This window comes from Prunus mume, linkage group LG5, assembly GCF_029339155.1.
Source record: "Prunus mume cultivar Tortuosa linkage group LG5, ASM2933915v1, whole genome shotgun sequence".
Lineage (NCBI taxonomy): Eukaryota > Viridiplantae > Streptophyta > Magnoliopsida > Rosales > Rosaceae > Prunus > Prunus mume.
The window spans coordinates 4,899,092-5,017,617 of NC_142702.1; the positions used below are offsets into that span (position 1 = coordinate 4,899,092).

The 118,526-nt window shown below is 35.3% G+C and overlaps 11 protein-coding genes, 1 long non-coding RNA gene and 2 pseudogenes across 19 annotated transcripts; 6 read left to right on the top strand and 8 right to left on the bottom strand.

Moving 5' to 3' along the window:
• Window positions 1–3,367: 3,367 nt before the first annotated feature.
• ANNAT3 (annexin 3) lies at window positions 3,368–6,185 on the bottom strand. Its single transcript, XM_008246854.3, has 6 exons — window positions 5,918–6,185; window positions 5,277–5,422; window positions 4,676–4,903; window positions 4,177–4,389; window positions 3,990–4,079; window positions 3,368–3,764 (listed from the first exon to the last, which is right to left on the bottom strand). Exons 1-6 carry the CDS (start codon window positions 6,096–6,098, stop codon window positions 3,561–3,563), a joined length of 1,062 nt encoding a protein of 353 aa, XP_008245076.2. The 5' UTR covers window positions 6,099–6,185; the 3' UTR covers window positions 3,368–3,560.
• Window positions 6,186–10,767: 4,582 nt separating this feature from the next.
• On the top strand, window positions 10,768–13,444 carry ANNAT4 (annexin 4). The gene is made up of 6 exons (XM_008247190.2): window positions 10,768–10,897; window positions 10,992–11,164; window positions 11,642–11,860; window positions 12,295–12,519; window positions 12,888–12,959; window positions 13,045–13,444. Exons 1-6 carry the CDS (start codon window positions 10,852–10,854, stop codon window positions 13,252–13,254), a joined length of 945 nt encoding a protein of 314 aa, XP_008245412.1. The 5' UTR covers window positions 10,768–10,851; the 3' UTR covers window positions 13,255–13,444.
• Window positions 13,445–14,541: 1,097 nt separating this feature from the next.
• LOC103343529 (annexin-like protein RJ4) lies at window positions 14,542–17,377 on the bottom strand. Of its 4 annotated transcripts, none has more exons than XM_089053629.1 (7): window positions 17,220–17,342; window positions 16,855–16,976; window positions 16,621–16,766; window positions 15,832–16,050; window positions 15,418–15,630; window positions 15,082–15,171; window positions 14,542–14,969 (listed from the first exon to the last, which is right to left on the bottom strand). In XM_089053629.1, the coding sequence occupies exons 2-7, from the start codon at window positions 16,925–16,927 to the stop codon at window positions 14,766–14,768; spliced, it is 945 nt and encodes a 314-aa protein (XP_088909755.1). In that variant the 5' UTR covers window positions 16,928–16,976; window positions 17,220–17,342; the 3' UTR covers window positions 14,542–14,765. The 4 variants fall into 4 exon arrangements, with proteins under 4 accessions (XP_088909755.1, XP_088909756.1, XP_008245414.2 ...); XM_089053630.1 differs by having other exon boundaries at window positions 16,855–16,884; window positions 17,220–17,334; XM_008247192.2 differs by lacking the exon at window positions 16,855–16,976 and having other exon boundaries at window positions 17,220–17,377.
• A 10,569-nt stretch (window positions 17,378–27,946) lies between these two features.
• LOC103343955 (agglutinin-like protein) lies at window positions 27,947–38,328 on the top strand. Of its 2 annotated transcripts, XM_089051747.1 has the most exons (10): window positions 27,947–28,266; window positions 30,404–30,677; window positions 31,394–31,480; window positions 33,091–33,220; window positions 33,676–33,994; window positions 34,099–34,185; window positions 35,361–36,086; window positions 36,170–36,327; window positions 37,471–37,863; window positions 37,970–38,328. In XM_089051747.1, exons 1-9 carry the CDS (start codon window positions 28,243–28,245, stop codon window positions 37,832–37,834), a joined length of 2,169 nt encoding a protein of 722 aa, XP_088907873.1. In that variant the 5' UTR covers window positions 27,947–28,242; the 3' UTR covers window positions 37,835–37,863; window positions 37,970–38,328. The 2 variants fall into 2 exon arrangements, with proteins under 2 accessions (XP_088907873.1, XP_008245415.2); XM_008247193.2 differs by lacking the exon at window positions 31,394–31,480.
• A 6,848-nt stretch (window positions 38,329–45,176) lies between these two features.
• Window positions 45,177–46,662, bottom strand: LOC148916705 (uncharacterized). Its single transcript, XM_089051748.1, has 3 exons — window positions 46,174–46,662; window positions 45,839–46,070; window positions 45,177–45,760 (listed from the first exon to the last, which is right to left on the bottom strand). Exons 1-3 carry the CDS (start codon window positions 46,642–46,644, stop codon window positions 45,300–45,302), a joined length of 1,164 nt encoding a protein of 387 aa, XP_088907874.1. The 5' UTR covers window positions 46,645–46,662; the 3' UTR covers window positions 45,177–45,299.
• Window positions 46,663–46,792: 130 nt separating this feature from the next.
• Window positions 46,793–49,046, bottom strand: LOC107881227 (uncharacterized protein At2g29880-like; annotated as a pseudogene). Its single transcript, XR_016127253.1, has 3 exons — window positions 48,569–49,046; window positions 47,617–47,946; window positions 46,793–47,516 (listed from the first exon to the last, which is right to left on the bottom strand). The product of XR_016127253.1 is annotated as an uncharacterized protein At2g29880-like (transcript).
• A 3,573-nt stretch (window positions 49,047–52,619) lies between these two features.
• On the bottom strand, window positions 52,620–53,542 carry LOC148916706 (uncharacterized; annotated as a pseudogene).
• Window positions 53,543–56,320: 2,778 nt separating this feature from the next.
• On the bottom strand, window positions 56,321–59,087 carry RPB5E (RNA polymerase II fifth largest subunit, E). Its single transcript, XM_089051836.1, has 4 exons — window positions 58,732–59,087; window positions 57,642–57,818; window positions 57,070–57,183; window positions 56,321–56,678 (listed from the first exon to the last, which is right to left on the bottom strand). Exons 1-4 carry the CDS (start codon window positions 59,005–59,007, stop codon window positions 56,553–56,555), a joined length of 693 nt encoding a protein of 230 aa, XP_088907962.1. The 5' UTR covers window positions 59,008–59,087; the 3' UTR covers window positions 56,321–56,552.
• A 1,129-nt stretch (window positions 59,088–60,216) lies between these two features.
• SKIP5 (SKP1/ASK-interacting protein 5) lies at window positions 60,217–64,108 on the top strand. Its single transcript, XM_089053230.1, is given in 6 exon segments — window positions 60,217–60,599; window positions 61,381–61,494; window positions 61,497–61,527; window positions 61,608–61,686; window positions 62,769–62,827; window positions 63,645–64,108. Coding segments are annotated over 6 exon segments (777 nt in total). The 5' UTR covers window positions 60,217–60,454; the 3' UTR covers window positions 63,994–64,108.
• A 573-nt stretch (window positions 64,109–64,681) lies between these two features.
• Window positions 64,682–72,878, bottom strand: LOC103344218 (NagB/RpiA/CoA transferase-like superfamily protein). Of its 2 annotated transcripts, XR_016126786.1 has the most exons (12): window positions 72,690–72,878; window positions 72,067–72,138; window positions 71,799–71,953; window positions 70,404–70,691; window positions 70,020–70,149; window positions 67,869–67,976; window positions 67,579–67,681; window positions 67,367–67,492; window positions 65,971–66,164; window positions 65,722–65,852; window positions 65,155–65,201; window positions 64,682–65,058 (listed from the first exon to the last, which is right to left on the bottom strand). XR_016126786.1 is itself a non-coding variant. In XM_089051837.1 (11 exons), exons 2-10 carry the CDS (start codon window positions 72,117–72,119, stop codon window positions 65,756–65,758), a joined length of 1,254 nt encoding a protein of 417 aa, XP_088907963.1. In that variant the 5' UTR covers window positions 72,120–72,138; window positions 72,690–72,878; the 3' UTR covers window positions 64,682–65,058; window positions 65,722–65,755. The 2 variants fall into 2 exon arrangements, 1 of the variants encoding a protein (XP_088907963.1); XM_089051837.1 differs by lacking the exon at window positions 65,155–65,201.
• A 361-nt stretch (window positions 72,879–73,239) lies between these two features.
• On the top strand, window positions 73,240–74,130 carry LOC103344137 (uncharacterized). Its single transcript, XR_016127196.1, has 3 exons — window positions 73,240–73,511; window positions 73,618–73,700; window positions 73,882–74,130. It is a non-coding gene; the product is annotated as an uncharacterized LOC103344137 (long non-coding RNA).
• A 19,848-nt stretch (window positions 74,131–93,978) lies between these two features.
• Window positions 93,979–100,497, top strand: LOC103343720 (E3 ubiquitin-protein ligase DIS1-like). Its single transcript, XM_008247362.3, has 4 exons — window positions 93,979–94,225; window positions 96,429–96,661; window positions 99,011–99,397; window positions 99,614–100,497. Exons 2-4 carry the CDS (start codon window positions 96,452–96,454, stop codon window positions 99,932–99,934), a joined length of 918 nt encoding a protein of 305 aa, XP_008245584.1. The 5' UTR covers window positions 93,979–94,225; window positions 96,429–96,451; the 3' UTR covers window positions 99,935–100,497.
• Window positions 100,498–101,911: 1,414 nt separating this feature from the next.
• On the bottom strand, window positions 101,912–105,663 carry LOC103343721 (uridine 5'-monophosphate synthase / UMP synthase (PYRE-F) (UMPS)). Its single transcript, XM_089052057.1, has 6 exons — window positions 104,760–105,663; window positions 103,977–104,060; window positions 102,999–103,081; window positions 102,829–102,916; window positions 102,486–102,740; window positions 101,912–102,195 (listed from the first exon to the last, which is right to left on the bottom strand). Exons 1-6 carry the CDS (start codon window positions 105,561–105,563, stop codon window positions 102,061–102,063), a joined length of 1,449 nt encoding a protein of 482 aa, XP_088908183.1. The 5' UTR covers window positions 105,564–105,663; the 3' UTR covers window positions 101,912–102,060.
• A 6,490-nt stretch (window positions 105,664–112,153) lies between these two features.
• Window positions 112,154–117,618, top strand: LOC103344252 (Calcium-dependent ARF-type GTPase activating protein family). Of its 2 annotated transcripts, none has more exons than XM_089053184.1 (11): window positions 112,154–112,392; window positions 112,487–112,548; window positions 112,660–112,780; window positions 113,138–113,218; window positions 113,894–113,978; window positions 114,739–114,814; window positions 115,273–115,436; window positions 115,528–115,759; window positions 116,595–116,711; window positions 116,803–116,898; window positions 117,073–117,618. In XM_089053184.1, the coding sequence occupies exons 3-11, from the start codon at window positions 112,732–112,734 to the stop codon at window positions 117,352–117,354; spliced, it is 1,182 nt and encodes a 393-aa protein (XP_088909310.1). In that variant the 5' UTR covers window positions 112,154–112,392; window positions 112,487–112,548; window positions 112,660–112,731; the 3' UTR covers window positions 117,355–117,618. The 2 variants fall into 2 exon arrangements, with proteins under 2 accessions (XP_088909310.1, XP_088909311.1); XM_089053185.1 differs by having other exon boundaries at window positions 112,690–112,780.
• The last annotated feature ends 908 nt before the right edge of the window (window positions 117,619–118,526 follow it).

The window sequence follows — 118,526 nt, forward strand, 5'->3', positions numbered from 1 at the left end:
TGGTTTCATTTCGCCTAGGGTACGTAGGTAGTCTAACATCCCACTAGATGCAACCACAACCAAATTTGAATCCCTAGTTTATCCTAATACCAAATCTCCATTCAAACATCCACCACTAGAAATCTCAAATAAATCCCAATGAACTGATGTTCATCATAAAGAATTGTAATTAAGAGATATCACTATCTTAAATGGGTTGAACTAAATTAATAAAAGCCTTTATTTCCTTCAACAACTAGCCTTAGAGCAAAACAAAAATTAGAAACATAGAATAAATGAAAATTAACTAAGCCACTTTCATAGGGATCTCAATTGCATTTAGCGTATGAAACAAGCCTTTAAACTTCTAGGTTGCCCTAGTGGATGAGTTATAGTCTTGTGGGTTTACAGTGATGATATCCACAAACATCGAAATGCGAAGTTAAATTATCAAACTTAAAAATTATTTCAAATGCCCAACCATCATAAAAAAGAATAACAAAGCAAGAAAAATCTGAATTTCAACTCATGGCAATTTTTAAAAGAGCAAACACATTTTCAAAACCAATCCCAACTTAAAGTCGAAGACACTTATAACCATTTAGTAAAATTTTCATTTTTTTCCTTTGGTGTAATGTGGACCAACACACCTGCAGGGCAAAAATCAATTCCAATCACACTAACCTCATTATTTCAAGTATTGTCAAATTTCATTGCAAACAACAAACCAAGGCATATATATATATATATATATATATATATATATAATAACTTGGTGACCATGCAATGTTCAGTTTCGTCCCTATAAAATTTTTTAAAAAAAAGGCTTTCTAATTAACCCGTGTAATGAGTTTTAGGCCAACGACTCTCAAATATTTTCCTCAATGTTTCAAAATTAAATCCTAAAACATCTAAAATTTCTAAATCCTACCACAAACTTAAACAAAACATTGTCCTAAATATTTCAACATTTAAAGTATGACGAATGCGAGAAATTAGATAGGGTAAGAGCATCCACAATGGGCTCCCTAAACCACCCCTTTAGACAAATTTTAGGGAGAAATTGTAAAAATGAAACTTCAACCACGCTCCCTATCCACCTCCTAAAACAGGGAGTCCTCTAGGAGCTCCTAAATCTGAGGAAAGAGAAAGGACTCCTAGTGGCTCCCTATAATTTAATGCTGCTTTATTTAATGAGTATTTCAAACTTTTATTTAATGCTAACTATTTTTTATTTTGTTTTTTAATAGAGATGAACCAATCAAAAAAGAATTATAGCATTTATGACTCTCCAAATTAGAGAGTGTGGTTGGAGTTGAAATTTTTTAGAGAGCTCCTAAAATAGCTTTCTTAGAGCATCCACAATGGGCTCCCTAAACCACCTCCTTAGACAAATTTTAGGGAGGAATGATAAAAATGCAACTCCAACCACGCTCCCTATCCACCTCCTAAAATAGGGAGTCCTCTAGGAGCTCCTAAATCTGAGGAGAGAGAAAGGACTCCTAGTGGCTCCCTATAATTTAATGCTGCTTTATTTAATGAGTATTTCAAACTTTTATTTAATTCTAACCATTTTTTATTTTATTTTTTAATAGAGATGGACCAATCAAAAAAGAGTTATAACATTTATGACTCTCCAAATTAGGGAGTATAGTTGGAGTTGAAATTTTTTAGAGAGCTCCTAAAATAGCTTTCTTATATTCTTAGCCAAATTTTAGCTAAAAAATAGAGAGCGTCATTATGGATGCTCTTATATTTTTAGCCAAATTTTAGCTAAGAAATAGAGAGCATCACTATGGATGCTCTAAGATAAAGAAACTTATTACCTGAAAATTGCTTTTCTAATTTCACTTTGAAATTATTCCAACTATAAGCACTATGGTTTTTTACCGAGTTGGTCACAAGCCCGTCAGAAGCAACCTTAGCAGAAAGCCACTCTTCCAGAGTCTCGTCCATTGTCTGCACAAGTTATAATACATGGAAATTCCAAAAGAAAATAAGAATAGAAAACAATACTCAATGTTGATAGTTCATATCATCGTTATGAACTGAGCCTATTGGAGAGCACCACGTGGCTACCAGAGACTAGGTTGTCATTATACCGACTCGAGCAGATCTATCAATAAAAGATACTCCTAGCCGAGCCCATCAAGAGATGCCGTGTGAACCAGTGGTCAGGAACTTGCACACTGACCCGACCACTAAGATACCTTGAGACAATAGACGTGTATCGATATTCTGACACGACTAGACCCCTGTCGAGTCAGTCACCCCATGAGCTCGAGTGCCAGCCTGGCGATGGAAAGGGATAAATTAATGTGCCTCACATCCAAAGCCAAGTGTCGCCTATCTCCTTATTCCCTGCTAAACAGCCTGGCGATGGAAAGGGATCAGTTAATACACGTTACATCCAAAGCCAAGTGTCGCTTTGCCACTTGATCCTTGTTAGACAGCATCGTGATAAAGAGAAGTCATTTAATGTATTTCAATCCCACCATGGGGGCAGAGAGAGATAAATATCTCCTCCTTAGATATTTATTCCTCCTTCTCCCCCCATAAATACCCTTTGCTCTTCACATTTAAACTACTTTTGACTTAGTCATCGGAGGGGGTTCAACTGGGATACAAGCAGTTTGCTCATATTCTAATAATTATTTGAAGTGTGCAGATCATCTCCAGAAGATAGCTCAACCATGCGATTTGGTGTAAAGCCTTAAACCTTAACCTGAGTTGGGGCCGCTTGTACCACGAGAGGGACGCCCAGTTTACACTAACGTAATCAAAATCCTAAGTAAAACACAAGAAACACTTGAAGAAACGAAAAGAAAACCTACAACTAAAAAAAAATACTCAGCAAAGTCAACCAGGATGAAAAACAAAGAACGAGTCATGAATTGCACTGTGCTCACCTGCACGTATGTGATCTAAATCCGAAGTGAATTTCATATGCAAAGGGTCCAAAGAGTCAAGGCACATGTAATTGGGAATATCATTCAATGGATTCATCTTTTTTGCATTTCTGTATTTCCGAATTCTCTCATCCTCTCATCCTCTTGTGTTTGAAATGACCAATGCCAGAGCCATGACCCAATTGAATAAAAAACTAATGGATCCAAACAAATCGCTAATCTTACACCTAGCAAGATTTTGATCCTTGCCTCCCTCTCCTCTGAATAAATAAATAAATAGGGCTTGTTTGGGAGACTGGGAAGAAGCATCTTCCATGTACTTCTCCAAAAAATCACTTAAAATGATTATTTGGAGAAGTGATTCTCCATAAAAGTGATTATTGACCCTTTCAGAATCACTCTCAAACGAGCCCTAAAATAACAAGTCTCTAGAGTAAAGAGATGCATTGGTTTCCAGAATAAGCACTTGCTAGCAACAATGGACAAACTGTAAAACAGTTTTTCATTGCTGATGAAGAAGAAGCAATCTCTGAATTATTTACAAACGGGTCAATAGTGCCAAAAATAGATCACAAGTTTCAGCACTCTTAGCATAATCATACAACTTTTATTATAAAAGCAATCTGAGGTCTTAACTGAAATGTAATGGGTAGTGCTACTCATTAGAATGAATCAGAGTCTTTCTCCAAGCAAGGTTAACAAGAAATTTTTGTAGTCTCTTGATGTGTCACCTATAATGTCGTCGACGAGGGTGCTTTTGGACACTTTGGAATACTCCTCTTTGATTTTGATCATGTCGATCTCAGCTCGGCTTATTATGGCTCTATTCAGAGAATCTTCATCTGTCCCGAGTCCAACAATGGAATTTTTGATGACCTGCATGTGGTTCAAGCAACAATGAAAAGTCAGATGAGATCAATATCTAACAAGGAGCATCAATTCTCTCTACAGAGACAAGATCCAGCTGATCTGATTGGTCTTGCTGGACCAGGAAATGGAGTCGGAGAGAGATATTATCTTCAAAACAAGGGTTCAATTCAAACAAGCATGAAAAAGAAATGAAAAGTATATAATAAGTTGGTGCACAAGGAATGGATCTACCTTTGCAAAATACTTCTCAGGTGATTCTATGCACCAAAATACCACCATCAAAAGAGATTCCAAATCACCATTGCCACAAGCCTTAATGTCCTGTCAACAGAAGTGCCAATTGAAAGAGGAAAAAGGAGGACATTAAAAAGAACACAAGTTTGATGATTAGTAAACGGTAAAAAAGTAGAGGCAATACCTGGTCAAAGGAATTTCCATACTTTTGCTTGTAACACTCAAAGGTCGCTCTGAGCTGAAATAAATTCCTTGTGCTGAGTATCTGAACAACATGATCATCATCTAGTTGCTTTCTTTCGATGGCTTCATGTAGCCTAGAAGCCTCCGAACCGGCAATGCCTGAGTCCACCAGCTGTCTGTCATACCTGTAGGAGCTCACCAAACCGACCAGAATCTATGGCAACCAGCAACAAGTACTATAAGTAAACAGAATGCAATTCTACCTCATTTTCCAACTCAGTCACCAAACATGACCTTAACTTATAGTATGAGACATTTTTCCTTTTTTATAATTTTTTCCGCAATATTAATTCAGTCAATTACTGTTTAATTACTTTGAGAATCTCCATACATTTTAGAGGGCTTTTCCGGATGAAGATGTTAGTAGCATAGCATTATAATAACAATAATTTACCCAGTATTTGAGTCTGATGTTCTTGAGCTAATCAATATGTTTTCACCTTTCTGAGGGGGAGGGAAACAGTAGATGCAATATCCTCCTCAAGTGAACAATCAAAAAGTGAAGCGTAGACCTGCCTCACTGCCATCAAGTGGTGAGGAGATGATGCACAAGCTATCTCAACTACCACTTTTAGGTGTTTTATGCCTTGCTTCTTTGCCTTCAGCGCATCTCTTGCCAATTTAGCATCCCTTTCAGGAGGATCATATGCCCACAAAATTATTGCTTTCTGTTTCACATCATTACTTGAATTGTTATAATTAAACCCGTGGAATAACATGAATGAAAACAATAAAAACATAACATGCTTATGAAATTCAAATTTGCAATTCAAATTTGACGAATTCATTTACGATTTATAATGTAAACATACAGAACTTTTGTTCGTTGAGTAAATTTTTTATTTTATTTTTATCAACTTGAATAATTAGGAAATAGTAATAACAACAAACATACATGTGTTTTTCATACTCATGTAAGAAGTTTATTATGACCCTTTGATGGATAGCATGGAAATGTTGTTTGAAATGAAAGTTGGGAGTATTTCTCCTCTATGAATTATGCGAAAGAAATGACAAGCATAAAGGGTTGGAGAAAATTACTCTGAAATCTCCAGAAAGCTCAGAGTGGAGATCATCAAGGAGAGATTTATTGTAAAGCTGTTGATAAGTGTCTTTGATTTTCCTTCTTTGGCTTTGATTCCTATGTCCTAATATCCATATCACAGCCTCCTCATCCGTTCCCAATCCTAAATCCATTTGTACAAACACTTGATAAATATATTCATGAATGAATATCAGCAGCAGCCAAATCAATTATAAAGATTTTCAAAAAGACCAACTTTCAAATGAAAAGTAGCCAAATTTATTTCATTCATCCAATGACAGGAAACAAATATCAAATTATAATGACAAATAACAGAAAATTTTATATGAAAAATTATCATAATCAGTTTCAGGCTTCTGCCACCCATATTTTTGCAACAAGAAAAAAAGAGAAACAAGATGGTTGATATAACATAAATACACATGTGTTTTCAGCTAATCCACAAATGAACCCATGAAGAAATCAAATTAATCCACGAAAATTCTGAGAGAGAATCAGAAATCTTCACAGATATATTCACAAATTCACCCTTGACCCATGAACCAACATTGAACAAAACATTCAAAGACACAAACTTTTTCAATGAAACCATCATATAATTGAATCACGTCTGAGAGTGAGAGAAGAAGAAGAAAACCTTCGAAGGCTTTTTTGAGCCTCTGACAGTCGTTGTCTGGAGAAGGAACAGGTTCTGGTACTTTGACAGTACCCATTGATCCGGTCAGCTTGAAATCTTCCTCTGAAGATGAGATTGCAGATGAAGAATTTTGTTTGTGCACTGAGCTAGTGCTACGCAGTCTACTAAAGAAACTCTGCATTTTTAGCCGTTTCTTTCTCCTCCTTCAGTTGTTTTTCCCTCTATGTTTGCCTCGTCCTTCGCTGGAAGCATAGATTTGTTGTGTGTATGATCATCTTTTCAAATTGACAAATTTACCACTCATTTTTATATTCTGAATTTACCACACTACCCCTGTTTACCATAAAATAATTTTTTTAGGGAACAATACATTTTTGGTTATTGCATTTTGCTCCGATTTTCATTTTGGTCCCTATATTTTTAATTTGTTGAGTTGGTCCTTGTTTAATTTAGCAATTTAGGTTATTCCCATTTGTTTGATCAAAGAGAAACTTCCTAAACCCTTTTTTAGGTTATTCCCATGTAATTACACTTTAATATGCTCATATGAGTGAGCTTTGAAAACAAAAATCACTATTCAACAAAAAATAGAAAAACACACAAAGCCACTAATATTATTAACAAATTAACACACAAGGACAAAAAGTGTTTAACTCTCTTAATAATTAAGGCGATTTTTTTTCCACAAAAAATGATAGTATTTTATTGATGAGATGAAAGAAAGAAGTACAAAAACTGGGCAATGTCTTAGAGGAATAGGGGAGTATCTCTACACCAAATGGGCATGTGGTCTTCGGATAATTAAGGCAATTTGTAGTAATTGCAATTTATCATAAAACCATATGCTTATGAAAAATTACTAGTAATCATTTTCTTTTGTTTTTAGCATATAACTAATCTTTATCTCATGGACCATAGATGTTGAACAAAAAAAAGGAGTGTAAAGGTAGATTTCTCTCAAGACTTAGAGCTACAAGTACCTTTATTGGTTACCAAAAAAAAAATGAAATGAAATAAATAGGGCAACCAACCTTAACAAAGAAAAAGCCCTTGGATTTTGTCGAAATTATCGAGTGCACCCTGTTATTTGTGATTTTTGAGACTGGACCACAAACTTTGTGTATATCCTTTTTGGTGACCATGAAGACTTTCTATTCTCAAGTTGGAACCACCTCATGTACAAATGCACCTTTCATCGGTTACCAACTAATTATCACTCGTACCCTTTGGAGCGTTTAGCATCAATTTCATCACCATAATTATATATCCATGAATAGGTCTTTTTCTGGTCAATTGCTAACAGCTGTTTCATATGGGGATATAAAGTACGTAGGCCATAAAACACATCAGTTTGAGTGAGTGCATTAAGTACTAAATAACAGGCAAAAAAAAAATAATGTTGTCATAATTTATCAGCAAAAGCAAGCAACATGAATGCCATAACGTACCAAATAAGTAAACAGTGTTTCAATAACTCCAAGTGAGAGATAGGCAAAATTTGCTTTTTATTTTTTATGATAAGCGATAGAATATTATTAATGTGAAAAAGCTAATACAATAAGTCTGAACTTGTATCAAGGGCAAAGGAAATTTCTTGATCATGAATTACAATCCTCATACAGTACATCAGAAATTAAATCAGGAGGTTCCTCGAACCAGTACAAAGAAACCCCGACATTTGCTTTAATATGCAAGAGATAGGTGAATAACCAGTTTGGCCTAGTGACATTAGCTTTTACTTCTTTGAAGTTAATGAGATTTTGATACGTAGTTTATTTTTGCAAATGACATCTATAATTTCGTAATTCATGACCGTAACTAGTTATGAAGAGTACTAGTTTAAACACAACATGGCCTAGTTTGGCCACCCTTCAACTATTTTGAGTCGAGGGGTGAGAAAACTTCAATTTTAAATTCTTAGACAATTTTTAGAGACCACAGTACCCAAGAAAACTTCAACTATTTTGAGTCGAGGTGAGAAAATAGTTGAAGGGTGACTGAAAAGAGTCATCTGTGAAAATCACCCAAGAATTACGGTTAACCAAGCTTATAATATTGTCAATGGCCTCTTTAGCCAAGTTAATTAGCTGATGAGGAGGCTGTAAGGCTTAGGAATATATCAATGTGACCATTACAAAATAAAGGGAGAGAGAGAGAGAGAGAGAGAGAGAGATTCACCTGGTGTTTGATATGATCTCAGAAAACACCAAAAAGATAAAACAAACAATAATTGAATGAAAACCAACCTACCAAAAAGGAGAGACAAAGAGATAAAGGCAACGTGGTCCAAAGCATAAATCACCATCAGAATGCGTGTCTTGACCTTCGTGATGAGGAATTATGATAAGAACATTCATCAAACCTAGCTGTACCTGCACCCTCACATGTGAAATCTCATGTCATGTATAATTATTTATCATTTAAATCTATGCATATGATATGCATGGTTTCCATTTCAACAACCAACTGCTAGAAAAAGATATAGCAGCAGCCCCACAATTGATACAATTGTTTTAATTAGTTGCGCCATGTGTTTCAGGTGGCACACTGTTAAAATAGCAACATTGATATTATCTGTAACTTAATCATTTACAAAGCCAATAGATATAGGTTTTTATCACAAAATGTCTCGATATTATTACGAGTGTAACCACTTATTACTCTAAACTCTAATATTTACCCGCATGATCCACACAGCTGCTGAAAAAAGTGAGATCACAGAGGGCAATGTCTTTGCTTTTTTAATCTTAATTAACACATCTTTTGGGCCATGCCATGATTTGTAGCTTTTCCCTTCATGATTTGTAGAGAGCAATGTTCTTGATTTGATAGCTGAAAGATGGTTTTATTTGGATATATATGTTGAATACTTTTCTAATCAACTTCTTGTGTTTATATGATTCTGATATACAACTGGAATAGCTCAAAAGCCAGCCAACAACTTCTTGTGTTGAAAGATGAGATGACTGAGTTCAAATTATTTGATTAGATTTGTTCAGTATTTTACAACCACATGTTCTTTCCATGAAGATGTGTGGAATATTATTATATGTTATCTGTCTATAGATTCTACAGAGGATAGAAATCACATATATTCAATAATCTTACATGATTGCGAATCTTTTTAAGAAATATATGTAGGACATAATTGTTTACAACCTTGTGTTTTTAAGTGTGGCAACCAAAATTCGTTTTGATGTACATAATAATATTGAGATCTCAAGGACATTTTCTTTGTGAGTTTTTTTATCGCTTGGTTTTTTCAAGCTTTATCTCTTTCTTATTATCCTAAGTTTGCAATTTTAGTTGGGATGTCTATGCCAGAGTTTCTTCGATCATGCGTGATCGTTAGTTGAGGTGTACTAATTTTAATGTTAGACCACTCCGTTATTGTAATTGCCTTTGTGGTTAGTTTGTATTGGTCTTTTGGTGACTAGTACTTTTTTTGGCTAAATTATAAATGCAATTCTAGAATTTCTCAACCCAAAAAAAAAAATTACAAGAGGGGGAATGGAGGGTTTCTCACATACTTACTACTAATATGCTATAGCCTATAGAGGTTCGAATATGAGACCATTAATCTGTAATTAGGTTAGACCCCGTTGACATAAGAAAAGAAAAAAAATTAAGAATTCTGGTACACTTCCTCACATATTCACATCACATGCATCCGTTGGCCAGAAAGTCTTAATTACATATTTAATAAATAAATTCAAGGAAAACACGATAAGCTGTTGAAATATTTATTTATTTATTTTTCACATTGAGGATCTCATCTCACGAGGTGCATATCTTAGCTAGATGGATTTGCCTTCTGTAAAAGGCAGTACGTGTCATGTGTGAAAGAGTTAGAGAGGAGAGTTTTGAGTTGTTGACAATCAATTATATTCTCCAACCAATATATTATTGAACTTGTAGACTCACATTTATCACACTTTCTTTCTTTCTTTCTATACTCTTTTAATACAAAATTATTTGTAAGGCGAGCTAAAATTCCTTGGCAACTCACAGCCAATTATTTTTTAAAATTTGTGATAGTTGTACGTATCTAGTGTTTACCTTGTGAATACGTATCTACTATGAAGAAGTGGCATGTCGAAAATGTTCTTGTTACCCAAACTCAAAAAGAATGTTGAAGAAACTTTTCGATTTCCAAAAAAATGAAAATGTCTTACTAATCTTCTTTTGATGATTTAAAAAAAAAAAAATACCATGATCCAAATGGCAGGATTAATTCCCGCTTAGGGTTCAATTTGTCCCTAGCCATAAAGTGTTTTTAACGAGTTTCGAACCCTTACTATTGAGGCACCAGGTAGCTTGCTAATTAAATGGGGCAGTTTGCCAACCATACCACATCTTGTGGCTTCTTTTGATGATTTTGCAAAACGAAAAAAACTCTATTTTTTGTTACAATGGAGATAAAATAAAAGGGAAAATAAAAAATCCTTTTGATGATGTGCTGCACCAATCTTTTCTTTGATTATGATATGTGAAACGAAATAGATTAATTTAGTTTAGTATTACCTTCTTTTTGACGTGGAATGAGATCTCAAGTTTGAATCTCCCCTTAATTATATATCTAACCTGTTTGATTAAAGGGGCATTCATCAAACTTTTGTGGTGATAAAACTACAAATTGTAGAAAGTTCTGGGAGTTTATAGTAAATACACCATAATGTGTGGAGAAGGATATGCAAGAAAACGCTAAATTATAATGACACATTTACTTTGGTCATTTATAAAAATACGACATTGAACTCCTCTTCTGTTTCATTATGATTATTTATAAACATAAAACAAAGTTACGAAATTACCCTTATCTCAAAATGACAAAAATAACCTTTCGAGCTCATATATATGCAGCAGCATGGCGGAGAAGATCTCTACACGTTGCCTGACTTCTCATCAACAGAAAAATCGACACAGAGAAAAGAATGGCTCTCACTGATGAGTTTCAAGCTCTCAACAAGGCTTTCTCAGGTTCTTTTTAAAAAAAATGCTCTCCTTTTTATTTTATTTTTCATTTCAATTTTTTTTAATTTTTTATCCACCCATTTTATTTAATTTGAAGCAGGAGTTGGAATTGATGAAAATTCATTAATATCAATACTGGGAAAATGGCATCCTGAGGAGAGGAAATCCTTCAGGAAAGGAACTCCCCATTTTTTCAAGCAAGATGAACGCAACTTTGAGCGCTGGGATGACCTCCATGTCAAACTTCTCAAGCATGAATTCATGCGTTTTAAGGTAAAAAACAGTTACAAATTCATTGTGGTTATTTCAAATTTTTTTTTTTTTTCACCACAGTTTTTATTTATCTTCTTTTTAACTGAGACATTTTTACTTAATTTTCTTAGCTCACTTAATCATCACTATAATTACTCATACAATGTATCTCATAAATGGTAACATACACATATAATGGTAATTTTATTTGTTACCAAACTGGTGGGTATACTATGTTGTCATACATGAATCAAAGATCATTTATTAGGTAATTCATGTCGGATTGTGTGGTTTTGATTGATAGTTTGACAATTTGACTTGCCGGACAATTTACAATCTAATAAGATAACATGTATGTTTGGTGTTGACTCACAATCCGATAACACTTGACTTGCCGGACTGTACATAGTCTAATAAGAGAACATTGATCTTCAAATTTGTATATGTATACATGATCATTGAATAGAGAGTGATGAGGCCCTTTATGATTTCTGTCAGAATGCTGTGGTGCTATGGACTATGCATTCATGGGAAAGGGATGCTCGTTTGGTGAAGGAGGCCTTGAAGAAAGGCCCACAAACATACAGTGTACTTGTGGAGATTGCATGTACTAGATCGGCCGAGGAGCTATTAGGAGCTAGGAAGGCCTACCATTCCCTCTTTGATCACTCCATTGAGGAAGACGTTGCCTACCACATTGATGGCCCTGAAGGCAAGGTAAATCGAATCTTCCCACATTGAATTTTGGCATAATTATTGTTTCTTTCTCTTTTTTGATGGATAATAGTTCCTCTTTGCTAGTTGTGATTTGCGAAGGTCCAAGTCAAAATTACACAAATATTGGAGATGTATATTGTTTTGTTTTTCCAATTTGACACCATCCTCTTCAACTGTTGTAATTTAGATATACAGTTCAACTATTTCCATCATATTTACTGATCACATCTTTTACAGAGACAAGAGTTCAAAAATTTACCAAATACGCAGTGCAGTAGTGTAATGAATATGTGACATGTTATTTTTCATCTCATCAGTTTCAAAAAGTGTCTTTAATCTTTTGAAGTGTAATAAATGGCATGAAAATGTGAAAGTATTTAACTGGTTTTTTTTTTGTTTTTTTTGTTCTTCCTGTTGGCATTTGCTTTGTACAGCTCTTGGTTGCGCTTGTGAGTGCCTATAGGTATGAAGGACCAAAGGTTAAAGATGACACTGCAAAATCCGAGGCCAAAACACTTGCTCATGCCATTAAGAATGCGGATAAGAGGAATCCCATTGAAGATGATGAGGTCATTAGGATACTATCAACAAGGAGCAAGCCCCATCTCAAGGAAATATATAAACACTACCAGGAGATTTCTGGCCACAACATCGATGAGGTATGCATATGAGATACAAAAAGAAAGAGGAATTTCCCAACTTTTCCTCCCAGTTTTCTTCGCTAACTTAGATGGCAAGAAAAAATAACAACTTTGCATACTCCAATGTGATATTGTCATTTAGGTCGGAGAAAAAAGAGAATAATAATACTAGAGAGACTACATTTTTGTACTATGTTTGAATAACAAATGATGTGGCAAGTAACACGGCATGTAAAACTCACTTGCTACATCATGTGGTACTCAAATGTGGTCTCCCTAACATTTTCCGAGGGAAAAAAAGGTTGGATTACTGTCCAGAAATTTGAAACCAGAACCAAGTCATATTATTGAGCTTATAGAAATCTATAATCTTGCTTTTTGTTTAGGATCTTGATGATGCTTTGAGGTTAAAAGAGACAGTGCAATCCCTATGTACTCCTCACGCATATTTCAGCCAGGTAAGGCAGAGTCACATAGATATTTTCTGTTTCGCATGCAGCCTAACATTATGCATGACATTTTCAAATTCTTGTGTCTCATCAGGTCTTGGAAGTTTCATTGAGAAATGGTGTGGATAAGAACATCAAAAAGGGATTGACTAGGGTAATCGTCACCCGAGCCGACGCAGACATGAAGGAGATCAAAGAGGAATACCAGAACCTATATGGAGTTTCTTTAACTGAGAAAATTGAAGCGACAGCTAATGGGAATTATAAGGATTTCTTACTCACTTTGGCTGCAAGAGGAGGCTAAAAAGGCGGGAGTCAAAGTTTGGGGCTTGTTGGGATTATTTGAAGGGTTTCTGTGTTGCCCAATTCGATTGTTGCTGTCTTTCATGGTTGCTTTCTTGCTAGAGCTGGTGTTGTTCTGTATTAGTATTGTGTTACCATTAAGAAAAAACTGAAATAAAATCAATCAATGAGCCATTTGAGCATTTAAATAAGCTGATTTTTTAACATTTTGTTTGTGGCATAACAATGTTATATCTGGTCTCTAGTGTACAAAATGTTGTGGTCTGGACAAGTATACAGGCGTGCATATAACAAGTCTTGTTTAGTGAAATAAGTAGGTAATTGATTGGATAAACATCTCTTAAGTTCACATTCAAAATTTTCAAGTTTTTCACCTAATTTCCGTAGTTTTTCTTGACTTTTTACTGATCAATTTTTCACTGATATTCCCATTAAGATTTCCGTGTTTTGAAACCCCGATAGGTATTTCCTAACCAATTGTTTAGCAAATCCCAAATGACCTATAAAAGAAAGAAATGTAAGAATGGAAAAACACACACAAGGAGTACGAGGAAGGAGGAGGTAAAGAATTGCAGAAGTCGTGTTTGATCTAGGGTCGCAGAAACAGAAGTAAGTTGTCTATGGGACTGAAGCAACGCTGAAGAGAGTCTGAAGAGAGAGAAGCAAAAGGGCAGACAGAGAAATCCAATGGGAATTGGTTTAAATAAAAAAAGACAAAGCTGGATATGTCTGCAATTTCTGCTGCCATTTCCATCTATCCAAATCTTAGTAATAAAGGAAACTTGAAATGTTTTTTTTTTTCCTGAGTGAAGAGAACCAGGGGTGGTCTTGAGGGTGTGCAAGTAGTGACACGCATAGAGCCCCCGATTAAATGGCACTAAGGAGTATTGAACCCATGCCCAATCAAACAACTTTACCAGAGAATACCACTAGACTAAGTATATATGTCTTCATGAATAGTTGTTCATTACTTTTATTGGTCCCGATTAAATGGCACTAAGAAGCATTGAACCCATGACCAATCAAACAACTTTACCAGACAATATATGTCTTCATGAATAGTTGTTCATTACTTTTATTGGTTTATGGCATCAACGATAATTTTTCTTTAGTATTTTCGTGTTAGATGATGTGAAGGTCCCAATTTAAGTTTCGCACAGGGTGCTCAAATTCTGAAAGCCAGCCCTAGAAGAGAAGTCCATACAACAAGAGATTTTAAAATTTAATTCCTTTTTCTTTTTTCTTTCTCCATTGCTATCAAATTATCAATCCAAACACATTGCAAGACTAGCTATAAATGTAACTTCTGCTTAATTCATCCATCAAATTTGAAAGTCTGACAGACAACTCTTCATAAAAACTCAAACTCCAACAAACATAGACGAAGACAGATAGCCAATCCAACATGGTAACTTAAGACACAAACATAAGAAAACAAAGACTGCCATCAAAGTCCAACATGAAACACAACCAACTGGATTATTATACTAATAACTTGCTCAGAGAAGGGTTTCAATCTTCCTGCCCTAACAGGGTAACGAGGAAGGCCTTGTAATCTCCTGATGTTTCTTTGGCCACAGCATGCTCAAGATGAACACTGTTCTTCTTGTAGTAGAGCTCCTTGATGTCCTTCAAGTCCCTCTCTGCCCTCGTAACAATCACACGAGTGAGAGCATCCTCATCTGTCCCAGCCCTTTTGATTGCTTGGCGAAGTACCTTTACACACCAAATCACAGGGACTATTTGAGTCAGAAAGGGAGTTGTTGCTGGAAGAAAATAAAAAGAGAGAATTGAGATCACATCCAGCTTTAATTTATATGTTTATCACCTTTTCAAAGTACTTCTTTGGGTCATTGAGGCATCGAATGACGACATGAAGTGCCTTCTGGAAATCATCAGCACCATCATCCAACAAATTCTAAGAGACAAAAGAACAAACATTAAGTCATAACACCACTCACTCTATTCAATGAAGCATGTTTGGAACTGTTTCTCTGTAAGGGCTAAAAATGCTTTCTGACAACCAAAATGCACTTTCAATAGTGTTTCGCACAAAAACTTAACGTGCATTGGGTCCTAAAAGCACTCACTTCTAATTTTTTTTTCCATAAAGCACTTGGATTTTTAATAAAAATTTCAACGTACTTATAACAGAAGTGCTTACCTTGCTGATGGAAATGCCATGGTCATCTCTGTAGCGGTTGAAGGTTGCCATGAGCTGTGTCTTGCTCCTTGTGCTGAGGATCCTAATAACTTCCTCATGATTGAAAGCCTTGTCTTTGATGGCATCATGAAGAATATCAGCTTCCGATTTTGCCACTTTCGCATTGATCTCACCACCATCATACCGATAAGTAGTCACCAAAGCAACCAGAAGCTGTACATTGGCCATAAACCACATATCAACAACACCATTAGCAATTTTTCAAGTCTAACAATTCTCAAAGTTGGCCTTAGTTCTCCAATTTGGGATGTTATATGTTCTCCACCGGTGAAGTCGATTCTCATGTTATATTGACTCACAGTTTCACAACATAACATGTCAAGACAAACGAATGGCATCTGTAAATAATATTACCTTGCGGATATCACCGGTGGTATGTGCAGCCAAGTCTTCCTCCAAGGAGTGCTTGTAGCGAAGTTGGTAAGCCCTTCTTACTGCCAGGAGCTCTTCAGGGGATAGAGTGCTTGAAATTTCAACGATGACATTGTAGTCAGTCTCAGATTTCTTGATTGCCACATGAGCCAAGACTGCATAGCGATCTGTAGGATCCAATATCCAACGGTACACTGCTTTCTATACATGCCATCCCCAAATGAAATTATTTTTGTTAGTATCACATAAAAAAGCTATAAACCAGAAATACATGGTTAATCTTGGTTTTCAAAAAAAAAAAACACGGCATGTAGAGATGAACTTAAAAAAAAATATGTTGAAGAGACTATTGGAGATGCTCTTAATATTATTAAAATATGCGCCCACTTTCTTGTAACAAAAAATCGACATATCGATTAGAGCCAGATCCTAACATACCAATAAGTTCCATTAATTTATTGTTGTTAGATAAATTGTTCAAGATTATTTTTAAACAAAAAAAAGTACTTGAAATTAATAATTTATTGACGGCATATTGATTTGTTCAATTGCTCTTTTAGGTAAGAATATTCTTTTTTCCACCCCGTTTTCAATATCTTTGTCGGAAAAGGGCAAAAGCTTTCGGAGATTTCTATGTTTTGTGATACACAACAACAAAAGGGAGAACAATTATATATATTTATCATGAATTTATTATAAATAAATATTTAATGACAGAGAAAAAATAAACAACAATATTATAAGTAGGGTGATGAAATATTATGAGAAAACCTCAAAATCCCCGGAGAGCTCCGATTCAAGGCGCTTGATAAGATCTTCACGATAAAGCCCCTCATAAGCAAGCCTGATTTCATATCTCTGAGCTGCATTTCTATGAGCCAGTATAGAGATTACAGCCTTCTCATCAGTCCCCCATCCTACCAAAAAAGAAAAAAATATAGACCATAAAATCAGCTGCATGTACATGAAAAAAATAAAATTTGAATGGTGAAGAAATAATTAAACCTTTCACAGATCTTCTAAGAACTTCAGCATCTTCAGTGGGGGAGAAGTTTTCAGAGGCAATAAGGGTAGCCATTGATGATTGTTGAAGATAATGTCTTTGGTGCTATGTGATACTGCAATGCCTAATATTTATAGCAGAGTTTTTACCCATTATGCAAACACAGCTCAGATTGGTGATTAGGTGTGTTTTGGTTGGCTTTGGTGTGTCATTAGTAGATGGCAGCAAAATGGCAATCTCTTATAGGGTGTGTTGGATATGACTTCTGCTGGATTCAGAAGACATTCAATTTACTTTCCTTTTTATTTTTCTTCCATTTTTGCTAATTGAGAAAAAGAAAAAGAAAAAGGAAAGTTAGAGAGAGTACCTTTGCAGGCCTTGTGAAGAGCTTCTGCGTCCTCGTTAGGAGAGAAGTGGCCTGGAGCAATGAGGGTTGCCATTGTCAATTGCTATGTCGTTTGTAGGGAGAGGAGGCAAACTGTGAATGAGACTGGTCGAGGTACGTGAGCAGGCTTTATATAATGCCTAGGTTTCTTGTAAGTATCCACCATTGAAAATAACGCCTACTCAGAATTCACAAAAACCATGTAAGTCCCAGGCGTTACATGTGAACACTATGTATCTTAATTATCTTAATAATATCCCTTTATTCCCACCAATTATTTATAATTTATCAAAAATAAAAATAAAATAAAAAGAATTTTGTGTTCACATCTCATGACTATGCATTTATATTTTTTTATTTTTTATAAAAGGTGGGGATAAAGCCTAATTATGTTTATTTATTTATTTGTCTTTTGGGACGGGGAAAATTTTAATTGATGAATTAAGTTTTGGTCTGTTCTGTTCGCACCTTTGCATGGTGGACATGTGGTGCTCTCTGCAACATCTTTCCTGCTACTTCTCTTTACTTTTCTAAGAGATACCTTTCTGGGCCTTTTGGCTAAGATCAAGTGTAGAAAAAGAAAAAAAAGAAGGAAAAAAAAGACCGATTAACATTTTTTTTTCTTAATATAAACAATAGTCTAAACTATAAAGAGGGAGTTTCTCATACACCAATGTTGGAATCATGAATTTTCAATGGGCGAGCTAACTAAAGTCATTAGCTAAAAATATATGATCTTTGTTTTTGTTTTTTTTTTTAATGTTCTTACAGTTTCTATAGTCCTTTTAGAAATAAAAGTATACTAATCATATGAACCACACTAGTTTATAGCTCTTCTAAAATATTTTTTTTCTCTGGATACAAGCGATATTGGGGAAAGGGAGAATCAAACCTAGGACAAGGGTAAATGGTCTTAACTTAACTATTTGAGCTACAAATCTCTTGCAATTTTCAATAAGCTTTAGCATAAAACAAATACATATTAAATGAAACCCGAAGCCACATATTATCAAAATGAAAATATGTTCAACAACATAATTGAAAAAGTACATATTTTAATGTGTATTTTTATTGCTACCATGCAACTAAATTCAGAAAGAATTGAACTTTTTTGAACTCTAATAGGTTCATACATACCGGGTTGTATTTAAAAAGAAGGCAAATATATAAGTTTGATTTTTTTTTTCCCCCAAAAATCTCCTTGGGCTACATCCCACTGTAGCCTTTGTAGTGGTTCCACAAGTGTCATACACTTGATATGTGTCAAATCTTGAGACCACGAGTCTACAAATCAAGACTCTTTTTTACTAGGCTAGACGTTGCCCATGAACATTTCTCTTTTCCCCCTTTTCCACCTTTATTCATTCAATTACATACCTTCTTGTTTTATTTTCAACATATTAAATGTTAATCTTGACATTTTTGCTTAATTTGGTTCCTACCCCCATCTCACCTTTTCTTTATTTTGCAAGAATTTGCTTTCCAGATTGTATCCAGCTAATGAGTTTTGTTATATACAATCAAGACAACTTTATTTTAAATCACAGCCAAAAAAGAGTATAAACATGTTAACTTTCTCAGAAATGGATTTATACTCCTACTTGAAGTATTGGTAGTAACTGGAATCCCAATTCCAATCAAAACTAATATGAGGATTTCATAAACTTTTTTATTCAACTTAAAACTGGCAAACTTGGGGTTTAATACTTTTTGTTTAACAACAAGAAGCTCTTAAATAAGTATAGCTTAGCCATACCACAAACAAAGAGATACACAAAATTAAATGCAAAACTACAATTCTAATACTGCAAATGGAAATATTTTTGCTCATCTTTTTAACCCAATGTGTACTCTCATTATCATTCTCAACACTTGACATATTCAAAATGCGTTTCTGTGAAGTTCTAGATTATTTCAATCTGATTTTGTGCCAATTTTATTCTAGAATTTTGTTACATCAAAATTGATATCTCAAAGGGTTATTTCAACGTCGGTTTTGTGCCATTTGAATTTAAATTAAGTTTTTTGTGAAATTTCAAATTGGAGACTGTTCATGGAATTGTTTTGATTCTACCGCATGCCATGTTTGAATACGTGTTTGAAAACTTCCTGAACTTGGATTTTCATGAAATTTTAATATGTATTACTTTCACGTATTTTCTTCAAATCTAGAAAGTTTTGTCCATTTTGGTTGTCAATTGAAATTTTGGTGAGTTTTCAAAATAAAAAAGTGTACAAACCTGAAGAAAAGAACATTTTGCAGCCTAGTCTGTTTTGGTTTCTATTTTGACATGCTTCCTTAACCCTAATTTCCATCAAATTCTGACATTTTTTATTTTTCTATGTCTAGTTGTAATCTGAAATTTTTTTACATTATTTTGATTTAAACTCAATATTTAGTGAATTTTCAAAGTTAATGTGTTCCAACCTAAATATTTAGCAAAATTGAAGTTTTTGTTTGAAATTTTCTTTATGAGTCTAGAGCCGAACCACCTGATTTTAAACATCCCAAAGAGTAGAACAATTATAGCAAAGGGAATAGATTGGTTTTTCCTTGACGCTTGGTTTTAATGCTTGTTTGAACGTGAGGTTAAGGGAGTAATGATCGGGTCGAATAACTTGTCAAGTGTTTTTTGGGGCTTTAGGTCTACGTACTTTTAAGGACGAATATGCACAAGGTTAAGCTAGCTGGACCTAAGGTAGGGTTTCCTGATTTCCCAATGATTGGGCTATGTCACTTTTAATCTTAGTGCTTTTATATGATATTATAAATATGAATATTGTTGTTGCTTTGCTTGATGAATATTATTTGATGTTATGTGAATATTTATTGATGTTTCTCCATGGATATTATTTTGACGTTGGGTAAAATATTATTCTTCATGTGATTAAATATGAAATATTATTGTTATTATTTGTATTATTATTCCGCACAGATAAATTATGGTTGTGCTGCATTACATATGCATCATAAAGAAAGTGGTGTTTGAGGTGTGTGTGTGTGTGTGTGTGTGTGTGTGTGTGTGTGTGTGTGCGTGTGCTCGTGTGCCGTTTGAGGGTGTGTGTGTGCGTATGCCGTTTGAGGTATATCTAAGGGGTGAGAGAAGACCTTAGATATATCTGAGTAATAAAAATATAGAATATATTCAGGTGACATGAGCAGGGCTTGAATGTACTAAGGTGATGGGAGCAGGGCCTCTAATGAAAGTGAAAGTTGAGAAATTCGTAAAACAAAAGAAAACTGGGTTAAGGGACGGATGGGCGCTAGTTCATATTTTAAGGTATTCGGAGCCACAGTGGTAAAACACATGGTATGAGACATGCAGGCTTGTTCCCCTAAGGTATGAATTAGTGGGATTAGAAGGGAGTGAGTTCATGGCATCACTGCATATGCAAATTTATTTATCTTGTATGGTTGCATAATTTATGTATCTTGTGTTCTTTGATGCATGACACTTTGATTAACTGTGATAGCTGACCTTGAGGGGTTTGACGATACTCTACTGGGCATTATAATGCTCATAGCCTAATAGATTGTGCAGGATTCAAAGCGAAGTCAACCAAACCACTAGGCTTTTGTTGTTAATTTGTGTAATTAACATTTGTAAGTAGTCAACGGTGTGATAAAGATCTTAGTGTGTATTTAACTACGAGCTACTGCGACTCTGATTCTGTGTTAAGTAAATTTATATTCATTTATGGCCCTTTTTCTCATCATATTATGGTTGTAGAATTTTATTCTTATGACCATGGTATGACTCACACCCTAATTCGGGAATATTCCTTATTTTCGAATCGGGTCGTGACAGTAGCCCAGCCCATAATATTCTTCTACCCAATTAGTTTTATCCAAAAAAACAAAAACATAAATCTTGAAAAGTGGCTAGCTGCCCACGTGAGTTTTTATTCATTTTTTTCTTTCTTTTTCTTGTACTTTTTTAAAATTTTTTTAATCATTTAATTTGTAAAATTCCTTCTGAATCTTGATTTAAGGCTATGTAAATTAGGTTTTTTTTTTCTCTTCTAATTGATGTCTAACTTAGGGATTTATGGTTGTTACTACTTGAATTTATGGGTGTTACTTCAGATATTTTATTGTCGAGTTTTCTTTTATGTAAAATTTAAAAAGTATGTTGTTCTTGATAATGTACTTGAATATGTAGAAGTAAATAATAAGAGTGTTTAACATGTTATATATCATTTACGAAAAGTCATAAAAACAAAGTAAACTTTATCGAAATTTCAATACAAGTTTTCTTATTAAGAAAATTGGCGTACAAGTTAACCCCATACATTTTTAAATCCTGAGTCCATGCATACTTATATAGGAAATAAAGAACCATAAAAGATTATGAAATTTTCTATAGACCTTTCGTTAGAACCCTACTTTCTATGTGAAGTTGCCCTTGTTACATAAGCAATATTAATATAGAACTCTTGATACACTATATTGAATGTGTATGAGAGCAATAATACGAGTCTCTACTGCTTATAACTAAAATATCGTCTACATGAATTAACAAGTAAATAGTAGTAGGTACATCATAGTAAATAAATAATGAGTAGGCCTCTATTGAAGCCATAAAGCCCAAATGTTCTAAATAAGTATAGAAGTAAATAAACTAGGCCCAAGTTGTTTATTTAAGCCCATAAAGAGACCATTTGAGCTTGCAGACATATTAAAATCTATTTGGTTCGAAGAAAAGATTTGATGAGAAATAATTTTCCATGTCTTTTCCCAAGGAATGAGAAATGAAAATTTTCTTTCCCATGTTTAGTAATCCTGGGAAAGTAATCAATAAATATCACTTTATTTCATTTTTCATATTTGGGTTGCATAGAAATGTGAATTTACAAGTTCATCCACTAGCGAGAGGCAACAACAATTCACGTGAATGAAAATAAGGGCTTTTCTACAAAATATAAATGTAATGACAGAAGGACCTACTAATCCAACAAATTCCTAACCTTATTCAACAAACCATAATCAAAACAGACACATAAAGAGTAACTTGCTACAATCCGAATGCTTGGATTTTCTCTACTAGGATTTGCTTGACTTTTCATGTCTACATGCTACCTCATTTAAATTCAATCTAAGGGTTTGAGGATTGACCCATCACACTTGAACAAAAAATTGCAAATTGCCTCACACTTCAAATAATAATTGCCTCAAGAATCTAATGCCAAACCTATAACATCCCTCCTCTTCCTTCTTCTTCTTCCCATATGAAAATAAGTATTGTCAATTATCAAAGATGCAATCTTTCACAACCTCTTCTCTTCGCATATGAAAATCAAGTTTGCCAATTCTCAAAAATCCAATTCGGCAACTAGTTTAGTAGTTTCAAATCACAAACATTATATCATAAACATTGAATAGAATCGAACAATAAACAAAATTAAAGAAAGGAAGTAGAGAGGCTGCAAATAGGGTTTAGGGTTGCAAATTTGTTGTGGAAAACAGGTTCCAGAATGTTATTTGTGAAGCTGATTGTAGGGAAGTCCTTACAACCATCAATGGCTCTATTTCTAAAGGTCGGTGGGAGATCTACCTTGTCCTAAGTAATATTCACGACACTCGGGCCAATTTCCAATCTTGCTCGTGGTCTTGGGTTCCTAGAACAGCCAACCAGGCGGCTGATCATTTGGCAATGCTTGCTAATGGGCTCCCTTGCCACTTAGGAAGTAACTAATTTGGAAGCTTCAAGGCCCCTGATGTTTTTGCTGTTTGCAGCACCGTCTCTGTTCCTCTCAAGCTTTGTTTGCATGCTTTTATTTTGTCGTTCAGCATGTTTGCTTGAACTTCTCTGCTTGTATCCATCTAGTTTCATTTATAAAAATAATATTTTATTCAGAGAAAAATAAGGTGATGAGTTGTAGGGGAGAAAAAAATGAGTTTGAAGGGGTAAAGCAAAATTTATTAAATTTAAATTAGTTAATATGACATAGCTTAGTTGGTTGAGCTCTTCCACCTCCACTATGGGCAGAGGTTCAAAACCCCCAAGCACCCAATAAATATTTTTGTAACCCCTCCCCCATCGCTTGTATTTAAAAATATATAATAATAATAAAAAGACTGTACTTCCCTTGTTTCCAAAATCATAGTTTCACATAGGGTTGGGCAATTAAACCGCCAACTAGAAAAACCAACCGAACCAAACCGATCGGATTGGTTTGGTCCGGTTATTTATTTATTAATATTTAATATCAGGTTCAAACCTGACCGGACTGGTCAATCCGGTCCAATTTACGGTTTGATATTTTAAATGAACCGATTTACTCAAATCGAACCGTTACTGTTGGCAAGCCAAATATTACAAAAATGTTTTGCAACAAAAGGGTTTGAACCCCACACCTCCATGTAAGAATCGTTCTTGCTTTCCACTAGAGCAAACAACCTTCATGTGTAATCTTTCCATAAATATGATATATAATTAGTTAGTTAGAATAATAAATATTATAAAAAAATGTGAGAGCATGCAAGTGGACATGACCTGATGCATGCACTGCTGCATCTGCACCTAAACCAATGTTGTTTTTCTTTCTTTTGTATTTTTTTATTCTTTTTCTTCTCCCAATATCTCACCTTTCCCAACCTCTTCATTTTTTATTGTTTTCCCATCTTCTTCTTACTCTTTCCGTCATTGTACATCTCTCTATCTCTCCCTCTCTCTTTTTTATTTCTTTTTCCTTCTCCTCTCCATCTCTCTTTCTTTTCTTCCTCCTTCCTCAGTCTCTGCAATTTTTTCCTCTTCTCCCATATCTCTCTCATTTTCCTATTTTTTTCCATGCTCTCTCTTCTTTCTATTGTTTTCCATCGCTCCCTCTCCTCTTCCTCTTCTCTTTCTTCCTCCTGCTGTCTGTCTTCTTCTTTTCCTATTTTTTTTTCCTTCTTCTTCCTTTCTCCCCTATCTCAATCTCTCCCACTATCGATTTTTCCCCAGCTTTCTTCTTGCTCTCTCTCTTCGGCCTAAACTCGAAACCGAACCAAACCAAACGACAAACTCCGATTAACCGGAATGGTCGGTTTCATTGGTTATGGTTCGGTGTACGGTTTCAAAAATAGCTAAGTCGAAGCCTTCGGTTCGGCTTCGGGTTGAGCCCAAAACCAAACCAACCCGAAACGAGCCTAGGCACACATATGAAAAAATAATTTATAGAAACTACAAATAGAAAATTTTAGGACAAACTACATAAAATCCCCTAAATTATAGGGTCATTTTCAAGTTCATACCCAATTTTAGAGACATTCACGAGTACATACTCAAACTCCCGAAAACCCTACAAATTGCCCCATCCGTTAGCCAAGCTGTTAGTGAATCTGTTAAATGCTAATGTGGCAAATGTGGGCTCTATTTTTTAATGACATGGATTCCTAGTGGACAAAAAAAATAATAAAAAATTATCTACTTTTGAAAATATTAAAACCCACTATTTAAAATTAAAAAAAATTAAAAAAATCTCTCTCCTCTCCTTCTAGCCCCTATCCACCCTAACCACCACTCAAGCTTACTCAGGCCACTCATCCCCAAATCCAGACGCTCCGCCCCATCTCAACCTTCGCCACCCCAACCCAGAAAAATAAAAAAATAAAAAAATAATAATACTAGTCTTACCACATTTTTATACAAGAATTTCATACCACATGATGTGGCAGCTGATGTGTATATACCACATCATGTAAAATAATAGTTTATGTTTTCTAATTTTATTTATTAAAATACACCTCATTCATTTAATTGATGTGGCATATGATATGGATATGTCACATTATATGGTAGAAAAATGTGGGATAAAAATGTGGTATAGTGTAGCATTACTCATAAAAAAATCCTACCTAGATCCAACAGTCAAACTAAATTCCAAATCGAATAGACAATTTTATCAGATCTATTAAAAACATTTTGACTTTTTCAAATCCAGTATTCGAAAACCCAACAGAAGGTCTAATCTTAATTCAATACCTATATACAGCAATGCGAACCATGAAAACACAAGTAACTAGCTAACAAATTTACTAATCAAACAGTCAAACAATAAACGAAATCTAGCATACACATATCTATTGCATACCAGTCACTGTAAACAAGACTATAAGCTATTATGAGCAAAAATATATATCTAAAAATTACTGTAAACATCAATACATATCCATAAATTAATACTAGCCCCTTGGCACATGCGCAATTGGTTTTATTTTTAGAATTAAGAAAAGATAACATGGGTAGTTATGCTCCATAAAAGTAGGACCTATTATCTGATTTTGTTTTTATTTTTAATTTTTAATATGAAAAAAGTGAATTTACCATATTATCCTCATTTAATTAATAATTTCAATTCTTAATGTTTGAATTAACCAAGGGCATTTTATGGTATTTTGAATATTTCACCATTCTCTTCCTTTTGTTATATATATATAGATAAACAACAATACAGATCTATAAGTTACTGAAAGAAAATAGAGCAAGGAAATCGGATCTTAAATGGACAGACCCTAAATCACTAGCTTTTCAAAAAATAATTCAAAGACAGAAAACCTTCTTAATCAAGCACTTCGATGCCTTTTCGTCCATACACGTCGAAGACGACAACTACGTCGTCACCAAAGTGTCGAAGGGTTGGTGTACATCGGGGCAACAGATAGGGCGGTCAAAGTGTGGAAGAGAAAGTAGACGCTAGGGCTAGGCATCTAAAGTCGAAATATCGAAACCGTACACTAACCATACCGTACCAAACCAATTTCATACCATTTCGTTTGGGATGAGGCAGCATTCGATACGATATTGTACGGTATCAATGGAGTATGGTACAAGAGCATACAAGTATTTGGTACCGGTCAAGACTTACCATACTGAATACCAAAAGTTTTATAATTTTTTTCATTCTCTCGCCTCAAATGTGAAACCTTATTTATTTAACTACTTCTAGAAGACCTTGTAGTCTAACATGTTCGTACTTTCTTAAAGGATAAATAAGATTTTCACATTTGAATCAAATGGAAATTATTTGTTTATATTTTGTTAACTACTTCTCTCTCATGTAGCAGTGAAATTGAACAACAACAAAGTTGCTCCTGGAAAATCTATAACTTCTAAAAGTTCTGTTCAGCAAGCCAGAAGAAATGTGGTGAGAGCTTGAAGCTTAAGTAATAGTCTTTGTAAATTAACTACTAATAATACGTGTGACTATAGACATTTCCTTTGTACTGCATCAACAATCTAGAATTAATAAAGATGCATGCGCTTCCTGTGTTGTGAATTTCCATTATTTTGTAGGCCAGCTTGGTGAAGGGTTCACCAACCAAAATACCATGTCCACCGACTATTGAAGCAAATAATGGCTTCAGTCTGTGTTGATGGATACTGATTTGGTTGATTTGGATATTGAATATGTTGAATCTGTTGATGGATATTGATTTGGTTGATTTGCATTTGGTTGATTTGGATATTAAATCTGTTGAATCTATTATAAGGCATCACTTATTTGGTGAATCTATATGTTGAATATTGAATTGGTTGATTTTTGAGTTGTGTAATTTTGGTACCGAAATGGTACCATTTCACACCGATACCGATTTGGTACGGTACCAATTTTGGCAAACGATAATCCCATATCGTATCATACCGGTTCTAATTTCTGGTATCGATAGCTGTACGAGTTCAATACCGTACCATATCATACTATGCCGAGCCCTAGCAGACGCCGCTAAAGGGGCGCGATGTGCTCGCCGTCAACGTCTCGGGCTCGATTATGTACTGCAGGTCCTCTGACGATATGAGTGATGGGGGTGTAGGTAGGTTTGGGTGGTTATGGATTTAGCCAAAAAAGTTGAAGACTTGAAAAAGAAGAAGAAGCAGCAGCTAACGCTGTTCTTCTTCTTGTTGGTTATGTTTTGGAAATTGGAAGGAAAAGGCATAGATGAGCAGAAAGGGGTTGGGGAAGTCGCTTAGGCTGGTGTTGCTGGGAAAGTTGGATCCGGGTAGATTTTTTATTATTTTTAAACAATTAATAAAATTTTTATTATTTGTTTTGTCCACTAGGAATCCATGTCATTAAAAAATGGAGTCCATATTAGCCACATCATCATTTAACAGATTCACTAACGGTTTGGCTAACAGATGAGTCAATTTATAAAGTTTCCTGGAGTTTGATTATGTACTCGTAAATGTCTCTAAAATTGAGTATGAATTTGAAAATGACCCTATAATTTGAGGGATTTTATGTAATTTGTCCTAAAATTTATGTATGCATGCCAAACTGTGATTGGTGTGAATATATTATGAGTTCCTACATTTAGAGGAAGGAGAAAAATATTTTCCTTTCAAACTTCCAAATATATTTTATAATGTTTGTTGACAAATAGTCGTGAATGAGTGTTTCTAAAAGTAGAAAAATACCCAATTTTGGATCACACACAATTACCCAATTGATCACAATCCGCAAAGACCCACCCACCCATAATCCAGAAAGCAAGCCGTGGACAAAAGTGGTGGCTTAGGTTCAACCTAGCCCAACTCTCGTCGACAGCGACCTCCAACGCAACATCGTCCACGAACCAGATCCAGTGGGGCCCACAACAACCAAAATAAATAATAAAATAAAACCGGAACGCAGCCCAAATGGAAAACGGAATTCATCCGAAATGCAAATCCAGCCAATCACGTCGCAGCATTAGATCGATCCTCTCTACACCACGAATTTAGATACGCTCTCCCCATGACTCGTGTCGCCAAAGTTCACCAATTTCCCTCCGTAACGTCACGTGACGTGGGCCCCACCCCTTTCCCCTCCAGAAGGCCAACTCTTCTCTGCCTCACTCTGGAAATCTCTCTCTCTCTCTCTCTCTCTCTCTCTCTACTCTTCTGTGGGAAGGCTCTGCATGTTGGAAGTTTGGTTGATGTTTACTTTGTGAAGATTCTGGCGATGTGTGGACGAAACTCTGTGCGTATCTCTGATTGCGGTTTCTGTTTCGGTTTTGTGATTAGTTGTGGCTTCTTCAGAGATGTTTGATTGGAACGACGAGGAGGTATGCCGTTTCTTCTTCTTGATCTTTTTTTTCTTCCCATATTAAACAGTCGGATTTATATTTTGTTGGTTTGATTGTGAAATGATGAAACCAGTTGTTTGGTTTTTGGAGTGAGAAGACATGAATTGGTCTTGTTCTGTTTGGATGGATTATCTTGTTTCAGAAATATACACTTCTTAGGTGAATTTCTGTGTTCTTGTTGATGAATTTGATGCACGGTAGTCAAATATGTTATATTTCTTGAATTTTTGTGACGATCTAGCAAATGAGAGACAGACATATAGAATAGTTATCAGTAAATTCTGAATTCTGAAATTTTTTTCCAAATTTGAATTTTCTAATGCCATAAAGGTAATGACTTATATTTATGTAAGAAAATTGAAAAAAAATGGAGAGAGTCCAAGGATGAACAGTTCTGGAGGTGGTTGTTTGATGAACATACGGAGTGTCAGTTTGTGTTAGGATTGACAATTTGAATTAATCTAGGAATCACTGTTTTTTGTCTTCAGTATGAGTATATAGCACATGGTCATGAACAGTAGGGGATAAAGTGAGCTTACATGATGCAGGAAGAGTTCCTTGTTCGAGTGAAAGCAAGGTGAAGAAACAAGAATCTGGCTGAACTAGGATTCTATATAATGAAATGAAGACCTGAGAAACAACATTTTTTGAAATGATGTTGCAACTTGGATATGTAGCACTAAGTGGAATTATAGAGGTGACATTGAGCTCGGGGGGTTATTTAGAGTTCTAATAAAAAATGTGGTTCTTTATGGTTTCTATACTGTAACTAGGAAATATGAGAGTGAAGAAGGTATAAGGAAAGTTACAAGTTATACCATATGTGTAACCCAAAAAAGGTAGTAGTGGAATCTCGTCTTGAAAGCTATAGATTACACTGTCCCGAATTTGATTATGCAAACTGTGCTAGTTACACAATAGCGAAACTACAATGAAAATTATGAAAGCTGTAATGCGGAACTGTAGAATCGACATATTTTTGTTAACAGAGGTGTAGGTTTATCAGGTTCTTATATATTTTTGTTAATCTGAAAATTGGGGAGCTGCAGTTTGTTGAGTTTTGAGGTTTTTGTTTTGTTTTTTTTGGGTTGTAGAGTGCCTGTGGTTGTACTACAACCTTTAGGATGTGTTTTGGTAATTCTATCTAGCTGGTGGAATTCTTATCAGCACCTTTACTTTATTTATTTATTTTTGTTTTGTAATATTAGAACCGAGTATTTCAATCTGCAGCATGCTTTGTTAATATTGGTTCAAACGACTGGTGTTTTAATTTTCTAAGTACACCTCTATTATTTGTAATAATGAAGTTTCAATCTAATCCTCAAACACCAACAAGCACTTACACACTATAGTTCTATTAGATACTAGTAAATCCTAACCGACTTGTTTAATTGTGTTAGATGACTTCAGACTAACCCGATTTATTCATTAATCGTGTCTTGTTTGTATGACACATGAACTAGAAACTTAAGACTAGAATCCCTCATTTCTAAATCAAATATACCACTCATACACCCCTTGAACAATAAAAATCCAAATCATTGAGTGCTAAAAAACTAAGAAAAGGATTCAAACAATAACATATGAAGAAGCCAAAAAAAGAAAGGATTTTGTTTCATAAAATATATTTAAATTAGTTTGTCATGTTAAAATTTGGTTATTTGTGTTTGCCATTGACCTAAAATGCTAATTATTTATGTTGCTGTAAGGTAAAGTCTAGGATCTTGAAAGAACAGTAATGACTTCAGACTAATGAAATAATCAAAATGCATCAGAAGTTTCCAAAAGGTGACTGGAGGGATGAAAAATGATGGATGCTTATTTACACGGGTCACTGAGACCGAATCTAATTCGTGCACAATGTGTTAAAATGCCAGAAGCTTTGAGAATTATGATTTCCTGACCAGTGTACATTAATCATCATGCGATGTCTGATTGTCTCTCTATCTCTCATATGTACACAATCTCAAGTAGTGATATGCAACTAAGACAGAATCATCTGTTATTACTTTCAGTGATCTTTTAAATCCTTTTATATCAACTTCCCAATGAAAGTATTTAAATATTGTTCTCATCATGTCTCATGCTAATGTTTAATTTTAGTTTGTGCTTTCAGCTTGCAAACATAATATGGGGTGAGGCAGGTGAGAATGATGATCATATTGTGCCTTATCCTGAGGCAAGTGATGATTATTGCAACAAGAAGGAATGGGGTCAAGAATCTCATACCATCAAGCCTACTGAACGGAAGACCCCTGTGGCCAAAATTGACTTGCATAGCAGTTCCAACTTTGACACCATTGAAGGAATTTCAACCTCTGAATTTGGAACGGACTCGTGGCCTGATTTATCTTTATCTGATGTTGCCAAAACTGAACAGCATTGCATAGGTACTGAAGCACCTGACAATTTTACTGAAATTATCAACAGTGGTTAATCAATTGTTTTTTTTTTTTTGGGCATAAAACAAGCATTTTTGTTTTAGGTAAGATATTGGATAAAACAAGCATTGACACACACTTACACACGAAGAGACATGCAAAAGGAATTGGTACCCCAGTGTTGGTTAACCTGACTTCATTTCCTGTTGACAATGGACATCAATTGTGCTATTTCGTATTTACTCCAATTGAAAATTTACTCTTTACATCTCAGCTCCATTTCCTTACCCATCCTCCTATTCTTTCCTGGGTCCTGAGCTGTATCGTTTGTTATATGCGTAGTCTATCTTTGAGTTAATTCTTGGTCCTTCCTGGGACAAAGAAAACACAAAACTGTCTTCTTCTTTTTTTTTTTTTTTTTTTTTGTTTGCTCGTCAGAGTGATTAGACTTTTTCTTCAGGTGTGGTTCACTTGTTAAATCAACTGAAAATTTGAAATCCTCAAACGACCTGAAGATATCAGGATTAGTGATTGTGTGGCACAGTTGTTTAATCTGAGATTTTTATGAGTTGATGGGGGCATGATGTTGGTAGCATATATGCTTTAAACAATAATTATGGTGATTTCATTGTCATCAATTGTATAGTGGAGTGCTCTATTGTTGGAAAAACAGGAAGATATGGGTAAGGCTTTTTAAGGTTTGTCATTTCCATGTTTCTTTCAAGTTGCAAGCTCAAGAAGATGGAGTTTCAGAAGGCAAAAACATTATGACAATATGAGGAATTTTTGTCAGTACATAAATGGCAAGGAAGGTAAATAACACCAATTTGATGTGATACGCTAATCACTATAACTTGTGGTTGGCTATGCAATGAAACATGCATGATTTTCTATATTTCTATGGGGGAAGTGAGCAGAAGTGTTCAGTGTTTTGACAGGTGTATTAGGGAGGGAGAGCTGTTTTCTGTAGATTTTACACGAAACTCAATTTACTTGGTCTGATTTTAGGGACAGGTTGGTTTCTAAGTTGGACAGATTCCTTTTGACACTTGATTGGGAGGAGGCCTACCTGGATCGTGGACAAGAACTCTTAGTTATGTCACTGTTGAACCATTTTCCTGTTCTGTTGGACGCAAGGGGTTGGGTACCCTTTAGATATTAGTGGCTGCAACATAAGTCTTTCAAGGGTAGTTTTGAAAGATGGTGGCTGGAGTGTTCAATGCAGGGCTAGGCAGGTTTCAGGTTTCTGAAGAAACTGGAATGAGTTTAACAAAAGCTGAAAGTGTGGAATAAGGAGCTTTCTGGGATTTGAGAGTTAAATAAAAAATTTGAGCAGGAATAAGGAGATTGATTTGTTGGACAAGGAGTGAGTCTAAGTGCAGAATTGATCAAGGAGAGGAGTGATCTTAGAAATAAGTTGGGTGAGGTGATGTTAAGGAACATTTTTCTCTGAGGCAAAAAACGAAAGTGAAATGGCTAAGGGAGTGGGATGATAAAATTGTTTTACTAATTGGGCCGGCGAGCTGTGTTTCCACTTGTTTCCTAGTTTATATTGGATTTCTTTGAACTGCAGCACAGTGATCTCTTCTTAAGTTTCTTCTTGGATTGGCATCATTTCTTGGGACAGGTTCGGAGTAATTTTGAGTGAGTAAGAGTTTGAAGAACATTTGGAATTGTCTTTTTGTCTAGCCAGTATCTCCTTGCATCCAAATCATGTCCATAAAATGTAAAGGTCTGTTCTTTCCTCTGGTAATTTTCCTTTCATGTAGCCAACACTCAATGAAATCTTCCCTTTGAGCCCTTTAAGTTGATTTGGAAGGTTGGTGTTCTAACTAATGTGGAAATTGTACATGGGGCTGGTGATCTGTGGGAAAATAAATGTGTGTCACTTGCTCCAAGAAGAAGGCCTTATGCATGCTTGTAACCACCTTGGTCTTTGTCGTGTAAAAAGGAGGCAGAGAATACTGACCAAATTTGTATGCATCTTCATTTCACTAGGCAGATTTGGGCTTGCATGTTGATGGTGTTTGAGTGACTTGTGCATGTATCCAAGGAGCTGATTTCATTGTTGTCAGAGGGTCATTGGGCAGAAAGGGGCTAGGAAAATTTTGCTCACTCTGGAGATGTGCTGATTTTGCTCTTATGTGGAATGTTTGGCCGGAAGAGAATAGCACACTCTTCGAGGGCAAAGAGGAGGATGTGGAGTTACTTTGGGATAGGATATATTTTTAGTTTCTCAATGCTCTTCATTGTCAAAGAATTTTAAAGGCATCCCTATTAATATAGTTCTTCTTTATTTGTTTTTTTTTTTTTGGGTGGGGTGGGGTGGGTGGACTGGTGAATTTCTCGTCTATCTTACCTTTTATTTTCTGCTTGTTTTAACATAATTCGTGGTTCTTATTAAAAATTACCCTTTTAACAGCTGAGACAATTCAACTTGATAAAGATGGTGAAAATTTTCAAAATTCCAATGAAGCTAAAGAACAAGGTGATCTTGTTGACTTTGGGTGGGCTAACATTGGAAGTTTTGATGATCTTGATCAGATTTTCAGGTAATTCACCATGATGACATCATTTTCTTGGTTTGTTAATGAAGCATATTCGTCTCAAGAATATTCTGATATATATGAGTTTTTGCTATCGCACTGAAGTTTGCTCCTCGTTCTTTTTCTTTTTAGAATTAACAAGCTGGCATGATCTGAAAACCTAATTAAGTTCACCTTCTGTGTAGTTTCATTACTATCATTTGTAAATAGTTTTCTCTATATAAAAAACTAAAGCAACTGAAATGTTATGTGCTTCTTGGAATTTGTACTCTGAAGAACACCAGGTATAACATACAAAGTACTAAATTATATTTACAGTTGCAGACCATGAATTAGTAATAGATTTTGATACTCCTCACTCCAATTGTTTTACATAGCTTATTTAACCTTCCATATTAAATAATAAAAATATGCAGCTGTATCCATCTGACTCAATATTCTCACAAGTGGTTATTTTGCAGCAATGATGACTCCATCTTTGGCCATGCAAGTCTTGGTAACACTGACGAGCTATGGTCTTCTTCTAGAGATGCAACTACAAGTCCAATCAAAGCCTTTCCTGTATCTTCAGACTCACCAAGTTTCACATCAGGAGCACTAAGCAATGCATCTGAGAAATTGGAAATTAAAACAGAATATGCCCAGAAAGATGACGAGTCAATCACCCCTGGCTATGGAAAGACGAATTATTCTGCATCTCATGGTCTGCAGAATGCACATTTGATTCTTGATCATGTGGAATATGCTGGTGGTAAAAGTAAGCCCATGGCAAAGGAACAGGTACTATGATTTAATCTAAAACATGATCAATTCATAGCACATTCATATTTTTTCACTAAATTAATCCAGAAAAGCAATCTCATAATTTTATTTGACTTTCACAGACAGATTTGGACATGGGAAAAAGCACTCTGACAAATTCTTACTTGATTGCTGAGAATTCTTCTACCCCAAATGAAATAGCTAATAAGGTACCATCTCTCTCTCTCTCTCTCTCTCTCTCTCTCTCTCTCTCATGTTCTGATATGCCTAGGACTCATGATGAGGCAAATCATTCATGGTTCTTAATAAAAAGTTAAATAGTCTGTCTGATGTCTTTTAGAATAATAGCATATAGGATGTGGAAATGCTTAAGAAATTACTTCAAAATGTAAATGGAGTTGTCAACCTTTTGTATTAAAAGTCTGTTTAGCATGGAGGAAGAGTAACTAGTAGTTAGAGAGGGAAAGTATCAGTAGCCTGTGAGTATCGCATTTGACAGAAAAAAAAATGTTATCTTTAGTCGAAGTATTATTGGTTATTTTCATAGTATGTCAGGTTTTTTACAGTCTTTCCTTTAGACCTCCGACTTTAATTAAAGTATCATTAATCTTTTACTTACTGTGTATATACTTTCTATTTTCATCAACTGAGATTCAGATATTCATGATTAAAGTATCATAAGTTTTCTACTTGTTTTGTATGTCAAAGTGAGGATTTTGGTTCATGTTGTACTATTCCAATTGGATTTCATAGATCGTTGTAATAAAGAAGGTGCTAGGATTCCATATTCATCCAATTTTGGGAGAAACCCACAAACACACACCACACACCCCCGCCCCCCACCCAACCCAACATCAAACTATTAAACAATATTCAAAAACGGAAATTCTTAAGACATCCATGCAAAGTAGTAGCCACTAACATGATAAATGCATTTTCTTCTGGACTTCATCCAAGAGACATTAGGCCAGGTATTGTTGGAAAAAATTCGTGGGTTAGGTGGTAATGAAGGAATTGCAAAGATGCCCCTAGAATACAATGAAGTCTTGCACTTTCTGTTGTTGGTCTGCCTTTTGCACTTATGAAAACCAACCTGAACAAGAAGGCTCAATGTTTAGAAAATAGTGAAATCGTTTCTGGAAATTTATAGAGAAACTGATGAGTTTTAGAAAAAGAGAGAGTGACGAATTTTAGAGAGGGAGAACAATATTGGGATCATACAAATGTGTGAAATGTTATAAAAGTTGTAGCATTCTTTCTTTTTACACCGTAACTTTATCGAGTACAGAAAAATCTTTGTTGATTACAATATCAAATTCAATGTGTTAGTTTGTACTTATTCATTTCAAATTGAGTTATAGGGCTTCTTCCTTCATATGTGCAGGGTTCTAGACTCAGAAAAATTATGAGGGGTCGCAGAAAGTTGGAGGAGAAAAGTGAGGAGAAATCATTGCAAGATTTTTATGGCACATGGCCTTCATCAAGAACCCCTTCTGGACATTCTGAGAACCAATTGGCACACTTCATGCTACAATCTTCTCCTTCTTCAGAACTCAGCCAGAAGAGACAGCTTCAAGGACCTGAGTCTTTTCCATACCAACATATCTCAAACCAATATGTGGCCCAGTCTATGTATGGGAACCTCACTAATCCAAACCATGCTACATACGTGCCGTCTCACATTCAGCCTGGGGAGTTGAAGCATCAACATTGTTTTTCTAGTTATGAAGTTTCTCCTGGGAGTGCAAGGGCTATAGACAAGTCAGCAGATACTTCTGTGAAGCCTCTGACCATGACTCCTCAAGAAAAAATTGAAAAGTTAAGGAGGCGGCAGCAACTACAGGCAATGCTTGCCATTCAGAAACAACAGCAACAATTTAGTCATCAAATCTGTAGTACCAATCATTCTACCACTCAAAAATGTCCTCAAGAAAATAAAATTCAGCATTTTGAGAAAGCTGATCTGGAAGTTGAAGGCTTTAGCACTCTTCCTTCTCTGGACCCAAACTCATCCGCAGAACAAGATGATTCCGGTATGATTTCTGCAGCAGTTGATGATTACTCAACGGAGGATACAATACTTTACAGGCTTCAAGATATTATATCAAAGGTATGCTCACTTTCAAAGTGGATTCTTTTCCTGCTAAGGTAAATTGGACTTAGTTACAATGGCAAAGCAATGTTTCACTACAGTTGGACATCAAAATAAGACTTTGCATACGGGATAGCTTGTTCCGGTTGGCTGAAAGTGCAATGCAAAGGCATTATGCTATTGATACTAGCAGTTCAAACAAAACTAGCAAGGATGAGGATGAAGTCGTTGCAAAGGAGGACACCAATAGTCATAACAGGTTAAAAAGCTTCCTTGTTCTCATAGTTTTGTTGCAATTTCATTTGAGCCCAAATGGTTATCCCTTGTATGCTGATTTCCTACATGGATTTACACCCGTGAAAAGAAAATATTTACTTGTAAACAATCTGAAAAGAACAGAGAAATAGTCATCTAGGTTATAGAATCCTATAAAATCCATGACTTAATAGTTAACTCTTTTTTGGTTTTTCTTTCCATGCCTGAAAATAATCAGTGAAACTGTCATGAACTTGTTGAAATTTTAGTTTACACATGTAGTGAATTTCTTTGATTACTAGTAATGGTTAATGCTGGAACTTTTCAAGAATTAATGAGAGACTTCATTTGGGAGGTGGTGAGGGTAAAAAGAATAATTTAATCAGTTGGGATCTTGTATAGAAGCCGAAGGGGAAAGGTGGGTTAGTTCTTGGATAAAGAGTTAGGGGTTTAGTAGGCAAATGGTTCTGAAGATTTTACCTCAAAAATTTCCCCCACGGTTTGAAATATTAGGAATATAAGTGGAGTTAATTCTAATGGTTGGAATTACTGAAAGGTTCATTTCGATGTCCTTTGAACTTTTGAGATTGATATTTTTGTGTTATCCTTCCCTTTCTCATTTGTTGAAATTCATTGTTGATATTGGAAATATAAGTGGATTTTTTTGGGAAGATATTTGGGTTGGTAAGTCGTCTTTCTGATTGTTGTTATCCCAACTTTTACCGAATAGCTTCTATTTCACGTTCTTGTGGGATTTAAGTTTTCAAAGGAATTTGAATGGGATATTGATTTGTTTATGTTATAAATAAATGTTTCCTAAAACCCAAGTTTTTTGGATAAAAAGACCGTTTCTTTCCCACTTTTTTAGAGTAAATTGGAAACTACTTCATGCTGTATAATTCTTTTCCTTTATTAACTTTTTATATACGCTCACAGCTACTTGGGTCCTTCATGAATACCCTATTATCATCTTTTATGATGCACTTGACTATACTTAACAGCCCATGTATTGTAGAAAGTTATGATTTTCCCTTTTTTTTCTCTTTATATTTAAACTCTGATCAATTTTATATTTGGGTTTGGAGTAAGAACCATTTTGTCCAAGTTGTTTTTCACTCACTTTCCTATTAATCCCATGGTATTGCAGGCATGGTAGGATGCTAGATGTCGAAACAGAGACCAATCCCATAGATCGAATCGTGGCCCATTTGCTCTTCCATAGGCATTTGGATTTATCGGAGAAACATACTGACGCACCTGAATCACCTGTTTCTTCTAAGTTGACATGTGAACACAAAGCAGGTTTATTGAACGTGTCGAATGAATGCTTGCCAGACAGTTTGAAGAACAAACAATGTTCTCCTCGTCAGGGATCTACAAATTATTGCCCATTGGGTGAGCCCCATTCTTCGGACCTGTTTAAAAAAGGTCCTTTGATGGACAACTCAGAAAACGCATCTAACAATGGTCCGACACATGGTGGAGCTATGAAGGCTGAAGCCTCTCTGTGAACAAATATGTGTCACATAATTTGATAAGGGTAATTCCTTCCTTTATCTCTCCCATGCTAATTAATAATTTAATAGGTTTCTAGTAAATGGCTGTACGGATTCACTGGTAATGTGGAGATTTTCTTTCATTGTCAGCCAACCACGATCTTCATCAAGTGTGGTCATGGAGCTTTCGGCAACACTATCGATGGGGAGTATCCTATAAATGAATGCGCTTCATAAAAAGGTTGCATGTTTCAAGACAATGTTCAGTATAAGTAGTTATGTACGTGTCAACTGTCATAAGATTGGCTAAAGTGCCTCACATATACGAGGCCATACCTTGCTACCTGTGTGAGTAACTATGTATGAAGAGTTGGAGCTGCATATTTAGCTAGTATTTCAGCTCCTAACAAATTTATGCGTTCAACTTGCAAAAATAAATCCAGAGGTAATATGTCCTTAGATAAAGTAAATATCTTAGATTGTTAAATAAGATATGAATACTTGATTTACATTGTCCAGCTGCGCAAACGACAAGCTAGTTTTTCGGTGGATGGTTTTCTACTTCTGCTTGCAACTACTTTTGTTCTTGTGTTGTGCCCTTGTTTGTTTTCCAAGTATGTTGTCATAGCTTTTGTTTTGGAGGTATTTTTTTGGTCTCATGTTTTGGAGTCTATATATGGGTCTTATAGAGTGTGATTTTTGTCTTTATATTTTACCAAAAAGAAAGTGAGTGCCCATTGAACAATTGAACGCGATAGCAGTACATTGAGGTTGGAATATACAAATAGAATGTATACGGGTTTTATAGGGCTTGTTTGATAGGGAGAACTAGATTAGACTAGAGTAGCAAAATGCCTACATTTCATATGCATTCAAGGCATAATATGAATATGTTGTCTAACTTGGAAGAAGAATGAGGACTATCTATAAGAGGTTGATGACTAAAACTTATCCGTGGGTCTATCTATTAGAGAATGGGAACTATTCATACTGTGGGTTCTTTGGACGTTTTCAACTGGTATAAAGAACAGTAAGACTATATATGTTGTCATGGATGGGAAGGTAATGCAAGATGCCATTGTTGAAGCTTTCCAATTCACATCATCGTTTATGTTTATGGTATATTATGAGAAATGTGAACTCCAATTTGAATGACTTGAAAATTGTAAGAGAATTTAGCTACTACGCGCATGGTGCTTTGATGCTAGAAATTGAGATGGTGCACATAATTAGAAAAGATAGACTGAAGCTTATTGCTCGAGGCATTCTTTGATGGGATACCACCACGCAACTAGTGGCGGGTAAGCATAAGAATTTGAAGGATGGAATCGGTAGACGGATGAAGTTAGTCAAGTGTATTTCGCGAATTGATATGTCTGTTGAGTTGTTGAGAAATGAGAATGTGAATGATAGATCTATTTGAATAATTCAAACCCGGTCCCTCTTACCCAACTCTGATCTTCGAAGGGACATGGATTTTCCATTTTCACCCACCACGTTTACAATTTGATAAGGAATGAGATTTTTAAATTAAAAAAACGACATTTCATTTCGTTGCAGCCCATAAGAAAGGATGACAATCTTCATGTTCACAAATTTTCCAAATTTGGGAGCCATTGAGGAATGGATTGCGTTTTACTACCACACAGAGCACCACTTCATAATCATGCAAACTAATTGAATGGAATTCCTTGTTATCATACATTTTGTGTTATGAAATGTATGCATATGGACAATCATGGCATTAAACGTAGGGACATTTTGGTCCAATTTGTAATTAAACACACTTAACTCCAATATTTTGGATCCAAAAAATTCCATAAACTTCCCACAAATACATTTAACAATAAAATGGTTTTTTACAACATTAATAACAATAAGAATCTTATTTTGACGTTATTATTCAACTTAAATTTTGGACAAGGTTGAGAAAGAGAATTAGGTTAGTATATATGTTGTGACATCTTTTTCACTAAAATACCCAAAAAAACAAAACAAAACAAAAAAAACACTAATACTTCGACGAAAGGACCAATGTCACAAACTGTATTGAAAGACCAATGTGAGAATCATGTAATAATTCAAGGGATAAAGCTACAAATTTTTACAAATGTGGATACTTGCTAAAAAATGAAATATCGAAGAGATATCAAGGATACATAGAGCTACAGATGAGGGTTCCGTCAAATAATCTTATGTGAGGGACACCCTTATAGGGCACACCAATGTGTTTGTTCAAATTTTTCACGGGAGAATATTTGTGTATAAATTGTTCACCCTTCGAGCTTCCTTCTCTCTGGCGTAACAGTTTAGAGGAGAGAGAGAAACTTTTGTTTTTTTTTTTTTTGCCAAAACAATGAGAGAAATTTATTAAAGACGAATAGAAAGGTTTACATCACTAGCAAGAGTATCAAAGATCCACTCAGGCCATAAATCATCCCAAGTATGGATGCCGCCAACTCTGAACACAAAGGCCGCAATTTTATGCGCTGCCTTGTTACAAAGACGAGGAGTAAACAGAAAGACACAACGCTGACATTGCGCCACCAGGCGCTTTATGTCAAAAATAATGGATTCCACAGCAAAATCAACTTTCCACTTTCCACTTTCCACAAAGCATTCGGATAATTTGTAAGGAGTCGATTCAACCTCAAGTTTAGAGAAGGCTTAATTATGTACATGCCCTTTCCAACTTATTCGACACACTGGTGGAAAGCGCTCAGTACTCCCAACGCAAAATCGTCTCACGTTACCCTTTCCGCTAGTTTTTTGAAGTTCCGTTCTTCGCATCGCTCATCTCCCCAAAATTCCGCAGCAGCTCCTCCCATTTATTACCGCTCATCGCACCAGTTTTTGGGCTGCCATCGCCTCCTCCGGCTACCCCAAGCGACGACATGGATATCAAAAGAACCAAAGACGTTGTCCTCTACCACCTCATATCTCACCAGCTGCTAACCGTCGTCTGATCACCGAAAAAGCAAGAAATTGGCGGTTTTTACCCAAAATCTCCATTGCTCGTTTGGCGATTCCGAGCACCATTTTCTTCGATCCAGGTATGATTTTTCAACCTCTCGAGTTGTTCTTGCTGCTAGTTGTGTTGGTTAGGAGAAATTTCTGAGTTTTGGAGGGTAAATAAGCGATGAACAGTAATAAAGGGAGGGCTACTGCTCGAATTTTGGGGAGATGAACAAGAACATTCAGAACGGAACTTCAAAAACTGACGGAAAGGGTAACGTGAGACGCTTTTTGCACGCTAGGGGGTACTTTGAGACGCTTTTCCACCACGTGGTAATCTGAAATAAGTTGGAAAGCACAGGGGCATGTACATAATTAAGCCTTTAGAGAATCCTCCTATACACGCAAATGCCTCCCGAATGGCCTAAGCCTTCATCGCCAAAGCCAACCCCGCAAATCTCCCTTGCCACCACCAGAACCATCCAGCCATATGAATCCAGTACCACCCAACCCACACTACCCATTCCAGATGGCGGTTTTTGCCACGAAGTCACCGGCTCCGCTTGAGCTTCAGCGGACGAGGTAGCTCATTAATAAGCGGCTTCACACACATCCGAGCTATTCTAAATTCTTGAACCTGGTTTTTGAAGCATTCCACCGCATCACGAGGATCAGTCACCTGTCCTTCGAAAACCATGCCATTCCTAGTTTTCCATATCCTCCACAAGCCAAATGCACAAGCCTGCAAGATCTCGCTATAGTGTTCCACCTGCTCATATTTGCTAAGCAAATTTGCCCAGCAACCAATAAAATCCTCTCCCACAACAAGACTTGGATCCAATTGCAACGGAGAAGCAAACCAAAATAACCGCGCAAACTCACATGTAAAAAATAAGTGTACCTGAGATTCCCCCTCCCGTCCACACAAGGTACATGTAGTATCAACATCAATTCCCCGATGCAACAAGTTCTCCTTCACCGCTAAAACATTGCGACAGCATTTCCATAGGAAAGTTTGAATTTTAGGAGGCACCGGCAGACCCCAGATACTTTTCCAAATACGTTGTTGTTGATTCCCTTGACTGGTTTCTCCTTCACTTTCCTGCCTAGCTCTCCGTTCCGCCGTAAATTTACCGCCACTTCATACCCCGATCTAACAGTATAGCCTCCATGAGAAGTAAAATGCCAAACCTGCTTATCTGGACACCCCCATCTGCTAATAGGTATGGTAGAAATGCATTTAGCTTCATGAAGATTAAAGCAACGATCCACTAGCTCCATATTCCAGCACCTCAGAGTCGGATCAATGAGCTCAGACACCATCAAAGGCATGTCAGGATGTCGGGAATGCACCATGGAAATAGACGGGGTGGCCAACCAAGAGTCCGAAGAATTCGAATGCACTCCCCATTTCCGACACGCCAACGTAGACCAGCCTCCAAAATCTTGCGGCCTTGCAAATTGTTGGAAAAACAATTATCAATGACTGATTAAAACAATTATATAAACAAAATTTATAACAATCTGTAACACAGAATACAGTATATAAACAATAAATAAAACTGACTTGAATTTGAGATAGAGGCTTGCAGATTTGATGCAATGTCCTAAAGACAGTAATTTCACCCCTTCTTGGTGCTTGAAGTTCTACAGGTGACTGCCTCCCAGGATTCAACTATCTGTATTCTAAGCCCTAGCACTCGGACTTAGAATCTGGCAAACGTTGTTTGTTTTCCTCTCAGACAATATGAAATGCTTGTAGAATGCTTTTTCTGTCTTTAACGTATGAGGCCTGATTTGATTTAAATAAACTTCTGAAACCTTATCAGAAGAGTCACAACTGTTAGAAAACAGTTAATAAAACTAATCCGAATTAATAAAAAATTATTAATTCGAAACAAAAAATAATTTTAAATCTGAAAGTGCCCCAAGGCCCAAGGCCCATCTTTTTGACCATTAAATATTATATATTTTTATATAATATTCAAAGCCCAAATCGATTTTGAAGCCCAAATTGCTTCCACTTGGCCTACTTCCATTTACTAAGTGTGGCACTTCCACACTTATAAGGACCTCACTCTTTCTACTTTCTATCAATGTGGGACAAAGGTTCTTGAATTTAATTCAAACTTCCAACAATACCCCACATTTGTGACACTTTTACTGCTAAATGTATGTAATGCATTTGAGAGGAAACAGATGTTATCTACTGTTTGCCCGTTCTTGGTTTACTCCTATGATGGAAGGGCAAAGTTCCCCACTGCCTTGAGAACCATAGACTGGTCAACAAGTCGCTTTCTTTGGTGTGCGAGCGTGCACGCTAGTAATAAAATTCTAGCAGACTTAGTCTGGAATGGATAACTTGCGCCCCAAGTTACTGATTTCTTAAACAAACGATTGTGAATTTGGGTGAGGAATATCTCCCAAGTAAGTTCTTTTCTTGCCTCAGACTGGTGAGGACTTTAACAATTTATCTCAGTATAAAGAGGTTGTTCTGGCCAGAATGGTTGATGAAATTTAAGCTGTTTTTAGGCGGAACTGCCTTTTACAAAACTATAAAAATAGATGTCAATGCTAAAAAGATAAAAAGATAGCTGGATCTCCATTTCTGCCTGGATGGGAGGCTCTGTTATGGGCTGGATGGGAATGTCTGGATCGACCGTTGACAACTCTGATTGCCCGATTTTCAACTACAAATCGATACCAAAGGTTGATTCTGGCAGAGCTTTAATGTACCTTAAGCTTTTGTGAAGCTTCTGAGTGGGCGAATCTGCGCTTCTTCATCCGAAAGGGCGTATGGCTGTTCTTGAGGACGTCGGTGAGCTAGAGACTGCACTGTGAGATTTGTTGAGGTTTTCCATTTTTGGAGAGAACTCAAGCTCTACCTATCTTGGTTTCTGCTGAACCAAATTTGTAACGAGAAAAATCTCGTTCTGAATGACTTATTTCTTAAGTCTGAGCCTTGGGAATTCTGATTTGAAGCTGGTTTTACTTGAAATTCAAGTTACTTGAAATTCAAGTGGGCTTGTTGGTTGATTTTGAGTTGTCCATTTGGCTGATGGTTTCCTTGTGTAGGATTTTGTTTGATTGGATGATGAATTTTTGTTGTGTCTTGTTGTTGTTGTTGTTATTGTTGTTGTTGTTGTTCCTACCCTGTTCACTCCTTCTTGTATTTCTAGTAAACTGTTTTTCTGGAGTAGGGTGATTCTGTTTATTTATTGGGCGGCAAAGATATCTCCCCCTTTTTCTTTTTAATGGAAAGAAAGAAAATAGGATTTCTTCAGTTTTGGCAGATAGGCTCTCAAATAGGCAATCACTTCCCTGATTTTCTTGAAAAGGAACCTAATCTCTTTCCCAATTTCAACTGCCCCTTGTGATATTTTACCCATGATGGTTAGTTTGACTCCTTTTCTGGACAGCTCGCTTTCGCTTATCCCTATCTCGAGATTGTAACTTGCTTATCTCCTTGGGAGAATTACCTTCTCTGAAAAGACAGAAGAAAAATCTCTGAATATATATATATGTAAGAGGGATTTGATCTTCAGTTTTTTCAGAATCAACTTGATGTCATGAACCCTTCAATCACTTCTTCTATGACAGTTGCCATTGCTGATTTTTCTTTATCCCAGAGATGTCACGTGGGATTGTTCCTATTTCTGGGCTCCCTCTTCCTATTATATTGGGCCTGTGAGGCCCAGATTAGCCTTGTTTGCTCTGATGAGCCTTGGGCTGGTCTCTTCTGGTTTTTGGGCTTCCATCTTTTCACTGGGCTGGGAGTGTCAATTTTTGGCCCAAACATCTACATCAGGAAAAGTGTCTTTTGGACTTGAACTTACCCTAGTGAAAACATATCGGATTTACTTGATGCGCAGTGGATATAGTTGATCTTGAACTGTTCACCGTTATAGTAAACCTAGACAATATGTCTCACACATATAACATCTTAACAAACGTTAGTTCATACGTTTTTGTTCATTTTGGTCCTGAACATATCCCAGGTTTCATGAGAGCTTTAGAGAACTTAGGGCCCGTCTGGTAACGTTTTCAGAGAGCATTTTCAGAGAATGTTTTCATAGAATGAAAACGAGAAAATGAAAACGCATTTTCAGAGAACAAAAACGCGTCTGGTAGCTTAGTTAAAAACTGTTTTCAAAGAACAAAAACAGTGAAAACGCGTCTGCAGAATTTGTGAAAATGACAAAAATAGTGAATATGCGTTCGGTAAGAGGATTTTATTTTATTTTTGAAACTAACATTTTCACACATTTATGTATGTAATTAGTCCAACACCTTTTTTATTATGCACACCAAACATGTTTTTCTCGTTTGATCTATTTTACTAAAATTAAAGAGCTTGGATTAAGTTAGATTTAAGAAAAAGTGATATATCTATGCATTTGGCTTAGTTTAAATTAGTCGATTGAAACATTCATTGGCTTCTAGACCAAATATTACAAAAACTTGTTCATTGACACACAAGAAAAAAAATTAATAATAATAAAAATTAAAAATTACAATAATATAATCAAGAGCCTTGGGTGAAATCACGCCACAAATCTTGTGCAATCTTATCTCTAATGTTGGTCATTTGTGCAATATTTTCCGGAGACATATCTAAATTTTGTGTAGCCATATCTTCACCCTCAACAATGATGTCTTCTACTTGAAACTCTTCGAACAACCTATCACGACGTGCTTCTCTTCGGATAAAATTATGTAACACACAACATGCAATGGGGATACGTCGTTGCCTACGTGGAGGATAATTGGGCATCAATTTCAAAATTGGAAAACGAGCTTTCAACACACCAAAACACCGCTCAATTATATTACGTAATGAAGAATGCCTATAATTGAATAATTCTATAGGACCTCTTGGTGCTCGACGTGGTCCCTTATAATCACGCAAATGATATCTCTCACCTCGGTAAGGTGCCAAGAATCCAGGCATATTTGTATACCCAGCATCCACAACATAGTAATATCCTGTTAATTAATTCGTTATTTGAATGTGATAATAATGTTAGTAATAAATTCAATTTAATTTTTTATATTTATTCATACCTTCCTCTGGAAAAGGAAATTCATTCTCTGGCCTCAACACTGCATCTGTGAACACTCTAGAATCATTTGCAGTCCCTTCCCATCCGGTGTAAACAAATGTGAACATCATATCGAAAGAGCATGCGCACATAACATTTTGAGTAATAAGAACCTTTCTACCACGGTATGAGGCTTGTTTTTGTGCTGGTGCCCAAGCAGCAACATGTGTCCCGTCAATTGCACCAATACACTTCTACAATATATTGAAAAGTTACTATGTTAAATAATAAAAATAACTAAATGATATATATAGTATCATGTGATCAATTGCAAAATAAAACAAAATATTTCCTCACCTCAAAATAAGGATAATACTTTGGGCTATTCAAGATTTCGGGCGGTGTTTCCCCTCTACTACTTGGGCGTATAATACGTGGTGATAATCCACATAATGCTGTCAACACACGCTTAAATTGTCTGTGAATTGTGTCTTTAGATCGTTGAAAACGCTCAGCCGCAACTCGCATACGAATACTATGAGAAACTATAAATAAGAAAATACCAACTGCTTCTTGAATACCCACATGTCTATCATGGTGTAAAAGATCTAAAGTCTCAAGGGTTTGACATAACCTTAAAAATACATGTTTGTCCATGCGAAATGAGTCATAAATTCTATCCGGATTTCCATTTAACAACTCTTGAACATATTCATGCCCCGATAAAACTGAATTATGGCAAGGAGTCCTATCAACATATGATTGCCAATATTCATAAATATTCATACATATTAGCATATGATGTGCCATTTCTTCAAGTTCTTCCATATCTGAATCACTATCTGAGTTATTGTCTCCATTACTAGTAGACATGTCTAATACCTTCAAATATTCAAATGAAGTAATCATCACTAACATTGAAACAATAATAACATATCCACAACCATACTATTCAAATATAAAAGAACACAAGAACTATCCATTAATATAATAACATATCAAAGATATTCATAAACTCAAATAACACATAATCCATAAACTCAAATAACACATAATCCATAACATATAAAAGAAATTCATAAACTAAAAAACATATAAAAGAAATTCATAATCTCAACTAAAGAGAAACCACAATCATACTAGTATTCCTAAAGACTAGCTAACCAAGATCTCCTCCTAGCATCCGACATTGTAACAAATATTTTTCTCCATTCAATAAGCACAATTTTTTCTAGCATCTTGTTGAATGTGTCATTATCAATATCTCCCATTTCTTCAACAATTCCAATGCATTCTTCAATAGAATACATCTCCTTGGAGGTGCTAGATGCCTCAACACTCTTTTCCTTTTGAATTGTTTGCAATCTTTGACTCATAACTTCACTGCAAACCTCCAAATAGGATTCCATTTTATCCCATTTCTTTGACCGACGCTCAGGTGGGGTAGCAGTTACACTCTTTCTTTTTCCTTTACCATGATCAGTTTCTAGGTTAAAACCATCATCATCCAAGTCAACATCAATATGAACACCAGTGTTAAGGAAATTGTTCTCTAACTCACGCTCCTCATCTGAGTTAGGAGGAAGTTGATTAGAGGCATAACGCAACTGACCGGTTGCAGTAGTGGTGTTGAATATCTCCCCTAAAAGCTGATAGTGCACTAAACCTTGAGTACGATATTGCTTCTCTCTTGGCTTACTCTACAAACCATGACAAATATTATACTCAGACATCATAAGCAATTCACTTAAGTATGTGAAGTGAAGTGAAAAAAAAAACTTAAATAAAGGCTTGGTATACCTTAATGTAACTAGCCCAAACATCCTCTGAGGCTGTGACTGTGTTAGCATTAGGATCCCACCCAAATCCAGTATGCTCAATTAGGTCCGAGAACTCACGATGTGCAATTCGCAACCTATTAAACTTAGACTTAAGTTGCTTAACAGTGCATTTTTTTCCACATTTTGCTAACAACTCCTCGCTTATTTCAGACCAAACTTTCGTTTTAAAGGTTGATGCTCACAAGTCACCCTTCTTCACATGATCATGCAATATATGTATAAAAAACTCTTCATGTTTGGAAGGCCATTGTACTTTTTCCTCACCATCAACATTCTTAGGAGCCATATCCTTGTAAAGAAAAAACAATTAAGACAATCCAATAATTTATTGCATTTAAGAACATCGCACATATCATCACCACATATATGAATCACATATTTACGAATAAGAAAGCATATCCTTTAAATAAATAAATACAAAGAAAAATTCAATATGAAAACATATATTGTCCTTGCTCCAATGGTACATTTTTTGCATAAAAAATATGAACATTTTGGTGTTACCTATCCTTAAATCAAATTGTGAATGATGTTTCCACTCAATTGAGTTTGGTGACTTGGCGTGGAGTATAGGGAGCATGAACTAGCCAATTATTATTGGTTTATGGGATTAGTCTGTTGATTGTTAGGCTATATTTTGTGGCCATTAATTTGGTTCAATTATGCTCTATTTCTCTCTCTCACACATACACAAACACAAAACACAAAAGTGCATATAAAAGTTCCTCTTTTATCACTATTCTGATTTCAATTACAGGTATGAGCAATTACAAAATCCAACTCAAAATTTTGAAAACCATTATCAAAGATCCCAAAATTAAGCACAAAAAAGAACCCATTTAAGAACATTACAAAGCTAAATTGCCCAAATGAATAATGAAACACCAAAGAGAAGAAAACAGAGGAATTACCTCAGTCAATGTGAGGTTTTTGTCGTTGTTCTTCTGCTCTGTTATCGCTTCAACTCCTTCCAAAAGTAAACTGAATAACAGACCACCATATACAAAACCCAACTCAAAACTATGAAAATCATTATCAAAGATCCCAAAAAAATACACTACAAGATATATCTCCATTAATAATGGCATAAAGCCAAGGGCTTTGGTATCCATTATCATGCGATTTTTTAAAGCAATTATCATGCCATAATTTCATTATATCAACTCGTGAGTTTGCTTCCTTTGCAAAAAAATTATCATGCCATAATTTCATTATATCAACTCGTGGGTTTGCCCACCATATACAAAACCCAACTCAAAACTATGAAAATCATTATCAAAGATCCCAAAATTAAGCACAACAAGGAACCCAATTGAGAAAATTATAAAGCTAAATTGCCCAAATAAATAATGAAGCACCAATGAGAAGAAAAACGAGGAATTACCTCAGTTAATGTGAGGTATGTGTCACTCCTCTTCTTCTTCTTCTTCTTCTTCCCTGTAATTTTTAGATGTATAAGAAACCTAATTTACATAATACAACTTTTATTTTTAGAACAGCCATGAACAAAAAACCCTAGATCTAAAGGCACAAAATACCCAAAGCTAGAGAAAGAGGAAAAATATAGAAAATTACCAAGATCTTCCAAGAGCAGCTGTGGTCTGTGGTGATGGAGCAATCGGACAGAACAAAATGCATTAGTGGTGAAGAGGGGAAGAGAGACTATTGCCAAAGAGAGGAGTGAGCCAAGCCAGAGAGAAGAGTGGTCAAGAAAGGGGGAAAGAAGAGAAGGGTGAGCGAGGAGGAGAGAAGAACGATTTTGATAGGGAGAGAAAATTGAGAGAGAGATTGAGCAGAAGTCTGTTTTGAGCGTTTGTTTTCTGGGAGAACAAAACATCTTTTTTCTGTTTTGTAGAAGTAAACGTGAAGTCCAACTCATTTTATGAAAACGTTTTTGATGTTTTCTATTTTTATTTACCGAACATGTTTTTGCTCTGTTTCTTTTTTAAAAAACAAAAACGGGCCTTTAAAACATAAACGAACAGGCCCTTAGCCTTTTATTTTCCGTTCTCATAAATGCGACCCCACATTTACTCCCATATAGGTGACACCAATTAAGAGTTTTCTGCCTAAACTCCTCTTAATAAGATATTAGTGTCATTAAATGCAAAGCATAACCTTCACATCAACAGACAACACACTAATCATCATAGGAATGAGTTAAATTGTGTGTTCAACTTTTGAATCTTACCCAACCAGTTTGCCTATTGAACCTAGACCATGGGATCTCCAATCAACTAGGTTAGGTTTCCGTCAGGTTTGATTCATTGGATTGGCTTCAATCCCATTCCCCTCGATGTAAATTTGATTTGCTCTCTTGGTAGGCCTTTTGTCAAAGGATCTGCAATATTTTCCTTTGACTTCACATAGTCAATGGATATAATTCCATTTGAGAGCAATTGTCTAATTGTATTATGCCTACGCCTGATATGTCTTGACTTTCCATTGTATACACCACTCTTGGCTCTTGCTTGTGCTACCATACTATCACAATATATACAAATCGTTGTCACAGGCTTAGGCCACATTGGAATGTCCTCTAGGAAGTTTCTCAGCCATTCTGCTTCTTCAGCAGCTTTATCTAAGGCTACAAACTCTGATTCCATTGTAGAGCGTGCTATACACGTCTGTTTAGAGGATTTCCAAGATACTGCAGCTCCACCTAATGTAAATACATATCCACTAGTTGATTTGGTTTCTGTACTGTCAGAAATCCAATTTGCATCACTATAGCCTTCTAGAACTGGTGGATATCTAGTGTAGTGCAATCCATAGTCTTGGGTGTATTTCAAATATCTTAGCACCTTGATTAGTGCCTCCCAATGATCATGTCCAGGATTGCTTGTGTATCTACTAAGCCTGCTTACTGAATAAGCTAAGTCTGGCCTAGTAGAATTCATTAAATACATTAGGCTCCCAATTACTTGGGAATACTCCAATTGGGAAATTGCATCTCCACTATTCTTTTTTAACTTGCAGTTTACATCAAAAGGAGTCACAGCAGGTTTGCAGTCAAATTGACCAAACTTTCTTAAAAAATTTCTGCATAATGGGATTGAGTAAGAATATACCCATCATTATTTCTTTTGATTTGAATTCCCAATATGACATCAGCTTGACCTAAGTCTTTCATGTCAAAACTTGAATTCAACATCTTCTTTGTAGAATTTATCGCATCCTTACTTGTTCCCATTATGAGCATGTCATCAACATATAAACATACAAGAACACAAGAATTCTTATTGTTTTTTATGTAAACACACTTGTCACATTCATTGATCTTAAATCCGTGTGACATCATTGTATGATCAAACTTTTGATGTCATTGTTTTGGTGCTTGTTTAAGTCCATATAAAGACTTAACAAGTTTACAGACTTTAGTTTCTTGACCTTTTACCACAAAACCTTCTGGTTGTTCCATGTATATTTCTTCATCTAATTCCCCATTAAAGAAAGCTGTTTTTACATCCATTTGATGTATGTCCATGTTGTGTATTGCAGCTATAGCAATTAACATCCTTATAGATGTAATTCTTGATACTGGAGAATAAGTGTCGAAATAATCCAACCCTTCCTTTTGCCGATACCCTTTAGCAACTAAACGTGCCTTGTATTTATCAATAGTACCATCGGCTTTTAGCTTTCTTTTAAAAATCCATTTATATCCAATTGGTTTGTTACCATGTGGTAAATCAACCAATTCCCACGTATGGTTCTGCATAATGGATTCTACTTCGCTATTAACAGCTTCCTTCCATAAAGGAGCCTCAGGTGAAGCCATAGCTTCCTTATAAGTTTGTGGTTCTTCTTCAGTCAGGAAACTTACAAAATCTGGTCCAAAACTTTTTGGTGTTTTAGTCCTCTTTCCTCTTCTAGGTTCCACTTCCTTTTCTTGGACACCTGAAGAGGATGGTTCATCAGGATTTCCATCATGTACTTTCCTTTTGTTTGAACCGGACCTCTTTTCTTTGTAAGGAAAAATTTCCTCAAAGAAATCAGCATCAACAGATTCTATAATTGTGTTAACATGTATATCATAAATATCAGATTTAATAACTAAAAATCTATATGCAGCACTTGTGTTAGCAAAACCTATAAAAACACAATCAATAGTTTTAGGTCCAAGTTTTACCCTTTTTGGTAAGGGTACTTGTACTTTAGCTAGGCAACCCCACACTTTCAGTGTCTTGTATGTAGGAATCCGTCCTTTCCACATTTCATAAGGAGATTGTTTACTCTTCTTATGTGGAATTCTGTTCAAGATGTGATTTGCAGTAAGTAAGGCTTTACCCCACAGATTGTGTGGAAGCCCAAAGCTATTCAACATGGAATTTATCATATCCTTGAAAGTTCTATTTTTCCTTTCTGCTACACCGTTTTGTTGCGGTGTATATGGTGCAGTGGTTTGATGTATAATTCCATGAGTTGCACAAAAATCAGAAAATGCAGTGGACTCATATTCTCCACCTTTATCTGATCTAAGTACTTTCACTTTTCTATCAAGTTGATTCTCAACTTTTGCCTTGTATGTCTTAAACATCTGTAAGGCTTCATCCTTGCTATGTATTAAGTATACATAACAATACTTACTGCAATCATCTATAAATGTTATATAATAATTTTTCCCACCACGAGTTGGTGTAGATTTAAAGTCACAAAGGTCACTATGAATTAATCCAAGTAATTCATTTGATCTTCCTCAGATTCAAATACAAGTTTGAAACCCTTCTTACTAAGAATAGGCCCAGACACTAAGTTCTTCCTAATTTCAGGAACATGCAGCACATCCAAAAGGGTTAAAACCTTCCCAAGTGAACTTCACATACTGCCTTTGCCTTCAACTACTGATGCAGAGGCATTTCCCATGTACTGATTTCTCACCACTGCAGAATTCTGTAATCGGTGAACAGATTTCTGTCACCACAAATGTGCCTAGTAGCACTTTGTATCAACCCACAGTCCTTAGTGTCGAAACCAGATTGGTTTGGACACTACAGCCACAAAATGTTCATTGACTTCAGTCACATTGGCTTGAGGATTGGTTGGATTTTGGTCTCTTCGGTGGCGGCAATCTTGTGCTTTATGCCCTGGTTTTCCACATACCCAGCAAGCACCTTTAATTTTCTTGAAATCCTTGCCTTTTGGTGCATGAGTTTTGCCATAGTTCTTTGCAACTTTCTTGCCCTTGTTATTCTGGAATTTTGGCTTTGATGTCTCAACGACATTGGCTTTGGCTTCCATGACAGGCACTTCACCCTTGTCACCTTTCCTGTGATCCTCCTAAACTCGAAGCCTCAAAATCAGATCCTCCATAGACATCTTTCTACGCTTGTGCTTCAAATAAATTTTGAAGTCTTTCCATGATGGAGGCAATTTCTCTATGATTGCTCCAACCTGGAACTGTTCATTAATAGAGCACCCCTCTGCAAGCAAATCATGGATCAGAATTTGAAGTTCTTCAACCTGTTTAATAACAGTCTTTGAATCAACCACGGCATACTTGAGAAATTTGCCAATCACGAACTTTTTGGCACCAGCATCTTCTGTTTTGTATTTTTTCTCAAGTAATTCCCAAACTTCCTTTGCAGAATTGTATGACGAATAAATGTCATACAGAGTATCATCAAGCCTGTTAAGGATGTAGTTTCTGCACAGGAAATCAGATTGTTTCCAAGCCTCAATGGTCATCATTGTTTCCTTAGACATTGGATTTTCTCCTGATTTGGGAGCCTCTTCTCTGACAACATGTGCCAGATTCATGGTTGTGAGATAAAACAGCATCTTCTGTTGCCATCTCTTGAAGTCAATTCCTTGAACTTCTCAGGCTTCTCGTCATGAGGATTCATAGTCACCCCGTTCACAGTCACTGATGATTGTGAATCCATCTTACTGTCTTTAGATTGTTGGAAAAACAATTATCAATGACTGATTAAAACAATTATATAAACAGAATTTATAACAATCTGTAACACAGAATACAGTATATAAACAATAAATAAAACTGACTTGAATTTGAGATAGAGGCTTGCAGATTTGATGCAATGTCCTAAAGACAGTAATTTCACCCCTTCTTGGTGCTTGAAGTTCTACAGGTGATCGCCTTCCAGGATTCAACTATCTGTATTTTAAGCTCTAGCACTCGGACTTAGAATCTGGCGAACGTTGTTTGTTTTCCTCTCAGACAATATGAAATGCTTGTAGAATGCTTTTTTCTGTCTTTAAATATTATATATTTTTATATAATATTCAAAGCCCAAATCGATTTTGAAGCCCAAATTGCTTCCACTTGGCCTACTTCCATTTACTAAGTGTGGCACTTCCACACTTATAAGGACCTCACTCTTTCTACTTTCTATCAATGTGGGACAAAGGTTCTTGAATTTAATTCAAACTTCCAATACAAAATACCTTTCCAACCCCACGAAACCTTCCGACCACATATAGCATGCATAAAATCAGATTCGAAATAATATTTCTCACGTAAGAGCCGGACTAGCAAGGTTTCCGGATTCTGAAGGATCCTCCAGCCAATCTTCGCCAGCATAGCAAAATACCTTTACTAATAGACATTTTTCCCACGTTATCTCCTCATTAATTCTAACTTCTATTAACGCTATTTCCCCTTTCTATTCCCTTTTCTCTTTCATTCTAGGGTCATAAAGAATTAGGAATGGCAATGGGCAGGTCCGGGCCCAGGTATGGTAATACCATCCTCGTCTCTAGCCCATTCCCTTTAAGAATTTTAGGGAATCCCTGTCCCCGTACCCATTGAGGGTGTCTCCCAAATCCCTGATTTTTTTATACAAAAATATTTATCCTGCGAGTTGCAACACACTACAAAAAAAAAGATATATCCCCCTAGTCAAATTTGGAGAAGATTATACATGCAGTAACCGTAACAGAATCGATCTCTCCCATTGGACCATTTGTATCTATATGCATTAGGATCCCGATTTTGTTCACTGCAAATCCAACAAAACACAATGTAAAGTGAGAGTAGAAACCTAAAGAACTTAACAAATCCACTAACAAAATATTAACATTAGCATCAAACTATAAATCTGACCAAGGGAAAATTTTATTTTGAAAGGAGAAAAGCAAGGCTTCGATAGCAACTGATTATAGATTGACAACTGCCAATATACTCTCATATACAAGCTTTGTGCTCCTCCATGATATCTTCCACCATCTGCAGGAGGAATAGATGGACCAATTGCAGCTACTTGAGAAGGATTCAAAGGGGCAGATGTGTAGGGTAACTTATGCTTTGTTATATTATATTATGTATTTATTGATTTAAAAATAAATATATAATTATCAGGTAGTGTTCGGCGATGAGAATACCAATACCATTCCCAGTCCGTACCGGATGGGGATTTTTAAAATTTGAGAATCCTGTACCCACCCCCAATTTCCCTCCAAATCTCCCCCTGTTAGGGCTGGGACCCGACACAAATTTCAACCATCCCTACTCATATACTAAATTTAAACGGATATTTTCATCACAATATAACCTTTCCACCCACAAGATACTGCACGTCTAATGTTCAGCAAGGGCATCAGATCTCATTTGTGAAACTTTAAATAAGACAACGATTTCCCCACTCTATTTTATCACTTACACTCCTTTTTTAGTTATAAAAAGGAGTGTAAGTGATAAAATAGAGAAAAATGAGTGGGGAAATCACCACTTTTAAATAAAGAGCATGTGACCTTATTTGCGGATGAGCTATAATTTTAAGAAAAATGACCTTACAACTTTACAATTCTACATGCCATAATTCCCTAATGCCTTACTTTCCCCATTCATAAACATGCCATAATTGATTTTGAGAATTGGAGGGTTAAAATGGGAACTCTAAAAAAGTTTGTGGACCACTCATGATAAAGACCCTTAATTTTCTGGTTACCATTTCCCCACACAACCAAACACGTACTTGTCATCTCTTGGGAATGGAGATAAGAGTTTCATTCATCGGGCCAAAAGGGGCCCTACAAGTTAGAAGGAGTTCACAAGTTAACAAAATGGAAAGGCGTAACAATACAACTTGTGAGATTTTAACATAACGATTCCTTCAAAGTACCAAATCACAACCGAACCAATGTTAACTTTTGTTTAGTTCGGTTTATGCCTCAAATTAATAGCATAGCTGTATCAAATCAACTCATTTAGTGACCAATTTTGTTCGATTATCTCCCTTAATAAATAAATAAATAAAAATTAGACAACAATTAAATGGTTTGAATGGTTTTTTGCCAACCCCTAATTAAAAACTAAGTACATGGTTAAGTAACACTTATCCAGGGGCGGCCCTGGCATGGTGCAAGAGGTGCTATTGCACAAGACCTCTAATTTTTTAGGGCCTCATAAATTTTTTTACTTTATATTATATTTATAAAAATTATATATACTCCAGCGTGCAACACATTGACACAAAAGTGTATTCGGTAAAGCTGGTTTCTAGTGCATATCCCTTGATACAAATTCATGCCTAAAATAAAATTTAAAAAAAAAAATTCATGCCTTCTTTTGCTTGAACTCTTTTTTTTATACCGAACATACTAATATTTAACTTTATCAAATAAAAATCTCAAAATCTTAAGACCAGCCCTGCACTATACATGTTACTCATCTTCACTTTAGGTCAAAACAAGATATCGTGTCACTTAAAGCACAACCGATGATACTAATTGAATTATGTTAAGGACATAATTGCCATCCCCTGAACTATAGAAAGTAGTTCTAATTAATAGTACTTTATGCAAGTAACACAGAAAATACAAAACCCATTAAATCAAAACCTGTTTTTGAATCCAGTCAAAACATGACTAAAGTGACTTCTTTATTTTGTATGTCATCACTTCATAAAGTGGCATGTAAGTCGTGTAGAAGGATCAGACGACGCAACGGTAAGTTCTGAGGGAACCAACAACTCCACCACAGTAAGTAACTTTCACCACCTTCCCTTTCTCCAGTCCATAGTATCGAGCAATTCCATCAGTTTCCAGCATTAGAGGGAGCTGTGGAAGACACAAACAATAAATTGCCTTCAATAATTTTATCAACCAAATTCCAACTTAGTAAATTGCAATCAACAGCTAGCATGACAAAGAAATTCTATGCTGCCAAAATAAGTCTATTCAGATTAAAACTATTTCAATGCATACCTTGCTCCCAACCAATGGAGGAAACCACTAACCAACTATCAAGAGCTTGATGTCAAATGAAAACTAACTAGCTTCCTTGTGTTTCACTCATAAAACAGTAAAAATCAATCACCAGTAAAGCTACCCTTGTACTTAGCTATATCAGTGTCAACAAAATTTAAGCCAAAAAAAATCAGCAAATAGATTTGACCCTAATTGTCACCAACATTTGTAAAGGTTGCATTCAAGATGCATACACAGTTACCTGCTTGTCTTCCAACTTGTACTTCGTTAGCAGCTTGTTCTTTTCTTCGGCAGTGAGTATCTCGAGCTTTGGATTCAGAGCATGCTTTGTAATATTGACCAGCAAGTCACAAATCTAAACCCAAAGCATAAGTATTGGGGTAAAATGGAAACTCTTAAGCTAAAACCAGAAATATTAAGGGAAAAATGCACAAAGAAACAAGAAAGGAAAGGTTGGATAAAACTTATGCTCAAAGTCCAAACGTTAAAGGCAAACAGCCGTATTGCCTAATTACAACAAAGTTACGAAAATGTAGACAGATGCATTGCCTTACAAGTGATAAATTACACACTAATATTCATCTAAATTGGCATATCATAAAAAAAACATTTGAACACCGATCAAAAAATAAAAGAGAAACATGTGAACAGGAAACTCAATATTTATGCTTCAGAGGAAATCCGGATGATGGTTTTCTCCAGTTATTCAGCATAAAACAAACAGAAAATGCCTTGACAACTAAAAGAGTAGCCCTTAGGACACTTGGAAAAAGGGTACAGTACAATATTGTAGAACAATATCAGGTAACTCACATGGAAAGTCTCAACTTTAAATGGATACTTCTCCAGTTCTTTCCGAGCATAGGAGTTCATTTTACTTTGCAGGACAAGAATCAGCCGGTGTATATTTTCTTTGTTCGGGAGGCCAGCATAGATGCCACACATAGTCTGTTTCCTTATTTCCTCAGTTCCACAAAAGATGACAACAATCTGCAAAGAAACTCAACATTCAGTTGCATCACTAATGCTGGAACCAAAAAAAAAAAAAGCATGGAGGTTTACATAGGAACAGAGAAAAACATCAATTAATTACATGTCATTTCAACCATATCACTTCTGGTTTTGAAGAACATTTTCTTTTGGACCTTGCCAGTTTCTAATTTCCAACATTATTTATAAAAACAAAAAAACAAAACAAAAGGAAAAAGTCAATCAAAAATCAAAAAATTTCACTGCATGAAGCTTTTGTTCTTTTGTTTCAGAAATTTTCCTCATTCACTTCATCTCTGCTCCTAAAGTCAACATTTTTAAAGAGCATTTTTCTAGACCCTTTCCCACGCACGACAGAGTTTAAATACTAAGCAATATACACAATTTGCTTAAATAGGTTTTACATAATCTGGTAAACTTACTTGTTGATTATAACAGTTTCCCTTTTTTTTTTTAATGCACAATATATATATATATATTTCCTGTATCAGACCAAGACTATCCTCTAAAAACTTCAGAAAATGGACAATAACATCAAAAGTAGGTACTTTTATCTTTGTGAACAAAAAAGGCAGGAACTTTGAGAACAAAAGGTGTCATTTTTTCCAGGAAAACATTTTCTGTTTGGCATTATTTTCCTCCTCCTCTGTTTTACTCGGCAACCAACCAAGCACAAAACTTAGAAAGGTACTTTCTTGGAGGGACTGGAGCCAAGAGAGAGAGAGAGAGAGAGAGAGACGCAGATAAGGAGGAAAAATACATCCAAAAAGTAGGACTTTTTTTTTTGTCTGCGAACAAAAAAGGTTGGAACTTTGAAGAGAAGGTGTCATTTTTCCCAGGAAAACATTTTCTGTTTTGCATTTTGTTTTCCTTTCCCCTCTGTTTTTTCTTGGAAAGCAAACATAAAACATACCTTCTTGGAGGGATTGGAGCGCAGAGAGACGCAGATACGGAGCTGCTGGAGGTCCGGGTTGGGGCCGAACTGGGAGTGAAACTCAGTAAGTGAGAGAGAGAGGTCCGAGTCAGAGACGTCGCAGCCTCGGTCGCTCAGCATCTCCATGGCCGTACGACGAGACAGGTAGAATCGGTAGCTCTCCATGCTCCCCTCCACCACATGGCTCGTTATACATCCCGGTCGTCGTCCTCCATCGCAACCCAAAACGACGGCGTTATCGTTGACAGTAGCCATTCAGCTTCTATTTCTCTTTCTCTCTCTGTGTGCGAAAGAGTGTGTGTGAGACGTTTGGAGGGAATATGAAAGCGTCGTACGGGCGGAGAGGAGGCATGTGTATGTACGGAATGTGGCTTCGAGTAAGAGGAACGTACATTACTCGCTTCATTTTGATGACACGCGTCCTTTTCTGAGCCATGGCTTTTGGCCTTTTCCCTCTACGACCCTTTTTTTTATTTTTATTTTTTAAGAACTTCTCTCTCCGACTTTTTGGCTTCTTCAATTTGGAGAACATTTGTTTTGTTTCTTTCTTTGTGAAGGTGAGGATTATAAATTGTTTGAACACTTCGTCAAACTCTCCTCCCCAAAATCAAAGCTCTCTCCCTCATTTAATGTATTTATGAACAATTTTCTTTTTACTTCTTTTGATGTGTAATGTAATGGTTGAATTTTTAGGTAGTTTCCATTTTTATGTTAGCTGAAATAAATGTAGATAACTTTTCATTTCTTTTAATTCATTTTGTTGCAGTGTGAATACTATCTTAAGCAAACAAATCCCTTGAACGCATTTATACAGAGTTATGTTTTATTTTATTTTTTGTGATTAGAGAGAAGGTTAGAGAGAGAGTTTCACCAGTTGATGTTTATGATTTGCAATTTTAATACTTACTTACTAGATAATAGGGCTTGTTCGGTAATGTTTTAAAGGGTTGTTTTCATTTTTAGAGAACAAAAATTAGACAAAAACATGTTCGGTGGCCCAAAAATAGAAAACACTGAGAATGTTTTCATTCATGTGTACTTGTAGAAAATAGAAAAAAAATTGTTTCATTCTCATGGAAACGTTTTTATAAAAACAATTCACATATTATTATTTCAAATTGTACTGCCACACCCGTTTTCATTGATTTTGTTTTCTGAATATGTTTTTAATTAATCTCCCAGACGCATTTTCATTTCTTGAAAATGCAAATTCATTTTCTTGTTTTTGTTCTCTGAAAATATTCTGAAAAAATATTTTCTTTGTGATTACAGTGTGACTTTATATGTTATGTAGCAAGTTTTTGTTTTCGTCCTGCCTTTTAAAATTTTATATTTTATATTTTGGAAGTCTAGTAGAATGCACCGGCAGTGTGATAGAGTAGCTCATTCTCTAGCGCGGTTTGCATTAAGTTGCACAAAACAAATTATGTCAAGATGAATTGAAGAGGAACCTAATTGGCTGACCCCTCTTCTTGCTCAAGATTTTTCATTTCTCATGATTCATGAAATGTTCTTTCTAAGAAAAATCATAAAATAAGAATGCACCTGTCAAGAGTCAACCCAAACCCAAATACAGTGGCACGTGTGAGGGTATATGTGTAAGCGTGTCGGTTAGTCGTAGACTCGTAGCCAACAATCTTAACATTCCGAGCAGATCTCTTTGGCACCACCACTCACTAGGGAGAGGGGTAAGGGAGAGGCTATGGAGGTGGAGGAAGAGAAAATAAAGCAAACAAAGTGGAAGAGAAGAAGCAGCAGCAGCTCATCAAAGTCATCTTCGTGTCTTATAAATAATCTTGATGATGGGTGTCTGATGCACATCTTTAGCTTCCTCCCTCCCATCCCAGGTTGCCCTCTTTTCTTCTTTTTTCTTTAACAAAGAAACAAATTTCTATGGAAAGGCCCAATATTTAATTGTATCCATGAGTCCTTGAACCATTCCAGTATTTGGGGTTTTGTTCAATTGCTTGTTTTATCAATTTTTTTTGGTCGATTTTTGCTTTAGGGTTTTGCTTTGGGGTCCATATTTTGCTAATTTTCATTGCTTAATGGCTTTGTCTTTATTGGGTTTTTTTTGGGTTACCTGAAATCCGTAAGAAATGATATACTTGTCAAGTTACATACTTTATACTTGTAAGTCTTTGGAAGATTGGAAATGTTGGTGTTGATCAAGTTTTGATAGTAATATTGTTGGTCCCGTGTTTTGGCTTTTCTAGCAAATTCTTAATTATATTTTTATATATATTTAAAATAGTGAACTGTGAACTTGAAAATGGGTATTTAGTATAGAAAATAAAGTCTGCAAAATAGGACTACATACTTTGTCTTATAAGAAAAGGAATATAATTGTTGAAAGGATATTTTTGGTTAACCTCGGTGAGAGGGGAGCCAAGGATAGTAAGGTCAGGGAAGAAGGGACCAGGGAATGCCTGAGCATTGTTATGTGTCCTAAACTTTTGTCTGTTTTGCCTGTGGATATTTTGGTAGGCACTAAAATGAGTGTTATGACTGCCTAAAGTTGTCTCATTACTGTTGTATCAAGTTTTCCTAATAGATATTGATAGCTCAAATGCATGTAGGTAAATAAATTTCTGCAATTTCTGTCTCAAATTGCTATTGAGTTTGCAGATCGGTATAACACCGCCCTCGTTTGCCACAGATGGCTTTTCTTGGCATGTCACCCTCGCTTGTGGCTACGAGTTGAACGATCTGTCAAAGATCGATTGGAGGAGCCTGGAGTTTTCCCGACATTGAGACTGCTGTTGCTGCTGCAAGGTTTGGAATGTTTGATATGTCTGTATAATTTTTTTCCTTTATTGGGGTGTTTCAAATTGTTCATTTCTTTTTCCTTACAGGCCTGGTGACACCATTCTAATTGCAGCAGGAGGAAGGCATCTTGCTTCTAATATTCAAATAAAAAAGCGACTTTGCCTGGTATGTCTCAAAGTTCTGCATTTAGAAATACCAATTAAGACAGTTTGGTATGCTTGCATTATGTGTGTGTGCTTGTGAAGCCATTCTACTGGATCAAGGGTAATTTGTCTAAGTACTGTAGGTACCTAAGTGTGACAAAGGATTACCATACCTTTGTCTTTTTTTCATAGTGGGCATGGTACTTTTAAGTCCATTATTTCACTATTTGATGGAGGACTCCGATAGCTTACACTTTCTGGTTTACAAGGATATCTTTAACTGACATGGTAATAAGTATTTTGAAAATGAAGTCTAGTTGTGCATGAAATATTATAAATGTGCTAGCCTAAGGTAATTGAACATAGTTTGAGTGACACTAACTGTTTTGTCCTGTACAAGAATCCATTTGCAATCTAGTTTCAAGGAGGCAGTTGAACTTTAAGCCAAATCTAGCTGCTTGAAATGAAGCTTTCTTGTTAATTGTATATTTCTATCTTTCCCTAGTGAGTTAACACCTTTTCCCAATAAGTGTTAGTTGTGTGCCTTACTTGCCACTAATATTTTTTTTTAGGAATTCTAATAGCACGTACGGTTGTTTATCAAGTGAAACCTCATTTCTCCGTTGGATTTTGATTTTCAAATCTAATTTCCATAAAGGAAAGAATTATATGTTAGGAATGTGATGGATGCATGATATTTTGCGAGACTTATATTCTCACTTCTCCTAGATATTTTTTATGAATGTAAAATCTGCTCTCCAAAATATCTAGGAGAAGTCAAGTGAGAAGTCCCACGAAATAGGATGGGCTCATCACATTTCCAACATGGTTTTAGTGAAATTTATGGCCAGACTACTGTCAAACAAGTTAGATTGTTAACTAAGTTCAGTTAAGTGAATCAACATTGCCAAAATTACAACTGCATTTCAACCCTCTTTGGAATTGCGCAGATATCTCTACCTTCTTGTTGTAGATCTTTTGGTAGTCTGCCTACCAATATCACTTCTTTTTTCTTTTCTTGTTAATAGTTTCATTCCAAAAATAAAACCTTTGTAGTATTATTCCAATTTTTCTCCATTTTCTATCTCAAGTTACTTTGTTCAGATTGGTGGAGGTGAGCTACCTGATGAAACAACACTCTTTTGTTCTCGAGCTTCAGACAGGTTTGTACATTTTAGGTTATGTTCAACTTTTTATTTTCGTGTGTTGGTTGTCTGAGATTTCTCTCTCAAATCTTTCTAGGAGCCACTTCCATGCTGTTAGATTTTACTGCACAAAATTAAAATTGTGGTTGTTTTGGCGGAAATATTTTTTTACACAAAAATATCAGAGGATAGAAATTTTATTTCCTGTAAAAATTTGTTATCTGGTTCCATTTCCAATATTTTCTATACGATATACAAATTTACTTTGAAGAGGTTAATATTTAATATCAAAGAAACGTGTAAAAAATTTTGATTTTCCTGCTATTTATTTTCTATCCTTTATTTCCACAAAACAACAGCCAAAGGGTGTATTTGAGCTTAGGGTCTTGTCCCTTAAACATGGGTTCTGATGTAGTTAATGTGGAGCCTGTAATTTTCATGTTGGACGATGTTGGAGCATATTGGTTGGATGCACTATCAATTCTCTCTAGGCAGAGCACAAAATCATCTTGCCTTGAGTTTCCTATACATTCATGCCACTTCCGCATTGTGGGAGGTTCTCATTGTTGGTCTTCCTACTTGACTTTTAGTTTCAACGTTGAAGGTGAATCAGCTTCCATACGAACCAACCAATTGAAAGGGCTTTTTATTTTTATTTTTTATCATCTTTTTTATTTATTTATTTATTTTAATGAATCATTGGGGGTGGTTCTTTTTTATTGTTACTGTAGCAGTATGGAAGTGCTCCTGAAAGTATGACCACTGTATTTTTTTATTTTTTTATTATTATCATTGGCAAAAAGTTTGGTATGCACTGTTCATTTTGTTTGAGCAGTGCATTGGAGTTGCTGTCCACCTGCAAATTGGCAAACTTGACTGTGAAGGCAGAGCTTGGTTGTTGCTTGCTTCATAGAAATGGAAGGCTGACGATAGAGGGGTGTGTGCTTCAATGCGAGTCAAATCCCCTGGACCATCTTTCGTGCCCTATTGTGAGCACTGCTAGTGCCCAGACAGTATTCCCTTCCTCTGTGAAATGTTCTAAGGACGGTGTTTCCGTATTTCGAACTCGAATTGAAGGAGGTGCCAAGGCTGTTCTGACTAGTGGGGACTTGACATTGCAGCGAGTTCGAGTAATTTATGCCCGGACATCGATCTTTTTCTGGTTTGATGTAGAGCACCAGTGATGTCTTCTTCATCACACCGGGCACTTGTAAAATTGTACTTTAGACATTCTTTAGATGAAATGGACTATGTTGTCTGTATTTCAAGTATTGTAATAATTTTCAATTTTATTTCCTACCTCAAGTGGTCATAGCCAAGATGGCATTAACAAAAAGAGAATTGTGGGTGAAAGTTGTAGCAATAGAATGATCTAAAGTTTTACGTATAATATTGAACCATGTTAAATTACTTAGGGAGTTTCACTAAAACACCCAAAATGGGGGTTGAAATTATAAGAAAATCCAACACTCAAAACACTTTATAAACATACCCAAAACCCATCATTATACACACTCAAAACTCATTTATAAATACACCCAAAAAATATATAATTGTTGATTTTAAGTGTGTTTCTATGTTTAAGTAGTGTTTGAATTTTTTTATAAATATATATCTATGATTGGGTTTATTTATAAATTTGTAAATTACTAATCGAAAACCCAAGAATGACTGATGCAGTTGACTGGATATTGGAATAACACAAGTTCTAAGAGCATATGCAACTTGGACTCAAAACATTGAAAGAGACGTTTGACTATATGGTGAAATATCCCTTGCTTCTCTGTTGATATTTAATCATCCTTATTACGACGGTGAAAAATCCCTTATTCATGTTTTTCCGAAAAAATTGAAAACAGTTTTCTGCAACTCTAATAAAATTCAGCTCATCTATTAACCAAAAGCAGGTACGGCAGAAACAATTTGGAACAAGATCAGCTACATGGAATCAACAATATCGTGTAATGCAATACAATGCCTTCCTATTTGTCTTTCCACAATCACAAAAATCACTTTCTATTCACTTTATGTAGAATACAGCTCTAAGTTTCCTAAATGGCCACATACACAAAATTGGCTCTAATCTTTGTGGATGGTTCTGTCCCAGATTCGTACTGCTACTCCCCCAAACTGCAATTTTTGTCCAAGGACTCTTCCAGCAAAATAACGGTCTTCATGGTTCCATAAAACTACTGTTTATTTTGATTTTCTCTTCATCCATCCATTACCCTTATAGCTTTCTGTACTACCTGAAAGTTGAGTACGGCGAAAATGTTGATTCAAACTACTGATCAGGATTACAATAATTACATGGACAACAGTACTAAAGAGTTCTTGAAGCACACCAACTGCATAGTTAAGAAGATTCAATGCACCAAAGCCACCTTAAATCCTGGGATCAAGAGAAAACTATCCAAATTTAATTACATCATTTTCCTCTCAACCCATAAGAGATTAAAAAAATATACAAAAACAAAACTAGATCTGGTTCCTCATATTAGGCTTGTTAGCTGTGTTTCATTTAAATTTGAAGACTTATAATTCCACATATATTAGTTAGAGTTTAAATCTAGAAAAAAAAGGAGTTTTGCTTGGTCTACACTCGCATTTACCTATTAAGGTTTAAATCGTTCATTAAATTTGGGTTAACTGTTCCTCAGAGTGATCATTCTTAACTGAAATTTTGGTTATATGATCTATTATACAAGTTCAGTTCAGTAGCAAAAAGTCTATGTTAGTCTCCTTATTGAATTATCATTTTTTAACGAAAATTCAAGGATAAATATGATGGTATTGTACTTGATTCTTGGCCCATGAAAATCAAAGCAGACCATGACAAAAATGGAGTCGAGACATATGAGTGCAAAGTACTAAGCAACAGTTGTTAGACTAAAATTAATCTCAAAACTTACCCCAATAATAGGATAAACATGCGGGGAGCTGAATTCAACTTCCTATAGCAGGTCTTCGTTGGACCACTAAATCATCAGCAGAATAATAATCTGCGATGAGCCGGTACATGTATGATGGATTATGCCCTCCTCTGTGAAGGAATAACAATTGTAATTGACAAACTAGCTAAATTGGGAAATAGAAAACTAAATATGTGCAAAATACTGAGATTCATTCAAATCCATTTGGTCCGAAATTAGTTGACTTACGTATCAGTGATAAATAAACTGACAAGCTTTGGTGGCACATAATCAAATGTAGGATTGACAACATGAAGGAGTGGGGAAGCAGTGCCACTTCCAAAATCCATGCAATCGGAAAATTCTCCAAAATCCAGCAGCTCAGAAGGTGATCTTAACTCATTCAGCAACACTTCAGGATTGTGAGGATACAAAGGGCACAACTGTCATGTAAACCACCACCGAAAGATTTTGAATAAAGAAAGCATTTAAGACAAAATCCAATAAATAAGCTACAGATAATATTACGCCCAGTTCAATGATTCAGTCCAGTTAACACCAACTTTGCTTACAGAATCCCGTAGGACCTGATCCCTAAACTAGTCTAAACAAGTCCCAAAAAAAAAAAATAGACTTCGAAAATTTAATAACTAAAGCTCAATATAGCCGACTGAAGAAAAATTACTCTCTGATGCTACCACATGTATCATTATGCCTTGCTGAATCATGCGAGGATGCCAGGAGTATAGGGAAAAGTGAATTATTTAAGGTACTCTGCACTGGAATTACAAGATTCCATAGTTCCAGACTGCATTAACACAGTCATTTGGTTAACTAAGTCTATCTTGCTCCGATGAGTTGAATCCTATCAAGAATTTATTCACAATTTTATCCTTTTCTTGGATTCGGCAACCAATATATCACTAGAAATTTTTGTGGCCTGTCAGGAGTTTATCAGGGAAATGGTTCTTTTAGCCTCAGATTCCCATTGATACCACAATTTACTGACATCTCAGAGACCTTGAGACAGGGTGGACAGGTATACCCTCCAACCCTATATCATTGTCGGTGGGCTCGAAAAACCCGAAACGTGAACCTTCATCTCAGTGCATTAGTCGACAATTTAAACACTACTTACAAGTCAATAATTTATATTTTGCTTCATTCTCAGGTAGCTCAGGAGCTTTGGATCTTAAAAACATTCCCCTTTTTGGGTGTCTTGGCTTTGCCTCCGACAATTCTGAGGGCACTTCTTAGGCAATACTCGATCATTTCCACAGGTGGATTACTTTGAGTTAAATAATTCCTTCTAATGCAGAGTTCAAGCCTTTGTAACCTTCCCTTTCCTCTCTTTTTATGTGTTTTAGTTGTCTAGCATCCTCACATAAAATGTTTATGTTATCCTTTCATAAAATTTTAAGTAATGGAACCCACTTGAAGTTTTAGTAATACAAGTATACATTTTTATAGTTTCCACTTATTTTTTCTACAGTAGCCTTCTATTGTGTACTTGACTTGTGCCCTTTACGTGCATTGTGAATCTAAGTTATATTTTTATTCCCCAGCCCAAAGTAAAAGAAAAAGAACCACCAATTTATGAGTGATAATCACCCAGGCAACTACAACAGTTATTGTATTAAGTTACCTTATGACTGCCGGCAAGTACAACAAAAGGGACGGCATGCCTTTGCGCTGCAAGTGCAACCATATTCAACCCAACAGGTGCTATAACACCACCATTGGCCATGACAGCATGAGCGCCAACTATAACCTATAACATTACAAAATTCAATATGAAGCTGGAACAAGGATGCAGATTTCCATATGGAAAAAGAAAATACTAAGAATGCGTCCTACCATGTTCACTCTGGATATCATGGCAAAAACTGCTGAATCAGTGATCAGCGTGGTTTGCAAACCTCTTGCAACCAATTCTTTAGCTAGAAGATGGCCCTGATACCTAATAGAAACCAATTAATAAGAAGATTACTGGTTTTTCAAGAAAACATCAAAATTACACCAACTATAGATCTTATTCTTTGGAAAAAAAGAAATAGGTACTAATGGTTCACCAAGAAAACCTTAAAATTACACCAATTATGGATATTATTGGTTTGGAACAAATAGGTAAACTTTTGCGCACTAACCTTGGAGCTCCCTCTGCAACAAATACCCGAAATGATCTTTTTTTCTCATTTGCAGCACAAAGAAATTCCAGTACTGTTCTTGAACTGCCTAAAGTTAATATAACCTCACTACAAAAATAAAATAAAATAATATCAGTTCACAGCATCATTAATGATACCACAAAGCTATACCAATTAAAATTCCCTACAAACCATTTGAGCTAAAATTGATCATTGTTCCCATGCAGTTTGCACTATATATGGGGTATGATTAGGCTTCAAAATTTGGATATTTGTAGACAAGGAATAATAAGAACTTACTAAACTTGTATTTAGTTATATCTGGTGATAAAACAGAAAATGGAAAATCTTTTCATTCTGTTTCTGTTAAATAAAAAAATAGAACAATTCTATGAGGTTGAATGAAAAATCAATTAATCATTTCATATAATTCTTCTGCTTAGTGTGATATAATATCTACAACCACTCCACATATATAGCTATATATTCCCAATGGATGGAGAAGAAAACCTCATCCAGGTGTATGGATTTTCTTTATTATGTAAAAAACAGCACATACAGGAACAATAAGACAACTATAATATAGATCAGCAATTTGTGCCAGATGAATGCAAATGCAACAAGTTAGATCCCAATGTTTACTAATAAAACACATGACATTCAGAAGATCAATCTGATCCCAATGCTTGTTAGATTGTGCTCTACATGAGGTTTCCACCCAAAATTTCAAATTAAATTAGCCAGGCTATGCAGCAACCCAGCACTTGAAGTCACAGATTTTTGGAATTTTAGCAACTTCAGCTAGAAATAAGCATGCAGCACCAAGCACACACAAGAATTCAACCATGAAAGAAAATGGTGGATAAAAACAATATATTTTTTCTCATCACAGTGTAACAATCTTATTACTATAAAGAGTTTAAAAGATCTCCTTTTTATCAATCTTTTCTACATGGGAACAGTACACTATTGCAAAGCGTTGGAGTATATATAGTACCAGAGGGAAGAAATTCCTAATTGCAGAATTATAACAAAAAACATCACAAGGAAAATTGATCCTGAGAATGACAGATTATAACAACATATATGGACCTCCTGAAACTTTTATAAAGTGGTCGATTGTATATATGCCACATGTTAACAAGTACAGGGAACCACTCCACAGACGATTACAACATCACAACTTTTACAGTGACAGTAAATTGTAATCATATCATTAAGGTTATTTATCTAGTTCATGAATATTAACTTAGTCAAATTAACCTCAGCTACTCAAGACTTCAAGCTTCCAAACATTTCCATGACTAGCTTATCACACAAAAAGTATAAAAACAATCCATCCAGCACTCAGGTAGTCATACTCATTGTATGAGACATGGAATGCACAAATAACCCCAGTGCTCATCAAGCTAGTCTACAAATATGAATTAGTACTATAATTATGCATTAGATTCAGAATCTGGGTTTTGTTTGGAGATTTATTTTAGTTTTTTCTTCTTTTTGTTCGTTAGCTTTGAATGGAATTTGATTGATGACTGGTTTAAGGTTCATGCTTGGCGATTAGCTTTGTTAATATACTTCATTTTTCGTGTCACGCTGGAGTTCATAAGGTTCTAGAGTTTATAAGGGTTTAGAAGTTTGAATTTAGGTTTGATGGCTGAAGCTTGCATCCTGGAGACTAAACACCTTAAGCCTTAAATGCAATCCAACCAATAAACAAAGAATGAAATTAGATGTGACTGAGTACAGTCACAAGGGCTTGATTGTCACATAGTCACAATGGTTTTGTACAAATATATAAAAATTGTTTGACAGATTATGGAAGCACATTTTGGCCCCAAAATAATTTCTTCTGTTATGCTAGTAGCTAACACAAAAAGAATTTTCTAATGTCAAAAAAATAATAATAATAATTTAGTACCTCAACCAAACTGACCCTAAAATAAACCACCAAAAACCAATGAATGAAATACTCCAAGCGGATTAGAAACAGAGCAGTACCAACATAATAATCTCACACAATCAAATTAACACTACTTATTACATTGCGTATGCGTATTTCAAGATCGATATTGAGCTTCTGTATGACTGAAAAATGATTCTATATTTGAAAGAAAAAATGAATAGTCAAAGCTAGGGGGAAATACATACTTCTGGTGAATGTGCTCAACTGCCTGCTCGGCAATCTGTTCATGGCAAGTGCCAATATCTTGTATAAGTTCATTGACTGCTTCAATGACATCATGCTTCAGTTTCCGACTTCTTGAACTTTTATCAGCAGCTGTGAAGGAAAACATATATCTATAAGTCATAAGACAATAATCTTTATTAAAAGGTAATAACTTCATTTCCACCACCAAAGCCGAGACCGCTGGGGGAACCAATTTTTAATTAACTAATATCCAAACAAAAAAGTCACATTTATGGTCAGAATATATCAAATGCCTACATTCTCTAAACAAATTTTTGATCAGGTAAAGAGAAAAATGAAAGTGTATTGAAAATTCCCAATGCTCCAAAGAATGAAGATCATACATTTGGTTTTTTCTTCAGAATCACCCCCAGATGAAGAAGTGTGAGGAACAGCTGCTGCATCAGGCATGTCCTCAAGAAGCGTTTGCAAAGATGGTGGACGCAGTGTGCTTCTTGCAGCAGCAGCAACAACAGCAGCAGATAGAACCGGATGGTTGTCGCGCTCACCATCATCTTCATCATCACTAACAGTCGACATGTTCAACCCAGCCATAGCAGCTGTAGTGAGAGAAAGATCCTCCTCCCTAATAATGTGCAGAACACGCCTCACAATATTACCCACAGCCAGCTCTGCGATCATATTTGCAAAACGTCATTATGAATAATCAAACAAATAAGCCTCCAAAGTCCATATAAAAAGAAAAACCTTGCAGTATATCTGAAGATAAAAATATATCTCAGATTCTAAATTCAAATGCCAGTATAAAATACATTGACTTTCTGCAACTAGAAGATACAATTTTTGTTCTTTGGTTGAAAGGAGCTATCATTTCATTTCAGAACACAGGAGTACTAAGTAATGATAAAGAAAAATGGTAACATGCTAGAATTACAGTGCATCGAGGTTTTTAAAATTTGGTCAATAGACTGAGCAAACATAAGTTGATAGTTTAACTATGTTTGCAAGTAAATATAAAAATTCAGTACAGCTGGCATGTGCTTGAATAAAAAAAATTGTCTAAAATAACAAAATTAAATAAGAAATGCCTCATATCCACATAATTATTGTTACACGTGCATAGCAACCTCCCTTGATATCAATCAAAGGAGTACATTTCAAATATCTTCTCCCAAAAGTCTTCAAGCAGCCGCTAGCTTAAAAGCCTGTTCAATCAACCACTACTAAAATGTCCCCTTAATGTGCTGATAGAATGATCAAGCTATCATCACTACTAATCAGCAGAAAATCCTTCTTTATGCTCTGTTGTACCATGTCACTTCTTTTCTTTAGTAGGGACAGCGTTTTAGCAAGGCTAGGTGATTATATCACAAATTTTATTTATGTTTCTTGGGCTTATGCAGTGGGAGGAGTAAAACCATAATCCTAGCTTCTCAATCCCACACTCACGATGAAGGAGTTCATGTTACTACAAATTGAATGTTATATGATTCTGCCAATATGGAGCCAAAGGGACCCACAATCATGTGATCAAATAACTATCACAAAACAGAACTTTGTTAGATAGAAACAAGAAATTTTGTGGTTTGTTTTTATGGAAAATCCACCTTCAGATGAAAAGGGATTCAATACACTGCCCTGTGTCTCTTAAGATATTACTGAGAAAGATTTTCAAGTAACATCAATGACCTTGGCACTAATGACAAAATTTACTCATCAAAATAAATAGTTCCGCATCATTGTGATTAACAAACTTTTGTAACTTTTCAATAACCTACCAATAGGATTTGCAGCAATCAGCTGCTCCCCAACAGCTTTAACAGCATCTATCAACGCACCAGCTTGATTTGTGTAGGGTACCCGCTGTGATGAAATCACGGACCGAAGTAATTCCGCCGTCAGCTTTGCTGTGGCCTGTGAGCCCTCAATATTACTACCACCACAAAAAATCCAAAATCAATATATGAATTATGAAATAGGGCTATTAACCACTAAGAGCCCTCAACTTGTACCAGTAGAATCTATGAATTGTGCTGAAGACCTTACCGTTTTTTAAGCTTGATAAGGAAATCATTCACCAGGGAATGCACGTCTGGCATGATTGTCACTGAATTTAACCTGAAAATGTCAAAGATATGACTTGAAATGACCGAGTGCAACCCTTATTTGCAGTTGTCTCAGCTACCAAAGAGAAAAACAAAGCGAACAAGGCTCAATGAAAAGACTTGGAATGCTGAGATTGCCCACATTCACCATTCGACAAGGTTTGGATGACACGGCTGGAACCAGGATTTGAACATGGTCTAAGCTGAATATCTTATCTAATTATGCTTTTTCTTCAGCAAAAGAATTCTCTTGAAAATATCCATTAAAAAAACAAAAACAAAACACCTCCAAAATCAACAGCCAAATCAGATGGGCATTTTGAGAATATAGAGAAACCAAAACAAATTAATCCCAAAAGCAACAAACCAAAGTGAAAATGTAAAACTTCAGGAGCTGAAAATATCAAAACCCACCGAATTTAAAAAGTTAAACCCTCAATTAAACCCCCACTTCAAACCTGAATTAAACCGTAAATTAAAATCTAGATTGAAACCTTAATTGAACCCTAATTACATCCTAAATCAGGAAAACTTAAAAATTAAAAGAAATTTTTGTAAATATACCTGGGTCAGTGGGTGAGTGAGGCTGTGACTGTCAGGCACAGAGGCCTAGAAGAAGAAGAATAATAATATGGGATCGAAGAAGATGGTCCGAACAAGAGGGAGAAGCAGATGGATTTTGGGAATCGGTGATGGAACTTGAAGAATTGAAGAAATGTTAAATGGAGAAGAGTGAACAGAGAAGGCAGAAGGTGAGAGGGACCAGAGGGTTACGTTATGGAACTTGGATTGGTGGTGGGGCCTACGGGTTTGGGCTGAATGCTGGCTTACGAACATAACTATTCATGATGGGCTATACTATCAGTTCAGAGGTTATTGGGCTACATTTTTTCTTAGAGCCAGCATATTTAGAGCGCTATGCAGTATAAGGCGGTTAGCTAGTGAGAATGCTTATGTGCGAATGTTATATGAGAACACCATTAGATCTAATCTAACGGCTCAGCGAAAAGCAATTGTAAGTGAAACAATTGTATACAATTACACTAGAACAAGGCCCTCACCTCAACTTGTTCTCTCTCTTACGTCCAAAACTTTTCGCAAAATTTATCTTTTTTCAGGCGTCATTTTTTCTAGCATTGTCTCTGCCCTTGAATATGGAGATATTTTTACCCCAAAATTATATTAAAATACTGAAAGCAATTAGATTTACTCATACCCTTCCAGTAGACTTTTCAATCTCCATGAGCTACATCCCTCTTTTCTCATCCATCTTTCCATCTACACCCATTTCCTTGCTTCCATTTCTGTACAAAGCATCACTCCTCTCATCTTCAGAAATTTTTCCGCCATGGCCTCCTGGCCCTCATCGTCCAATCCCTCAAATCAGTAAGTTCCGCCAAACCCACAACATAGATCTTGCCTTTCAATTCATAGAAATTTATTCTCTTTATTAGTAATTGATATCAAATTGTGTACATGAATATGTTGAAAGGAAGGCTGCTATTAGAAAGAGAAGCACGGGCTCCCAATTTAAGTTCTTGGTTGCTCCTATATATGCCCATGTTCTTCCGCTCAGTAAGTTTTGCAATTTTCTCAACTCTTTTTTTTACTTAATTGATTTTATCGATATTTCCCATCTAGGTCTTGTGCCCTTCAACATTCTTCTTCTTCTTTTTTGTGATTAATCCTTAATGGAGAGGGATAAATATTTTTTGTTGTTGACAATTTCTGTTATTTTTCAAATCTTTGGTTGCAGAAGGATCGGTGAAGAAGTGTAGAGTAATTAAAGGCTTGATGACTCTTCTAATTGGCGATAATTGCTCAAGTTAGGTTCGGATGAACACTAAGTGAAACATTAGTGCATATTACGTGAAATAGGTGTGAAACCTCAGTTGAACTTTCCTGTACCCTTGTTGAAACCTCATTGCAAACCTATTGGTGAAACCTTATTGTACACCTATGGGATTTTTTGTGCAATCTATACTACACTCTTTATATAGTCAAAGAGGTGAGAAGATGGCGGGGGGTGGGGGGGGGGGGGGGGGGGGGCGAGGCCATCTCAGGCCTATGAATAGCTCCGCATTATAACACCGCTCTAATACATTTATCTTTTGGATTATTTATAAATTTTTTGTGAAGTTTTTAAGATAAACATACAAAAATAAAACTTACTGATTTTTTTGTTGTCATGTGTCATTATGTTCGGTTTATTTATATATTTTCTACGCTTTAACTTCAAAAATTCGTATTAAATGCAATAAATGGGAGAAAATGACGAGTGATAGTGTCTTGAGAAATTATTTGAACTTTTTATATGTCAAATTTATATTTTAAAACTTAAAAGATGAAAAAAAAAATATATTGTAAGGAGTTCCTATGATTTTTTTAATGAATTTTCCAAATTTTTTATGATTTTTGGAAGTTAAAGCATTGAAAAATAGTAATTCTTAAACATGGTAGCACATGATGAGTTTCCAACAGATGTCAGTATCTCGTAGTGCCACGTGCCATCAAAGTTTCATTTTTGTGTGCTTGACTTAAAAAAAAAAATTACACAACATTAATAAAAAATCTGGAAAATGCATTGAAATTTTTTTAAAACTCCTTGAGACATTATCATCAACTATGATGCCTGAAAATCAAAATTTGACTTTTGAAAATTTGGACTAATAATTGAAGGAAGAGTTGTAGTGAGGAAGAGTGATGATCTTCAACTTAGTGTTATAGGTGCTATAGGAACAAACTTGAGTTTGAGAAATTATTTGAATTTTTTTTTAAGTCAAAATTATATTTTAAGTCACAAAAGATGTTGGAAATGTCGCAAGGAGTCCGGGGTATTTTTTGGTGAAATTTTCAAATTTATTCTGATTTTTGGAAGTCAAAATATTGGAAAATAGAAATAAATGGAAGAGAATGACACATGGTATCGCCTGATGGGTGCATCATCAGAGTTTCCAACAGGTGTTAATATCTCGTAGTGCCACATGTCATTAATGTTTTATTTTTGTGTCTTTATCTTAAGAAATTCACAAAAAATCATTAAAAAAAAGTTAGAAAAATACACCAAATTTTTTTACAAATTCCGTGCGGCATTATCTTCAACTATGATACTCAAAAATCAAATTTTGACATTAAAAATTTGAAGTATGAATTTGAGAAAGAGTTGTAGTGATGAAGACTAGTGATCTTCAACTTAATGTTATTGTTAGTATGGAAGCAAACTTGACTTTGTGAAATTATTTGAATTTTTCTCTTAGTCAAAATTATATTTTAAGTCCCAAAAGATGTTAGAAATGTCGCAAGGAGTCCGGGGTATTTTTTGGTGAATTTTTTAGATTTATTATGATTTTTGGAAGTCACAATATTGGAAAATAGTAATAAATGGAAGAAAATGACACATAGCAGCTGATGGGTGCATCGTCAGCTTTTCCAATGGGTGTCAGTATCTCATTGTGCCACATGTCATTAATGTTTCAATTTTGTGAGTTTATCTTAATAATTTTCATGAAAGTTTCTACAAATTCTTTGCGACATTATCTTCGACTATGATACTCGAAAATCAAAATTTGACATTAAAAAATTTGAAGTATTAATTAGAGGAAGAGTTGTAGTGATGAAGACTAATGATCTTCAACTTAGTGTTATTGTTAGTATGGAAGCAAACTTGGCTTTGTGAAATTATTTGAATTTTTCTCTTAGTCAAAATTATATTCTAAGTCTCAGAAGATGTTGGAAATGTCGCAAGGAGTCCGGGTATTTTTTGGTGAATTTTTCAGATTTAATATGAATTTATTATGATTTTTGGAAGTCAAAATATTGGAAAATAGTAACAAATGGAAGAAAATGACTCATGGCAGCTGATGGGTGCGTCGTCATTTCCAACGGTGTCGATATCTCATGTGCGTGTCATTAATGTTTCATTTTGTGAGTTTATCTTAAAATTCACAAAAATTATTTAAAAAATCAGAAAAATACACTGAAAGTTTCTACAAATTCTTTGCGACATTATCTTCGACTATGATACTCGAAAATCAAAATTTGACATTAAAAAATTTGAAGTATTAATTAGAGGAAGAGTTGTAGTGATGAAGACTAATGATCTTCAACTTAGTGTTATTGTTAGTATGGAAGCAAACTTGGCTTTGTGAAATTATTTGAATTTTTCTCTTAGTCAAAATTATATTCTAAGTCTCAGAAGATGTTGGAAATGTCGCAAGGAGTCCGGGTATTTTTTGGTGAATTTTTCAGATTTAATATGAATTTATTATGATTTTTGGAAGTCAAAATATTGGAAAATAGTAATAAATGGAAGAAAATGACTCATGGCAGCGCCTGATGGGTGCGTCGTCAGCTTTTCAACTGTCGATATCTCATGCACGTGTCATTAATGTTTCATTTTTGTGAGTTTATCTTAAAAAATTCACGAAAAATTATTTAAAAAATCAGAAAAATACACTGAAAATTTCTACATATTCCTTGCGACATTATCTTTGACTATGATACTCAAAAATTAAAGTTTGACATTAAAAAATATGAAGTATTAATTGGAGGAAGAGTTGTAGTAATGAAGACTAGTGATATTCAACTTAGTGTTATTGTTAGTATGGAAGCAAACTTGACTTTGTGAAATTATTTGAATTTTTCTCTTAGTCAAAATTATATTCTAAATCTCAGAAGATGTTGGAAATGTCAGAAGGAGTCTGAGTTATTTTTTGGTGAAATTTTCAGATTTATTATGAATTTATTATGATTTTTGGAAGTCAAAATATTGGAAAATATTAATAAATGGAAGAAAATGACACATGGCAGCGCCTGATGGGTGCGTCGTCAGCTTTTCCAACGAGTGTCAATATCTCATTGCGCCATGTAGTCATTAATGTTTCATTTTTGTGAGTTTATATTAAAAAATTCACAAAAAATTATTTAAAAAATCAGAAAAATACACCGAAAATTTCAACATATTACTTGCGACATTATCTTTGACTATGATACTTGAAAATCAAAATTTGACATTAAAAAATTTGAATTATTAATTGGAGGAAGAGTTGCAATGATGAAGACTTGTGATCTTCAACTTAATGTTATTGTTAGTATGGAAGCAAACTTGACTTTGTGAAATTATTTGAATTTTTCTCTTAGTCAAAAGTATATTTAAAGTCTTAAAAAATGTTGGAAATGTCGTAAGGAGTCCATGGTATTTTTTGGTTAATTTTTAGATTTATTATGAATTTATTATAATTTTTAGAAGTCAAAATATTAGAAAATAGTAATAAATGGAAGAGAATGACACATGGCAGTGCCTGATGGGTGCATCGTCAGCTTTTCCAACCTGTGTCAGTATCTTATAGTGCCACATGTCATTAAAGTTTAATTTTTGTGAGTTTATCTTAAAAAATTCACGAAAAATTATTAAAAAATCAGAAAAATGCACCGAAAATTGCTACATATTTCTTGCGACATTATCTTCGACTATGATACTTGAAAATCAACATTTGGCAGTAAAAAATTTGAAGTATTAATTTGAGGAAGAGTTGTAGTGATGAAAACTAGTGATCTTCAACTTAGTGTTATTGTTAGTATGGAAGCAAACTTGACTTTGGGAAATTATTTGAATTTTTCTTTTAGTCAAAATTATATTTTAAGTCTCAAAAGATGTTGGAAATGTCGAAAGGAGTCCAGGGTATTTTTTGGTGAATTTTTCAAATTTATTATAATTTTTGGAAGTCAAAATATTGGAAAATAGTAATAAATGGAAGAAAATGACACATGGCGGCGCCTGATGGGTGCGTCGTCAGCTTTTCCAACGGTGTCGATATCTCATAGCGCGTGTCATTAACGTTTCATTTTTATGAGTTTATCTTAAAAAATTCACAAAAAATTATTAAAAAATCAGAAAAATACACCGAAAATTTCTACATATTCCTTGCGACATTATCTTTAACTATGATATTCGAAAATCAAAATTTGACTTTGAAAAATTTGAAGTAATAATTGGAGGAAGAGTTATAGTGATGAAGACTAGTGATCTTCAACTTAGTATTATTGTTAGTATGGAAATAAACTTGACTTTGTGAAATTATATTGTAAGTATTAAAAGATGTTAGAAATGTCACAATGATTTCGGGGGTTTTTTATAGTGAATTTTTCAGATTTATTATGATATAAAGAAAAATTCAAATAAGTTCTCAAACTCAAGTTTGTTCCAATACTAACTACACACCAAGTTTAAGATCATTCCTCTTCCTCACTACAACTTTTCTTCCAATTATTAATTCAAGTTTTTCAAAGTCAAATTTTGATTTTCGCGCATCATAGTAGAAGATAATGTCGCATGAAATTTGTTGAAATTAAGGATGTATTTTTTTGAATTTTAAGTAAATGTTCGTGAATTTTTAAAGATAAACAGACACAAAATAAAACTCTGATGACCCATGACGCTACGCGAAATGACGTTTGTCAGAAGCACTGATGATGCACTCTTTTAAAAATCATAATAATTCATTAAATAACATAAAAATACACACCAAAAATTTCTACAAACTCAATGTGACACTTTCCACGTCTTTTGAGTTCATCTTAAAACATTCATAAAAATACTAATGAAGACTTTTGAAGCGTTTACGAAAGATATTTTGATGGCAAACAAGTAATGATGCAGCATTGCAATTATGACTTGTGTCATTTCTCTATTATTATAAAAATATAGGTAAAATTACTATAAGTTCCTGGGAACGACTCTTCATATTTGAATTGTCTAGGGAACCAAAGCTTTAAACAAGGGCCTGCACAAATGAAATGAACATAATAAAAATAAAACCAAGCTGCTAAAATTCCAATATTAAACCCAAAAAAAAAGTCACAATTTAACATTTAGAGGAATACTCAACAAAAAATGTAGAAGTACCAAACGTGTTTTAAGCAATATTTTTTTTTCTTTTCTATATTTGATTACTTTCACAGCAATCACGAAATCAATCCTCATCCAATCGCAAAGGCAACCAAAGCTTTAAACGAAGGCTGCACAAATTAAATAAACATAATACAAATCAAACTAAGCTCCTAAAATTCCCAAATTAAATAGCTGAAATTAAAATATGTTGCACATATTAAATATATCTCCTTGCAAAATTCCCTTGTGCTTTAGCTTAGCTCTAGTTGTGAGAGGCGGAAATGGGATAATGGTTGCCCTTGTTTTGAATAAAAGGGGAGGCAGAGGAGTGAGGAACATGAAAAAAAAGAAAAAAAGAAAGATGAAGTAAAGTTACCCCATATACAGCTTGAAATGATACATAAATGACCCATTATCCTTATAGACAACCTGAAATATTCAACAAACATGATACACAATGATGTCAGGATAGAAAAAAGTTTCCCATGTAAGAGGTGGTTTCTTAAGGTCCAGAATTTTAAACAAAATTGGAAGGGACATTGACATTCAAAAGTAAATTTAACAGAGATGTGGCATATGTGTCGTAGGGTGCATAACCATATCCATGATGATACATAAATGACTCACACATAAGAGGTGGTTTATCAAGGTCCTGAATTTTAAACCAAATTGGAAGGGGCATTAAAAAATACATATAAAGAACAAAGCTGATATTCAAAAGTAAATTCAACAAAGATGTTGCATATGTGCCGTAGGGTGCATGATGATACATAAATGACCCATTATCCTCATAGATAGCCTGAAATATGCAACAAACATGATACACTATGTTAAAGATCATTACACTTCCTCTAATTATTACTTCAAATTTAGATTTTCACAATCCTTAGTTGAAGATAATGTTGCAGTGAGTTTGTAGAAATTCTCCGTGTATCTTTATAACCTTTTATAAAAAAAATTGGGAAATTTTTAAGGTTAACACATAAAATTGAAACTCTAATGACACATGTCGCTCACAAGAATGACACCTGTCAGAAGCACTAACAACGCACCATTCAAGTGCTGCCACTTGTCATTCTCTTCCATTTATTACTAATTTTGAATTATTTAACTTCCAAAAATCATAAAAATTCATTAAATAGCAGAAAAATACATAAAAAGGAAAAAAATTCTACAAACTTCTTGTGACACTTTCTACATCTTTGGGGTTTATCTTTTTAAAATTAATTGTAGAGAGAATATAACAATAGTGGGTTCACATATAATGTAGAATTGGTTAAGTGGGAATTACCCCACATCTAAAGGCCACCAAGATTTCCTCAGCTTTAATAGAACAAACCTGATGTAGACAGCTTTGGCAACAACAAAAAAACCAAAACATAAGGCTCTTATCTTCATTAGGTATTTAATGCAGCAGTGAAACTATTCTTTCCATACCTGTAATGGCACTTGACTCTTCGTTGCAGATCACACCTCAAGGAACCAACAAGCAGGGCACCAGAAAATTTTCTCCATTTACACAAGGTTAGCCATCCATTCAACAGTTAAGAATGTAAACAATATAAACAAGAAGCAAACACAAAGAACAAGGGATGCACTTTCTATAACTAAATTCTTTCATTGTGGAGAATTAATGAAAGCACATATATAACCCTATAGTGAAGGATACATATGTTGTAACCCCAACACCAAACTGATCCATCATCTGCCATCACACAAGTAAAGTTAGAAAAGACATATAAAGCTGCAAATCTCCTGAGAAAATTGTCAATAGCTTAGCAAAATATAATGCATGGATTTTGAAGTGAAGCACATGCATCAGACCAGCAGCTGCTGTAAAAGATATCCTTGCACTTATAAGTCTAAGTTGTTTTTTCTGCATTGATTTGGAAACAAGATTATAACGTGGATCTTAGGGGAGAGTCACAGCTATCTGCTTAGGATGGGAAAGGAGATTCTTCACTAGAAATCCAGAACAATATAACAAAAAAACTCAGAAGAAAGTAATTATAAAAGAGATAAGAGAAATTGGAAAGTTAGAAATGGATAGAAAGCAAGAAAAAAGAAATGACCATCGCAAGGAGAAATGTTCCTCGAGGGATAGGTCCAGGCCACCTTTTAGCTTGGTTAGCCAAAGGATATGTTGTAGCAAGAGCAGCTTGCCACAAGCATTCTCCATGAAACACATTGTTTTCTGACACAGGATATTTGTGCCCATTCTGAGACTGGAACTCTAATGAAAATTTCTATTTAGGAGATGATCAGGAAGCTTTCCAAATGAATTATCAACTGACATTAGAGTTCTGCAATGTGAGAACCAAAAACATGAAAAGTTACTTCAATAAGAAAATCAACAATAAAATGGACAAATCTTCGTTTAAAACAAGGTCATAGTTTATGGTTTTGAACAAACACAATATTTTCCAAAGCACTGAAATTTCCAAACACAAGAATAAATCTTTATATTTGTGCAACACCAACATACCATCTAAGAATCAAAGACTGAATAAACTCACAACAATCATCTGAACAATTCTAAACGCCCATTTCATAATGGAATTTTCACTTTTTTGAGAACCCAATTACTAGTGAAAACATCAAAATTTGACTACAAGCTAAAACTCACCAACAAGAGCAAGACTGTGGTAAGCACCAGCGGCATAATAACCCAAAAGCGATTAAGGTAGAAAAGACTATTTCCACGTCCTGTGTAGATCTGAACCCTTAAAGCCCCAAATTAACCGAAATCCACCATGAACACCATTGATTTGTAAGGATCCCATTAAAAGTCCCAAATGGATGTAGCTCATGGAGATTGAAAAGTCCACTACCAAAGAGGGATGTAGCTCATGGAGATTGAAAAGTCCACTTGGAAAGGTATGGGTAAAGCTGATTGCTTTCATTATTTTAATATAATTTTGGGGCAAAAATATATCCATTCAAGGGCAGGATAAGAGACAATGCGGGAAAAAATGGAGCCTGGAAAAAGATAAATTTCGCGAAAAGTTTTGGATGTAAGAGAGAGAACAAGTTGAGGTGAGGGCCTTGTTCTAGTGCAATTGTATACAATTGTTTCACTTACAATTTCTTTTTGCAGAACCGCTAGATTAGATCCAATGGTGTTCTCATATAACGTTCTCACATAAGCGTTCTCACCTGATCCAAACCGATGCAGTATATCGCTATTTTGGTAAAGGTGATGCAAACAAGAGAGTGTGTAGCTACAGATATAGGATTAGTTAAGTTGGCTACATAAGATATGCTCCTCACTCTGCACTCGGGTTTGAATCTCTCTCTTCATAGTTTAGATTAGATTAAAGTAGAATATCACTTGTATCAAACAAAGAGTGTGTAGCTAAAGTTATCAATGGATCGGATTTTGATTTGATTCGATCCAAATTTGATGAAATTAATAGGAGATGATCTTGTTACATAATCTGATAAATCGATTATGTTTCGAATCCGCTAATCCGTTAAGTTAATGAAACAAATCTGAATTTGGCTTAATCCGATCCATAATAATATGACACGATTTGATATAATGTTTACTTATTTTTATTTTTATTTTTATTTTACTTATTAATGAGAGGAATTAAAACAAATAGAATAACATGAAAATAAAACAGTTCTTATATAGAAAAACAACAAAGGGGTGGAACACAACAACTGTCTTAGGCATACTTTCCCACAACCCAAGGAAGCGCACACCACCTCTATGTTATATCCCAAAAAAACTAGTCACTAATGAAGCTTCCTGAAATCGCTTCTGAAGCTCATATCAACCTAGTAGTTTACTGATTTGAGACTCACACACCAACCTAAAGTCAAACATGTGATTTTGCTTTCTAGATATTTCACTATTATTTATGGGCAAGATCGTTGTTTTCAAACATGATATTTGGTTTATAATCATAACAATAAAACAACAGTCCTTATAATATAAAATAGTATGAGGGATATGCAATGAGATTGGATATAAGGAGACATCATACTTCCACATAATTTCCTAAACTTTCCCGGTCATAGGATTATCAATTGGGCATTGATCGTGCACAAAGATTAGTACACACTATATCTACTCGATTGGGAGAATGACTAGACTCAAGTCATTACGTGTAGAGATACTAAGATAAGTTTCTAGGGTGAATGTCTTATTCATATGTCAAACAAGAACTCATAAGTTGCAATAATGCAAACTAGTCCTCATATGAACGAGTGTTTGTCTTTGAAATCATTATACGGTCATGTCGAGAGATATAATTCAAAAGGCGATCATCAAGAGTCTCGGTGAGCTCATTGAAGCAAGTGAATGTACAACAAAGGATCTCTACTCTAAGTGAGAGGAAAGAATGCTCCAAAGATATGATTGGGAAACCTTTAGTAATAGATATCACTAGAAAGGAAGTTTCTAAATATAACCAATGTAATCATATAAGTGGAGAATTCATATTAGGATTTTGACAAAAGTATTAATACCCTGATAATATGAATTAGGAGCACTGTAATAGAGAAGGACTCAATTGCACGACAATTCCAACTTTAATAGGTTATTCACCTTTCTACTTAGGTTGGGTAGCCATGAAATACTACTAGGTGTCACTCATAACTTGTGGAAGTCTTGTAAGGTCAAATTATAAATAGCCTTCACTAATAGGAAGAATTAAATTATGTGATTTAATTCACGCTCGGTTCAGAGCAATTGGACCTACCTATTGCCTCAATAGATGGAACCTATAGATCGCACACCAATAAATGTAATAAGAGGAATAAATACAGAAGATAATACATTGAAAGTCAACAGTCAAAGTCAAAGTCAACTCGTTTGTTTACAACAGTACACCAAGTCAAACACTACAGACTATGGTTAAGTGGTTAAGTCACAAATCATAATTAGATTGTTAATTATGAAGTTTGTTTGACGGTTTGACTCAGTTTGGGCTTTAAAGACATTTTGAGCCAAATGGCAAAATAGCCCAAGGACTCATTGGGTTTAGGAACAACCACTGTATGACAACACAAGTAAAATGAAGCCCAAAAGAAGCCCAAAGACCCCCTTGGTCGTCCATATTGGTGGGAGACTCTCCTTACACATGTGTTGGCTATATAAGCCACACATAAGACCATTTCTCTCTAGGGTTTGAGCCTTATAAGCTTTAGGTGTGGTGCTGAGAGAGATGAGAGATCATCTTTCTCTACCGTTGACTAAAACCAATCCTAAGAGGAGATGGCTAGCACCTCAACCCTTCTTAGTCATCTTCCTCATCTTTTTCACTATATTTGGTGTATATGAACTAGAGGGTACCTATTTTGGTATCTTTTTGAAGAATCAGTGAAGCAAGCATATGGAAAAAAGTTCTTCCTAAGATAAAAACTTGGAGACCATCCAATAAAGCTTTAAGGGTAAGAAAGTCTCATCATTTCCTCACTTTTTCTTTTTGTGCATAAATGAGATTAGACCTAGAAATATACTTCAGAAATTGGATAGCATTAGGCTCAATAAGAACTAAAATTTGCTTCCGCTTGTTTAAATGTTTGATTCATGTATGTTGTAGCCTAGGATTTAATGATTTTAAATTTAAATGCATGTTTCCTTCAACAGTCTCCCCCACTTAAATAGCTGACATCCTCCTTAAGGCAAAGAGTCAACTTAACAATCTTTGTCAAAATCCACACCTTAATAACATCTTTAGTAAGTGCAAGGAGACTCTCATATCGTTATTTACCTTAAGATTGAATCAAAATCAAGAAATATATGAAATATATAAAATTTCGTCACTTATGCATCATTTATTTTTATGTATTGATATGTTATATTTTGTTCAAAACTAAACTGACATTATAGCCTACATGAATAATGATTCAATTTAGGCTTTTGAATGATCGAAAAATGTTAAGAAATGAGAAAGTGATCCCAAAATAATATTACAAACATTTTTTTTGGGTGGAAAAAATGTAGAATCTGAAGCGTTCATGAGTTTTTCAGTCACCGGGAAATTGTGTTATGTTATGTTATGATTTTTAATCGGTTCTTTTACTTATAAATGACTTTAACATGTTTTTATAACTTAAATGCATGTTTATGAGTGGTTTCCATTCATTAAAAAAAGAACCCTTCGAAATATCAAAACTTCCAAAACTTTTATGCGTGAACGCCACCAGTAAATTCGAACAAACTTTGTAGATTAAAATAGTGTATCTCACTCGTTTCTTGAGGACTTCCCATGCAATTTTGGACAAGGACACCTCAGATAAACTTGCTAATCTATACCCCATTGTCAACAAAGCTTTCCATTCTATTTTAGCAATAGAAAAAGAGATTGATAAGTTGTTTGTGTCACCTAAGATGGCCATGGGTTCATAAGCAAGAAAAAATGTTGGTTGATATGGCAAGCAAAATGAGAGAAAAATACAACAAATATTGTTAAATTTGAAGATATGAATGTGTTGCTAGTTGTTGCTATTGTTTTGGACCCTAGATTCAAGCTTAGGCATGTGACACATCTGTTTAAGAAAGAGAAGTTTGATGAGACAGAAGTGGAAAACAAAAGCAATGAGATAAAAGGGGTGTTGATGGCTATGTATGAAGAGTATGCACCTAGATTGGATGGTGGAATTCACATGAGAAGTGGGAATGTGAATTCTGGTCCACATACAGTGAATGCAAATTCAGAAGATGTTGATGATATAATGGATGATTGGATAAAGGTGGTGGAAGAGAGTGAGGAGGCTGTGGTGGCACATGAAGTAGATACCTACTTGCAGAATCCTTTGGAATTAACAACCAAAGAGGTCTTTTTTGACATCTTGTTGTGGTGGAAGCTTAATGGTCCTGAGTACCTTTTGTTGGCAGCAATTGCAAATGATATTCTTATCATTCAAGTATCAATAGTGGCCTGTTTTAGTAGTGGGGGAAGAGTAATTGATGCATTTAGGAGTTCATTAACTCCTAGATCAATGGAGGTATTGATATGTATGCGAAATTGGTTGAAGGGAGATGACATTTCAACCAATTTAGAAGATGAACCTACTCCTGAAGAATATGAGTTCTGTTGAGGCCCAAAAAATTCACGAGAGGCCCAAATACATTTAAAGCCCAATATAACATATAATGTTGGTCATGCGTTAATCCAAGCTGTATTTTGAGAATTAATTCATTAAATAAACATAGAAATAATGTGCATGCCATGCCAAGTCAATAATACATTTTTCATATGTTAATCACCTACCAAGCTCACAGGAACTCAAGTCATGTGGTTTACGGGGCTTGCACAAGGGATTGTGGTGTAGAAGGTTACAGAGGTCCACAAGGCTCACGAAAGCTCTTGGATAATGGGAGACTTTGGGCTAGTTACTTGGGAGCACCAAAGTCCAAGCCCATTACTTGAGTTCTCCAATGTGGGTGAGCAAATGAGATATTTTTCAAGCACTTCCTTTTACCCATAGGAAATAGTCATTTTCCAAATGCCTAGCTTTACCCGTTGAAAACAATCCTTTTCTAGCACTCCCCATTACCTGCTGGAAACAAGCCGCTTCCAGCGCTACCTCTTATCCATAAGAAATAATCAGTTTAAGGTACCTAGTTTCACCTGCTGGCAAAGTCTAAAATATCGATGGTATCGAAAATATCGATAGTCCAAAAACACGAAAATTTCGATGGAAATATCGGGATATTATCGATATCGATAAAAATTCAATAAAAACCATGAAAATTGTAAGAAAAACTTGGAAATTTTTATTGAAACTTTGGAGGATGTTTATTTAGTTAATTATCTATTAGTTTATCACAAAAAATTGGAAGGAAATGCATTGCAAGATGGGTTTAACTGATTTAAGTTGATTATATAGCGACCTGACAAACATTGTGAGTGTAGAAAATATGTAGTAATTAAGGAAAGAAAATTAAACACACCATAATCATTTATATATAATGATTTACTACAATATTTTACACTTTATACATTGTATGGTAAGATACATAAGTGACTTAGTACCACATAGAGTTCTTATGAGATTCAAAATTTTCACTATCTGCCTCATCTTTATGTGTAGAGTAAGTGTATTATGAAGAGTAGTCATCAAATGATAAATCCCCAAAATAGTTTTGCATGTAATTGTTAACATGTCATCCGTATGGATCTGAGATTGGTTGACGTTGTCCATAAGGAAAATCATTTGAAGATTGGGTCTAAAATTCTTTCCATGAGCCGCTCGATTCTATCTCCAAAGGAAAGGTCAAAGACTCACATTCTCATGTGAAAATCTAATTCTTGCAGGAAAACAAAACAATATAATTGTATATATTTTAGCATATTATCACAAAATCATAAGTAACATGGTGGTTAAGGCGTTGGAGGAGTGAAATGCTAGGGGAATCCCTTTTGCGTGTGTGCTTTATGTTTTTTTTCCCTTTCTTTTTTCATTACATTGATAGTATCAATATTTTCGATATTATAGTGATATTTTGACAGAAGTGTGAGTGAAATTATTGACATCGATATTTTTTCAATATTATCGTCGATATTATCGATATTTATACGATATATGTATGGATATGTTCCGAAATATCCGTGACTCGAAAAAATGATAATATCCTCGATATTTCGTCGATATTATCGATATTTTAGACTATACCTGCTGGAAAATAGCATGCCTCAATGGTCCCTTTTAACTATTGGAAATAGGCTGGTTCCAGCACCTCCTTTTACCTATTGGAAATAAAGAAAACCTTCACCCTATACAAATTGGCATTCATGGCTCAGGCAAATGCCACCAATTTTTCTTCAGCCATCAAGCCCCCTCATTCGGCTGCTGTAAGCAACATAGCAACCATCAACCTCCTTCTTCAACCATCAGGCCCTTTCTTTAGCTGCTGGAGCAGCACAACAACTTCTTGCTTTTGGCTGCTGCAAGCATCCCAGCAGCCATCAACCCCTTTCTTCAATCATCACACTTTCTTCCTAGCTGTTGCAAGCACCGCAGTCATAACCTCCTCTCCTTGAAATCATTCTCCCTATAAAGCCTCAACAGGCATAACTCCAAGATTTTCCTTCCTCCTCATACCTTTCCAAGCTATAAACACCATAGCCTTTAAGCCTCAAGCTTTTCTTCCCATCCTCCTTCTTTTGAAACTCTTAAATCTATAAAGCCTCACCAAGCATAACTCCAAACTTTTCCTTCCTCATACCGCTCTAAGCTATAAACACCATAGCCTCATAGCCTAAATCTTTTCTTCCCATCCTCCTTCTCTTGAAACTCTTAAATCCATAAAGCCTCAACAAGCATAACTCTAAGTTTTTCCTTCCTTCCAAGCTGTAAACACCATAGCCTTATGTTGGGGTCTTTTTCCATTAGAAGGCTTGTTTGGGCTTATTGATTCTTAGAGTGGTGAATCAAGCCTTCATTGCTCATTTTTTGAGATAGTGAGGACTAGCCCCAAAGTATCCCGAGGGAGAAGCAAGCCCAAGGAGTACTTTGTTCTTCTTTCAGCGGCTGCGTGTTTTATGCTGATGTTTTCGGTAGCTAGACAAAAAGTTGGAGATGTCTGTGTTTTCTTACCTAAAAGGTAATGACTATGGTTTCAACTTAGCATGAGAGGATGGGTGTTTCAGACTTGGGAGGGAGCTTTTTGAGAGAGAGAGAGAGAGAGAGAGAGAGAGAGGGGAATGGAGATAAAGCATAGGTGGCTTTAGCAGATTTCCAACAGCTTGAAAAGCTCGTCAAGCTCTTGGGTGGCTTGCCAGAAGAGAAAAAAGGGAAGAAATAGAAGATTCCATAGGTGAGAGGTGATGCTTGCTCTCTATGGATATGTTTATAGGAAATAGAGGAAGAAGATGGAAGAACACAACGTGCAATTGAAGTTTCTAACAATGAGTAAGCATGTTTCTCGCTCTGGATGAGTTGAAGATGACTTGCTGATGTTGATATGAGATTATATGAGCTTGACATGAGAGCTTGGAGTGTGAGAGCTAAAGACCCAAAAGTTTAGCAAATGAGAATGCTTGTGCTTGACTTGGTATTAGATATGCTTGAGGTTGGGCATTAATAATTTGTTGTTTGTGGCTTTGGCTATGAGGATTTAAGAGTTCCAAGATAAGGAAGATGGGAAGAAAAGCTTGAGACTTGAACGCTATGGTATCTATAGCTTGGAAAGGTATGAGGAGGAAGGAAAAGCTTAGAGTTATGCTTGTTGAGGCTTTATAGGGAGAATGGTTTCAAGGAGAGGAGGTTATGGCTGGGGTGCTTGCAACAGTTAGGAAGGAGGTGTGATGATTGAAGAATGAGGTTGATAGCTGTTGGGATGCTTGCAGGAGCCAAAGCAGGAAGTTGTGCTGCATCAACAGCTAAAGGAAGAGCCTGATGGCTGAAGAAGAGGGTTGATGGCTGATGTGTTGCTTGCAACAACCGAATAAGGGGGGTTGATGGCTCAGCACGTGCATTGGTATACTCAAGTCAAAAAGATTGATTGATTAGTTGTTATTATTATACTCTGATGAAGTATATGGTGCACCAGCTTGTGTCATTTTCTTATTATTTATTGATCCTCTACCATTATTTTACTTAACACTTGCATTATTATATTGTATCATTATTTTGTTTAGTGCATGAGTCAAATAGTCACACCACCTTTTTGGCTAACACATGATATTCTATCAGCCTACTTATGGCTATGCATTATATTATTTATGTGGAGTTTGCGATTATCCGCTCCATAAAGTTACATTTGTGGATCATGCTGTGTAGAAGTTACACATTGCCAAAAACACATTATCACATGTTTTGGTTATTACTTTAACCAAGTCTTAATCATGTATATCTTTTTCAAAAACAAAAAAAAAAAAAAACAAAAAACAAAAAAGCTTCATCTTTGCAATCTAAGCTTAATTCATTTGCATTGTTAATTTCGTTTACTATATCATTCAAACATATTGATCCATCATTCAAACGGATTGATCCATCCTTCAGGTGGAGTAATCCATATTTAATATGTATTAATTCACCTTTCAATTTTGCATCTCTAGCAAAATTTCTCACGGCCTTATTTCATGCACTATTCACTTATCTTATACTTCTTATCAGTTCGTATTGATCCACCCTTGTGTTGATCATCCATGTTACACACTGTAATGTAGATGCCAACTATGCATGCTCAGTACTAAAACAATACCTGCTCGGCATGCTTATGTCAATTATGTTAGTCATTTGTAAGCTACAATGCTTATATTATTTTTGTAATCATCACATGCTTTGGTCATGTAGCATTATATCAGTCAAGTGCAAAGGACCCGAGCAAGGACGGACCCACAGTGGGGTCACTGGGGTCAAACGACCCCATGGAGCCTACTCCAATTATCAGAAGCAAGAAATAGCTAGATATTAGAAATTCATTTAAGTTTTTAGTTGTATGCATTCAGTTTAAATAAACAGTAATTGAAAAAAGGGGCAAACACATGAAGAATAATGAAAAAAATAAATAAACAGTAATTAGAATGAAGTACAACAACCACATAATTACATAGCCTCAAAATACATCCAACCAACCAAATTGAAGTAAACACTTAAATTTCAGGATTCTAACAAATAATTTTAACATTACAAATCATGAAGCCTGAAACTTAAACTAAATGCATACAACCAAAAACTAATATGAAGTGCACAATGAAATCCAAGTAAGTACAAAGGAAAACATGATTAGACATTCATGAAACCCATAACTGAAATCAGAGCGTTACCTGAGAAAAAAAAAAAAAAGGAAGTGCAGGGTGTCTTGCAAGTCATGTTCATGCTTTAACAAATCATAAACTAAAGAGAAACCATATGCATATGCAAGAAAAACAAATGCAATTTAGGTAAGCAAAAGCAGAGACAGAGAGAAAAGAAAATTTGTTAATTTGTTTCAGTTTGCTAAAAATATCCAGAAGATACACAACTCAATTAATAATATTTCAAATGGCAGTTTGACTACTTTGAGTTTAAATATCAAATAAAAGAATAATTAAAAAACTCATGAGGAGCATGCCACTGATTTGTGACATGAATATAAGAAAGAATCAACATATTCATAAAGACATAAATCCAAATGGTTGAAACTGCTAAACAAAGATGTAGTTCTTCTTCCTCAAAAATCCCAACTTCCGTGGTATAAAAAGAAATAATTTATTGCACCCTTAATCCTCATATCAGAACAATCATTTGGTAGGCATGATTCAAAACCAAGATTAGTGAGGCCCGAATCACCATCAAAAGGGCCAACAGATATAATGCAGCCAAGATTAGAAAAACTCAATTATTATAAAGAAAAAAAATGGATATAGGGAAAAGTTAAAACAAATGAAATAGATTCTTAAAAAAAGGAAATGCCAAACCAACAAAAATTAAACTTAAATGCATGTTCTAAGTAGTTAGTAGGAAGACCCAAAAAAAACCAAACTAATGTGAACTTTCGATTTTAGCAACTAAGATGGAGAAGATTGAAGAATTAAGAACCGCAACAACTACACATCTCATATAAAAAATCAGAAAATTAGAATAGATGAAAACCATTTGGTGAACCAAAAACAAAACCAAAATGAGAAAGAGAGATTCATACCATTCACATTAAACCCATCAAATCTAAATGCTTTCTTCATTGGTCCTCTAGAGAAAGAGCATATATAATCAAAGAAATTCCATTAGGATCAAAAAATTATAGATACTAAACAGATCAAACCTAAAATGATTTCTTCATTGAACTAAAAAGAGCCAAAATTGAAGCAAAAATTCCAACAGGAACCAAAAATTAGAGACAGAGACAGAGACAGAGATTCGTACCACTGGCATCTTGATGCTCAACAGAAAGAAGATTCATTGAAGCAAAAAAAATTGAAAAGAGTTGTTGTCACTAGCTGGCCCAGGAATTTTTTAGGGGAGGTGCAATTTTGAAAGAGTAAAAGCTTTTATAAAAATAAATTGAATATAAACATATCATAATTGATCATATCACGATTCGTGCATTGCAGAGCCTCTTCTTTCTCGAGTTTGCTACTGAATACTTATCATGAGAGCCAAATCAGAAAAAAAAATAAAAATAAAGTAAGAAGCAGATTACAAAAACAAGGTGGGGAAAAGAAAAGAAAAAAAAGAAGAAGAAGAAGAAACGAATTTGCTTTTGGTCAAGAGGGGAAAAAAATGCAGCAATAGAACCAATTGATTTCCTTCTTTTTAAAAACCTTTTGTAATCCTTGTTTGAATAAGAAAGAAAAACATGTTTAAAGACTTTTTAAAGCCCACGAAATGCAAGCCTAAGCATGTGTTTTAAAGTCCATGAATTGTAATCCAGTTTCCTCTTCTCTTTTCTTGTTGTTTATTTTTTGGCCTGGCCCAAAATGACGTTGTTTTGGCCAGGCATGCTCTACGCAGTGCAACTAACAGACTTTGGCTGAGTTATTTTGTCGGTCTATTGATTTTGGAGGCCTTATACAAAGAGAAATGTTAAGGACCTATTTTTATAAATAAAAAATAGAAATTCACAATTCACAAATAGAACTAAATTTTTTCCTTAGAGTCATAGCCAAACCAATTATGTGCCTTTTGAAAAAATGAAAATAATAATAATAATAATAAGACGTTAAAATAATAATAATAATAATAATAATAATAATAAGGCGTTAGAGTCAAAGCCCAATCAGAACCCAATAATATGAGTCATAAGGTGACATGAAAGGTAGGGATGCAGAGCAGCCACCATCTTGTTGTAAAGAACGTGAAGGAGCCCACATAATCAAAAGAAGAAAAGAATGAAGCAATTTGTCTGCCATCTTCCCTTGTAACCAACTGAACCTCACGGATGCTTCAGCCTATTTAAAGGTTTCATCCCTTCATTGCTAGACAGAGAGAAGAAAGGAGAAGTGATAACACACTCAGTTGAGAGAAGAAAAGAGAGTGAGAAATTTGAGAGTTAGTGAGTTTTATCTAAGAGGAAATTATATCAGTGTAAAAACCACAAGAGCAAATACAATTCTACTCCCAATATTCAGTGGTATTTTTCGTACTCTGATTATTTTTATAACACATCTCATTTTTTAATTATTTTTTATTTGGTTGCAATTGAATAGGATTAGACTATGCTAAAAAGTAACAAAATGCCCCGTTTCAATTTAAAATCAAACTAAGTTATAAACGGGGCTGTTTAATATGAGAGAGAAATCTAAAAGAAACATCAGCACACAGTCGTCTTCTTCCTTGCGCAATTGCGGCTCTGCAACTCCAAAAATTTCAAGGTTTTCCCTGCCCTATCTTCTTCCTTTGGAGGCCCTGTGTAGTTGCACAATTCGTATAGGCTATGGGGCTACAGAGTTCACAACCACCAACCAACAAAGGTGCAATTTGAAGCACGTACAATGGTTTTTCCGTAGTGAAGGTGCAATGCATCTCCTTGCGCTTTAATGGGTCCGCCATGTGTAATGGCACGAGGATAATGGGTCGTGTGGGAAGTGTTAAAACTGACATGAACTGTAGCGGATTTGAGATGGGAGTGAGAAATCAACAATGAGTTTCCCTTAAATTTCCATTGTGATCTTTGGTTTGACGATTATCGGTTTGCAGCGTGTCTTTAGCTTTTGTCTTTTCTTATATTTTTTTCAATTTTGGTTATTTGCTGCATTTGATTGTTTTGCCCCCTTTATATTGGATTTGTTAAGGTTGACCTTTTTTCCCTATTATCTGATTTTTATTTTTATTTTTAATTTTTTAATATAAAAAAGTGTGAATTTATCATATTATTATTATTTAATTAATAATTTTAATTCTTAATGTTTAAATTAAAAAAATAATATAACAAATTCACAATTTTTTATATAAAAAAAAAAAAAAAAGAAAATCTATATATATAAAAAACAAAAGAGAAAATAGTAAAACGTTCAAAATACTGCACGGGAGTCGCGGCCGCACTCACTTGGAATTCCACTTCGACTACGACAACTGACCTTTGCCCTTTTGTATTTTCTCGAGAAAGTTCTCTCCCCTAACGCCACGCTCCTACCTCCCTCTCTCTCTCTCTCTCCTCAACGGCTTTAATTTGAAATTCTTTGAGCTCGCACTTCCGCGTCTCTCGTCAATATATTACTGCACTGGGCAATTGCGGCCACCTACCAGACCTCTTTCATTTCTTCTATTTCTTTCTCCTGGTGTCTTTGCTCTCTTCAATGAGTTATTGATTCAACTGCACCATCTCAAGGTATTGTTTTTATCTTTCTACACCTTTGATTTGTTGGGTTCTTTTTTTCATTTTCTTTATGGGTTTTTTGTATTTTTTGGCCACCCATTTGGAATTTATGTAATTTAAGGTCGAGAAGTTGCTATTTTCTGTGAAATATATTTTGGAATATTCTAGATCTCTTGTAGATTTGACTTTGAATTTCTCTTTGGGTATGCGATCTTAGGGCCGTTCTAGCATTTGGACAGCCCCATCTGCCACTGTTTTTTTTTTTCGATCTGCTTGATCAGTTACTTTGTTGAATTAGCTTCATGATTGTGCGATTCTTATCTTTGAATTTCACTAGCTTTTGTCACTTTGTATCAAATTGTTCACTTTGTTAAATTAGCTTCGTGATTGTGCGATTCTTATCTTTGAATTTCACTAGCTTTTGTCACTTTGTATCAAATTGTTCACTTCGGTTTCTCTTAAGGGACTTTTGTTGTAGTTTTACTTGTCGAAAAGAAACCATAAGGAACGTTTCATCACAGTCGACCTTAGTACTGATCTGGTAAGACTTACCATTGTTTATGCAAAGTGCTCCATTCAGGAGAGACGGCTTCTTTGGGAAAAACTAGTGATTGTGCGATTCTTATTTTTGAATTTCACTAGCTTTTGTCACTTTGTATCAAATTGTTCATTTTATTGAAAACTAAGGGCCCGTCCGGTAACGTTTTTGGAGAATGTTTTCTTAGAATATTTTCAGAGAATGAAAACAAGAAAACGAATTTGCATTTTCAGGAAATGAAAATGCGTCTGGTAGATTAATTAGAAAACATATTCAGAAAACAAAAACAAGGAAAACGTGTCTGGTAGTACAATTTGAAATAATAATATGTGAGTTCTTTTTATGAAAATGTTTCCCATGAGAATGAAAACAACTTTTTTCTGTTTTCTACAAGTACACATGAACTTGTTTTTATTTTATGAAAACATTTTCAGTGTTTTCTGTTTTTGGGCTACCGAACGTGTTTTTGCCTCATTTTTGTTTTTTGAAAATGAAAACAACTCCTTAAAACGTTACCGAACGGAGCCTAAATGTTTCCGGATTTTCTTGAGTTTTGAAAATTTGAGTTTAGATCTGCTTGATCACTAACGTAGTTGAATTCTTGAATATATTTAGAGGTTTTAGGGTTCTTTGATATCTGAGCACTGCGAGGTTGATAATTTATTTAAAATTAAATCCTAAGGGTAATGCATAATTTTAATGGATCGTTTCTCATTCTTGTTTTTAATAATTGGCCAATTCAGCTTTGTCCCCTCTTTGTGTGAAATGCAAATACCGAAAATCGTTTTTTCTTATTTATTTCCAAGAGAAGGGATTTCATAATTTTTTATTATTATAGATTGGATTTTATGAAGCACTGTTTGATGATCGATTGATTTTCTTTGGATTTGGAAAGAAGGCCAGAAGTTGAAGTAAAACAAATTTTTATGGTAATAAATTAATAATATACTTGGCATTTTAGCTATTTCTGGTTTTTGTTATACAATAGATTTGGTAAGAGAGCTTCCCCTTCTCTAGGTTGGTATCCTTTAGAGCTTGTTGCATGGATTAAACATAGTGTAAAATAAACTCCTAGTCCTTGGAAGTTGGCCCAAATTTGTATCTGGTCTTTATTTTGTTAACTGTTATAATTAAGTTTTCCCCTCCTTCACTCACCAGTTTACCATTGAAGTAAGGGTCTTACTTGTGCCAGAGTCACAACTTTCATTTCAACATATGTTAGTTGACGTAGTTTTTGCTTATTTAGCAAACTTAATTGCTTCTAAGGATGTCAACACTCATCATAATACATGCCATATGGCTCTATAGTCAAATGTACATTATTCAAGTGGCATTTGTTCAGTCAGCTTCCCATTTTCATGGGATTAGGCTTTCAAACTACTCCCAATTGAACCTAGCCAATTAAAAGAAACGACTTGGTTAAAATTTGGGCCATATTGTGGGTAACAAAAATGTAGTTTAGGTTAGCCATTAAGTATATATGCAAAGTTGAAATTTAATGATTCTTGTATATTTGCCTATGAGTACCACTGGAGTCAACTCTGTAAGGATACGCCCTTCCTTTTCATTCTCTTTGCACGGTGTTTCCTATAGTTCTTGTTTTGTATCACTATTTATCATAACTCATTGTTGCAAGAAATACTTGGAATTGAATTTTGCTTTATATGTTCGGCACAGTGTAAGCAGCTGTCCGTGCTAGCATGGCATCTGGTAGTCCATTTTTCGATGATGTGCGGACCAAATCTGAGGTTATTGATCCTCCTCAAAGTGAAGACATGATGGATGTTGGAGAAGGTGTGAATGATGCTACTCTCATCCCGTTAAAACCTAATGCGACCGTTTCTAGCAGTGTTCGTGAACTTCTGGAGTGCCCTGTGTGCTTAAATGCCATGTACCCCCCTATTCATCAGGTTTGATTAATTTTAACAATTTTGCTTATGTTATGAAATTGGTCAAACCACTCCCTTAGTTGTCAGTCTAGTGTTAATTCTACGCATTCATCAGGTTTGATTAATTTTAACAAGTTTGCTTATCTTATGAAATTGGTCAAACCACTCCTTTAGTTGTCAGTCGAGTGTTAATTCTACTCATTCATTCAAGATATTGTAGTAACTGAATCTAGCATGCTTGTCACTTGTTTCCCTGCGTTTGGTAATAATTCATTTTTCATTCTAGTGTGTGGTTAGGGCTTACTTGCTTAATACAAATTTTTGGGAGGGTTCTCTTTGGAAAGTGGTAGATGAGGTGCTATTATTTGCAGTTTTGGGGAGGGTTCTGTTGTGCCATTATTTGCAGCTTTTCGTGCATTATGAAGTGATCCAGTCTCCCATTTTCTTTGCACAGAAAAACAGTTAGCTATGCTGTTTGGTTGTATTTTTTCAATTCATCTGTCTACTTTTGTTGATGTCAAATTTTATCTCACTATTTGATTAGTCTCATTGTGTAACTCAAATATGGGCTAAATATGGTCTAAGCCCAGAATTAGATGTATATGGGACACTGTTAGGATAGTGGGCTTGTAGGACTAACTTGAGTCTGTGCAATTTCCCCTGAACTAATGTGACATGCTCATTCTATAGGAGCTGTTTGTCAATATTTTGTAAAATGAAAAACATATGCATTTAATTGGTCCACTTGAAAAACACAAACATTAGTTTTTGGAATTCTACTCCCAATCTGTATGTTAATTTTGATAACGATATGAGCTAATTGATGCGACATGACTTATAAAAATACAACCAATTTTTTTTAATTCTCTCACTCAACTCTCAAACTCTCTCAATCCCACTACTCTCTACCCTGCTACCCACAACTGTTTCCTCTCTTCTTACATGTTTTCTATCTCTAGCATAGCCCCACAAGCAACTCTCCTCTCTCACTTTCTCTGATGGAGCTATGGGGACCACAATTGTATTATGTAACAAAGTCTGGTTCATTGTTGATGACAAACCAAACCATAAACTCTATCCTCAATTTCACAACGTATTTAGTGAAACTTTTGTGCATTTTTTGCAAGAAAAATGGAGAGTGCAATGATAGGAAAAAGAAGAGCCACTAAAGCTGCAGATTTTGTAGCACCTTTGGATTGCAGGAAGACGAGGTCTATCGACTGTGTTATGGCATTCCTATCTTCCTTAATAGAGATGAGTTCAGATCTATAGAACATGGAAGACTCTAGAGATCCTGGTTCTTTAGCCTGAGTTAGGAGTCGTCCCCTTGTTTTGTTTTGAGCTTATGGTTTGTTTGACTTATCTCCATAATTGTGGTTATGCTTTTGCCAGATGTAATTTGTAAAATTGTAAATTTTGTTCTTTTCTTTTATTTCTATTAATTACAGTAAATAACGATTTTGGTACCAGATGTGTTTTCATTGTTCTTTTTCTCTAGGACAACTGTTTTCTGATTACACTACCAGACATGTTTTTGGATCCGGAAGATGCTAAATTCAACCTCTCTTTTTTGTTGTGCAAAAATGTTTTAATCTATTTTTTTGGTGCAGACATTACCAGATGGGACGTCACTTTCTCATTTCAACCTTTATTGATGATGTCTGTCATGTTTATAAGTTTGTTTCATTATAAGTAGACTTGTTTAAAAAATTTCAATGTTATAAGTTTCTTATCTGTATAAATTTTTTAGTGATAAAGTACCTAGGAAGTAGATTTATGTATGCAAAAATGCTTAGTGCATGGAAATAATCTTCCAACGCTCTATGGCCTTTTAGGAGTTGTTTTCTTCCAATAACTAGCATTAAATTAGCTATCACAACATGTTGACTGCTATCTCTGGAAAGTAGAATTAGATACTGTCATTTGATAAGAAAATTACCTGTAGGAATATTTTGACTGTCTGTTTTCTTTTTGTTATGTTGGTTCCCATGAACAAGAGAATGTCTTCATTGAGAGTGAAATAGTTATGGTTAATTTGCGTATTTTGGTAATTAGTGATAACAATCAGGTTTAAGCGGTTTTGTTCTTAGAAATACAATTACTCCAGCATGTCACTTCTTTGAGGGCAGTGACTACTTTTTAAAAGAATTGTTTCTGTTGATCTGTAAAAAGCAGGCTGTACAATTATCCTAATAATTTTGTTGAAAATGTGCTATATCAGTGTGTGAGGCACTTTCTGAATCCATTCTGATAAATTGTGCATGCACGTGCACACACACATACAGAGGGCCTAACATATGTAATAAGAATTTCAATGTTCCAAATTAGATGCTAGCTTTTTATCCTGATTTGCATTCTCCCTTTGTGCAGTGTTCAAATGGTCACACGTTATGTTCTGGTTGCAAACCCAAGGTTCACAACCGGTGTCCCACTTGTAGGCATGATCTTGGTAATATAAGATGTCTTGCATTGGAGCAGGTGGCTGCTTCTCTGGAACTTCCATGTAAATATGAGAGTTTTGGTTGCATGGGCATATACCCTTATTACAGCAAGCTAAAACATGAATCTCAATGTCTACATAGACCCTATAACTGCCCCTATGCTGGTTCAGAATGCACTGTTATTGGAGATATTCCTTATCTGGTGGCCCATTTGAAAGATGATCACAAAGTTGACATGCACAATGGCAGCACTTTCAACCATCGCTATGTAAAATCAAATCCCCATGAAGTTGAAAATGCTACCTGGATGCTAACGGTATATTATCACCGTCCTTGTCTCACTAATTTCCTTTATCCTTCTTGGCTTCCCCACTTACAATTAATTTCTCAGCCAACTCAGAACCTTGTAATATTGTTATTCTGTCTCCCTTTGTGCACATTCCAGACATGGAACCTGGCATAAAAGCTTTGATGAGTTACAACTACGTTGAAAAGAACAAGGGTAAAGATCTATATCTTTTCTAATGTGCAGGTTTTCAGTTGCTTTGGCCAGTATTTTTGTCTACATTTTGAAGCTTTCCAGCTTGGGATGGCTCCTGTCTACGTAGCATTCTTGCGGTTCATGGGCGATGATAATGAGGCAAAGAACTACAGCTACAGTCTAGAAGTGGGTGGAAATGGGAGGAAGATGATTTGGCAGGGGGTGCCGCGTAGCATTAGGGATAGTCACCGGAAGGTTCGTGACAGTTTCGATGGTCTCATCATTCAACGTAACATGGCTCTCTTCTTCTCAGGGGGAGACCGGAAGGAGTTGAAGCTTAGGGTGACTGGAAGGATATGGAAGGAACAGTGATAGTAGTCTCTCCCTTAACCTCCTTCCTTCAATCTTTTTCTATAGTTTAGTAAGGTTAGTCACTTTTCATTGGCTATAAGTAGTCTCTTCTACCTATGTATTTTTTGGAATTTAGGAAGCAAACTCTCTTTGCTTCTAGAAGGAACTCTTATTCTAGAATTAAAATCTCTCTCTGTACTCATGCGTGAAGAGAGAGGAAGGGAAGGGAGTCCATAAATCACCGTAATGTCCAGAGGATGATCACTCGTGACTTAAAATTGTCAAGTACAACGCAAAACTATAACTACAAACTTCACTCTTGCACGTTCATATCGAATCGAAGGCATGATTGCGTGCATGGATATCCCACTTGTTTCGAAGTTTTGAATGAAGAAGGAAACTGAATACTTGTTTTCGCGAGGATGGAAGTAGCAAACACTGTTGTGGTATATGGAGGCTTTACATGGTCATCTATGCTACTAGCTGTTATTAATTGATTGGATATTACACGTCAATGTAGAAAAAATAATTAAATATGTGTATCCCTAAGCTCCAGTACTTTATGACATGGTGTTTTTAGATTAGCGATGACATGTCAATGCTCTGCAAAATAGGTGTCTGTGTACAAAAAAAATAACATAGAAGTTATAGACTAGAAAAAAGTATTTTAGAAAAAGATATTTTCTAATGCTTTTTTTTCATATGTCAGTTTGGATTGGATATGACATGGCACTTTAGAAAAAATATTTTCTAATGTATTTTTTAATATAAAAATGTTGGCAGTTTCTATTAGAGCATCTCCAACAATCTCTTCAATAACTTTCGAATTCTAAAATACGTGAGCGACATCACAAAAACCTCTTCAATCTCAGTTATCAAAACTGCAACTTATGTTTCTCTTTTCATGATTGGTAAGTTGACTTTGACTCTTCAAATATTTAATTTTACTTGGAAAAACAAAACCTACTTTGAAAATGTTAAAAACATGCATTTTTTCTTTTCATATAATAAATACATAGACATTTTCACATGTTTTCATATTTTTCTTTATTTTCCATGATATTGCATTACTTGATTTGAAGGGGATTGTTGGAGCAAAAATGATTCTAGTAGCAAATAAGGCTTTTCAAATTGACACGTAAATCAACAAATTTCAATTTAAAAAATTTTATTTGCTACTAATGTTGGAGATGCTCTTAGGCTCTTCTTCATTAAAATAGTTATTTCAAGAAAATAAACTGAGGGTGTCTCGCTCAGGCAAACAGACTTATGAGATGGTCAAGTGAACTCGACAAGGTGAGTTTTTTTTTTTATAAAATTAGATGTCAGCTAATTACTTGATATTTTACTATAATAATTTATTCTGAACTAATTAAAAAATTTATTCAACATATCCATAGATAAGGGATGCAAAATATTATCAGATTGAAGGCCGACCTTATCTTCTTGACCATTGTTGGGCAATTACACAACATGGCGAGAAGTGGAAACTTTTTAATGATTTTCAATCTCCTCCACCTCAAACCCCCGACAGGCCTATTGGAAGTTAAAAGGCTAAAGAGCAAAAAAGAAAGGGTATTATTATGCACGATCTCACAGATCAAGACAATGATATGGCTAAAGTCATGATGTCTTTGAAAGAGATTAACCAGAGTACAAAAGATATTAGGGTTACGATTATGATGGTGGACACTTCAACAATCAAAACTCCAGCTAGAAGAGCGTGGTTCAAAGAGAAACCAAATAAGATTATGGCGATTATGGCGATTATGGCAAAAGAGGCCTCCCATTCTCTAAACTTCGATGATGACGTCTATCAACCTGAATTGCCATCAGATGACTCCAAATAGAAAGGCATGACTCGTTGGAGCAGCATGTCTCTTTTTTCTTTTCCATTACAAGCTTGGGTACACAAGTTAACTTCAGTAGAATGTGGAAAACATTGTGGCCAAGAGGAAAAGTTTTATAGCTCCCATCCCATAATGTAAAACTCAAAGATTTTCCAAAAATACATTGATACCAGAAAAATCAGGTCCTCTGGTTTCACAAACACCACACCACACATTCATGTGAATCATAATTAACTCCGTAAATTAGCAATCATGTAAAACATAAGTGAAACAAGGGTGAAAACCCTAATAGAAATCTTAGCTGCTGCTGCATTTAGCCAGATATGCATCCCATCCTTGAAGACGGTATTCGTGGGCTGCCTCAGCAGGGTTTGCAGCCTTTATAATTCCACGCCCCACAATTATGATGTCACTACCTCTATCATAGATTACCTGGAACACAATTTGTCTCAATCACAAGACTAGGACATAAAATCAATAATACTAAAATAGGTGGAGGTCCAAATATAGAGCAGAGATGTCATTTCTTGGCATTACAACAATTTCCTGTCTATAATTTCGGTTTCAATTTTTTTTGTTTGGTTAGAATGACACTAGAGGATCTTGGAAATTAAGCATTTATGGTATCCTTCTCCAATTCCTTTAAGGCCCCCCTTTGAGAAGAGTGATCTTTGTGTATAAGAGTAGAATGATTTCGAACAATACAATTAGTATAAACTTACAGATTTTGGAGTGTTATATTGCTGGCCAAGAGCATCACCACCAGTCACCAGTTGCACTCCAGGGGTTGCCTGGATGAAAGCCGGATTTACTGGTGCCCCTGGCCATGATGCTGGATTAACTGAAATGAAGCCAATCACAAAGTCAGAATGCTCTTCGGCAATCTTCACTGCAGCAGCTGTGTAGTCTCCCTTGGCAAGGTTACCGGCCGAGCTCATTTCAGCAAGCAGCAACAGGCCCCTACCACGTGGCAAACCCTAAGAGAAGTAAAAAAGTACTGAAAAGTTAAAAGATGAATTCATATGATCAAAACTTATGCAGAGCAATCAATTCAAAGTTGCAAACCTTCAATTTCAGTCCATCGACTATCCCAGGACCAGAGATTATGTGAGCATTTACTATGTCAGCCCACTCCAATATATGGAATATACCTCTGCAAACATAAGAACCGCGAACCTAAGGAAAGGGCTATGATACTAACAGAAAGAGAAAGGAGAAGGAAAGCTAAGCCTCACCCTTCATACTGCATTGTTACTGTATTACCAATGTCTGCAAACTTGCGATCTTCAAAAATTAAGAAATTATGTTTCTCTGCAATCTTCAATTGGATAAAAGCACGTATCAGCTATAAGTAGCAGTTACTTTCAATTAACCAAAACATACTTGTAGTCCAACAATTAAATATAGTTCCTGGTCAGCAAAAGCAGACTTCAAATATTCAGTCACTTAGTTCAACTTATGATTATTACATTTATGCTTTACCAATATATGCCGTCTGAAATAAAGCCAGTGAAGAAATATCAATGCTTAGAAAATTGTAGGCTTAATAATTTGTTAGTAATTCATTCAGTTAAATAATGCAAAGGGGAAAAATATTGACATAAATGTTACTACTGAAAGATCAAGCCATGTTCTGAGAAGTGCACTTGATACGCATAGTAGGGGGAAAATACACAATCCTTAGAAATACAAGTAGAAGCATGGTATGATTTGACCCAAAAAAAAAAAAGGAAAAAAAAATGAATTCCACAATTTATTCAATAAAATAAATCTCATCAAGTCAATTGAAAATCCAAATGCGTGCAAGGTTTGTGTGGGTGAGATACATAAAATCGATTGCCTCAAGACAATGAAAACAGCAAACTGGAACGTACTGGAAAGATCTCTGGTAATGAAATGCAAATTTCAATTACATCAAAACTCACTGCAACTTTACAATTTACTCCATCTTCACTTTATAAATTGATATGATATGTGCAATATAGATATCGTGGATATGATTGCAGATATTTCAGAGACTATCACCCAGAAGCAAAACTGCATATCATACGAACCTCAGACTCATACACAAACAAATTCTACAACATTCTATGGGGTACATCAAGAAATTAGAAAATTCACATAAACCGATAGTCATTAATCATTATGAAATAGAAAGCACAACTCATAAACTTGTAAGCTACAAAACATGAAAAATAAGTTTAGAACTATACCTTGCGAAGTTTAGAGCCAAAATCTGAGGTGAAATCAGGCAATATATCAACATGGGTTTTCAATAAACATATTTCAGGTCCAACCTGCATAAAAATGAATAGAATCAGTCAAATGTAGAAGATCTTCAATTCTTCTTTGAATACAGTTCCTCTGCCCAAGTAAACTCATATTTACAAGGCATCTATTTCTAAATATTTTTGTCAAAGGTAGCTGCACTACTAGACTTGAATTTCCAAATTTGGCTACAATCACATACATATGATTTTTTTTAATCGACATATACATATGATTTTTTTTAATCGACATATACATATGATTATGTCATTACCAATGCAACTACTTCAGTTGAAGTACAAAAAACAAACCCAGGATTAAACTTCTCTTTTCCTAGGCAAATACATAAAGATTTGCCTCATCCTTAACTAGGCTGTATTTTCTGGCCCACAATAAAAATGGGGTAGGCCACCAGCTTTGTCCAATCCAAACCAGCAGCTTACACATGGTGTAACTTCATACCTCACAGATCCTACTTCAGAGAAACGTGCACGTGTAAACACCACGTGACACCCCAAAAAAGAGCAGTTTAAAACCTCGTTAGGTCAAGAGGTCAACCCTGGTCAACGATCTTGTATACTTATCAACATTTGGCTTTAACTCAATACAGTTAAAATAGGTGTGTGCGCTTTCAAAACTTTCTGGGGAAATCTATAAAAACAAAAGAATCCAAGAAAATCATGCACAGAATAATAACATTTTCAAATTCAGCTTTCAAATCGACTCACCTTCTCAGCAATCTCAAGCAACTCCTTGGCGGTCCCAACATCAGCAGCCAGACTCAAATTGCTCTGCTTCTTCACCATCACCTCAAAAAGCCTCTTCCCAGTCGGATTCTTCGTCAGCTTCGCTCTCTCCTCAAACCCTAAACCCCTAATCTTAACTTTTTCCACATTTTTCGGCAAAGCCGGCGCGGCTACCTTCCGGTTCTCCTCCAAAAACCTCAACACAACGCCCTCCACCTCCTCCGCAACCTTCCCCTTCTCCTTCAAAACCCTAACCATCTCGCTCAACCGAAACAGCGAGTGCAATCGAATCCCGTTCTCCTCCAAATTCTCCCTCCCCCCTTGTTCCCGGTCGATCAAAACGACGGCGTCCTGGACCTTCAACCCGGCTGCGCGTAGAGGCGCGGCGGTCTCCAAAACCGACGCGCCGCTGGTAACCAAGTCCTCAATGATGAGGCAGACCTGGTCGGGCTTGAAGACGCCTTCAATGGCCTTGGCGGTGCCGTAGTCCTTGACCTCCTTGCGGCGCATGAGCATGGGGATGTCATGGGAGGTGCTGATGCAGGTAGCGATGGGGAGGGCTGTGTAGGGGACGCCGCAGATGAGGTCGTGGCGCGTGGAGGAAGGGACGGTGGAGATTAGGGTTTTGGAGATTTGGAGGAGGAGGGACGGGTATGATACGATGAGGCGCAGGTCTATGTAGATGGGGGAGGAGATGCCGGATTTGAGTTTGAAGTTGCCGAATTTGACGGCCGAGATTTCGTGGAGCTTTAGGATGAGGGCCTCGGTGGACGGCGACGATGTCATTTTGTGAAGCGGCGGCGGCAGCTTGTGGAGAGAAGACGAGTGTTAGTGGTGTGAGTGGGCACAGTGAAAGAGATACAGTGGCTTTTATTTTACGTACGGAATAAATAAAGTAAAATGTGTAAAAGAAAATAAAACAAAAAGAAAATTTTAAATAAGAGTGCTGTTATTTCAGGGGTTTACTAAAACAGCAAAAATGAAATAAATTATAAAAAACTCAACACCCAAAACACTTTATAAATACACCCAAAACCCATCATTACACACACTCAAAACTCATTTATAAACACACCAAAAAAATATACAATTGTTGATTTTGGGTATTTTTATAAATACATGTCTAGGATTGGATTTATTTATAAATTTGTATATAATTTAATACAAAAATACTATATATATAAAGTAAAAAACAGAGAATGATAAAATATTTAAAATACTAGAAAATGCCCTTAGTTAGTTCAAATATTAAGAATTGAAACTATTAATTAAATGAGGATAATATGATAAATTCACATTTTTATATTAAAAAATTAAAATTAAAAACAAAATCAGATAATAAGTCATATTTTTATGGAACATAACTACCTATGTTATCTTTTCTTAATTCTAAAAATAAAAAATAAAATAAAAAAATAAAACCAATTGGCACATGTGCTAAGGGGCTAGTACTATATATAACAAATTTGTCATAACTTAATATTATAAAACAAATTTTTTTTTAATAACTAAAAGCTTTTTGTTTTGTTTTACGTTTGGGGGAATATATATACTGTTGCTTAGTTAAATGTTTCTCTTTTTAAAAGTACTTTCAGTTTTTTTTAATTTATAATCATTTAAAATATGTTGTTATAATGAAAAAAAACAACCAAACACGAATGGAATGTCTAAATGAGACTAAAACCAAGGCCCCTTCTATTAAGGGTATAAGGGCTAGAAAGCTAACTCCGCCACAGACACTTTTGTGCTAATATATATATAATATGAAGAATTTTTTTTTTGGGCCCTATGCAGTGACGCCACTTGCACCACCTTATCATGAAGGTTTGAACATAAAACCAATAATATGTAAATTAAGGCCTTTTTCATTGAGCTAATCCTCGTAAACTGGAGCCTTACTTATATAGTACATTTTCTATTAATTATGTTACTTGGCTTGTTGATAGTGGGGTGGCGGCTCATCCTCCAAACTCATTCGTTTAGAGCACTTCCATCGTGTAGGTTGTGCCAGGGTAGAAGGGGGCCCAAGCCCCAATTTCAGCTTCCAGCGGGCTTAAGTTACTCGGACAATAGTTGGGTCCCATGAAATCGGGCCAGCCCAAAGGCAAAACGAGCCCGTAGGCAAAACGAGCCCGTGTTCACCTGCTAACAAAAAAAATTTGAACTTCCACGCTAACGCCATGTTTGGCGTCATAATTTTCGCTAATAGCTACAAGCCATGTGGAGCGTTCTGGGTTCTCCAATCATTTTTGTCCTCCAATCCAATGGCTGCTTCTTCTTTTTTTGGCTTAAAAAATCGAAAAAAAATGTGATATGTTTTTATACAAAAATTACCAAAAAATTCTGGAATTTTTGTTCTATAAATACCTACCAATATTCTTCACTTTCTACACCAAATCCTCATACATTTTTGCTTCTTCTTCTATTATTATTCAATTTCTACACAAAAATTTATTTACTTACAATTTTCATTTTTATTCACCATCTTATGGCATCTTCCATCGAAGCCAAAGGGGCGTGGACAATCATGGAAGATGTTATGTTATGTGAGTGTTGGGTCCAAGTTGGTCATTGTTCGATCACGAGCAATGAGATGAAATTCTCTCATATATGGAGAAGAATTCTTGCCAAATTTTGTGAAAGATCAAGTTCGGCTCGTACGGAAATGACATTGGCTAGTAGGTGGAAAATTTTGAATAAGCCCCAAAACTCCAGCAGCATCACACTTTTGAACGAAGTATGCATTGTAATTGCAAACATCATGCATGACTTTATTGAACAAATATGGTTGCATTCTATATCGCCCTCGAAAATCAACATTAGAGTACACAGAATTTGGGATAAAGTAATCTTTCAAAAGATTCTTACCTTGAGAATGCATGTGTCTGAACACGTTTGGGCCACGGTCGACTTGTGAACCACGGTTGCGGCCTTGCCTTGATAGATCTAGCATACCCACTGCCATGGCAACTTGTTCAATAGTTTCTTGCTCCTCCATTTTTTCTTCATCTCTTCTACACATTTTTTCTTTAACTTGCCTCTCCAAGCATCTCCTCATGTCTAACATTGAGAGTGGAGTATGAAATCTAAAATCTAAGAAATGAAAGGATAGAGAAGATGTGGCGTGAGATTATGAGTGTAAGGGTCTTTTTGTTCCAACAGCCTGACGAATGGGTTTGGGCTGCCGTAAGAAGAAAACGAACAGAAATTCCCCAAGTATCTGAGTTCAGAAACCAAGCTCCTAAAAGAGTTTTTGAAAGGTTTGATGAAACTTTAGAAAAACACCCTCATGTTCTTTTCACCAATAGCCAAATAAACATGATAGATTGATTAATGGCTTAGCTTGAGTAGCTTGTGGCATGAGAGCTAAGCTTTCACAAGTTTAGCAATTTGAGAGAGAAAAAAACATGAATTTCTTACAGAGAACAAGGGTTTGAAGTGGGCAGAGGAAGATTAGAACAATTTCTACCTTAAGGGAAGAAGAAAACAACTGAAGAAGAAGATTGGGTGGCTTGAGTAAATTTTCAGTTGCTTGACAAAGCTTGGTCAGGCCTTAAATGAGTTGTTTTTCTAGGTAGCAGAAGCCTTCTTTTATAGGCACAAAGAATCCCTAATTTCATCTAACCTTCTTTTCCTTTTTCGTTGCTCCTTCTCATTTGATCCTATTTGATGCAATTTTCCTATCTAATGTGCATGGGTAAGGAGCCCTTTGTGGTTCCAAGGTTTTGACACAGCTAGTCTTCTCCATAAGGGTGAAGCGCCACCTGCTTTCCCTCTAGTTTTTCAAGATGGAGCTTGCAGTGGAAAAGAAGATGGATAAAGGCTTTTGTCCGATGGGTATTCTTCCTACACTCATGGGTTTCCGTTGGTCTCTGTCATAGCTTCCTATTTGACCATCTTGAAGTTCTAACAAGGGTGGAGCACGGTGACAGCTTTTCTACAAGTTGCTGGGCTAGGCTCATGTGCAATATTGGGTTGTCAATACTTTATTTCCAGCACTTAATGGGTTTTCGTCAAGCTGCTGGGAATAGCCTATTTAATTTTGGGCATTTTATTGATTCTGGCTTTGTCTAAGTGCTATGGCAGACTATTAGATATCCTCCTAAGGCATTGGATCATTTTCTCCCTTCTCTCATGCTAACCCATGTGTTTGGGCTCAAGAAATGGGCTTGAGTTTTGGGGCTCCCAAGCAGCCCAAAACTTCCATTTCTTGGCTCATCAATGGGCCCCATGAAAGTTCGTTACTATCCACACCACAAGCCACTCAAGCAAGCCCCGGATATTTGGGTGGCCACTTAAGCTTATAACGTGACAATGTGTGAAATAATGATTTCCTACTTGGCATGGCATGTCAATTGGTGTGCTTGAATTTTATAGTCTTTGAAAAGAGACATAATGCTTGACAAAATAATTAGCATGAGCTTGTAGAGCCAATGCTTTTTATAGGCTCATTTTAATTCTTAGCGAGATAAATTGCATATTTATTTGGTATGGCACGTGGTTGTGACTCGTGAAAGCATGCATGACGAATTTTGCATGCTCCGAATCGGGTCTTTTCTTAATAAGGTGTTGCATTGGGCCAAGAATTTATTTGGGCCCAATCCTGGATATTTTTGGGCCTCAACAATGAGTTGAGCCCCTGATTTTATAAAGAGATTTAGAAGATAAAGATGACGCGTGATGCGATTTTAGAGGGTGAAAATCTTATCTAAAATATGAGAATTGTATTTTATAATAAATATCAACACATGGCACCCTGGAATCTTATCTGAAATTTCAGATTTATCTTTTTTTTATAATAAAAATCGACATGTGGCAACCGAGAATCTTATCCGAAAATTTTGTCCGAAAAATTCATTTGAATTATGAGATATGAATTTTATAATAAATATTGACATGTGGGAACCGAAAATCTTCTCTAAATTAATTGTTTGGGGAAAAAAAAAACTAAAAGTGAATAGTATTTGCCCTTTGCCATGACAATGGGCGGAAACACACATTGGTGGATCCACAGAGGTGCAAGGAGGTGCAGCTGCACCTCCCCTCGCCGAAAGCTTCCTTAGGGATGCCGAAATTTGCCCCTTTGCTAGTGACCACCAATTGTTCGACTAGATGTCTCAAAGACGTTATTTTGTTTGCTACTAAGTGAGACCCTGAATATTTGCCTTAGATTGTTGGGCTCGATCTCATGAGCATGTAGGAGAAAACGGTTCATCAATCGAAGCTCCATAACCAAAGTTATGAATTTTCTAAGTTTTTATAGAATATGTGAAGTTAAGTTGCAGAGCCACAGGTCGAGGAATAAGAAGACTCCGCATCAGCGCTTCTCATTTTTACTTTTTTTAAATGGTCCAATAGCAAGCTGACATATGTCTAATTCTAATTGGCCTAACTTAAAAAATTCATTAAAAACTCATATGTGTTCCGAAAAATTCACCGAAAATTACCCCGAACTTTTAATCACGTGTACTTTTATCTCGTGACCTCCAAATCACATGTGATTTTGGTTAGATTAATTGGTATTGATTTTGGTTAGATTAATTGGTATTGACTTTTGTTAGATTAATTATGTAATTGACATGAATTTTGTTCATATTTGAAATGAATTTTGGTAAACTAATTGTGTCACTGACAAGGATTTTGTTCATATAAATTGATATTCCATATAGACTATAATCAATTAGTTATAGATGTAAAACTCTTATTGTTTTAATTATGAATGATATTAGTTTTGTTTAAATTCTAAGGGCATTTGGTTGTCTAAATTATTTTTTGAATTTTTAGCCTTTTTTTTTTTATAACACACTACATGGATGTTAGTACTTAAACTCAGGACCTTGCTTGAGTCCTTTGCGAATTTTTAGCCCTTCAAATATTGCACCTCTCCTAAAAAATTCATGGATCCTCCACTGGAAACACACATTGCCTTTTGCAAGGGCTGCCACTATTCACATAAATAGTAACAGCCCTTGCCTTGCCAGTGCTCTTAGAAAATTGTGAAAGTTAAGGGCTTGTTTGGTCTTCAACTTGAATCCAATCTTTTAAACTCCAAAACAGAATTTGAGTCCAAAATAAAGAAAATCTATTTAGTTGCCCTATTTTTAAAAATTCAAACTCAAGAAGAACTAAAAAAAAAACACTTCAATTATTAAAAACAAAAAATATATGTTTTTTTTAAATTTATTTTTATAACAACCCACAAGTTCTTAAATTTTTAAGATTTGAAAACAATTTTCAAATTGCATACCAAACAAGTTTTTGAATCTTAAAAATAGATTTAAAAACTCCTTATTTTTAAGAAAAATTAAAGTTTTTAAGTTCCCTATTTAAATATGATACCAAACGCCCCCTATCTCAAGTTAAAAACTTCAATTTTGTTGGGTCTTTCTATATTGGATTTGTCTTAGCAAATTTTTTAAGCTTTTTGTCACTTGTTTATGCATTGCTTTTTTTACTGAATAAGAAAATGTGTTTTGTTTGATTTACTTGTTTCACACTTTTGAATCAATGTGACTCCTCTTTAAATTGATAGGACATGTGCGGATTGTATGGGTTTAATGGAAACCTAAGTAAAAAAAACAACAGACAATGAGCTATAATACATATATATTTAAGATCGCATGACGACCAACCAACCTTTGGTATAGTTGTTTTGTCTCTATTTGATTGGAGAATGTCTTAATTTCGACTTACACTGATGACGATGACGATATATATTTGTAATGGGTAATTCGTTTGGTTTTATTCATTACTCGAGATATATAGCGTCTTTGATCTATTACTTGAGATATTTACCATTTTGTAAGGTCATTGAGGAAGTTCGTCAAGTATTTATTATGAGGCTAATTTTGCAACAGGTGTGATTAAAATGAATATTATCTTGATCAACCTACTTTCTAGTCTTACAATTGTCCTCCTAATGTTGTTTGCTCAGTTAATTTTTGATGTTTAGGTCTTGGGTGTCCTATGGCTTTTAGGTTTAGTTTTGTGGAGTAAAACAAAATCAATCTGTAAACCTGTTGCTTAATCACTCTTCATAATTTCCTCAAAAAAATAAAAAAAATAAAAACTTCATAATGTTCTAGAACCTTACCAAAAAAAAGAAAGAAAAAAAAAAGAGCTGATTTTATCACCTTGACTTTTTTCTATTATTATTAAAAAAAAAAAAACCCAGTCTCTGTTTTTTTTCTTTTTTCTTTTTGGTAAATAATGCCAAACTCTGTTTTATTTGTTTTCCATGCCGCTCTGTTTGGAAGCTCTTTTTCTTTTATGGCAGTTTAGATCTAGAGGGTCCGTTCTATTAACCAAAAAGCAAGGGGGGAAAAAAACAAAAAAACTGTATCTTTAAAATGTTATTAAATACAAAATTTAAAAGAGAAAAAAAGAATTAAGAAAAATTTGACAAAAGCCATATGCACATTGTTCTCATCATTCTCTCCCCGGATCTGTGTTTTGTTTTTTACCAAAATTCCATAAAGATAAAATAATATTATTTTGATTCGTGGTCACCCACCAATTTTTTTTTTTTCGTTTTCCCCTTTGTTTTCCAAACCAATATCCAGTTTTTGAGGTTCAATCTGTGTGCATTTTTTTGTCAACGTTTGTTTCTCAATCCGTAAGGACCCCGTCTGGTTAGCTTATTTGGCTAATAATTTATAAATTTAAAATCTCCCAAATTGTTTGACTTGGCTCCTTTTTGTTTGATGCAGAGAAGAACCCTTTCTTGTTCGGATAAAGACCAAGTTTTGTTTTGTATCGTATATTTCAATTTGTAAGAACCCATTTGAAGTCTTTGTTTTATCTGTCTTGGGTTTTCCGATATAAATGTTGTTTACAGTTTAATTTTTTTTGAATTTTTGTTGATTGAATCCATTGGATGCAGAGAAATTGCTGATAAAATGGCTGTTCTCAGATTGTAGCCCCCTTTCATGATTTGGGTCTGAATCATTGGAGGATGGAGATGTCTACCCAGCGAGATAATTCTGGTCCCAACAAAGTTTCAGGTATAAATGTATTTTGGAATGATTTTCAATATATGAGAAGATGTATCCTGCAACTTCATTTAGACCTCTGACATTACATGATGAGTAATAATGTAAAGTGATAAATTTTCCATGTGAAAGTATGATTCTTGGAATGAAAAAATGCTTTTGGTCAACATTTTATATTGGAACTTTCAAGTGCAAATACGATTTCATTTCTCAGCATCATGATGCTTCTCCATGCTTGCCAACCATGTACTTTCTTGATATTAAACATATTTTTCTGCAGTACGAAACTTGATGAAGTGATTGCAGTGTGTTGTACAATTGAATTTATATTAGCAGTTCGTTAGTTAATTGAACGTGTTGCATTTGTAGGATCAAGTTCTTGCCTATATGATCTCTTATGTTCAGACGCACCGACTTGGAGATGCCCAAGTGACCGACGAACACAATCTGGTACGCTATAGCCTTTATATCAATTACTTGTTTTAAATCTGTTGTGTTCTGACTTGCCAAGCTTTTCTGTTTTCTGGATATGTTAGCATAGTTAGCGACACCTACAATTTACTCAAGTTAGGTTTCTTAAGGGTGCAGTACACCGTTTGAAATAGATAGGACTCATATACAAGCAATTATTTATAAACATACAGTATGAGTTGTTCCAAGGAACATTTCAAATCAGGCTGGTTGATGCAGTTAATTAAAAGTACGAAATGATATATAGATAGCTCAGGGATGATCCAATTTATTCATGTCTCAACTTTACCTTCGTGGAGACCAAACGAAAGACCATGTGAACGGAAAAAAGAAGAAAAGATAGTATGTGCAAAGAATGTATGAGACTCATATAGAAGGTTTACTGCGTCAATGGTTTAAGTGGGAATATGAGAGACGCATTCAGCCTCTGAAAAACTTGAGTGTTATAAATACCTCAAAATCATGTACCAGTTGAATTAATACATCCTGAAAATTGAGTTCTGTACCACCAAGCTCTCTAGTCTATCTAATATACAAATGTTTTTATTTTTATTTTTTTATGTTTGTTATGTCTTTGTTTGTTGTGGATCTCCCTGTGACATTCTCAATAAGGGCATATTGTATCTTTTGTAACTCTTATAGCTCATTGAACAGGTCCACAAGAAAGGCTAGAGATTTTGTTGCATCAATCTGCCAATAGGTCCTGTGCAGATTGTGGATCTCTAGATCCAAAATGGGTGTAAGTATCATATTTGCATGGAGAGAAAATCTTATCATTGATCCTGCTTTTTACAATAACTACTGAAGCAAACTTAATATGAAGTTATTTTGAACAAATAAAAGTTGTTTTAGTATCTCATCTGGTCATATCTTTTCCTGTTCACCATCAGTTATGTTGCTAATTTTATCTTTTTTCTTCATATTGAGTTGGATTTTGAGTTATGTAAATATCAGAATATGTTCTCATAAAAACAAACTCTACTTAAGTGCAGCTTTGTTTGCATGAACTCAAACATGAATTTAACTAGTTACCATATTCCAAAGCTCCTCTGCAACCAAATTCCAGTTTTCTACTTTCTTTGAAGCAGTTGGAGTCTTTTGAGCCGAGAAATTATTTGTATCTTCGCAATGTTCTCATATCACATGCTCAATAAATAATCAACATATGAGCAAATGCATGTCTGCTTTTGAAAGTTCCTGAAAGCTTCCAAAGTGATAACTAGTGATTATCTTTTAATTCATCTTTCTCCTCTGTTAGTTATTATCTTTTTACTGAGCTCAATGACTATGATATCTTTCTAGTGCTGCAGTCTTTTTTACAACATTAATGTATGCATGCATGCTTATTTTTGTATGCAACAATAGTTCTGAAATTTTCTAAATGAAATAACCTCATGTTTAAAATGTCTGCATCAACTACTTCTTCCTAGATGTGTGCAAGTCATGATTATCTTTGTTTCTTGCATTTTATTTTGACTGTAGCTATTGGTTTATATCAGATCTTTAAGCTTTGGAGTATTTATTTGTATAAAGTGTTCTGGTGTACATAGAAGCCTGGGAGTGCATATATCAAAGGTATGGCTCTCATCTATGCTTCTCAATAATAACAGATTTGCAACCTTGTTTTGGCTTTATCTAAACATTGTATTGTGTGAAAATTTGACTATTGGAGAAATAAATGTTTTGTAAACATAAAAGAGTGACCCTGCTCATTTAGTTCCTGGATGTACAAGCCTCATCCCAACTGCATGGGTTGTCCCTTTGATGTGATCACTTGTGTATGGGTCTGTGGGGTTAATTTGGTCGAAGCAGGTTGGTCCCTGCTATGAACTTTGCTGCAAAAGCAGTTAGTGGATTGGGAAACCTACCTTAATGATAAAAGAATTTCTTAAGTATATTCCTTGCATGTTCTCAGCCTTTTTAAAATGCTTCTTTTGGAATATCATTGGTTACTTAACTACTTTGACCTCTTTATCTCTCTCTCTCTCTCTCTCTGGGATATTCTGATCTGATCTGATCTGAAAATATGCTAGGTTGTATCAGTGAAGCTAGATGAATGGACAGATGATGAAGTTGATATCTTGGCGAGTATGGGAGGAAACGTTGCTGTAAATAAGAAGTATGAAGCTTGCTTGCCAGAAAATGTCAAAAAACCAAAACCAGATTCTTCTATAGAGGAGCGCTTTTATTTTATTAGGTAATGCTAAGTACAAAACTTTTCATAGTGCTGTATTCAAATCTGTACCATTCTAAATCAAAAATTTAAACCCTACTTCTTGAATTCTCAGGAGAAAATATGAGCTGTTAGACTTTTTAAACCCCAATGAACATATGTCCTGTCCTTTTCCGCCTTCTCATAAGAAGTCACCTTCTAGCAATTCAACCAATAATTCTGCCCAAGATAAGAAACAGTATGAAAAACAACCAACGAAACATCGTATTGGGCAGGCATTTCGTAACAGCTGGGGAAGAAAAGACTCTGAACATAAGACTCTGAAGAAGGGCAACTCAATGCCAATGGTAATGGCCTTTCTATTTAATCAGTGTTTTGTTTCATCATGTTATTTCTAAATTGCTTTGATACCCTCACTCTCTTTGGAGTGAGGTGCTTATGTGCTACTATAACATCCACATTGTTTCTGAAAAAACGTGTCAAGTTACATTTCTCTTTTTTCTTTAATTACATCTACAAAAGGCTTAGTCATTCAGAACTTTTAAATGTTTGTATGACTTTGGCATATGTGAGGTTTTCCTTATCTTTCCTTATAGTTTGATGATTTTCAAGCTCCAAATTTGCACTGACTTGTCCTAAATATAGTGTATGAGTTCATGTTGAACTTTGATACGTGCCATGCATATATAAAAGAAACTTTTAAAAGGACAGGTATGCTTCAGATATTCCTCTGATAAAGAATATTATTATATTTGTTGAAATTTTTTGTTACTACAAAATAATTGTAAATTGGAGCTTTGATTACTCAAACACATATGCGTTCACAATCACCTGCACATGCACATATACTCATAGATTATTTCCCCATCAAAATGAAGGTACGGCATAATTGTAGCGCATGAGTTAGATACGCATATATGCATTTGCAAAATCCATGCATGGCTTTAGTCTTCACTTCATGGTCCTAGTCATGATCAATTTCTATGCTTCCACATTGTTGTGAAGGGAAATAAGGAATTGATTTGACAAAAAGGAAAATATTCTTCTTTAAATTTGAACCAGAACTTTTAATTGATGACAAACAAAAACAAGGAAAGTATAAGACTAATTAGAATTTCTTGTATAGATTTTAAATTTTTTTTGATATGGCTAGTATCTTACTGCTCCAAGTGTACATTATAGGCAGGTATGGTTGAATTTGTTGGATTAGTTAAGGTGAATGTTGTTAGAGGAACCAACCTAGTTGTACGGGATGTGATGACAAGCGACCCCTACGTCATCCTGGCATTGGGTCACCAAGTAAGTCTCTTCTACTCAAGCTGTTATGGATGAGATGAATTCAACTTTTTCATAAACTCATAATGCAATGTTCCTTGAATATTTGTTGCAGTCAGTGAAGACACGTGTTATAAAAAACAACTTAAATCCAGTATGGAATGAGAGCCTGATGCTGTCAATTCCTGAACACATTCCTCCTCTAAAAGTGGTAAGTTATACTCTGAAAATAGTTTCTCTGTTTTTCACTTGATTTATCATTAATAATATAGACAGTAGTGTTGTATCACAAGAAATCCCTTGCTATTGATTATGATGTTTAAGTGCTTTGCATCTTGCTTTTCAATAAAATTTCTGAAGTTATTATTTGGATGGTTACATTCAGCTGGTGTATGACAAAGATACATTCACAACTGATGATTTTATGGGTGAGGCTGAAATTGACATTCAACCTCTGGTGAGTGCTGCCATAGCCTATGAGAAGTCCACGATCAATGAGCCGGTGCAGCTTGGAAAGTGGGTAGCCAGCAAAGAAAATACACTGGTAAAAGACGGTGTTATCAACCTAGTAGATGGGAAAGTAAGACAGCAAATCACTCTCAGGCTGCAGAATGTTGAGAGGGGTGTACTGGAGATTGAGCTTGAATGTGTTCCTCTTAATCAATAGCTGGAATAGAAAGTTAAGGAAATGAAACTCGGTGGCCATTATGATTCTGAGGTTGCAACTCACCATGATAGATGTATGTTATATTGTAGAAGTCATTGTATTGATAGCTGTGTCAAGCGAGTCTTGGCTGTATATTACTGTAGTTTTTTTCTTTTCCGTTTTTGTGTAGATAAGAAGTTTAGGAAAATTTCAGAACATTAATTTTTAACTTGGATTTGATTTTTCTTTTCTTTTCTTTTCAATAAAATTTCAAAACGTTGTTCAGTTTGGGGAAATTGGAAATTTATCAATCGACATTTACTTGACTTAAAGTTAGTAAATCGAGGTTGGGGATTCAGTCATTGCTTTGGCATTTGGTAATTCTCTCTTAAAAAGTAAGTATTCTGAATACAAGCCGACTACTTCAGGTTGAACCATAGTGGATGTAGCGTAATATCTCAGTCGACCGGTAGAAGTTCCTCCCTCTAAGAACCGATCGGCATGCTGACCTGCTCATCTGCAGGTATGCTCTTTAAATGTGCATAATCGGTTTTAGTGATTGAATTTGCTTATATTTTTGGTTAACTCTTGAATTTGGGCGCCCAAAAATCGAGATTTTAAACCTAAAATCTAAAACCGAGAATTTGGGACTGGCTTAAAACCCAGACAAGGAGTAAGGGAAGAACATAATGCAAAACAGAAGAAAAGAAAACCAGTGCACATGCTGACCATGATTAGATAAACTAACCAATATTGTATCAACGTACTTGAAATGAAGAACTTTCAGCAACTTTAAATCAACATTGTATCCAAAATAGTGAAGACTCGAACCATGAGAAGAATACAAGTGGTTCCAACAACACCCTTTTTTGTGTCCCAATAGTTTGTTGGGGAAAGAAAGGATTGAAATGTTGACATAAGGTACCCTGATTTTATTCACGATCTCCTTTTTCACAATGGTTTTGTTATGCGGGAATAGGTGTTACGTCCCCCATGCATGCTTGCAATTGATTGATTAATAAAGTTTTTTCCTTCATACTGTCAAGGTTCTCATTTACAATATTTCTGTCATAATAATAATATTTTTTTTGGTTACATTGGGAGGAGAGAAACCCCTTGGGGTTTCGAACCTCTGGGGTTTCGAACCTTGGTGTCAAGCAGGGGGAAGGGGGAAGCCACCACTGTGGTACCTG

Bases quoted from the DNA above. Each gene is read 5' to 3' on its own strand.
- ANNAT3 (XM_008246854.3), bottom strand. From the start codon at position 6,098: ATGCAGAGTTTCTTTAGTAGACTGCGTAGCACTAGCTCAGTGCACAAA. The intron at 5,423-5,917 runs GTTTTCTTCTTC...AAATGGATTTAG, and splicing joins GCTCAAAAAAGCCTTCGAAG to GATTGGGAACGGATGAGGAG. The intron at 4,080-4,176 runs GTATTGCCTCTA...TTCTGTTGACAG, and splicing joins ATGGAAATTCCTTTGACCAG to GACATTAAGGCTTGTGGCAA.
- LOC103343529 (XM_089053630.1), bottom strand. From the start codon at position 17,292: ATGGCAACCCTCATTGCTCCAGGCCACTTCTCTCCTAACGAGGACGCA. The intron at 15,631-15,831 runs GTAATATTATTT...GCCAATGTACAG, and splicing joins CCACCGGTGATATCCGCAAG to CTTCTGGTTGCTTTGGTGAC. The intron at 15,172-15,417 runs GTAAGCACTTCT...TTTGTCTCTTAG, and splicing joins ATGGCATTTCCATCAGCAAG to AATTTGTTGGATGATGGTGC.
- LOC103343721 (XM_089052057.1), bottom strand. From the start codon at position 105,563: ATGACATCGTCGCCGTCCACCGAGGCCCTCATCCTAAAGCTCCACGAA. The intron at 104,061-104,759 runs GTGAGTCGATTT...ATTTTTATGCAG, and splicing joins TGCTTGAGATTGCTGAGAAG to GTTGGACCTGAAATATGTTT. The intron at 102,196-102,485 runs GTAAGTTTATAC...ATTGTGTTCCAG, and splicing joins AATATAACACTCCAAAATCT to GTAATCTATGATAGAGGTAG.
- RPB5E (XM_089051836.1), bottom strand. From the start codon at position 59,007: ATGGCTACTGTCAACGATAACGCCGTCGTTTTGGGTTGCGATGGAGGA. The intron at 57,819-58,731 runs GTATGTTTTATG...GTTTCTTTGCAG, and splicing joins GCTCCAATCCCTCCAAGAAG to ATTGTTGTCATCTTTTGTGG. The intron at 56,679-57,069 runs GTAACTGTGTAT...TGTCTTCCACAG, and splicing joins ACAAGTTGGAAGACAAGCAG to CTCCCTCTAATGCTGGAAAC.
- LOC103343955 (XM_089051747.1), top strand. From the start codon at position 28,243: ATGTTTGATTGGAACGACGAGGAG. The intron at 33,221-33,675 runs GTAATTCACCAT...GTTATTTTGCAG, and splicing joins GATCTTGATCAGATTTTCAG to CAATGATGACTCCATCTTTG. The intron at 36,328-37,470 runs GTTAAAAAGCTT...ATGGTATTGCAG, and splicing joins GACACCAATAGTCATAACAG to GCATGGTAGGATGCTAGATG.
- ANNAT4 (XM_008247190.2), top strand. From the start codon at position 10,852: ATGGCTCTCACTGATGAGTTTCAAGCTCTCAACAAGGCTTTCTCAG. The intron at 11,861-12,294 runs GTAAATCGAATC...TGCTTTGTACAG, and splicing joins TTGATGGCCCTGAAGGCAAG to CTCTTGGTTGCGCTTGTGAG. The intron at 12,520-12,887 runs GTATGCATATGA...CTTTTTGTTTAG, and splicing joins CTGGCCACAACATCGATGAG to GATCTTGATGATGCTTTGAG.
- LOC103344252 (XM_089053184.1), top strand. From the start codon at position 112,732: ATGGAGATGTCTACCCAGCGAGATAATTCTGGTCCCAACAAAGTTTCA. The intron at 115,437-115,527 runs GTAATGCTAAGT...TTGAATTCTCAG, and splicing joins GAGCGCTTTTATTTTATTAG to GAGAAAATATGAGCTGTTAG. The intron at 116,899-117,072 runs GTAAGTTATACT...GGTTACATTCAG, and splicing joins ACATTCCTCCTCTAAAAGTG to CTGGTGTATGACAAAGATAC.
- LOC103343720 (XM_008247362.3), top strand. From the start codon at position 96,452: ATGGCATCTGGTAGTCCATTTTTCGATGATGTGCGGACCAAATCTGAG. The intron at 96,662-99,010 runs GTTTGATTAATT...CCCTTTGTGCAG, and splicing joins TGTACCCCCCTATTCATCAG to TGTTCAAATGGTCACACGTT. The intron at 99,398-99,613 runs GTATATTATCAC...TCTAATGTGCAG, and splicing joins ATGCTACCTGGATGCTAACG to GTTTTCAGTTGCTTTGGCCA.
- LOC148916705 (XM_089051748.1), bottom strand. From the start codon at position 46,644: ATGGAAGAACTTGAAGAAATGGCACATCATATGCTAATATGTATGAAT. The intron at 46,071-46,173 runs GTGAGGAAATAT...AATATATTGTAG, and splicing joins AGTATTATCCTTATTTTGAG to AAGTGTATTGGTGCAATTGA. The intron at 45,761-45,838 runs GTATGAATAAAT...ATTAATTAACAG, and splicing joins ATTTCCTTTTCCAGAGGAAG to GATATTACTATGTTGTGGAT.
- LOC103344218 (XM_089051837.1), bottom strand. From the start codon at position 72,119: ATGCCAGACGTGCATTCCCTGGTGAATGATTTCCTTATCAAGCTTAAA. The intron at 70,692-71,798 runs GTAGGTTATTGA...ATATGATCGCAG, and splicing joins GATTGCTGCAAATCCTATTG to AGCTGGCTGTGGGTAATATT. The intron at 67,682-67,868 runs GTTAGTGCGCAA...GGTTTCTATTAG, and splicing joins GTTGCAGAGGGAGCTCCAAG to GTATCAGGGCCATCTTCTAG.